Source organism: Cryptomeria japonica, chromosome 1 (assembly GCF_030272615.1).
Source record: "Cryptomeria japonica chromosome 1, Sugi_1.0, whole genome shotgun sequence".
Classification (NCBI taxonomy): domain Eukaryota; kingdom Viridiplantae; phylum Streptophyta; class Pinopsida; order Cupressales; family Cupressaceae; genus Cryptomeria; species Cryptomeria japonica.
In genome coordinates, this window is record NC_081405.1 from 160,652,563 (window position 1) to 160,796,741 (window position 144,179).

At 36.8% G+C, this 144,179-nt stretch overlaps 1 protein-coding gene across 10 annotated transcripts; it reads right to left on the bottom strand.

Moving 5' to 3' along the window:
- Nucleotides 1-5,883: 5,883 nt before the first annotated feature.
- Nucleotides 5,884-69,620, bottom strand: LOC131029012 (uncharacterized). Of its 10 annotated transcripts, XM_057959397.2 has the most exons (14): nt 62,771-63,168; nt 62,484-62,561; nt 59,307-59,660; nt 50,711-50,780; nt 48,187-48,383; nt 47,911-47,986; nt 47,664-47,747; nt 47,478-47,557; nt 47,169-47,295; nt 12,811-12,870; nt 12,621-12,671; nt 12,359-12,517; nt 7,194-7,326; nt 5,884-6,770 (listed from the first exon to the last, which is right to left on the bottom strand). In XM_057959397.2, the coding sequence occupies exons 3-14, from the start codon at nt 59,612-59,614 to the stop codon at nt 6,595-6,597; spliced, it is 1,521 nt and encodes a 506-aa protein (XP_057815380.1). In that variant the 5' UTR covers nt 59,615-59,660; nt 62,484-62,561; nt 62,771-63,168; the 3' UTR covers nt 5,884-6,594. The 10 variants fall into 10 exon arrangements, with proteins under 10 accessions (XP_057815380.1, XP_057815378.1, XP_057815383.1 ...); XM_057959395.1 differs by lacking the exons at nt 62,484-62,561; nt 62,771-63,168 and adding an exon at nt 69,389-69,527; XM_057959400.2 differs by lacking the exon at nt 62,484-62,561 and having other exon boundaries at nt 48,187-48,337; nt 62,771-63,169.
- Between the last annotated feature and the right edge of the window lie 74,559 nt (nt 69,621-144,179).

Below are 144,179 nucleotides of genomic sequence, written 5' to 3' on the forward strand. Positions count from 1 at the left end.
CAGATAAACAAGTTGCAAAACCGGATCATATGCTATGATTAATTAAGATTCCTGGATCACCAAAATCAATACAGAAGAATATAATGATACTAGAGATACTCCATACACCAAACTAAGATCCCAATAAACCAATCTGCAATCACCGGAGTAGGAATATGTTGACATCAATGACAACAACACATCCTAGTAGCATCAATGTCCAACAATCTCCCCCTTTGGCATTGATTGCAACATATGGATATGAAAAACAATCAATGCAAAGAAAGAAAAACATCTCCAGCAAACTCCCCCTAAGATCAAGCAGATAAAATAGTTTATCTTGGTGTTGTATATTGTGTTGTTTATCTACGTATCTTTGTTGTTGCTGCAATTTATCAAATTTGTATTTATGGTTGAGTTTGTAGATCCAGGAGAAAACTGATTCACCCGGTAAGTATGATGGAAAATTGCCTTTGACATGTTTCTCTTGTAATAAGGTAGGACATTTTCCTTCTAGATGCTCGGAGAGAATGGCTAAATATGATAGGTATGATAAATTTGATAAGCATGATAGAAATGATAGATATGAGAAGCATGAGAAGTATGATAAGCCTTACAAATATAACCGGAAGTATAAACATTAGAAGAACTACTACTATGTTACTGATGAAGGAGTTACAGATGAAGAATCAGAAGGAGATGAAGTTGTGTTTATTGCTATCAAAGAAGATGGATCAGTACCTATTGATTCCACAAATTGCACTATTGAGGAGAAAGCCTTAGTTGCTAAAGTTGAGAAAAAAAATGAATGGGTAGTTGACAGTGGTTGTTCACATCATATGACTGGTGATAAAAGAAAATTTGTGAATGTGGAAAGATATGATGGCGGAATAGTAAGATTTGGAGATTGCAAAGCCTGTGTGATCTGTGGTAGAGGTTCTATTTACTTTGATGGTAAGAATAATATTGATAATGTTTTGTATGTTGAAGATTTGAAGCATAATCTTTTGAGTGTTGGGCAGATGGTTGACAAAGGTTATGATTTGCAATTCAAGAATGTTAAATGCAAGATCCTAAATGCCTCCGGTATAGAGATTTCTTCTGGAACTAAGACTAAAGGTAATATCTTTCATTTGAATGCTAGTGAGAAAAGTTGTTTGATTGCTCAGATTGATGAAAGTTGGTTATGGCATAGGAGAATGTGTCATGTTAATTTTGATTCAATGATTAAGATCAGTTCTACTCAAGATGTTAGAGATCTGCCTAAGATTGTTAAGCCTGCTAATCTGGTATGTAAAGAATGTCAATTGGGTAAGAAAACAAGAATTTCTTTCAAGAGCAAGCAGTACATCTAATGGATTGCTAGATCTTGTGCATATTGATCTATGTGGACCTACAAATGTTAGAGGTGTGTAGGGAGAGATATTTTATGTTGCTAATTGATGATTATTCCAAGATGAAATTTTTCTTAGGTTTGCAGATTTCACAGACTGGAAAAGGTATTTTTATATCTCAAACTAAGTATGTGAATGAATTATTGAAGAAGTTTGGGTTAGATGACTTCAAACCAGTTGGAACTCCTATGGTGACTGGCTGCAAATTGTCTACAGATGATGAATCTCCGAAAGCCAATTAGTCTTTATACAGATCTATGGTTGGTGGACTGCTATATCTTACTCAGACTAGGCCTGACATTATGTATGATGTGTGCATGGCAGCTAGATATCAAGTTGATCCAAAAAAGAGTCATTGTCATTGTTGTGAAGAGAATATTCATATATTTGAAGGGGACTATGGATTATGGTTTGTGGTATCTGAGGAATGATGATTTCATGTTATGTGCTTACATTGATGCTGATTGGGTTGGTGATGTTGATGACCCAAAAAACACCACTGGTGGAGCATTCTTTTTAGGTAAGAAATTGGTTTCATGGGCAAGTAAGAAACAAGATTCAATGTCCTTATCTACTATTGAAGCTGAGTACATTTTTGTTGCTGGTAGTTGCACTCAGGTAGTATGGATGAAGAAAATGTTGAAGGATATCAAAGTTATCTATGATAAGCCTACTGTCATATATTGTGATAATTCGAGTGCTATTAATATGTCAAAGAATCTAGGGTAACATTCAAAGACTAAACATGTATCAATCAAATATCATTTCCTGAGAGAAAAAGTCAATGAAGAGGAAGTTGGAATATGTATGTACAAAGGAATAGATTGGTAATATTTTCACTAAGCTTTTGCCTATAGATACATTTGTCTATTTGAGAGACAAGTTAGGGGTATCTACCCCTCCTAATGAGAACTAGATGCATTAATATGCATCAATCTGGTGGATCCCAAAGCCTTATCTTTCTATCTGCATTGATAACTTGATGTTGCTACTCAACCGAAGTAGTCAGTATGTGTTTCAGGTGATCAGTTGTGAGTTTATCCTAAGGGGGAGATTGTCCTTCTTAGAGGATGTGTTTTGGGGGAGAGAAGCATAATTTGTATTTTGTCTTTGACATTGATGTCAAAGGGGGAGAGAAGCATGTGAAAAACTGTTTTATCTACTTGATCTTAGGGGGAGTCTGTTGGAGATGTTTTTCTTTCTTTGCATTGATTGTTTTTCACATTCATATGTTGTCATTAATGCCAAAGAGGGAGATTGTTGGACATTATTGTTGCTAGGATATGTCGTCGACGTTGATGTCAAAAGATAATGACCCAAAAGGCTACAACCCTCAGGGAAGTCTCACTGTCTTACAAAAAATTGTGGACTACAATCTGGAAGGAATGAATTGAAAGAATAGCATCTCCAAATACTTGATGATAGTTTTAGTTAAGCACAATTGTCTGCTCTACAACACCAATCTCTGCTCAATCGCAATGTCGAAGGATGAATCACTTGTTTGCACATACACCTCTCTGATAATACAGACACAACCATGATACCTAAATTACATGACAATATCACCTATTTATACAATTCATCAACCTTGACAACAAGGTCGACTAAACCCTCAACTCACAATTACAAAATTACATCACACGATACAAAAATCGACCACCAGACCAATACAATGATATACATGACATAACATGGTCCTAAGCCAAATTCTCAAATGCTCATCACCACCGGTAATCACGCCAAGATCAACTGTAACACGCTACACCACCAGGAAAACCACATAACACGAAGAACATCATCAGTTCAACAAAATCACCAAGAACACGCACAACGATCAATACGGGTCACCAAAACAAATAGGACATACTTAGGAAACACCAACAAATACGTTAGAATCATCAGCAACAACTGCACTAACACCACTTATCAAATCTTCATCGATCAACATCTGAACCTCAAGAATACACAAACAACAACTATTACAAAGAAAAGATAACTTGTGGAGCACCCAATCACGAATCATATAAAATGAAGATACACAAGACCATCCCAAACAATATCTCAAAAGCTCAGCTCAAGATCTAATCACATCAGAATATACCGAAAGAAATACTGAACTCTACAAAACACCGATCAGATAAACAAGCTGCAAAACCGGATCATATGCTATGATCATTTAAGCTTCCCAGATCACCAAAATCAATACAATACATAAGAATATAATGATACTAGAGATACTCCATACACCAAACCAAGATCCCAAAAAACCAATCTGCAATCACCGAAGCAAGAATATGTTGACATCAATGACAACAATATATCCTAGTAGCAACAATGTCCAAGAACACTCTCAAGAAAAGACACGGAAGCTATCAAAAGACTCATTGTCTTCCAACATAGAAAGGAATAGCGAAATTGAAATGAGCAAGATCTCCTTGTCATGAAATTGTCCTTGAACCACTGTGTCAAGCTACCAATATCATGGAAAACATATTTGACTTCAAACACTATCGCAAAACACTGTCACACTAAAAATATCATTATCAAAGCTCTTCACAACTAATTTTCACACATCTCCAGCACCAAATCTGCTTACAAATCATTTACATCCACTGCTCATCAATTACACACATTCCATGCTTTCACACACACATTTGCACTCCTTTATATGCAAGATTATTCATTAAAACCCTTGACTAGGTCGGTCATGGACAAAAAATACATTATTACATAAATTTGTCTATCTGAACCAAAAAATAACTATTGCAATTCACTCCGGGAAATAAAGAGGACCTGAAAACATCATATCATATCAATCTAACTCTATTCCAACGAAACACACATACTAACACATCCTCTAGAGTCGACATCAAATGAAACATGTAGATAAACATTAAAGCACACTAACTAGTTGATTCAAAACTATCCTCCAATGCAAATTACACAATCCAAATCTCTCTACTAGAGCAACCGAAACACAACATAACTGAGTATTTAGAACACACAACAACATAACTTCACTTGTCGGTCAACTTAACAACCAAAAACTAAACTGGAACACTACACAAACCAAAACCAAATGAACATGTCCTCCAAATCACAACACTTGAATCCACATATCCAGAAGTCACCAAGCATTCTTCGAACCAATTATGACAGACAGTCTCACTATCAAGAACAACAACCAACTCTACCATCTGTGCAACAAATGACTTGTAAACCTGATAGTGCAATATACACAAAACACAATCATTATATCCAAAGCCATAGCATCTAATCTTCGCAATCCGGAAAAATCTACAAAGCATAAAAACTATTTCCTGAATAAATATTATTTCCTACATATTAAAATTTCCATTACACCAACCTTCTGAAAATACCTCAATAGCTTCACCATATTGTAACAATATCAAAACACTCATTTCCGAACCATTTGCAATACATTATGACATCAATGACAACACAAGATAGGTTGACATCAATGACAACTCAAGATTCCAAAATGATGTCTTCAATGTCAGCAAATCAAACTTGATTTGTGATGGGATGCCTTGAATGTCAACAAGTCAAAGAAACATCAAGTAAAAGTTGAACATCAACATCTGATAGCATTGTTGTACCCTCACAACATTCCAAAATGGAAATGACGAGTCATAATCGATATAGATTTTGTACAAAAGCTACACGTCTAGAAATAGGCATGACACAGTTTGGGTTATAATCCACAAACTCACCAAGGTGGCTCATTTCATACTAGGGAATATTGCAAATGGGTCACCCAATTTGTTTAAAATGTCTCTAGATTGCATGGAGTCCCTGAGAAAATAATTTAAGATAGAGATACTCGAACAACTTCGAAGTTTTAGCAAACCTTGTTTTTGGCACTAGGAACCAAATTGAACATAAGCTTGGCTTTTCATTCAAAAACCAATTGTGAAATCAAAAGAGTCAATTACATGCAATGAATCCAATTATGAAATCAAGAGTCAATTACATGCAATGAATCCAATTATGAAATCAAGAGTCAGTTACATGCTAGAAGATTCATTGCAACACTTTTATTCATTTATAGTAATTCCTACAAGTGGGAGTACCTACCACTAGTTGTATTCATTTATAGTAATTCCTACCATTCTATAATTATTAAAATGGCACCATTCAAAGCATTATATGGCAAGATTTGGAGAAAACAATATAAATATTTTAAAAGGTTTTTCATCCTCAAAAAATCAAACATTTGGGAAGAACAATAAAAATATTACAAACTTCACAATACAAGATATATTTATTTGGATTTTCTGTAGCCCCTTTGCACGGTATAGACCACATTACTAGTGAGTGCTGCCATCTTAAATAGAAGTACTGTGTATGAAATGTTTTATACACTTTTTTTACTACGCGGTTTGAATTCAATGGGGACAGTTACTAATTGTTTAAATGTGTAAACAAAAACAATATAGGAGATGATATCAGAACATGCAGTTAGAGGTAACGTGTGTACTTCCAAGTCTTGAACAAGTATGAAGCATAAGTAATATTAAAAAATTGTAATGTTCTTTCAATAATTACAATGTTACAATTAATATATTTTTTTATATTGAAACAATGCAATTAACAGTGAAGCTACCAGGAGGTAGCTGGAGAAAAGATCAGTGTTACAATAATTGTTCTAATCACTGCATCCTAGGCAGGGATTTTCCATTAGTATTCCTGCCTCTTGGATGTCATGTACGATAGGAGAAATTTCTCCATGAGTGAAACTTAAATCTAACCTTAAATATACGAAATTAGCATCAAATCATTATCTTTCCAATTCCCGACTTTCTGACTTTTTTCATTTATTCAAAAAGAAATTGAATAATCACGAACTCTTGAATTCAGGTAATTTTACCGTGCCCATAATAAATCATTGATTTAGGAACTAGTGGGTTACGCTTGGCTTCAATGTCCATGACTCCGTGTCATGGGCAATTAAAAGATAAATTGAATAATCATGTCCTCTTGAATTCAGGTAATTTTACCATACCATAATAAATCATTGGTTTGTAAACTAGTGGGTTACGTTTGGCTTCAATGTCCAATGTCCATGACACCGTGTCGTGGACAAGTAAAAGCAGTCTTTAGGAGGTTAAGTCCATCCAATTAGCTTGTATAACTAGACTCCAATTAATGTCCCCGCCCACTCAGAGTATCTGCATTAGAATAACTGTTCAAGATTCCTTCAAGCAAGTAAGGGTTCATGTAAAGAGGAGGGCAGTTTTACTGCATCTAAATCCATGGTGAGTGTCACTATCATGCCTAAGAGAGCACATCCCCCAGGGACAACAGATAGAGAGATTCTTGTCAATGAAAGGCATGCTCCTGAACCTGACGACTTTAAACAGCTAGTTGCAGAGCCTGCGCAAACAAATGAACGCATCAGTTTTAATCGTAAACTTCTGTTTAATGGTACAAAAGCTAACCCAAACTTATTAATGTTGGCTGCAGAGAAGTTCTCCAATGAGGGATGTTATAATGCCAGACGCAGACCTCCCCAGTGAGCCATGCATTAGTCACACCAACCCTCCTATAAAATTCTAATGGTTTCCCATCTACATACCCAGAAATTGGGCTTTCCCTACTCAATTTGATGCAAGGTCCAAGAATCCAACTTAATCTTGATCATTTTTTTGAGCTAAATTAATGGGTTGAAATAGGAGCATTCTAGCCCCAAAGAATTTGAAGTTATATATTTATTGGGTAGGAAATCTTAATCCAGTTTCCATATAAACCCTGTGATAAATGATCAATTCAGCTTATGTGCCATTAGCAAATACTTACTATGAAAATCTTCGATGACGTAAAGAACAATACCACATGAAAGCTTCTCTAAGAAACTCAGTGAACCATAGACAAATGCACATCTACTGAGATCTTCGCCAACTAAAATGCTTTCCATGCTGATTGCAGTCACCTGCCAAGATTTTGAGAAAAGGAACTTTTAGATATCTCGAATTTAACGTATAAAACATGGCAAGAACAAAGATGGCTACAAAAAATTCAAACATTTAACATTTTCACTTTTATACATGGATGTTCTAATATCTCTGACGAATATGATTAAGTACGACATTATTTCAGACTTCATTTACATAGTGATATTTGGCATATCTTAGTATCTCCACTTAAGCATTAAGATAATCTGATAAGCTTATATGTTGAGAAAGAGAAATTTAATACTAATGCCTTTAAATTTAAAATAGGAAAACCGTATGATATAATTATTCTTAAGTTTGTCACGTATTTTGTGCGCATGCCCTCTGCAAAATCAGGAGTAAGCAACTAGCAAGGAAATAAATCCCTTTTACAATATCTTTCAGTCACCTTTCAAAATATGAATTCCCCAGCGCATCCTTTTTCATTTGTATCCTAAGGCAATGCTTGGAAGATAATCAAGATGGTTGGAAGCATGAACGATGAATCACCAAATTAGGTCAGTGGGAATCAAAATTATATCTAGTTAAAATAGCTAATCACGTATGCTAAAAAGACTCCAACAGCCAATCCTAAAAAACTATCTAGGCCTCAATCTAATGTAACGAAATCACAGGGGAGTAAACTCAAACAAGAAAGCAATAACAAAGCAATACAACGTAATCGACCCTATAGAGATTATGTCAAAGAGTTGTAAAATCTGTTGTACTGGTCCCATAGAGTTTCCTACGAGTCAGAATACTTTGGGATATATGTCTGCATGGTAGGCTCTTGAGTACATTAGTCCCACACATTAATAGGATCAGGTGTATAAATAGAGGGCTTCATCCCACCCACATCCATCCATTGTATCATATGCACTCTTCTAATTTATTACTTCTGTTCCTGGATTCCTTGGGGAAATTTGTAAATATTCTTATAATCTATTTAAGGTACACAAGTTTCTCTTTTTTTGTTGATCATGGTTTATGCTTCTTTGCAACCACATGACGCTAGGGCATTGATGGCAATATAAGAGGCGTTATGATCATTTTGGCATTTTATTCGAGTTGATTTCTGTGGAGGAGATAAAATTCAGCAAAGTTTGTAGTTCAAAGGATTTCCTTTAATGCTATAATTGCAAATCTTGTAAAGATTTGTAGGTGCAGGTGGGGAGAGCTTGTTTGAAGAGAAATGGTTTCATTTTGTCCTCTAATGCAAAAATTTGTCCATATAAGAGTCTAAGAGTTTGCACTACAAACCTTAGTCAAGGTCGATTTTTCTGAATTGGAACATATTTTAAGGTTACTTGTGAATTCTCACTGGGGTTCATTTTGGCTTTGAACTGCAACCCCTACTTAAGGTTAGAATTTTAGATTTTGATCACATTTTAAAATTCCTTGTGAAATCTTGTTGGGATCCTTTTTTAAATCAAACAATACCCTTATTAAGCCTCCAAACCCCCTCTTGATCCTTTCAAGGTATGTTTGACTGGCTTAGCAGGCGTATCATATGTAAGTGCCGATGGAAGATGAACAACTCCCCCAACAAACATTAGAAGGTGCAAGTGCAGGTGTGGGGGCAATCAGATGACATTGGTTGAAGCATTACCTGATTAGATCAAAGAACAAATGTACATGATTTGTGAATAGATTTAGTGGTAGGAGTGGAATTCATACCACTTGCCCCCTGAATGGATATTGACTCTCCTATAAGAAGAGTTGGTGACACACATAGGGGTACAGGGTGAATCCCCAATGGTTAGACCATTTAACCCTAACCACAAAGGTCTTAGGATTGAAGCCAAGCTTAATTCTTGCTGTTTGTGCTATTGGTAATTTAATCTTGTGTTTTAGCAGGGAGGAACCTGTTTTAGCAAGAACGATAGACACTCTACTTCTCTTCAAAAGCTGAAAGATCCTTGCAGAGGCCAGCTCCAAGGTTCCTTTGTGTTGACCTAACTCAACTAATGGATGGTCTGGTTCATTGAGGAGGAGGGAACGGGTTAGGGCTCACTAAATGATTGCTTAGAAGGGTAGAGTTTAATTTAGAGGCTCTCCTCCTAGCACTAGTCCTATCAATGGTGGACACAACCAACTCTTCCTAAATCAACTCTCTTGAACCATTCATGGATCTCACCACTTTCTCCACTCATTCACAATAATGTCCTCCGCTCCTTCTTCATAACGTCCTAAACAAAGTGTCAATCTATAATAGTTCCTAAACAAAGTGTCAATCTATAGTAGTTTTCAAAGGTAGTCTTTTAAATTAATATCCTCTTGCTTTAGATTATGTAACTCATTTTAGCAGATCTAATGGATATTTTGCATAAATGAGCTTGGATTTTAGTTTCTTCATCATTCTATCCCATTTCCTAATACTCAATTCCTTTCTTGTTTCTTTCGGGCTGAAATTCCTTCCACCAAGTGGTAGGATGACCCTTCAATTTAGTTTTAGTAAATTTTACTCTATCTAGGTCCTCTATATCTTCAAGCTCAAAATGTTCTTCTAAATCAGTTATACAATAGATTCTTTTGAATTTAGACTACCAAAATAATTTGGAATAGATTCTTGTTTACTTGTCAAGATATAATCTTTCAACACCCTTTCTTATCTTCTTCTTCAAAATGTTCTTATCTTCTTCTCGAAAATATTCTTCTAAATCAGTTATACGATTAGATTCTTTTGAATTTAGACTACCAATAATTTGGAATAGATTCTTGTTTTCTTGTCAAGATATAAGTTTTCAACACCCTTTCTTGTCTTCTTCTTCAATTTCGCTTTGCTTAGCAGGGCTAACTTCTTGTTCTTTATTGCTTTCATCATCTCTAGGGTTAGGGTTTCTTCTACGGTCTTCTTTAAAAGACTTCATCTAGATTTTCATAGCCTTCATCATCTCAAATATCTCTTCCATCCTTCCAACGACATTAACAGTACCATGTCCTCTCCATGGCAGCATCTTGGATCTAGTGGAAACTACCTCAAGTTGGGGGTTGGTCCATAATCACTCCTACAAACTGCCTCACTCTTGACACTGCTTACAAGTTTCTTGTTGTTATAGACCCCTAATTTTTTTCCAAATTTTTACCAATGAATATCACAACATGAACATGCAAAATAGTGGTTATTTGTTGTCATAAACTTCTGATTAAAATGTTCATATAACTGTTACAAAGTGTCGGGTGAATAATCATTCCCAATGAAACACCGATAAATGTATATGAAACCCCGCATGAAATACCTCCAAAACAGAGACGAAGATGATTGTTGTAGGTCTGAATATGGAGAAATGTCTCACTATTACAAGCAGAACAGAAAAGAATATCACCCAGCAAGCCTCCAAGCTCTCCAAAATTGTAGCAAACAGGTCTGCAATGCTTATCTGAGAAATAGCAGCTATAAAATTGACTGTTGCAGGCCCAAACAATAAGAAGAAACCTTCAATCACATCTTCACACCAAAATCTCTGGAAATTAACACTAAAATCACTTACAAAAATCCACAATAAAAAAACCAAGAAGATCTTCATTTCTGAAACCCCGAATCTGCACTGTGCAAATAACAATGGTGATTCCTGAAATAGAACCACTCCAACCTGCTAGGGATTTTCTTTCAAATCCAAAACTAGTAGTGTAATGAGGATTTTCATCCTCACAAGATATGGAAGAACACATAGGTGCAATCTAGCAGCATTTTGTTATGTCTACTCTTCTACATATCCAAAACCACATTAGGCGAACATAATGTGACTTTATAAAAAATACAACAGTTAAGTGGAAAAAATAACATTAAACATTAGTACTTAGGGTTAGTGTGTTGGTTTAAGTGATGAAGTTGTTGTGACCATCAAGGGTCAAACCCCTGCTGGACCATTGTGATTGCAGCCTTGTGCCTTCACTGATCCAATGTACTCGCAGGTTTGAGCCTCAGCTTTGTTAATTGGGGATGAGGTCCCTCGCTTGTGATCTCACCGGTTCATAGCTCCGTGTCAAAAGCATTTCACGTGGTACCGGAGGGCGTGTTGTGCTAGCCTCACCAGTCACATTAAGAAGTTTACCCGGCACATTTTAATAAAATATATATGTATATTTGAATACTCTCGTCCGAGTTGCAAAAAACACTTCAGAGACATCAGGAACCAAATTTGAGCATGCCAAGATGTAACTGAGGCACTAGGATGAAGACATGTGCAAACTCAAAGACTTAAAAATAAAAATGCTCTCCAAAAAGTTTGGAGAACACCCCAAGAGTCTAAAAATGTTTCAGAAAGCATCACTGCAATCCATAACACCAACTAGGCTTGAATCCATCAATCCAAACCAAGAAATATTGATCTGGTGCACTCCAAGATCTCTAGAGTCCCCTTACCAATACCAATTAGCCTACAGGAACCCAGAGAATAGACTAATGATCACCCTTGCTGGTTAGGCTCGAGAAGGGGACATTACACTTGTGGACTGCCTCAGTTCAGCAATCTGTTTGCAACCAATTCAAGTCACAAGAATCTTGTTTTTAGTATGGGGAATAGAAATGCAGACAAATTTGTGCAGGCATGTGTGCATGCATGTGTGAGCTCATTTATGCATGCATCCATTCGTGAATGTGGTTGAGAGAAAGAGAGAGAGGGATATGCCACCATATTTGATAGCTTGTATTTACAAGACATCACAAACAAACCAACGAATGCACAAATTTGGTACACATATTTCATAACGTGCAGATTTGAATCGAGATGCATCATCAGTCTGTGAATACATTTCTTACCTGATATTAAGGTTACTATTCTGATTAATCAAATTTTATATTGATGGCTTCAGCTTCACATATGAAAAGGATTCCGGTTCGTTCTTGCTGACTCAGACGATCAAGTTCAAACTCTTCTCCACTCTAAACATTTGTCGTATCATATACCCACTATATAATGATCACAGTATTTTCAGACTAGATAATTTGGAAAATGTGTGCAAAAAATGTTAATTATGAATGTGATTTGGATTCAAAGAGAATGCAGCTAGAAATATCCATGAACATACCATCACCAACGCATTTCCAACACCAATGACTACTGATATGAAATAAATGTAGCTCCACATATTGCTTGGAAGAAGATATAATGCAGAACCGGAAAATATCCATAAAAGTGCTCCAACAGTGAAAAAAGCTTTAAGGCGATAGCCAGTCCATTGTAGTTCCTGAAGCAGAAAAGCATTTCAAAATAAATAAGTCTTTGATGAGTTTAAAAAAAAATTCTACTAATAATTTGATATGCACACAGAAGACAGAAGCTTTTAAGACCTGCAAACCAATAGATGCCATAAAGCTGCAGACATAAATAATAGCAGGCACCTGAAAATAACATTTATGACAACCAGAAAATTAGCATAGTCTACAACAAAACAAACTGGAATTTAGTCCATATATCATTATTCTACAAAAGATGCACAATACTTTGTCGAAAACAAATACTTTGTGCTCATTAATTTACCACTGCCTTAGAAGACTGCACCATCTGAAGATCGTCTATAAGATAGAAAGCAAGCAGAGCCTGCATGAAAGATCAAAAATTTAAACATTATTAAGCATGTTTCGATCTACAAAATAAATCCATAACTGAAACACGATCTTACATCTATAGAAATTGTTACCAAACAGAACATATGAGAAAAACCCATTTGTACAACCAAACAAAGTTTTTTTATAGATCTTATGAATTAGGATGTATTAATAATTATCTTTTGAAGCTAATTGAGTCCCACATGTACAATTCTACATTAGCCATCCCAATTCCTTTAATTTTCACATGTTATCCAATCCAAGAATGTAGCCATTCTTTGGTTTTACAAAGTGCAATATAAGTTCTCTCCAAGAAAATTTTATAAAGAAAAAAGAGGTAGCAGCTAATATAATTCCATGAGAACCATAAATTTTAACTTTTACATCCTTAGGAATTTACCGTGCAATAAGTTCCTCTTCTCATGGGAGATGAATAAATGTGGCCTTATTGGTGCTACAGCTAAATTAGGTGACCTAGGAAGTAAACAAGTTAACCTTCTTGGACTATTATTTGGGTGCCTTTCTGGAGGTTTTGTATGCATAGCTGATATGTTTCAAACAGAAATCCTACATGTTAATTTTGTAATTATATCCTCAAAATTTTAGCTATTTAATAGGGCCTCACCAAGAACTGTGTGCATTACATATCTCTCTCCTCGTGGCCAACAAGTGCTTTGAATATATATGTCAATGCAGTAAGTATGTTATTTTACATACCATCTTGTCACATTCCCCGCATCAATATCCCAAATACCGCACCCAAAATTGATTAGTGGCCTAATCCAAGAGCAAATTACACAAACTCCAACTAGTAGAAACTTTAAGTGTTATAAAGTTAAAATACATAGTTATTGATCTTTTTTGAAGCTATCTAATTGAGAGAGAGAGAAAAACATGCTAAAATAGATAAACAAATCACAGAAATAATCTTTAAAATAAATCCATTCTTGAGAATTGAATCCCTAATATAGTTAACCGATAGACTGAAATATTGGAACTCTTTAAGATTATTCAATCAAATTCAATTATGTAATAAAATTCAATTAAACAACATTGAAGGAAGCACGTGAAAGAGTACACAAACCATAGAAACTCATGAGACACAAATTCACTTGGGAAATCATTTTTGAAAAAAACCAACCAACAAAAGGACAGTAATTGTATTAACAAGAAATATTATATCCAATACAATAAGACTCTTTTATAGTCTCAATCTACTAACTACAACATACAACCTCATAACAAGTTTGCACACAATATTCAAGTCACTGAACCTCATTCAATCCATACAAGAAAACAGACATAGCCATCTTCATGGAATACCAACCATCTAACTTGGTGTTCAGAGTTGTAGGTTCCAAATCCCTAAAGCGAAGTCATTTAAGTCATTCTCTAGTGTCAAACTCCAAGCTACAAACTTCTCACTTATGATGAATTACGGCCACATTAAAGCAATTTACTAAGGTGGGTAAGACTTTTGACTTCAAACTCAACTATATGCAAGGGGCCTTCCCTATAGGTACCTGTTGACGTGTATTTTGTACACTATCAAACACAGAATTAAATACCCAAGGGTACCTTATCCTCTCTTGAGTAAAGCCTCTGAATGCTGAAGATATCGCGAAAAGGATCAATCAGGGTGACTTCAAGGTTCTTCGTTGTAGGATCTCTACGTGTGGATAAGCACCAGTGGTCGTTGTAAATGTTGTTTCTTCAAGGGGTCTTATGCACTTTGAAAGCTGGTCCGTGTTGCTCTCACTCGACTGCAGGAACGGGATAATACTAACAAATTCTCTAAAAAAATCAAAATCAAAAGATAGGGTTTTCAAGAGATGAATTCTAATCTAATCCTAAGAATGACTCAATGTAGGCTAGACTTGGTAAGATTCTACCAATTTCAGTATTGCCAAGGAATTACAACTTTACTGAAATTGATGCTATCTTCTAAGGTGATTAGTGATTTTCAAATCATCAAGGATTATAGATACTATCATAAAGATACATATCAATATTTCAATGATAATTGAATATTCAAGCAATCTCAATATCTCCAGTTGACCACACAAGGCGTCCTTACAATCAGTAAGAAGCTAGTGGTTTGGATACGAATCTCACCAAAGATCAAGCACAACACTTAGTCCTTCAAACTTAAATACTACTTCGACTAAGAATGATTCAAGAAGATAAACAACCATGAAGATAGCCACAATTATTGCAATAGAACACCATAACTTCAATATTTTATTGATCTCAAAGCCAAATGGACAACAATTGTTCAAAATTCTTTCTTCACTACTCAATCTTGCTACACAATAACTTTCTCTCTAAGCTCTTCTAATCTCTAATATCTTCTTCTAATTTCTCATTTGATCTCATGACAAAATGAAAATGAGTGAGGGTATATATAGCATCCTCAATTACAATGAACGGCCCAGATCGAAAGAAGATCAATGGCTGAGATTTTGACACCTAAACCCTAATTAGGGTTTATTACAAAAAGTTCCCCTTTTAGATGAACATTATTAAATGCATAGCCAAATATTTAATTGGCACAAAAGTCGAGGAAACATAGACCAATGATAATTAAGATGCCACATCATCCTATAACAACCTTTCTTTTAGAACCTTGTTCCCTTTCCTATGCTCTTTCTTACCATATCCAATGAATCTGGACACAATTTCTTCAATCTCAGCAATAGGAATCTCGGGAAGATTCTTCATTCGTTCCTCCAAGTGAATAACCTGATCGAAGGCAGTGAGAAGAGCTGCTTCCCATCCAAGTTCGAGTTCTTTGATCTTCTCAATCAGGAGCATGGTAGTGAACATCAGGTCTCGTTGCTCATTTGTGATGACATTCTCCTCTTTGCAAAAGATGACCTTGACTCTATCCTCCAACTCTCGTATGTCCACATCTGTCTCAATCTCGATCGGTCGGCCAAGGATGGTACACAATACTTCAAACACTTTATCCTGAATTGAATGGATGACACCTTCAACTTGATTGCATTTGGTGCTGATGTCTTCAAAAAGGACCTCTTTCATCTGGAGCAAGGCTGACCACTGTAGGAGGTTATGAGTTCCTCCATCCATTATCTTTTCTTGTGCCAAGATCCGTCTTGGTGTTTGTCTTATTACTTGCAAGACAGGAATGATAACATCTCTAGTGTGAGCAAAAGCGGCTATAGTTATCATTAGATTATGAATAATCTCAAGGACTTGGATAGCTCGATGAATTGTCTTCATCATTCTTGTTGCAAACTCGACGGCTACCATGTGGGATTTATCAATCCAAGAACTCATAAGCTAAACCAAGCTTTTGACCCTTTCTACTTCGCCAACCGATTCAATAGGAAGTGCTTGCACAAGAGATACTGCTGGATCCTGACGTCTCAAGGGCTGATTGAGATGACTAAAGAAGCCTCTCCAAGCACCGACCTCTCTCTCAAGCTTCCTATTCTTTTCCACCTCTTCCTTGAGTTTGTCCTTAAGTGCTTCAAATGAATCAGTTGCCTCAACCATTGCCTGTTCAGTAGTGAGTGGACCAAGCTCAAATGTTTCTACGTCATACTCATCTACAAGAATTTCACCTTCATACTTGTCCACCACTGGTGTAGCTATTTGCAATTTCCTTGATCCTGCTTCATCTCTTATCACCTTGGACATCCTGGTGGCCTTCTTCTTTTCCGTTATCTCTTGAGAATTTCCTATAAGGCTCTCTAAATCAGTTACATTCTCTTCTTCTTCAATCACAATCACCCTTGTCAATCTCTCTTTCAACCAATCCGAAATGGCGGATCTTGTCTCTCTAACTTGTATTTCCTTCGGCAGTGGTTCATCTTCTCGGAGAGAAGATGTCACTTCATCATCATTTCCCTGATCTTCTTGTAGCTCATTAATTTGGGGAGATTGACTTGATGAATGCTGAGGTGTCTGTCCTTTGTCTGGCTTATCATTTTGCACCATGGATTCCATAGATTCATCCACCTCAGGTACCATCTTCTCTTGACCTTCAGCTTGACTTGCCTTCTTTCCATGTCGAGAAGATGTGCTTGATGGGCGATCTCGATTGGCCTCTTGCTTCTTCTTGGAAGATTCTCTCTTCTCAGGTCTTTCTTTCCTCTTTGCACCTCTAGGATGAGAAGTGTCTTCACTCACGCTTGCTTCTCCTTCTTCTGGTCTTGCTTCCAAAGTAAAAGTCATCAATATGTTCTGCTCTCTCAACTTCTGATGTTGTACATCCACCCATCTACGAGTACATGATAAAACTGGAGCCATCAAAGCTCTCAAGTCAAAAATCTCAGGCTCGCTCCAATCTATCTTCACTCTTTTATCTTCTTTGTCATAGGACGACTGGAGGTATTTGCCATTGTCCTGGGCTTGATCAGCTACTCTGTAAACTTTGCACTTCCTGATGAAATCTAAAGGTAATCTGGAATGCATCTTTCTTTTAACTTCTAAATCACTTGAGAGATTCATCCAAAAGTCTTCTACCTGAAACTCATGTCCGTACTTCCTAGCAACTGTCTCCTCCATATAGCCATACGAATCAAAATTCTCCCACGGGGCAAAGAAGGTGAATGAATACAAGGATAATTCCTTCTCTGCATCCTCCAAAGCTTGAGTATTAGGACATACCTCAACTAAATTCCCCAATATGATAGGTACGGGAACTCCATTTCCAGACACCTCAAGTAACACTATTCTGTCTATCGGATATCTCGGCAACATGTAGGGAGGTGAAGGACACCCATGAACTCTGATGTATGTAAACTTTTGAAACTGGATGAACCATGCACCATACTTCTTCACAAGCTCTTGTGCATCCAGAGATAGTCGATTGTGAATCCCGCCTTGCAAAATCCTAGTGATGTTCATTGTGAAGGTATTATTGACTAACTTGTAGTCACTTCCAGGTGGATGATGCAGATGAACATAAGAGTCACAAACTCTCACTTCTCTGGGTCCTCTTCCAATCACTCCTCTGTGAGGTAACCCTGCATACTCGAAACTCCTAATCAAGGCATATATGACATATGAGCTCATATGGAATGATTTGGTAGGCCTTAGTCTTCTCAATTGCACATCCAAACTATTGCTAATAATTCTGGCCCAATGAAGCGTTCCTTTTCCTTGCACTATCACTTGAATGAAGAAGAACATCCACTTTTCGAAGTAGAAGGCTTGAGGAGCCCCTGTAATTCGATTGAGAAAAGTTATCAAATCTTTGTACTCCTCCTGAAAGTCGATCCTATGCGGTGTGTTGGGAATCTTGTTCAAGCGAGGATGACTTTTGAGCAACCAATTCTTGTTGATGAGGTTCAAACAGGTGTCAGGATCATCTTCATACATTGACTTGGCTCCTTCTAAACTTTTGTAAATCATATCTTTATGCTCTGGAAGGTGAAGAGCCTCACTTATAGCCTCCTCTGAAAGGTAAGCTAAGGTGTTCCCTTCCTTGGATACGATCGATCTTGATTGTGAGTCATAGTGGCGAGCACACTCGATCATTAGCTCATGACACTTGACTGCTGGAAGGAAACCTGCCGCCTTGATGATGCCACTTTCAATTATCTTCTTCGCGACAAGTGATGGCTTGCCAATGTAGGGGACCTCTCGAAACTTCTTCACATTGAAGTTTCCCAAGTTGGTATCTCCGATATTGCTCCATTTGGACACGATCCTGGTCTCCAATTCGTTGTTCTTCTGATCTTATTTGATGAGAGCCAGGCGACTAGTAGATGCTCCTGCCTTTGGAGTCGCCATCTTGATACCTACACAACATTTCACAATTAGTAATATATCTTGAAGTGTAGAAATATAGACTTAAAAGGAAGATTTAAGATTTTAATTAGGAAACTTCATGATAAATCTTGAGTTATCATCTCCTAATTAACTATGCAATACTTAGATTTTTCAAAACAAATGTTCAAAATTCAAATCTTCAACAATGGTGTTAAGATGATTTCGCCATACCTCCTCTTGAGTATTAAACTCTAAGAAATGATGCAAAAATAGATGAATTTCGCTAGGCAAAGTGTAGATCAAAGCCTTCTCTTAAATGAATTGCACCTCCTCTAGTTTGGAAAAGAATAAACTCCACCTCCTTCTAGTCTTCAACACTTGAAAGAAATTCGTTCCAAGCAAACCAAATTTCGCACCTCCAATTAGCTCTCCAATTTCGCACTTAAGGCAATGATTGAATGATTTGAAATGTGAAAAAACTCCTCCAATATATAGAGCGCTCACCCCTTTTGCTCCCTCTAGGCCGACTTGGCAAAATGGAGGTTAAAAATAAATAAAATTCCAAAAAAGGGGGGCCGACTTGGCAAAATAAATCAAAATAGTGCCTTGAGCGCTTTATATTTAATTAAAAAAAAAAAAAAAATTTAAATGCCTTCAAAATAAAAGTTTGATTTTCTAAGGCTTAAAATCAATTTATTAAATGCCAAAATGCCTTTAATTTAATGCTAATTTAATTTTGATTTTCCAAATGCCTCAAAATTAGCAATATTGGCGATCTAATGCAAATTGGAGAATGTTAATTTTTAAAACAAGGCTTGATTAAACTCCATGATGATTTCGCCCTGGACCCTCTCTGAGGGTCAGGAGCGATTTTTCTTTTTCTAGCTAAAATCCACCTCAACTTGATTGTTGACCCTTCAATGTCACTCCCAAAATCCATTTCCTCGCACTATAGAGTTAATTCATCAAAAATTTTGGAGGAAAAAATGTCTTTAAAGGCAATTTCGCCCTGGGCCCTCAACAAGGGTCAGGAGCGATTTTCTATTTTTTGCTCAAGATTAGCATTTTTCAACATCCAAAACCTCTTCAAGACATTTCAACTAGGCCTTCTCACTGACTTGCAAACTTAGCTTTATCAAATTTTGGAGAAAAGGTGTGATTTTGAGGTTTTTCGCCCTGGACCCTCAGCAAGGATCAAGAGCGACTTTTCACTTTTTGACTAAAAGATCTTCATTTCCTCATCAAAACACCTCTCCATCAAGCTAGATCGTGTTAATGCCTTCAAAATAAGCAATAAAATCCTCTTTCAAGTTTTTCGCCCTGGACCCTCTCTGAGGGTCAGGAGCGATTTTTGCAAATTGGGCTTAATTCTCCATCTCTTTTCATTAAAACCTTATTCACCACTAGGCAACGTCCTTGCTTTAACCACTCTACCTAAATTTGCTTCGTTGTTGCAAGGAAAAATGAGGATTTCCAACATTTTCGCTCTGGGCCCTCTCTGAGGGTTAGGAGCGATTTTTCATTTTGTGACCAAAATCATCAAGTTTCAAAAGCAAAACCATATTCATCATGCTTTTGGAGGTCTCTTCACCTTAGCCAAACCTTGCCTTAGCACCCTTTTGTGGAAAACATGCAGTTTTTGTGATTTTCGCCCTGGACCCTCAGCAAGGGTCAGGAGCGACTTTTTGGCTCTAGGCATATTCCTTCATCTTTTGGATTCCAAATCACCTCTAAGGCACAAAACATCACATCTTCTTCCTATCCACACAAGATTTTGTCTCAATTCCTCAAACAAAGGAGAGAATCCTGGAAAATCACTCTGGGCCCTCTCTGAGGGTCAGGAGCGATTTTTGTAATTGCCTTCAAAATACTAACTCTCAACAATCTCTTTTCACTTCAAGGCAACTTAAACATTATTTCAAACCCATGCCTAGGCTTGTCTTTTCTCAAACTTGGATGAAAAAATCATATATTAGGTTTTTCGCCCTAGGCCCTCTCTAAGGGTCAGGAGCGATTTTTTGATTTTGGGTTGATTTCCTCTTTTGTTGATCATCCAAATTATATTCAACGGGTAGAACATGCTTTCCCTCATCCCTTCCAATCATAAAAATCATTTTGATCTTGCAAGAATAGTGCACTTTTGAAAATCTCGCTCTGGACCCTCTCTGAGGGTCAGGAGTGATTTTTGCTACCTGGACCAAAATGCCTCACTTTTCATCTCGAAATTTCTTTGCTAAGGAAGATGTCGCCTTGCTTCATGCTATGAATAAGTTCTCATGTCCAAGAAAGGTCAAAAAATGTGCAAACAAAGAAAATCGCTCTGGACCCTCTCTGAGGGTCAGGAGCGATTTTACCTTTCCTGGGCAAAACTCCTTCAATTCATCATCTTCAATCAAGTCTAGATACTTTATCATGCTCACTTCATCCTTCACCATGCCTTTGACATCTCAAATCGATCAAATAAGGCTAAAAATGACCTCTACAAGATTTTTCGCTCTGGGCCCTCTCTGAGGGTCAGGAGCGATTTTCCTATTTTCAACAAGGTCCTTCATCATTTCAAGTCAAAACTTCTTCAGGTGGGTGGAGAAAGTCATTCATTTCCCCTTCATACTCGAAACTTGGTTTTTTTCCATTGCAAAACGAAGGAAATCAAAATCTCGCCCTGGGCCCTCTCTAAGGGTTAGGAGCGACTTTTCCCTCTTAGGCCAAAAATCATCACTTTTCCTATCTTCAAAACTTCAATCACCTTTAGTGACGTTCAATCATCCTTCCGGGAGACCCTACACAAAACAAATTAGAAAAGTCAGTGACAAATATGACTTAAACAATATTTTTGCCCTGGACCCTCAGCAAGGGTCAGGAGCGATTTTCTCCTTTTAGGCCAAACTGCTTCAAATTTAAGTCTCAAATCACTTCACAAGGCAAAGTCAGGTCATTTTCAAGGCCAGGGACCAGTTAGCAAGTCCATCAAAAACAAGAAATTGCACTCAGGATAAAATTCGCCCTAGGCCCTCAGCAAGGGTCAGGAGCGACTTCTCTATTTCAGGCATCATCTTACTTTCCAAAAATTGATCAAAACTTACCCAAGGAAAAACACACAATTTCCCCTTCAAAAATGCTAATACTTAGTCAAAATTGGATTTCACCCTAAAAAACCTGATTAGACCTAACCTAAGACCTATTTGACTCCCCTGAAATACTTACCTTATTTCAATCATCTCAATTCTTCGAGAGGACACTTAACAATGATCTTCAAAATTTAGCTGGACTCAGCCTGAATGACGCCCAAAAGAAACCCCTAAGGTTTAGCCCTAGCCCAGGCAGACAACTCACTCACTCAAAACCCTAAAACAGAGAGAAGAACAAGCAGAGAGAAAGCAAAAACGAAGCAAAAAGAGCGGGTCCCCATTTTAATGGGGCGATGTGTGAAATGGTCACAACAGTACCCTGAATAGGATTAACCACAACTAAAGATGGATAAATGTACAACTACAAACTATGCAATAGTACCCAATGTACGCTTGACCCCAAATCTATCACTAGGTCAAGGATTAACCTACTAGTACAACCTCTATTAATATGATAGCACACCATCACATAAAAACAAGACATGGGTATGCACAATATCTCTTGCAAAGATAAATACAATTATAGATCGTAAGGATGTTTTTGTTGGTTCGAATAAGGTTTTGTGCTTGGTAAAGTCTTGTACCTAACTAGTTCCCAATAAGTGACTTACTTACATGACTTAAGATTGATTAGTTGTCACATGATCTATCTTATCTTTTGACAACTACTTTTGTTTACCTAGGTCGTTTAATATTTATCACTTTAGTTGTCTCGATATGTAGGATTAAAAAACATGTCAACATCCTATCTAATCCTACCTCTCACCTTGCCTTTATAAATTATAAGCAAGGCCTCTCATGTACATTTTCATATCCATTCTTGCATCAATAATCAAGCAAGCTATTGCCATTTTATTTCTTGTGGAATCCAATCCTAGGAGTGGTAAGGAGTCGCCAACAACTCCTACAAGTTTGCCTAGTTAATATACTAAATCATGAAAAGCATACAAACGACTTCCTAATCCTAATCTACAGGTGAAAGATGGGAGCATCATTGCTTCTAGGACCAATGCCTATTCATTAGGTTACAAGTCCAATAACACCATAAGAAACAAAAAATCGAAATCACAAAGGAATATGAGCAATGGATATACATACACCACAAATAATGATATCAAGCAACTAAACATACTTAGTAATCCATCCCAAATGATAGAAATTCATATGAAATGAAGAAAAGACCAATATAAAGCTTGCAACAACTTAGAATATTGTCCCATAAATCTAAATCTAATCTTCAATCCATACAAATGAACTAGTAAGAGGAAACCCTAAGCTAGAACTTTGAACCATGGAGACATTTGTTGTGACGTTTTCACAGATCGCCCCATTGCAAATGGGGCCTGTTGATGGTGTTTTTATGCAAAATTGGACACAAAATAAAGTATTAAATACTTTATCCTCCCTTAAACAAAGACTTCTCAAATGCTAAAGATTAGCAAAAAAGGATCACTTGAGATGACTCCAAGGTTCTTGATGTCAGGTCTTGACGTGTTGGATAGCTTCAATGGTATGATGTGTTTTCTTTACCTGTGAGGGGACTTACGTAGTTGTTTGCTTGATTCAAGCTCAATGGAATGACATTCTTTGAATGATGTTGCAATATCGCTCTCTCCTACTACTACTGATCTTTTGATTAAAAAAATGAAAAAGGAGCAAGGTTTAGGAAATGCTACACTAATACTAGGAATGCAAGACAATGGACAACTTCAAGTGGGCTCAACTAAGCTTTGCTTTGACATGCTATAAACATCTCAACAATGCTAGTGCAATCTTCTAAGAATAGCTTGGTGATTTTCAAATTGCTATCACAGACATAGATACCTTTGAGGTGAAGCATCAATGATGAAATAGTAATTGAAGTTAAACTTTTGCTAAATTGAATTCAGTCGACTACGTGGGATACTTCACAATTGATGGAGTATTAGTAGATGAACAATGAACTTCATTATCAATCACACACATGCATCTTTCATTCATCTAAAACACTTAAAGCAAATTCTATTCTAATTTTTTTGTCTTTTCAAATATTAACTTCTCTCATAAAAGGATGAAGAAACAAGCAAATGCTCCAAAACTAAATAAGTCACCAACAGGCACATGCATCTTTCATTCATCTAAAACACTTAAAGCAGATTCTATTCTAATTTTTGTCTTTTCAAATATTAACTTCTCTCATAAAAGGATGAAGAAACAAGCAAATGCTCCAAAACTAAATAAGTCACCAACACTTAAATGATTTTATTAATTTCTACAACATTGAGCAACAATTCTTCAAAACTCTTCTAATCAATCCTTTACAAATGAAATGAGTTGACTTATATAGAGCTCTCAATTACAATGAATGGCGAAGATTAAATCAAAATCGAGGGCCTAGATCTTGCTACCTAAACCCTAATTAGAGTTCGTTACAACCAAAATACCTAAAATACCTAAAATTGCAAATTATTAAATATCAGCCAATGAGAATATGACATCCATTTGGCACAAAATACGAAGAAAAATCCTTAAATAGGAAAAATGACGCCACATAGGATCATAACAAACTATATGACATCCATTTGGCACAAAATACGAAGAAAAATCCTTAAATAGGAAAAATGACGCCACATAGGATCATAACAAACTATCTTCTAGAATCTTGTTTCCCTTATCCTTTTCTCTTTTTGCAAATTCAACGAATCTAAACGTCATGAACTCGATCTCAGTTATTGGAACTGCTGGTAAGTTCTTCAATTGTTCTTACAAATAATTGACTTCATCCAAGATTGAGGCAAAACTCGTTTCCCATCCTCGCCCAAAATCCCTTGTCTTGCTAGCAAGCGTTGTGAATGAACGTATATCATCCAGCTACTTCTTGGAATGTGGCCCATCCGTTCCAAAGAATATGATCTTCACTCACTCAGCTAGCTGATCGGCATCAATATCAATTCCTTCATTCATCTCTTTCTTAAGAATGATCTCAACTACTTCCAAGATCTTGTCATGTATCAAGTTTATTGCTTGATCAACTTGGGTGCATCCATCACTGATATCTTCAAAAATGATCTTCCTCATGCGAAGCAAATTACACCATTGCAGGAAATTAGGTGATTACTCATCTCTCAACACTCCTCCATTCACCAAAGTATGCTTCGGCATCTTCTTCATTATTTGCAATATGGGTATGGTGAAGTTTCTGGTGTAAGCAAAAGTATTATATGCTGCTATGAGAGCCCGAGTTCTTTCAAGAATGCTTACAGCTCTATCAAATATCTTCACTAGTTCCTTTATGAAAGCATTCGCCCTTTTGAAAGTCTTATTGATCTAAGAGTCCATTAGTTGTATTGAAGCTTTCATCTTTTCAAAATTGTCAACCGAGTCGAGACGAAGCAATGGTGGTGGCGTATCTAGAGGATCATGTTGTCTCAACGGTTACTTGAATTGTTGGAGGTGACCTCTCAATACACTTATTTCTCTTTCCAACTTATTCTTCTCCACTTCCAACTTCAGCATGTCATGGACTGTCTTCACTATATCATTCATATCTTCCAATGCTTGATCATTGGTGGGAGGACCTGAATCAATAGTTTCCAAGTCATATTCTTCTACTATAATCTTGCCCTCAAGCTTATCTACTCTTGGAGTGGAAATCTGTATTATGCAAGAGCCTGCACCATCCCTAGTCATCTTTGACATCTTCACTGCTTTCTTCTTCTCAATCTCTTGAGTTGTATCCAAGAGACCGTCTAAATCAATAAGATCTTCCTCTTCTACTATCACTTCCTTTGCTAACCTCTCCCTAAGCCATGCAGAGATAGCTGATTTCTCTTCTCCTACCTACACTTCATTCAATTGATGATCTTCTCGGGGTGGAGATGTTACTTCTTGATCTTCATCTTCAATATCCACATGTACATCACAGCCTGCTTTATCATTGACTAACTTAGGTGAGACTAACTTGTCTTGACCCAATGGTTGCTTACTCTTGTCTGTCCTTTCACACCTGCTATTCTGAATTGTAGATTCCATGGACACATTCACTCCACGATCGATGCTTTCTCTTGGTGTATGATCTTCCTTGGCAGCTGCTTGATTCATCTCCATTTCATACACAAAAGAGGTACTGGTATAAGGGCAATGTCCTAAACTAGACTTATGCTTCTTCTTTGGAGGCTCTTCTTTGTTGGTTTCTTTTGTCTTGGATCCTTTAGAACGAGCCAAATGGGTGGCACTTCCGCTTTGGCTTTCACTTTTTATCTCATCATCAAAAGACTCTACCTCTCCCATCAATTCAAATGTTAGTTGGGTGCCTTGACTCTTCAATTTGTGGATTTGAGTATCTACCCATCATCTTGTATATGATAAGACTAGCTTCATTAGATCTTTCAAGTTGGTGATCTCTACCTCAATCCAATTGACTTTCACTTCTTTGTCTTTCTCTTGCTCATATATCGGTAGGTGTCTTCCACTGTCTTGTGCCTAATCGAGAATGTCAAAGACCTTGCATGCTCTGACGATGTCAATAGGTAGCCTTGAACACATTCTTCTTCTAATGTCTAGATCATCTTGAGCATTCATAAAATGATCTTCCAGTTGTAACTTGTGCTTGTGTCTTCTTCCACTTGATCTCTTGAAGCTACCGTAGGGACCAAAGCTGTCTCTACAAAAGTATGGAATAAGGAGGGGACTTCAATTCCTCATCCACCTTCTCTGCAGCAAGGATGGACACACTTCCAATGATTGTCCAACGGAAATGGGAAATGGAATCCTTGACTTATGTTTATTCTTCTGTACTTTGTTGTATGCCATCAATTGTCTCACTAACTCAAGCAATACCAACTTGTCAGTAGGATATCTCGGTAGCATGTAGGGTGGACAAGAGCATCCTTGTATTCTTATGTAGGTGAACTTCTCTATTAGCTCTTTGGCTTGTGGGGATAGTATTTGATGAATGCCACCTTGCAAAGTTCATGTGATGTCTATGGTGAAGGCATCATTCACCCTCCTGTAATGTGTCTTGCTAAGGTAATGTAGCTGTGTGTATGATTCGCAAGCTCTCAATTCTCTAGCTCCAGTACCAACTAGACCTATATAGATTAATCCTACATATTCATGAGCTCTAGCAAGCGAGTATTTAATGTATGAACTTATGTAGAATATTTTGGTTCACAAAAGTCTCTTGAGTTGTATATCAATGTTATTGCTAATAATCCTTGCCCAGTTGATTCTCTCCTTTCTAGTTGATGATATGATCTCCATGAAATAAAACATCCAATTCTCAAACTGAGAGGCTTGAGGGGCTCCAACAATTTGGTTGAGCATAGTGATCAAATCACCAAATTCTACCTTGAAGTCAATCCTGTGGAGCTTGGCAGGTATCTTAGATAAGCCAGGCCTACTTTTCAATAGCCAATATTTGTTGATTATACCAAGGCATAGCCAATATTTGTTGATTATACCAAGGCATTTGTCGGGATCGTCATCATAGAATGCCTACGCTTCTTCCTTGCTCTTGTAGATCATGCTGCTAAATTCAGGTATGTGGAAGGCTTTACTAATAGCTCCCTCAGAAAGGTAGGCAAGTTCTCTACCATCAAGTGTCACTATCATCCTTATACTTGCATAATAGTGCTTGGCACACTCAACGATCAGCTCATTGCATTGCACCGCTGGAGGGAAGTCTACTACTTTCACTACTCCGCTCTCAATCATCATCTTTGAGTATCCAGAAGGCTTGGTGGTGTACAATAGTCCTTGGAATTTCTTCATGTTGATTTGGCCGAGGTCGATATCTCCTACATTGCCCCAAAATGATGCAATCTTGGATTCCATTGCCTCTCCCTTTGACTCCTTGATGAAAGTCCTACATTGCCCCAAAATGATGCAATCTTGGATTCCATTGCCTCTCCCTTTGACTCCTCCTTGATGAAAGTCTGTCGTGCTTCTGCCATATTCTACCTATGAAGGTTGTCCAAGTTAGTTTTATGATATGGTATTAATGCTTACAAGTGAAAATTAATCCCCTAAGTTAACAATTTCTGATCTAAAGCTGGTAATTCATCAAAATCTTCAATGTTGCTAAAACCCTCGGTGCTAATGTTAAAACCCTAGCTTGCAAAATTTGATCTCTCTCGAACATAACCATCAAAGCTAATGAATTATGCATTGAGTATACTTAGATGATCAAAAGCAATGGATCAAAACATCCCATGATTGAAACAACATGAAAAAATCAGACATGAAGCCATACCAGCGCCAAATAATCAAGGTCTGATTTCAATGAAGATGGTCAAATAACAGTCAATTCAGACCTGCAAACAACTTCAATTCTAGCTGGAAACTTCAAATTGATTGATAATTTGGCAAAATTGCCCTCTTTTAAGGCTTTGGTTGGAGTCAAATGATTGGAAATCTTTGAATTGCTGATCTAGAATTGGTGATTTCTCTCCAAATTCGCTTGCTGATCAATGATACGATCGCTGAAGTTTGATGAATACAATGCCACTGGTGTCCAACAGTCCTAATGTTGCTGTCCTTAATGACAAATTCGTTGTGGATGATGATCAAATTCGATGCCTTTAACGATTTTGCCTTAGTCTTGATGAAAATCGTTGTCAACAAGGAATGAATTCACCCTCTTAGCAATGGCAAACTTGACAATATGAAATGTCTGATATGTCTGATTGGAATCGCTGCCTCCATAAAAGCATTTGCAATATCAATCTTGTGTTGATCAAAAGCAATGATCAACACAACTTTATAGTTGTTTGAAAAGGTGCGATACCTCAGCACAAGGCCGACTTGTGAGTGACCATTTAATGATTTGCAATTAGAAACAAAAGGCCAACTTGTGAATACAAATTCAAATTTAAATAAAATGTTTCTTCTTCAATACCGTGGGGCCCTTTAAGGCAGCGCGAATTCTAATGTGTTTCCTTTTCCTTAAATGGAATTGCTCTTTCTTAAGACACATTTTGAAGGGCAAAGAAAGTCATCAATCTCTTAAGTCGCACTTTCAGCATAGCAAGGGAAGTGATCAATTCCTTAAGTCGCACTTTCAGGGGGTCCATGGAAATAACATAAGCCTTAAGTCGCAGTTTTCAAGGGGCAAAGGAAATCACTTGATCTTAATTCGCTCTTTTCACATAGAAAAGGAAATGAAGTCCGAAATGCCTGAGTCACCCATTGGAAGCTTGATTGGAAGTAGAATCCTCTTGGTTCACTGATCCAAATCATCAAAGGAAATGAGACATCTTAGGTCTCTGATTGGAGGCGGCAAAGGAAATGATAAAAAACCTTAAGTCGCTGATCTAGGCAATCAAAGGAGATCATCAAAAACCTTAAGTCGCTGACCTAGGAAATCCAAGGAAATCATCAAAATGTCTTAGCCGTGGACTTGATCTTCCATTGGGAGTGATTTATTTCCTTCACATTTGATATTGCTTGATTCTCTTAGCAACGTTCTTGGCAAAAAACAATGATCTCATTCAAAGCAATGCAATGCCTTAGTTCACTGTTTGTAGGGGTCAAAGGAAGTAAAATCCTTAATTCGCTGATTGGGAGGGGCAAAGGAAGTCATCTCAAAATGGCAATTCTCATTGTCTTAATCCACTTGCTCCAAGCCTCTCACAATAATTTCAACTTCAGCTCCCTTTTAATTTCAACTTCAGCTCCCTTTCTTAGAATGTTTGACCTCCAAAATCAACTTTTCTTAGCCAAAATTGCATCTCATTTCCATTGAAGCAAGAAAAAAGATGTGAATCATCGACTCTCAAAATGTTGGATGTGAGATCAACTCAAACTTATTCACTCCAAAAGATTGCTCCTAGCAATCTAACCTAACAAACCCTAAAACTGAAAACAAAAGAGTGGGTCCCCATTTGTGATGGGGCGATGTGTGAAATGGTCACAACATCTGCCGACTCAACTTGAGAAATGTTCTTAAAAATTTCAAGGATAAGACCCACTTGAAATCTACAATCTCCGGAAAGTTCTAAGCGAATCAAAAGGTTAGAATACATACACAAACAAGAGGAAAGTCACTTAGTCTTTGACTACCCATGTGTGTGCAATTGCATTCATTCCTTCTCGCGTGACGATTGTAAAGCTCACTAGGGTTTGAGAATTACAATGGCGCTGAAGCAAGACTTTGGATTTTTTCACTAATCACAACTTCGCCTGAAAATCACAATAACCCGGAGTACATTAGTGTGCATTAAGATATAGTAATCAAAAGATGATAGCATCAAGATATAACAAGTAATTTTCTCCAAGTTAAGTATAAATCCTAAACAAACAATAACACTAAGGAAGACTCACCTCGGACTCTATAGAACCTTATGAGTAATCATCCAGGATAGGAATTGGATATAACAATATAATGCCAAAGTGTGCTTGGGTATGATCATCTTCTCACACATGGGTATCCCTCAAAACTAAACTAGAGGAAAGCAAACTAAACTAACTAAGCCAACAAAAAACATGAGTCAAATTGACTCAAGGCAAATGGAAACCTTGGCTCAAAAAAACAACTAAAGCAAAGCAACAAAAAGGAAATCTATTCTAAGACTGATGCAACTAATCTAAAGACCAAACTCAAAGGGAAACCTAACCTAGCTATGTACAAGGCAAGCTACTGGAGCTAACCTAAGGTTGGAAGTAATGCTTGAGGAATTGTCCATTGACGGGCAACAGAACATCCCCTCCAGTCAATGTCTTTAGTTTGAAAGCATTTTCTCCCAAGATTTCGGAGATTTGGTATGGATGTTTCAATAATTTGTCAAACTTGTCATGTTCTCCTCGTTTTTCATGAGCTTTATCCCAAAAAAGAACCAATTCAGAAATCCTAGAAAGCCTTGATTCTTGTTTGCTTATCAAACCAAAGTTTCACCACTCCTTGGTGTTTTGCAAAGTTGTTCAATGATTCGTCTCTCTTTTCTTCAAGTTGTAGTAGTTGTGCTAGTCTTGTTTGGACTCAATCTTCACCCTCTAGGTAATCCTACATAAACTGCAAAGTGGGAATTCTCAGCTGGATAGGGAAGACGGGCGGTTCCCAGGGAATTCTTAATTCTTGTTCTATCAGCCCAAAGGGCATACTTGAGTAGTGTGTGCCAATCCTTTGGATTCTTATCTAGCAATTTCTTAATGCAACTTAAGAGATTCTTATTTGTTGACTCTACTAAGCCATTCCCCTGAGGATAATAATTGGATGAAAATGTCAAGGTTATGCTGTATTCGAATGCCCAAGTGGAAAATTTGAGTGATGTAAAGGTGGGACCGTTATCACAAAGAAAGGCATGAGGACATCCAAATCTAGTGACAACATATTCTTCAAGGAAATTGATTACGACATTAGTAGTGCAAGGCTTGAGAATCTTTGCCTCTGACCATCTAGTACAATAACCAGTAGCAATTAGAATGTACCTGTGTTGTGCTGAGGATGGGAAATTGATCATACCAATAAAATCTAGACCCCATTGAGCAAAAGGTCTTACTTCAATGATCAGCTACAGCTGCATGGCGGGGTTCCTCTCTCAGACAGAAGCTATCTGGTAGGTATGCTATGTTTTCACATGTTGATGCACATCTTTAAACAGTGTGGGCGAATAATAACCTACTTGCAGGATATGATGAGCAGTCGCTAGGGCACCTCCATGTGCAGTTCCAAATTTATTATGGAAATGATCCATAATGTCCTCAACTTCATTCTTTCCAACACATTATAAGATAAACTCCTTCATAATTTCTCTTGTAAAGCACTAATCCTTGTAGCATGTACCTCTTTGTAATGCCCTTTTTTGTACTAGGTTCAAATATGAGGGGCACCTTTGATTTAACAAGTAGCATACAATGTCTTTGTACCACTCATCTGGGCTAATATCCTAAAGTTGATATACTTGGTGTACCTATCCCGGTCCATCAATTGCAATTGTTTGTGTGAGCGCTTGTCCTCACACTAGCTTCATGGGTTGTATCTCAATATCGTATTCTTGGATAGTGGCGACCCACTTTCCTCTTCTTTCACCAAGCTCGTTTTGCATTAACAATGTCTTGGCTGTTGTGTCAAGGACAATGGTGTACACTTTACTTCATAGAATGTAGTGGCCAGATTTCTTGATTGCTTTAACTAGCATGTATGCTTGTTTCTCTACATTGGGATATCTTAGTTCAATGTCCTTGAGTGGTGAACTCATGAATACGATTGGACGTTTGTCCTTTTCTTCGGTCTTCTATGTAAGAATGGCCGCGCAAGTGTGTTCTAATGCAAATGAATATAGATAAAAGGGCCTCATATAGTCTAGACTTATGAGGACTGGAGCATTGGCAATTGCTTGTTTAATCTCTTCAAATCCTCTCTTGGCTGGTGGAGTCCATTCCATCTTTGCATCCTTCTTCAACATTTCATTAGTGGCCTTTCTTTGGGTAAGTCAAATTCCATATCTCCTGCACCTTTGAAATATCTTTATGAGATCTAGCACATGGTCTTCTCTCTTCTTTGAAAAAACGGTAAGATCATCCATATAAATAATAATGCATTTTCCAACAAGATCTTGGAATGCAATATCCGTAGCTCTTTGAAATGTGGCTCCTACATTTATCAACCTGAAAGGCATCCTTTGATATGCAAATGTGCCCCATTTGGTTGTAAAGGTTGTCTTTAATCTGTCTTCTGGTTCAAGCATCACCTGATTATAGCTTGAATATCCGTCTAGGAATGACATCATCTGTGATCATCTGTTGTCCTTTTCAGAAGCTCTATTGAGATTGTGGAAGTCTATGCATAATCTGATCTCATCATTCTTCTTTCGTACTAGAACCAAGTTGGCGACCCATGTGGAGGGCCTAACTGGAAAAATGATCTTGGCGGTTAACAACTTCTTAACTTCGTGAAAAAATTAAAGGTTCCAACAATGGATTCACTGGTCTTTGGCACTGTCTAAAAGGTCTGCTATCTGGCTTGAGAGAGATGGTGTGAGTGATGATGGATGTATCGTACGTCTTCAAATCTTCATATCCCCATGCAATCACATCATAGAACTCTCTCATGCTTCTCAATATGTTTTCCTTTTCTTCAGGTGTACAAACCTTGCCTATATATATGTTCTTGACTTCTTCATTAGTCCCCAAATTTATTGTTTCGCATTGATCTCCTTGGGTACTCTGGTATTTGAGTGAGCTCAAATTATCTGCATCGAAGATCCTTTCAAGTTGAATCATCCCCCTAGGGATAGTGTTGGTCTTTAAATTCATGATCCCTTCTAGATCGAACTCAGCTTCCTCAACTTCTTCCTCGTCAATGATTTGGGTAAGGAAAATATATGAATTTGTTAGGAAGTCTAGGATATGCTTGTCATCATCAAATACTTGAAAGTTGATAATGTTATCAAAAGCAAATGGTACTGATGTCAATTTGACCGTGAACTTCTTCAATCCTTCCATGTTAAGAGGTTATAGCGAGCTTGTAGCTTGGGCTAGTGAATTGGCCACTTGATTTTTCAAGCGATAAGCTGATTTGATGTTGAATGCTTCAAAGCTCTTTATTAGGTCCCAAACTCTATTGCGATAGCAGGTCAACCGTTTATCATGGCAAACATATTGCTTCCTCACCTGCCTGACGACTATCTCGGGGTCTCCAAATACATGCAATGTTTTGACTCCCTTATTGATGGCTAGAAGCAACCCATGAATCAAAGATTCATATTCTGCTATGTTGTTGGTATATAGAAATTGCAATTGATGGGCAGCAAGGTATGCCTCTCCCGATGGACTTATTAATTCAAAGTCGGCACCAACTCCCTTTTGGGATTTGGATCCATCAAACCTTAAAGTCCAAGTCTGATTTTCATCTTATGGAGGCTGACATTGATTCTTACAATTAATGGGCTTTCCATGTTCTTCTAGTAATGCAACTTTCTTTACTGTAAGCATCTCTTCTGGACAATTTGCATCATCTTCAAGCAACTCGATCCTTCCTTCCTTCAATGCCTGTGGGATCTTCTTGTATACTTGTTCTAAAGCAACTTTGCACATGACACATGTAAATTCCAAATGAAAGGCATTGTGTATCCTACACCAATTTGGCAGTAACAAGTCTTCAATGCATGCCTTGTTTCTTAATTCAATTCCTTGATTCCCATTCTTGAGGACAAACCTCTTAAATTTCCAAAGGTGCCCACCATCCTTGGAGTCACTATCATTTTCAATAATGGCTTCAGTTGAATTGGTTATTTGTTGAATGTCTTTGTTTACTGAATCTTGAAGCATAAGAACTTCTCCAATTCTGTAGGTCCCCATATCTACTTCTAAAAAAAGGATCTAATTATTTTATCCATCCTCTATTATAATCAATTTTAACCTTTGCGTACTATCAATCTTGATCTGGTTGGGTAGTCCCTTCCAAGGCAACCACATGTGTGAGAAGTCCGTTGCCACATATCCATTCAGTCGTCGAGACCAGTCTCTGCTCAGAAGCATGTCATATCCATTTGGGATGTCTACTACTAAAATATCAATGAAGTTTTGGATTCTAGGATCGGTAGCTAGTTGCATGTGAATATTATTCAGTTCTCCTACGACTGGGACTTTTGTCTTGTCAAGTTGAGTGACTTTCTTGTTTGTAGGCATGGGTGTGAGGGCTAGTCTTCGACATACTGCAAGAGGCATGACATGGCTAGACATGCCCGAGTCCATTAAGCAATTGTGTAACATTTTGCCAAAAATCCTAACAGATAAGAGGAATGGAGTTGGTTCATCTTTGCCTTGATAGAAAACGACCGGTTTGTATTTTTGGGATCCTAGCTTTTCTTCAAGTTTTGCCAACGATGCCGACCCACTTGCAATAGATTCTGAGTTTTCTTTTCTTGTTGCACCTTGATTTGCAACAACTCCATCTCTAATAGGTTTCTCAACTTTCACCAAACCATATTTAGTTGTAGCACTTTTAGCTGTGAAGGGTGACTTCTTATTTTCAACAACATTTTCTTTCTTAGCTGATTCATTGTTTTATACTGTGTTAACACTTTCAAGTGTACTCATATTTTTGGGTTGATTGTCCTCCTTTGGTGAGTAAGACGAACTTTGAACCATATATACTCTGTTCGGTGGCTGCCAATTATCATTGGATTGATCTTGAGAGGCAAATGGTGCTTTTTGAGCCACATTAATGTTCTGAATCATATTAGACTAGGAAGCACTCATTTGATTCCCAAGAAAGCTAGACGTATTATGAGTGGTAGTCTTTGTTGTATTAGCGTCATCTAGACTTTCTATTAATGTCTCTCAGATTTCACGTACTCTCATTAGTTCCATTAGAGAGAGACTCACTTTGACCTTCTTAAACTCTTCAAGCACATATGAGCTCATCTTTTTACTTCACTTTGAGGAATAGCAACTTGACTTCTATTTTGCCCTTGAGGGATAGCATTGCTTGCTTGTCCTTGAGATGGATTAGTGTTTTTTGTTTGAACTTGAGGAGAAGTTGTGCTTTGTCTGTATTCAGGCACATCCCTTGGGTATTCTAGAGTATTACTCGCATTTGGATTTGGTGGTGTCAAGAAATTATTGGGAGGAATTGATGAGGTCAACGGGTCTTGTACTATATTTTTCCTCTGATAAACTCTCGACTGATAATTCCTTGATGAATGTTGGACCATTTGAACTTCCCTTGTTCCTTCTACTAAAACTCTATTGCCAAGTTAAGGAAATACATAGTGTGATTCTTCTATTGGTCCATTGGCAGACAAAGGTGGGAATTGTGAACATGGCCGTATCATAGGAGTGTTTGTCGATGTGGATGGAAATCTACCATTTTGCTCTAGCATTTCTTCGTCAATTATGGGCAGAAATTGGAAATCTTCAATAATTAAAGCTTGATCATATCTTACTGTAGGAACTATCTCATATCCCATGGTTGGAGGCTTCTCTACTATTTCATTGTTGCGCACCTCCTGTTGGAATATGTTGACTACGACCTTGAATTCGGGACATTGCAATTCAGAATGTTGGCTTGTGTTATGCAATCTACACCAATTTGATAGGATTGCCTTGACAAGGAAGACCTTTTTGGCTGGTCATTTTCAGCTATCGGCGGGTAGTCTAAAGGTGAAGGAACATTTCCATTGTTAGGTGCAGTGTTCCACGTTCTCTTTTGGAATCCTTGACTGTTACTACGAAACCTTTGATTGTTCCCTTGGTAGTTATGGTTGTTTCCTTGTAAATTTTGATTATTTCCTTGATAATTCTGGTAGTTCCCTTAGTAGTTATGAGAGTTCCTTTGCATGTTTTGCAATTGATTATTCTGGTTCCACAAATGCATGACATCGGATGATAATTTCTTTACTTGTTCAATCAATTCTTTCGTTTCCTCCTTTTCTTCCGGCATCCTTGTGGATGTTGATGCGTTTTGCAAGTACATATAAGCTTGTGGAGTTGAGTCTCCTATGTTTAGCACCAATTGATTGGATGGTTGTGCAGTTAGGTATGCTAATAATAGAACTGGATTTAACACTAGCATTTGATGGATCAAAGCTTCGTTTATTCCTTGAATTTGGTTCGTTGTGGTCGGAGATCCCATGTCAAGTAAAGGTTCTGCTATGTTTTGGCCTAAGCCTTTGCTTACTTCCATAGCCTTTATGTATACTGCGTTCAAGTCTGCCGAAGCTGGGTGAGATTTCACAGACATTGTCGTGAGGTTCTAAAGTTGAATGGTATGTCTTTTGCATCCACTACAACACAAGGAGTCTTCAATTTAGTGTATGCCTTATGAAACCTGTTGTTAAATGAGTTGATCGGTTCATGTTCCGGCCTTTTGCATTCAATAAACTGTCTATACAACTCTGGTTGTAACTAGGAGGCCGAACTTTCCAAGAAATGTGTCCTTTAGAAGTTCCCATGAGGTGATGGAGCCTGAAGGTAAATGGATGAACCAAGAACGCACCTCATCCCCCAAGGAATAGGGAAAGAGTTTGCAAGCCACATCTCCATATCAAATTGGTCTATTTCTCAAGAGGTCTTCAAATAACTTGATGTGATCTTCTGTTGTTCGGTTTGGATCATTGATATTGAACTTCGAGCATAAATTCTCTGGATTCTTTGGTATATCATTGTAATTAGGAAATTGTAGTGGAGATGGATTAGTGACCATCCAAGTCACACCATTTGGAAGAGGAGGCGGATTGTAAGACATTGTGCTTCCACTTGATTAAGAACTTGATCGATAACCTGATTGACTAGCTACTTGCACAATTGGATGAGTTACGTTAGCCTGAGTCTCCTTGATCTTGATAGAGTCCTTGGTCTTGATCAACTTTATGGTCTTGACCTTGATATTGATGTGGTGGAGTTGCGAATAGGCCAAAGATGTCTTCACAACTAGATGTGTCTTGGCTGAATGAAGTATCCTTCTTCCCTTGCCTAGGCTTAAGAGTGTATCTCAATTCTTGACATTCTCTTTCTCTTGGAGTAGACCTTAGAATTCTTTAAAACCTTTCTAGTGAGAATGAGTTAATGTGCTCCAGTGTGTAGTCTTATGAACTTTCAAATCACTTCAAGGATATGCAAGGAGGAGTGGAAACCTTTGATCGAGGCGTGCTCTTTCAATAGCAATGATGATCTCTAAAACTCTCTTCTTCTTCGTCGTCGAGGACAAAATGCACTCTTATATATTTGTCATCACTTCTCACTTCTCCTTTCTTTCCAAGGAAGATCATTCAACCCTAAAAGAATGTCTTCCTAATTGTTGTCAAATCCCAAATTAGACTATAACACTAGAAATAGGCCTCTATGCGGCAGCACCATTGTGGTTCATGCTAAATCGTCTCTTGGGAGCAATCTTTGAATCTTGATATCTCAATCTTCTTACTAACGTGTGGGAGGAGTTGCTCTCCTAATCACAACCCGAAGTTGGTGTCCTGTTGTGACGTTTTCACACATCGCCCCATTGCAAATGGGGACCCATGTTTTTTTGCTTTTTAGGGTTTGTTCTTTAGGTTTTTTAGGGTTTTCTCGGTTAGCCTTTGCATTTTGAGTGTTGTCGGGGTGATCACATGGATAAGCAAGTCCGGCTTGAGTAAGGTCCTGATCCTGAAATTTGGCTAAGTCTGGAATGTCCTGATCCTGAAATTTGACTAAGTCTGAAACTGAAAAAACCTCCAAAAACTAGATTTTGCAATATAACTCCTGGAGGTCTGAAACCACTCTCAAACATCCTGAAAGTATATATGGAATATAACTTAAAGTATAAGTGACATTTTCTTATACTTAAATGTTATATTCCATAAAAATTATCCTGATAGAGAGTGCGAAAAGTCAAATTTCGCTCGTGTCCTTATCCAAGGGTCCAGAGCGAAAAGCGCTCCTGTCCCTCTCCAAGGGACCAAGGCGAATCGCTCGTGTCCCTCACCAAGGGACCAGAGCGAAAATGCTTAGTTGAGCCATTCCTGACCTTGTTTGGACGAATCGAGACATCAAAGGCATGGTGAAGGACGAAATGAGCATGATAGAGCATCCAGACTTGATCAAAAACAACGAAATGATGAAGTTTTTGCCTAGAGGGTCAAATTCGCTCCTGTCCCTCACTGAAGGACCAAAGCGAAATTCTTCATAAGGTACGATCTGGGCAAAGATCAAGCAAGTTTTATGTTTGAAGGCAAGAAAGGAGGCGAGATGAACGCGTTTAAGACAAATTGAAGATTATGAAACGCCAACAAGGGACCAAAATGCTTAAGTTCGCTCCTGTCCCTCAGGAAGGGACCAGAGCGATTTTTGTTTTAGATGATTTTCTTGCCAAGTTACAATGAATTCCAAGGCATGGATGAATGAAAGGGGACATTACGAGACCGTTGAAGATAATTTGCGAAGATGATAAAGTGAGATGAAGCCCACAAGAGCAAAATCGCTCCTGTCCCTCTCCAAGGGACCAGGGCGATATGATGATTATATTGCCTCTTCTTCAAATTCAAATCACTCCAAGGCGAAGAACAAGGTGCCAAGGACGTTTCGAAGCATCTCCATCAAGCACAAAGTTACAAGGATCGCCACATTGAGGGATTTGCTCTAAAATATCCTAATTCGCTCCTGTCCCTCAGGAAGGGACCAGAGCGAAATTTGCATAAAGGCATAAAATTTGAAAGTTTATCAAGCATCAAGTGATCATGAAGGATCAAGGAACTTTATTTTGCACGATGATAGCGATGACAAGTTGAACGAGGCAATGACAAGCTCAACATCATGAAGTTCGCTCCTGTCCCTCAGGAAGGGACCAGAGCGATGTTGAATATATTTGCTAATTCATGCAAAAATCACGTTGAGTCAATGTTTTGCAAGGTCATACAAGGTATAAGGTGTCATTTGAAGATGATTTACAAAGGTTCCAAACGTCAAAATGCTATCAATTAAGCTAAGGAACTCATATCGCTCCTGTCCTTTGGACAAGGACCAAGGCGATTTTTACTAAAACACTCATGTTCCGACAAAATCAAGACAATGCAAGGATAGCTAAGGTCAAGGACGTCCTTTAAGAGGCAATGAACGAGGAACCAAGGATGAAAGATGACACGTTTTGGCTAGAGCTTCAGGATCGCTCCTGTCCCTCTCCAAGGGACAAGGGCGATATTCCTCCTAACATCAAATACGCCTCGTTGAATTCAAGTGAAACGAAAGTGGAATGAAGGAATAACATTGTTTGTCCCTCACAAGGAAAATTGGAGATCGAAGATGCAAAATCAAGGAGAAAGCATGAAGTTCGCTCCTGTCCCTCTCCAAGGGACAAGGGCGATATCACCACAAAAGGACATTCAATCGCAAGGATAAATCAATCAAGTTCGAAGATCCCAAGGAAAATGGCAAATTCAACGTAGAAATGAAGACCTTGGACGTAAAAAATGCAAGGATCATGACCAAGGTAATGGATCGCTCCTGTCCCTCAGTCAGGGACCAGGGCGATGAGGTACGTATCCTTCATCTTCAAAATTTAGCGCTCAAACAAATTTGTTTGAATTTATTTTTAAATGCTAAAATTCGATATGCTTTGAAACTCAATTTATTAGCATTTAAATATTGCATTTAAATGTTAATTAATTATTTTGCCTTGTAAAAAAAAAAAAATCGAAGTTCATTAATTAAAAAACGATGGCAAATTAATTAATTATTATGGAGCGCTTAGTATTTATTTATTTTGTCAAGGTCAGCTTTGTTATTTGTTTAAAAATCGTTTAAATTGCCTTATTAATTACCAAGTCGGCCTCAATGAATTGATGGTGTAAGCGCTTATATAAGGGGGGTGAAAGATTTCATTTTTACATCACCATTTTATCATTCAAATGCTATCAAAGGGAGAAGTGCGAAGTTGTATTCAAAGGAGCGAATTTTATTTCAAAGCAAGGTGGTGCGAACTTGAAGTTTCCATTTGAGCGAAGTTGCCTAGGACGTCAAAGACATATCAAAGATGGCGAAATTGCTAACTTGAAGATGAGATCACATCCAAGACATCCCCAAGGGTGGCGAATTGATAAAGAGGACGTTCATTATCCTTCAAGATCAAGTCAAAGTCATCAAATTTTGATTTTTGCCTAGGCAATCCTTGTTTTGCATTCTAGAGTTAGCTCTCAAGAGAGGTATGGCAAGATCTCTTGTTTTAATTTCGAATTTTGATCGTCATTGCCTTAAACTTGAATTTTGAATTTTGAATTGTATTAGCTCAATCGTCATTTAGGAAATGATTAATAAAGGACTTATCATTAAGTTTCCTAAAATTTGCCCTCTAATTTATGTTATGTATTGCAAAATCATGTTACTAATTTTGAAATGTTGTGTAGGCATCAAATGGAGATCTCTTCAAGGAAAATCAAGCCGGATCCAGGACGGTCTTCGCCAGGACGGTCTTCGCCAGGACGATCAAGTAAAGACATGGGCAACCTCTTTCAATCCAACGTTTCAAGGCGAGGTACATCATCTTCCTGCACATCAAGGACACATGGAGTTAGGACAAGGGCTCGTTGAAGAAGCAAATAATTTTAGAAGAGTTAATTAAAGATAGCCTCTCAACGACATCAAATTGAATATCTAGTAAGCTACAAGTGTCAGATGAGGTGGCATCCCAGTCATCACTCCTCTAGTCAGTGTGGTCCACCTCAGCATGTCCAGATTCAATGTACTTAACTCATGGAAGGTGGCACAAACTCCGATGTACCTACCCCGGCTATCCATTGGTCGATTTTTTCTAGAAGGGACATGTGTCCAAGCAATACAATTTTATCATTGGTCGAGCATTAAATGTTATGTAATGGTTGTAACAAACCCTAATTAGGGTTTTCATTGTAAAATCTTGGCCATTGATCTTGAATTGATCTAAGCCATCAAATTGTATTGTGGGCACTATATAAGCCCAGGCATTTCATTTGTAAAGGCTAATTAGCAATAGCTAGAGAGTTAGAAGATAGAGAGTAGTTAGAAATTGATAGAATAGTAGTTAGAGTAGAATAGGAGGACAAGGCAAGAAATTGTTGCCATTGATTGTAAACAAACTCCATTTTCATTGAAGTAATGGTGAAGTGTGTCGTTTCTTGCAATTTGCATGGTTTCTTGTTGAGTTTTCAATCTTAGATGGTAGATGATTAGATGAATGGAGGAAATGCGATTGATTAATGGTGGAATTCGTACATCCATACTACTAGCAGTTTGTTGATTGCAGACTTGCCTTGCGTAGTCAACTGGAATCATTCAGCCTAAGCTCAATTTCAATTTGTTGCCTCTTCATTGATATGCATCAACTTGGATGGTATCTATGCCTGCGGTGATGATTTGAACATCATAAAGCTTCCCTTAGAAGATCGCACTAGTCTTGTGTAGATGTTCCATTGATGTCAAAACAAGATCTAGTTAGAGTTTCATCAAAAATCAAGTCATTGCTCCTACATTCTTAGTATTAGGATTAGATCCTCTCTTCGCCCTTATCCTTTTTCTATTTTTTCAAATCTAAGTTAGTAAGAGCCTGTGTCCAGCAAAGCAGATCGGAAGTTCAATCATCACATGTAAGTCCCCTTGTGATCCCAGCAAATCACATCATACCACTGGAGCTTGTCCACACGTAGAGACCCTACATCAAAGAACCTTGGAGTCTACCTAACTGATCCTTTACGCGAATCTTCAGCAGTTAGAGACTATTTTCTCAAGAGAGGATAAGATGCCTTTAGGTATTTTATTCTGTGTATGATTGTGTATAAAATACACGTCAACATGTCCCAATACCTCTTCTTTGTCAATGACAATCCTCACTTGTCTAAATTCAGCCACACTGCTCTTGTTTCTCCAAGCGAGAGTGTTTAACTGTGAGATGATACCTTGTTGTACGCCCAAGAGTAATTCTTCTTCTGTCAAAACCATATGACTTGAATGATCTTTCTAATCAGTGACCCTCCTTCTAGCGCCAATTCTATTGATGGTGTGTTTATGCACAATCGAACACAAAATAGAGTATTGAATACTCTATCCTCTCTTGAATAAAGAATTCTCAAATGTTGAAGATTAGCAAAAAAGGATCACTTGAGATGACTCCAAGGTTCTCGATGTCAGGTCTTGACATGTTGCATAGCTTCAATGGAATGATGTGTTTGTTGTACCTGCGAGGGGACTTACGTAGTTGTTCTTTGCTCGATTCAAGCTCAATAGAATGACATTCTTCGAATGATGTTACCATGTCTCTCTTTCCTACTACTACTAATATTTTGATTTTAAAAAAATGAAAAAGGAGCTAAGGTTTAGAAAATGCTACACTAATACTAGGAATCCAAGACAATGGACAACTTCAAGTGGCCTCAACTAAGCTTTGCTTTGACATGCTATAAACATCTCCACAATGCTAGTGCAATCTTCAAAGAAATAGTGTGGTGATTTTCAAATCGCTATCACAAACATAGATCCCTTTGAGGTGAAGCATATCGATGATGAATAGTAATTGAAGTTAAACTTTTGCTAAATTGAATTCAGTCGACTACTCAATTTATTCTATCGATAACCTGGATTATCGCATGAATGAATTATATTAAATTAAAGCATCATTCTTTCTTTATGCTACTCAATATTCTTGATAAAGATAATTGATGTACATATCAAATAGCAAGGATTATAACATCGAAATTTTCATTCAACTAGTATTGAATAAATACAAGATTCAAGTTGACGAGCATTTTGAAAAAACATTTAAGAGATTCCATTTGTTGAAGAACGTCTTTTTATCAAAAGTATTTAAAGAATACTTTAAGGTATTCGTTAAAATCAGATTCAGTATTGGACGATTTAGAATCTGAAACTGTACTAGATGAGTATGCTTTTTCAAAATCGTTCCAAAAGTATGCAGGATACTTCAGCATTGATGGAGTCCTAGTAGTATGAATGGAAAGTGACTACATTGATGGTTGGGAGTGCAAATTTACCAATTTTTGAGAGATACATGCCAAGAACTGAGTTAAATTTTTGAGAGAAACATGCCAAGAACTGAGTTATCATATTTTAAGGATTTTTGAGAGAAACATGCCAAGAACTGAGTTATCATATTTTAAGGAATGACACCCTTTTTTCTAGCCATAGTTAATTTTTAGCATCGATGTGTCACTTCTTTGGACTTGAGTGCTTTTGGTGATAATATTTTGACTGGTCCACAAATATAAATATATTAGTATGTAGTTATGCACAACATCTATCTTTTTATTTCAAGGCTCAATTGATATGTACCTAAGTTATCCAGATTATTTGCTCCATTTGACACATGATGGTGATAAGATGTATCCATTCAGAGATTCATCCTTTTTTCTTCTTACTAGACTTTGGATTAAAGATTATTGGCATGATTGGCATGTTTGCATTTCTCATAGCTAATCCTAAGTTTACTTTGACTTTGGATTGCATGGGGTTTCTTAGATATGCTCTCATATATTACTTTGTTGTATAAATCCTAAGTTTACTAAGTTTACTTTGACTTTGGATTGCATGGGGTTTCTTAAAAATGCTCTCATATATTACTTTGTTGTATATTCTTACACTGCATTTTTATGTCTTTTGATTATGCACTAACCACATCCTTATTAAATAAGGATGGTTGGGTAGTTGTCTTGGTGGTTGAAAGATGTTTAAACCACCTCATATGTTAAATATGTACCTATTGTACATTGATTGATGAATGATGAGATTATTGTTGTAATTTTTATTCTCCCTTCTTCATTTTGCTTTTTCTTCCATTGATCGCATCTTGAAAATCCTAATTGGCTATCTCCTCATCCATTTATATGGCATAGTCTATGAGCTGGTGTCATTCTTAGAAAAGGCTTTCTTATTCCTTAAATCTCTACAAACAAAGTCAAAACCTTAACTTTTATTCAATTCCTATTCAATGAAAAAGACAACTGCTCCATTTTTTCTCAAAAGACGACAAACTAGCTGCTTGTGAGGATAAACCATTGGCAAATTCCTATTAGGTCCCCCATTAATATCTATCATATATATCTTTTGATTATGTAAAATTTACATGCATATGAAAAAATGTGCAAAATAGCTCACATAATAAATGCCTTTTTATAGCATCGTAGATTTCTTCCTCGCAACAAAAAAATTTCCCTTCACTATTTATCTAGGTTCAATATGATACTATTTTGAATTCAAGGCATACATGACTTCGTCTATTTTGAATTCAAGGCATACATGACTTCGTCAAGCCTTCTTGACCAAATTTTCTACTTGGCGCAATGTCTTGTTGGGGGGTGGACCTAGGCTCGTCTATTTTGAATTCAAGGCATACATGACTTCGTCAAGCCTTCTTGACCAAATTTTCTACTTGGCGCAATGTCTTGTTGGGGGGTGGACCTAGGCTTCCAACTAAATTTGCCCAAATCTAGACATATTGTTTAATGTTGGGAATTAATGTTGGGAAAGATAGAGATGTTACTTTATTAACTTAATTTCTTACTTCAGGTCTTTGGTTATATCCAATGTCTTTCTACAAATTCAAGTGCAAGTCAACAAGGCGGCTTTGGCAATAACCTACCTTCAAACCTAGTTGGATCGCAAATGGAAATGCTCTCTACATATGGCCTAGACTCCTAAATCTTTGCCATATCATTTATGGTTGGCTTTTGCATCATGAGTACACTCACCCTCACAAACTAGCTAGCACCCCTCTACCACTTATTAATGACATGGATGGGATCATTTTGCCAAATGGGATGAGTTCCTCCATTTGGATTTGGCTATTTCTAATCAGTGAATCACTCTAGAGAGTTAGTTACTTCAGCGACAAAATGCTCTCATTGGTTAGGATCATATTGAGGATAGCTAAGACTTTCTAAATGGAGGTGAGGTTCCAGCCTAGGTGACATGAATTTGCCTTCAGTTATCAGATTTATCGCTCTTGCCTTTTATAACTCCAAACCACAAAAATGGCATATTCACAATCATGTTTTGCTTTGTTAAATGTTCTTACACTATGCTATTGGGTTCCCCAGCTAGTTTCCCTTTAGGATCACACAAGGTCCAACCTGAGCATCCCAGGTTTCTAGGAGGGACCCTGCCCTCCCAGAGGACCCTGATTGGACTCGACTGAACCCAAGGGCTGCCCAAAAAAAACAAAAAAAAAAAAGTTACTTAAAAATAAATTATAAACAAAAAGTGTTTGCATACCTGATTTCATCCTTGAGTGATAATAATGTGAAAATTCCATGTGTCATGAAGGTTTGTGTGGTTTCAAAGGCCTTAATTTGGGCTTGGTGGTAGGGGCTCTACCCCTCTACCTTGCCCTATATCACAACAAGGAATGCACTAAGCGCACTACCCAAGGATCCCATGAGAGGTGCTACCCCTTGACCCCACTAGGGGCATTGGCTCCAAACCCCCACAAGGGTCGCCACCCCTTGACCCCACTAAGGTCGTTGCCCAAACCCCCATAAGGGTTGAGGGGCGTTGTTGCCCCCTCAACCCCATTGGGGTCTCCACTCCTAGACCCCTCCTAGTTATTAGGATCTCTTGTCACAGATTAGAATGAGGGGGTGATAAGGAATTGGGATCTAACTCTTAAGTGTGTTGATGTAGACGTTATTGTTGCACAAAACCCCCATGAGGGATATCGCCCCTCAACCCCATTGGGGTGGCCACTCCTAGGACCCTTCTAGTTATTAAGATCTATTGTCACGTAAGAAGCTTGATTGCAATGACTTGATTGCAATGAGGGGTTGATGAGGAATTGAGGAATTGGGATATAATTCTTGAGTGTGTTGACGTGGGCATTATTGTTGCACAAAATTGAAAGAAATCTCTTTAGATGAGGCAGCTTGTACAACACATGGCTAGTGGAAGTGCATTGTAACTCATTGTGGTTCAAGTGAAATTGAACTTGAATGTTGATTTTGATGCTTTTGATGAAGAGTTATATGAAGATTATTAAATATTGATTGTAATTCTGATTGTATATTGACATTTGACAAATCACTCAAATATGAATTTAGGAGTATATGCAGTTTTGCAAGTTATGAGGTATTTAAATAAATAAATTTATTGATAAACCGTTGCCCAAGGAAAAAAATTTCCAAACCTGCTACCTACACCCATACCAAAACAGGTAACTTAGTTCTTAGATATTTCAATCTTTCACCCCTTTGATTGAGTTTGGTTTAAGGCTAGGATTGAGATGATGTTTGTGTTTGTCCAATGTGGATCTCCCCAACCACAAGCCGCAGAAAAACTTGAATATTTGAAAAGCGTAAAGAGGAAAACCTACAAAACCTTTCATGCTTTGCTCCACATTGTGTGAGGTCACTCTTGGTTGCCTCGTATGTTTTTCCATGTTTTCTTCTCCATGCTTTCTCTACTCAATTTTCTACTAACAATTTGCCACGTTTGGTGTTCCTTTCCTTGATGCTTTAACAAAATGATTGCATTCCACTTTTTTGTTTTTTGGAGTTGATCAAGACTTTTTAGGGTTGCTAAGGGTTTGGTCAGGCATCTTATCACTTTTTTTCAAGCTAAATTCCGTGTTTCCCTCTTTTTCTCAACAATAATCTCGCACTTATACAAAACAAGGGATAGCATTTCCATAGAACCCCTAATCACAACACCAGACGGAAGATGTCTCCTACATATCTGTTTGTTGTCATTTCTACTAGGAATAGCAAAATGTGTCCTATATCTCTAGGGATGCATCCGATGAACCATGGTTACCAAATCCGGTTGGATTTGATTCAAATCCTAGTAGTTTTGAATTTTTCAATTGCTTTGACCTCCTCAAATGTTCAACAAAATACAATTATTACCCTTTATCAATATTCCAAATTTTTATATTATCTGTCATAAACTGCAAATCAACTTAACCCACCTCTAGCTCCCAGGGCACTTTCACGCAATCCTAATGTTCAAGATATAAAATCCATGAGATGATAGACAAATGGTCAGAGCTCCTCACCTGTGAGACATTCGTTATAAGTCGAGCAAGCATATAAACCAAAGCAACCTGGTAATATAGAATCTTCTTAAACCAGTAAAACCATGAAATTCCATTTTGACCTTTTTGTAGTTTGTGATGTTGCAATCTGTAGGAAAAGCAATTTGATGAGAATTCTGCCAATACATAATCAACTCCATGAAAATAGTTACCTTCAATACATTGGGCACCATCCAGTGAAAATGAGATGTTAAATCTATAACTGAACAAACCAATTTCTATAACATTAATGAAAAAATGAAATGAAGAAAACTTTAAGTCACTACCCACCTGGGCTCTTTGACACCCAGATGAAAAATGATTACAAAGCAGCTTCCAATGATGATTGACATAACTGCAATCCAGCGGTACTGTCAAATAATAAACAAAAATTAATTCTAAAAACTATTACAGTGAAAAACCATAAGCATTTTTGGTACAGTACTGCTAGACATAATATTGTAAACAATGTCATACCTGTTTCTCAATGCCAATAGGATCATTGCCTGAGATAATTTTGAACACACTGAATGCAATTGCATATAGTGAAAGGTTTGCAACCTATATTCACCAACAACAAGATTTTGAAAAAGAAAACATGCCCAATGCAAGAGTCTTAAGAACGAAATAAATCATAAGGGAATTAGAAAAGCCTAGTTGGGAAGGCTGAGTCCTAATCTTTAAAATTTAATGTCAAAAACCAAGTGAAAGAAATTAGACATACCATAGTAAAAGCATTACGACAACTTGTCAATGCAACTCTACTTGTAGGATTTGCTGTGATGCAGTTCACCATTGCCCTGAGAAACAATAAAATACATATATTAGTTAGCAAAACAATGTAATAAGAATTAAAAAGTCCAATAAAATTCCATACAAGAACATTGCAAAGATAAAGAAGATTCTCATCTTGTTGCAAAACAAGCTGCCAGATGTTGAAGTTAAAATGTGAATGCACGGCAACATTTCCAATCCTATTAAGAGTAAAAAAGTGTATTACATATGGGAGACTTGAGTAGCTGCCCATCCAACATTGAAGATTGCAGCAAAGATACTATATCCGATTGTGCTTACTGTAAGAGAATCACTCCCAAGGATCGTGCATACCAAGCAACCCCCAAAGACAGAAGAAAAAGAAACAGCAACCAGAACTGATCCACCACCATGCCACAGTTTAAAATGACCAAACCTATCGATCTAAAACATGTAGTCATTTGTAAGCATAAGAAGACTATAACAGATTTTCATTTAATCCTTTGGCAACTTCTGAAAGAGTCAAATAACTTACATTCAAATAAAATTAAAACAAATAGCATTACCAATGAATAACAGCATGGTGACAAATAAGGTTATTTCCTTAATGAATCTTTGAGAAGAAAATATTTAAAGCAACATGAAAGGACATACTGTATATTTTTTTGGTGAAAGAGAAACCAAAAAGACAGCCATCAGAATATAAGTTATCAAGTAATTAGCTCTGGAGAAGAATTTTGTGTGCTTATAAAAGAATATTGATCTAATTTTCATTGAAGATTCAACAAGGTTATGGAAACTCTAATGTTAAAGAAATAAGGAATCATTAGATCTAAAAAAATATTAGATTCATGCATGTGAAGACAATACACTACAAAACTCGTAATCCTCAAATACAAAAGGGATTGGTGCGGCTTGGAAGACTGTGATGCGTGGTGATGTCAGTTTTGTCCATTTATTCCAGACACTGGTCTGCAAGTAACACTAGCAAGGAAATCACCCCATTTACAATAACAACGAAGTGATGATAAGAAAAAGATAAGAAAACAATAGCTTATGATACTAACAGATTTTGAATTACTTCTATTTTTAAACAAAAGCAGATATGTCACTGATTCATAACAGTACCACTTATATATTCTATTGTATTACTGTTTATTTTCAATGCTATTTCTCTTAGTTTTACTTTTAGACTACGACTAAATAGGAGATGTCTTACACACTCACATCCTTATCATCTTCTTTATGTAGCCTTCAGTCCAAGCAACTAATTTTCTTTCAGATTAACGCACTTTCTTTTATAGTTACAACTGATAGTACTAGTAGACATAATATATTTCGCCGCACTTTCTTTTATAGTTACAACTGATAGTACTAGTAGACATAATATATTTCGCTTAGCACATTACTATTATGCCTCGTCATTGCCATTTTACTAACTAATCAGCTTGCTTCTTATCCATGTTGAATTGGATTTTTCAAGTTTACAATTTCCCATCTTATACATTTATTTGTAATTCTATTTGAATAAAAAAATTATCCAGGTCATCTTTTGTTCAGGAAAATTCTAATTCTAATTTAAACATCTTATTAACTTTTTTTTTTACTCTTGTATGTTTTCTTGTCATCAATAATACTAAAATTGATCGTACTACTGAACTTTCACAAACTAATGAAAGACTCTTCATTGTTTAAATTTTTCGGTTATTCCAAATGAAATTTATTACACATCCCTCTTTTTATTTACATAGATATTATATAGATATTCTTCATTTCCTTGGTCTAAACTACAACTTTTGATTATGGTTTTATAATCCAATTAGAGCCTTTAATAAATTTTGGAATAGGAAAACAATAAAGGTGAAAGTTATTTAATGATCAACCTCACCTCACGAGCTTGGAAAAAAGCTTTCCACTTATATTTTAATTGATGAAACACTTGCAGTGGAGTATTAAACTCACGACCCGGGACGGACTTACTAGTTCATGCTGGGACTGGCTGATTAATAAGGAACGGCTAGTTTCCCACCCGAGCTCAAAGCAATGGGTTCGCTAGAAGTACTCAACTCATGATACTTGATGAACTAGTGGCGTATTCGAGACCGGATCAATGTCTTCTGGACCGATGGAGAGAAAGGCAATTTGATAAATGTAAAACAACAACAATTTTGCAAGAGAAAGTACATGATGTAGAAGGAAATGGAACTACTAAAACAGAAAAGAAAGGGCGTATTTAAAAAATGGAACTTGTTGAGACATGGACCAGCTAGGACTCGAACCTAGGACCTTCCATACGCTGCTGGAGTGCTCTACCACTGAGCTACTGGGCCCCCTCTTGGACCAGTCCATCGTCGGTCCAGGTGTGGCTTATTTCCAACACCAACACCCCCCCTTAAGCCACACCTCTCGTGTGCTTGGAGCTCCTAGCCTGGACCTGGCTCTGATACCATGTTGAGACATGGACCAGCTAGGACTCGAACCTAGGACCTTCCATACGCTGCTGGAGTGCTCTACCACTGAGCTACTGGCCCCTCTTGGACCAGTCCATCGTCGGTCCGGATGTGGCTTATTTCCAACACCAACAGAACTGACATGTTTAATATGCAGAAAATATTTCATGAAACCTGTGTTTAATTCCATAACCATAAGAGTAGATTTATATTGTTGAAACTTGATATGATAGAGATTACTAAAGAGAGATGAAAGAACATGTTATATTTGCAACTAGTAACAAATATAACATCATATGTAAAGAAAACTACTGAGCATACCAGTTCCCCGACAAAAATGGTTGTAACTGCATCTGCCACCTGTCCTGAGAGCATAACAATAGCAGCATCTCTGTAAACAAACAGATTTAATTTAGTGATAGATGTAATGAAATTTGTGGTATACAAAGAATCCTACCAGGTTTGAAAACTAAGTAATGTTAAACACTTACAAAAAACCTATATCCTAACTGAAAGGTCCTCCAAATGTGGACCATTCACTAGAAGGAACCTTGTGATTGAATGAAGAAACATATTTTCCAGTTTATTCCCATTAAATTATCACAAACATCCCTAAAAGATTTTATCTAATATAGTAATCCAAATCTAAGGTATACAAAGAATTGTTCTAGAAAGAATATAAATCTACAGCAAAATTCAGCATAAAGGGGAAACTGCATTGTAGAAAGAAAAAAATAGTGAAGTTCAATGTTCTGATAACATCCATAGATGAACAAGCATGCTCAATGGGACTGGTTGAAACAGACAAATTGTATATGATGTCAAATGCAAGGTCCAATAACACCTTCCGATATAATATCTAATGGGCAAATGCTTGTGTTCTACCAAGACAATCAAGTTCCATCCCATGCAAATACAAGGGTGTGAAACTCATCCAAGGTGACAACAACCTTTAGTACTTCAATTGCTATAATTTTAAGTATTGTCCCACCCAAACCAAAATCAATTCCCTAGCACTAGAGGATCTTTACAAAAATCCTCACATTATCCAATGTACAAATTCTTGTGTTCTGGTGACAAAGAAATCAAGCTCCATCACATGCAAACACAAGGGTGTGAAAATTATCCAAGTTGACAACAACCCTTGGTACTTCAGTTGTTAAAAATTTGAAGTATCATCCCACCCAAAAAAAATCAATTCCATAGCATTAGAGGATCTTTGCAAAAACCCTCCCATTATCCAATGCAATTTTAAGCATATATTAAGCTTCCATGGAGGGATTGACCACTCCACCTACAAAGGCCTATCATAGTTTTCTGCTATTCTTTCTTCAGGCCCATTCACAATGCTTTCTACAGCTTTTAGGCTCCTGATTTCTTTCCTCTGGAATTAAAACTATTATTTTCAAGCTAGAATTTTTAACTAGGCGCTATAGCAGATTTACCCATAATTCTCACTGATTTCCTCCTCAAAAAAAAGCTTCTCTTTTTATGTATTGCTGGGATAATAGACTCCAAGCATCAAGGAGGGAAGGTCTTCTAGAACATTCCCCAACTCTTGAACTTGAAGCAAAGGTTGTTCTTTGTGAGAGTCATCCTGCTTACTGTGCATCAAAATTTTTTGTTCAAGTCTCAATTGAATAGTTTCACCTTTTAGCCTGTCATTATCATCATACTTATCCACAACAAGAATTTTATTTGGCTCTCCAAAATTACTGTGTCTCCATAGCTTCTTAGACCTTTGGTAGTGTGAGTAAATTTGTTTGAGCTTCATGATTCTTCTTTTCATGTATACCTACAAAGAAATTCTCGTAGTTTCTCTATAATTTCTTTGCTTTTCAAGTCTTCTCTTGGTCTCTAAATACATGTACATTGAATTTGAAACTCATCTTGGAGTAATGGAGTTGCTTTATTCTAATCTTCTCACACCTGAAGCATCTAAATGACAGCCCCTCTAATCAATATCTTGATCCCAAACTCCTTATAGGTTGAGCTTAATTGAACTACATAGATGAAGGGTTTTTGAGTCTTTGATAGGTTGATGTTGGACTTGGAACACAATCATGCATAAAGTGTCAATATTTTGCTATTATCTGTACCATCCACTCTGATAAATTCCCTTGAGAATCTCGCAATCTATTCAAAAACACTATCATCCCTAATTCTGGAGGTAACCTATTAAGGCATACCCATAACAGCATATCTAAAATTTTCTCTTACTCTAGGTTGAAAAGTGGAGAGCATGGCCACATGAATGGAGTTGTGTTTTCGAAAAACCAAGGTCCATATTTATTGAATTCTATACTAAGCGGATTAAACAACATATGGAAGAAGTCTTAAGAAAGGAGCAATGGGGCCAATTTTAACTCATCCAACACTTAAGATCCTCTAAAGTCAGCCAAAACTCACAAATTTACAAAATATAGCTTGGTCAGACAATTCCCTAGTTGCTTTTCTTAAAATGGAGTCTAGAATAAGGAGTGTCCTAATATTCAGATCTCTAAACATAGGATTCATATTTGATAGGTTTCTAGAATCACTCAACCCTATATCTGAAAATAAAAAAGATCAGCCTCCCCTTCATGATAATCAATGGTAGTTGATATTTTTTTTGGAGATTCCTTAGTAGAGGCAAAGGAAGATCATTCCTGGAAGAGGCAAAAATGGGGGAACATGCCATTCTGCAGTTTTTATCACCATTTCTTGTCATCCTCTCAACCTTTCTTCATTGCTGCTTGTTTTTGCTTCCTCCAAAATGCCCTTCTTATCTGGATCATAGCCATTATTATCTATCTTAGCTCTTGGAATTGCATCCTTTGTTGAAGCTTCTCTTATTTATTCAACCACAATTGATGGAAGGAAACATTTTCATGTCTCTACTCTCTTGGCCGCACTTGTTGGTCACAAGCTTCATATCTAATGGAGAATATAATCCCTTGCATAGAAATCTTAGGGTAAATAAATGAATCCAATCAATAGAAATAAAATGACCCTACATATAAGAGTTGAGATTGATAATTGAATTAAAATAAATGCAACAATTATAAAAGAATGATAGGAAAGGGTGATGCACAACAAGACAAGAGGAATAGCAGTAGCATGTGGAATGGCAGGCCAAACTATAGCGCGTGAAATGACAGGAAGATTGCAGACTGTGAGACCAACCAGTGGTAGCATGACATTCAAATTTTGGCCTTGGTGCTATCTTGGGTCCTAGCATCCCAAGACCAAAAGAATGAGAGGAAAGGGTGATGCACAACAAGACGAGAGGAATAGCAGTAGCGTGTGGAATGGCAGGCCAAACTATAGCGCATGAAATGACAGGAATATTGCAAGGCTGTGAGACCGATCAGTGGTAGCATGACATTCAAATTTTGGCCTTGGTGCTATCTTGGGTCATTGGGGCCAGGTTTGCATACCACAAAATCACAGGTGAATCGAACAAGAGGACATCTCAATGGTAGAAGACACTGTGCTCCAAGATCAACACAACATCATCCCTAACGAAGAGTTGATATTGTATGTTGAAGATGGTGTCAATAATTGCAAACGATGTCCCAGAAGAATCCCCCCAATTTTTAGTTATAGAAATAAATTGCACCATGTAATGATGAATTGCAATGAATGGGAATGATTGGACCATGTGATAATGATATGTAATATATTAATTATGCCATTGTGAAAAGTGACTCAACTAAGATTGACCCCAATGAAGAGGATTTGCAAGTTTATCGGGAAAATGCTAACAATATTGGAGACATGAAGGTTATAACCTATAGACTAGGGCATATGTATTAATTTATTCGAGATCAAGGACACTCACATGCAATGGTGTGGGATTCAAGAGACTGTCTTTGATGGAGCTACTTACACCTTTGGTTATATATATTACATCCCCTACATAGGAATAGAACAACAATTAAGCTTGACTAGGAGCAAGTGTGAAGTATGTGATGATTTATTTGTTGGGATTGACATATTGACACATCCTCTTGATTAGATCTGTCAGGTTTATAAGATCCATAATAAGGATCTACAACATGATAGAGTTGCCTGAAATTGGCCACACAATCTCCAGCCCTTTTTCCTCCTCAACAAAGGCTGAAAACATAACATGTGAATATGCATCGACTACATAAAAGTTGACCAAGAAACATTCAAATTCCTTTACTCCAAGTTTGATGACCTCGTCGATGGGCTAGTTTGTTCAAACGTGACAGATCTAGAGGAGGGCAACATGGACAATAGAGAACAATGGACGTGTTCACCAAGCTGTCATTTCACTACAATTGAAGGCCAAATGGGAATATCACACCAAGAAGTTTGATACCAGATGAAGGAAAGAAAAATGGTTGTCATTTCAATTCAGTGACTAAGTCTAGTACGGTGTTTGGGGTATCAAGCTATAAAAAAAGTGGAGGGTTTAGGAAGAGAATGAGACACCCCGAATTCTGTGTATGACAGAAGTAGAGTTATTAGTCACCATTTTGGGTGAAAACATGATAAGCAAAGACTTCTATTTGGAATTTTAAATGGTAACAATTGCAACCTTATTCACAAGTTAATTGTCTATCAAAGGTTGTAATTGGTCTACCTTGGACCAACATTGCATGAAAATCGATTTGTCAAGGCTACCACTAAGCATGGAATATCATTGCAAGTTGAGGAGACATGGTGTTTTCATTGAAAGATACCAGGAAGTAATTTTATTGTATGATAAGGAAGCACAATATGAGTAGGATGGGATGACTGATCTCCAACAAAGCACGAGGCTGTTGAATTATGATAAGATGGTATCCTTATATAACAGCAAAGGCATTCTGAAGACAATGATAGAACCAATTTCTAGTCCTAATCTTGTTGCCATCATTGTTAACAGCCAATCCAATACTTCATTGGCATTAACGCAAGTGGTTTTGTAGGGATTCCTAGCTACGGTGAAGAGCAATTTACGTTTGGCAGCTTCTTATGCAAAGTTCTCAGTCTATGAAGGGTTGTTAACTACCCCTACAGTAATTACATGTCTGACATTGGCACAGGCTTGTTATATGTGTAATTGTTACATTAATTTAATAATTCTGATCTTGATGTTTCAAGTTATAGACAGTACTAGAGTGACATTTTGAGAGGAATTCCTCATATGGTAATGCTAGTAGGAAGGTTATGATATGAGGGAGCAATCGCTCCAACATCCTAGCGCTGATGAGGATAAGGTATCGAATGAAATGGAAGGATTTATTTTCAGCTCAAGGGTATAGGCGTATAGCCATAAAGTACAGCTAGTTGTTTGGGATCCTTCATCACAAAAGAAGAACAAGTGGGCACAACAACATGCCAACATTGTAGATGGGTACATGGAATGCAACAACTTGTATGTCATAGGAGAATTCAGCATAATATGGAACATACCAGGGATACATCCTGTGGGAGAGTCCACTATGGAGTTGAATCCCAAGGGAGAAGGGATAGAAGTCTCAGGCACTAGAAAGAGATCCTCGAGTTGCCATGGCTCTATGGATGAAAGATCATTTGGTGGTAGTCACAATCTCTTCCAAAGGTAAGGTGCTTGACCCTAATGGTATTTGGTCTATTTTCAATGTTTCATCATGCTCGACATTACACTTCTAAGTTAGCCACCGAAGAGAATAAATGTTAAATGGAATTTTTGGTTGACGACCATCAAATGAACATTGACTGCAATAGATATAAGTCAAGGACCATTCTGAGCATGGTTCTAGAATTTAAATCTGCTACCCTCAACATATCTAGCGAGTCCCATACTTTCTATGTAGCCAAAGAAGAACTCCCACTCACATGGTCAAATCCCCAAACCACTATCACTGTTGCAATGGTTGCAGTTAGAACAGGGTGATTTCTAACCATTACATTTCGGATTTTGAGTGGAGAAATGGAATATTACATGGATGATTTTGGGACAATCATTTTGCCTCATTCTGTGTGTAAAATGTCTCATCCCTTGTGAATATTCAGTGCCAATAGTCCAGCTGCTACATCACTGTTTGAAGGGAGATTTCAAGCGAATATGATTGTGACAGCCATCCTCCAACCTATATACAGTCTGATCTGAATTATCTTTCAAGTGGCAAAGATTGGGGCACCATGTCAAGAGTCTTTGGAGTCCAAGGTAAACCTTATAACACCAGATTAGGAGGGGTGAACATCATTGATGGACATTGGTCATATCTCCTTGAAAGGTACATTATAGAGATAAAGTTCAAAGAGAAGAGTCCATACGGGGGTATTCAGTCATAGGATTGAGAAATCTTCAGTTTGATACTACAGTTGAGATATTTTCATGCATTTCATGGTTGTTTCTAGTTTCTATGTTGTGATTCTTGCAAGAGATTTTTAGTACTGTATCTATTGTACCATATTTGTACTGTTGATTTTCAAGGTTTTTGATTTTGGACTGTTGTTATCAATCATATTCAGCTATCAGTTTACAATATTTTGGCAAATTGTCATAAACCACACTAATGGTGAAAGACTGAACAGCTGTTGGATCAACAGAAAACAATTGTTTCAGTGACTGCACTAATCATTTGGATGAGGTTTGGAATAAGATTCGTTGATTGCAACTTATTTTTGGCATGTATGCAAGCCAATTGGTCCAAACACATGAGAGTCACAACCTACAGCATAGTGGAAAGCCCCCCCAAAACTTGAGGGAGTCATCATCATCATTATGAGATCATAGTGGCACAGCAAAAATGTGGAAGCAAATTCATAGGCGAGCCCTTGATCTTGTGGGAGTTTGTGAATATTTCCATCTGTCATCATGTCAAAGAGGAGTCTTCTAATAGTTGGATCCTTTCACTACTTGAACCAAGTCAAAGATGGAAAGCTTCAGGATACAGATCACATGTGCATTATAGTTGGATTTATGTCATTGGCGTGGAGACACTTGAACATTCATGTTTGCATAATTCCCTTTGGTTGAAGCTTCATCATTTACAAATACAGGACCAGAGATACTTGAGTATCCCAATCTGCATTTCTTGAGGACAAGCAATCTTGAGGAGGGAGGACTTGTAATGTCCCTTTTTGGATATCAAGAGTCAGAGGCTTCCACCTGTCCCATGCCACAAATTCAACAAGGGTCGAGGATGGGATCTGCTACCCAATGCATGCCAAGAAATCACAGGTGAAGATCGAGGGGTGCACATCGACATGTCCCCTTTGCTAATCAAACATCATGGGTCAAGGTTGCACGCCGACACATTCCAAGACCAAAATAACAACTGGAAAGGGCCAACACATCGCAAGACAAGAACAGCGATAGTGTGTAGAATGGCAGGCCAAACTGTAGTGTGTGAAAAAGCAAGAAGATTACAAGGCTGTGAAGTCAACCAATGGCAGCATGAGATTCAAATTTTGGCTTTAGCCCTATCTTGGATCATGGCTATCTGATTTAATCCTTGATTGGATAGCATATAAAACTAGGAAGCTTTGCAATTGTAAAAATCATGGATGCTATGTAATTTTGGGCACCATGTGTTCAATCTTCTATGGATGAAAAGTGAAAACCCATAGGAGACCATGATCAATTAACGAAACCCCATTGGCCATTGGAATTAGAGGACAGAACCTTTGGTTCTTTGAGGGCATTCTCATTCAAAGAGTGCATTGGAGCTTCAAGGCATTGTAGGAAAGTTCTGTGAGTCATTGTGATTATTATTACTGTGGTGTGTTGTCATTGTAATGACTGTAAAACAGTCCCAATGGTGGCAGTGATATCAGTATTAAGTGTTGCGATTCAATTGTGTTATGTATGTTGTTGGTGCTCAATTAATTATTGTTGTTGGGTGCAATCGTGTTTATGTTAAGTAAATCTATTATTTTACTAAAATTTTGAAAAGGGGCATTACAAGCCAGTGTATGGAAATAAGTGCTAATAGTGATGAAGTAGGCATGAATAGATATTGAATTTATGGGAATAAGTGAAATCGGGGTGAAATAGACCAAGGTAAGGCAGGTTGGGCGCTGGGCTAGGTCGCAGGGATACCTCTAGAGTTAAAAATAAAAATGAAAAAAAAAAGATGGGTAGGGATAGGGCCATCAACCAAACTTAGCACAAGAAAATGCCACTTGTCAAAATGTTAATGAATTAAGATGTTCTCATCAAGGTGGAAACAAAACTAAATAGGAAATGGCATGGGTATGTGGCCAAAAGAAGGGTTTTTGGATTGAAGTTTGAACATATGAAAAAGCCAATTTCACCATTATATTACACAGATTACCATTACATATCTAGAATAGAAAGTTATTATATGTCTAATGTTTGTAATATATAAATATAATGCGTGTAATAAATAAACGTTGTGGACATGCACATTAAGAGATTTATAAATGGCGTTTTTATAATCTCGATCCAAAAACCCTTCTTATGAAATACATCTTGAAAATATGGAATAGAATTATCATATTTCCAAAAAAAAATTCCACCCCTTAAAATATTTGGATCTGAACTATAATGACAATTTATAAACGATAGATGGAAATCCAATACCTATCTCCAAAAAATTATTGGTTTCAATAGAAGCAACATATACTGCTGACCGTTTTTCAAATCAGTTGGCTAGTTAAGAATGTCCTATGCCCTCAAAATTGCCTATTAAAGGATATAACATTTTTTCTTCCTAGAGACCTTACTACACTAGATTTTATTTCATAAGTTGAGGGTCAATGCCCTTGTTCTAAAATTACATACCATTGTCTTATGACTGCAAGTCCTGATAATTTTGGATCTAGCTAACAATAGAGGGAATATTTTACTTACCATATCACTTGCAAGTTCCGTTTACATGTGAATATCCACCTTAAAATGAAAAGAGAATGCCTTCCAATTTCATGAACAAGCCACATTATCAGTTCGATCAAACACGAAGAAACTCACCTTGGAGGCAAGCCGATTTCTGTTAAAAACATCAAAAGGTAAGTGAACCAACATGCTGAAGTGAGATCATTCAGCATATGCCCGATTCCATAGCAAAAAATGGAGCGCCTCCACAATGGTTCATCAGAAGGTCCACCAAAAACAATTGCATTACTTTCCTTATCGGAGCTACTGCCATTGCAAGTCATTCCAACACAACATGATTCAGCCTCACATGTTGAAAGGTTTGGCATATTGCTCTCGGCCCCAGGTGTCAATTGATCCACAATTGATTTAAGTGTGCATAGGTGGTCAGTAATTTGTCCCATTTCTGTCAAGTAGAGCAATAGATGTGTGCATCCTGGATTTCAACCACTGCCAAGAACAACCCCAAATCTAATCATGCAAACTGGCAATACTTTCTATAGACAGTTGTGCCCTTCTGAATATTACAACGTTGAGAAAATAAATGAATGACAATCTATAACAAATTTCTTAGGATGATGCCTACCTAATTTAAGCTTTCGGCAAACTGTAATTAAAAGAAGGAACCAAAATTTACTTCTCAGATAATTTCAGCATCAAAAGGAATGCACCAGGAGCTAACTTCATTACTTTCAATAATAAGAGGAACATATAGGTTACAAACAAATAAATTTGTACTACTACCAACAATGCATAAAAGATTGCACTTATCGTTTAAGACAAATGACATTCATCAGCAACGTTTCTTTTAGGTACAAACAAGGAATATGTATGTAAGCATTTAGATATTTTTGGTTCTAGTTCATGAGCATTTATTTTTGTCCTATTGATATATGCTCATAAAGACAATGTTAGATTGCATAGAAACTTGCGTGTCCATCTGGAAGCTTCTTGTCTGATCCTATCTGATAGGAGTCCCAGACAAAGAAAAATTTTGTTGTTGCAAATGCCTAGAACCTAGCAAATAATATACAGGGTCTTTTTATTCCTATTCTGTTTTGATAATTCTAAAACAGAATATTAGGGGGAAAAAGACCAATCAAATAATTTTCAAATAGACGTGTTTGCCTAGAATTGAGAAGAAAATGTTTTCATTAGCGTATATATCCACAACACCATTGGAATAAGAAAATTCTCTATTCTAGCGACGGAAAGGAAGAATCTGGCTTTTAAGTAAATTTCATATTTTCACTCAGCCAATGCATTTGGCAAAAGCACAAGTTGTTCGTAACTATATATCCTTCAATGCTCAAAACACAGTTGTGACGCTTGACAATGGTCAATAAGGTAATTATATTATACCTATATAAAAGTTTTCCTAGAAATTTAAACAGAATGTTTCTGCTAATGACATTGATCCACAGTATTGGACAATAAAATTCCTAACTCTGCCAGAGAGCACAGCCTGAATTTTTAAGAAAATTCCATGTTTCCACCCAGACAACACTTTTGAATACAGAACAAACTGTTAATAGCTAAACGTCTTTCGACACGCAAAACAAGATGTGTGATGCTTTACAATGCTAAATAATAAGCTAAAACTTTAAAAAACTCTGACGACTTATTGACACCAATTACAATCCTCCCTCCACATCCCAAAACAACCACCGTACCACATGTTAGAGCATCCCCTCGTTTTACATCTGGAAAATCCTTTCTCTAAAACAAAGTATTATGATGAAGATAAAATTTGATAATATAAAGGCACGGTAAGTACAAAGAGAGAATATTTAAACAAAAAATGAAGTGATGAATCCATCAATAGAATGAATTTGAAGATGAGTGAATTTGCGATTACCCCTATGTAAAAGATTATCATATCCTCATTTAATATAAAATTCACAAAATCCAAAGTAAAATTCTTATAGCATGAAGGATTACAACATACAATCATTAATTCCTAGTACCTAGAAGTGTAGCTGGAAATTGTCCTCCATTCATTATTTTTTATTTTTTCTCATGCTAATGATGGATTATGGAAATAAAGACGGTCAAATCCAGAAGCACTGGTTATCATTATTTACCTGTTAGAAGTATCATATGTTCAAATATTCCAAATTAATATCTAAAATTGACAGTCACTAAACCATTAAGATGGCCCTTACTCCATCCTTCGAATTTCGATAATAACCACTAGAAGCCACAGTATTCATAAGCATCTAAATGCCTTGAACTATCAACTAGCCCTCAAAGAGAATTATTTTTTGATTGTGGACTTCATCTGTTAAAAACTGCTCCCTATTATAAGAAACATTTTCAAAGAAAAAAAATCTTAATGGCTGAATGTTGAAAAATTGGAATGCTTTATCTCTAAAATTTTCCCTGCTTCATAGAATTTAGCTGATGAGCATCAGCTTCCCTTTCTTTCTACCTTATGGGCTGGGTTTCTTCTACAAGAACCTCTAGTCCTCAATTTGCATAAAATTTCATTACTGATAGAAAATTAAGACGAGCGATTTACCATAAAGAATGAGCACTCTCAAGAATTCAGAATTCACTAAGAAATAGTTAGAACCTTCAGAAGAATATCATCTAACCACTTGCAGGATTGGCCAGAGACTCTGAACCAGACAAAAAGACGTCAATGCAAAAGAACCTTGATTACTTCCTTGAGCTGAAACAACTGCAAAAATAAATATCTCGTAATATGGTTTCCAAACTGTGCTTGGATTGTCGGCTTAAAAGCACGCCAGGTATAAACCTTGTTGGGCTTGAACCCCAAATGTGTGTGAAATAAAGAGTTTGACTCCTGTAGCTTCAGACCTCCTCCTTCAACAGAATCCATCAAACAAAGAAAATCCCCACTAAAGAATGGAGTAAATAAATACAAATGGAGTAAATAAATACAACATTTTTCTAGCAGTCAACGTTATCATTCTGCATACAATTTTTTGAGAAAATTCTGTTATAATGTTTCGGGAATACCTGTTCTAAAGAAGCATTTGCTCAACACCTAAAAAACATTTTTTGCATTGTAAAGTCTCAGGGCCACATCAGTCATCCAGCATACATATACCAGAATACCGCAGTTGCATAAAAATTCAGAAAGAAAAAAAAAGTTTTCAAAATATAAACTTACGCTTTTTAAATAATATACCATGAAAATTTGAAAAAAAAAAATTTAATTAAAAAACAAGAAATAAACAAAGTCCAAAGCAAAAATTTAAATTTGACACCTTTATAAAAATAGGTAGAATATTTATTCTTAAATACCAAGTTACTCGATTTAAAAAACTGCAGCTGAACGCATCAAATGGCCCCATTATCTACACATCTTGGTTAAATGCTTTGCTGTCAGTCAAATACACAGAGATTTCAAATCACCGCCTATTCTTGGAAAAAGAAAAATCACAAAGGATTAGATAATTAACTGGTTTGCCGTTGCAGTTGATTGATATACTTTATTTTTCGAAATTTTGTTGCAACACTTGCGCGAACCAATACATACCAGACTTATTCAAGATACGATTAATCATTATATGATAAGGAACGAAGTGAACCTTTTAATCACAGGAACAAGGCTTGGAGATGCACATGCATATGGAATCAACCCTCAAATTGCAGTATTTTGCAAACCGTAAATTACGAAGAAGATGGTTTCAAACTAACAAACCGAAAGGTCTGTTGCAAGCTTCCGTGCAATCTACGTTAACAGGACTCCGCAGTCATTGGACTTTGCTTTTCTAACCCAACTAAAAAAAAACTGTTGGCCACACTGCAGGACTTTCCCAACCCCATAAAACGAGATTCCAGTTTTCTGGCACACGGTGCTTTTCATACCATCTTTCCCCGCTCCATACCAAATCAGATATCAAATACACTTATATAGATTACAACACATAGATGGGTGTGTTTTTTGTTTTCTTGTGTAACTCTATACGTCAAAGCAATTTTTTCCTAGGCTGCCCGAAATTTTTTATAAAAAAAAAAGTCAAATTTGGCATTGAGCTAAGCGAAGGCATCACATTCAAGGTTGCTTCCTTTTTGCTTTGCATTCTACCGTTAGATGGTTTTTAGGCAGAGGGTAGGTGTCTACAAGATTAGGTGGCAAGTGTCAACCATGCAGCTCTCCTTTTTCTTGTGATAAGACAAGTAGCAAAATTGGCCTGTAACTCGCTATACGACTGTAGAGCGGTGAATTTAACAACCTGCAAACAGCAATACCAAGTTCCAAAATGGTGAAAGAGGTACATATGGAAAATTCCTATAGAGAGTGAGGTCACTCTATGGAGGTACATATGGAAAATTCCTATAGATAGTGACAAATTAAAGTTTTATGTTTTTGACTCTTGCTAAAAAATAATATTAATTTAAATATTTAGATTAATTAATTGTTTTAGTATATTTATAGAAAGAGAGTTTAAATAAACTATTTTATTTTAATATATATTTGCTTTTTAATAAAAAATAGGTAAAGTTGAAATATAATTTTTTTTTTATTATTATTATATAGTTTGTTAATTTTTCATGAATTAATATAAATATTTTTATTTAAATATTAATTTTAAAGTCAATGATTTATTAGTAATTATATTTAAAGCTTCAATTTGTATGTTGATGTGTTAGAGTATCAAATAGAAATTAAAAAATATAAGGTAAAGATTATAGACATTTTTATTAGAGAAATAAAGTAGAAAAAAATAGTGAAAAATTTAAATTTGTGGTGTGGCCTTCATATTATTCAAATTGATCCACAAAATTAGGAGAAAAGGGTCACTCAAACTTTCTATGGAATAATTCAATTATGTGTGAGAGAAGGTTTCTTTTAATAAATTTTACAAATTTTTAATCAAATATAAGAAATATAATTCTTAAAAAATGATCTTTTCTTAAATAAGATTTTTATTTTAGATAGGAAAAAAATTGTATTTGCTCAAATAAAATTATATCATAAGAACTTAACTAAACAACTAGCCTTGGACCCTAATTTAATCCTAATTAATATGTATAAAAACCTTAGCAAACACCTATGTGCTATGTGCTCTCCTAATCACATTGTATAAAATTGAAATATATTTTAGACACCCCTATGCTTTCATAATTCCCAATGTCTGAAATTAAGGAATCATTCAATTGTCACTTCAAATTTGAATTTTTTAAATATATATTTTCTAATATTTTTAAAAAGAAATTCTATCTCCTAATAAAATGCATAAAACTAGACAAATAGTTCCCATCGGAGAGAGACATTTAAGGTTGAACCAATGTGGTTCCGTGATCAGAAGGGACTGGGATATACAGGCTGGTCAAAAAATTGCAGCTGCTCAAAATCAAGATCAAAGACTGGAACATCAATATCTTCAAGAATATCTTCCATGAGAAGACTAGGCTTCAATCAGAATTATCTATGATTAATGATTTTATCATCCAAAATGGCATGGATGCTAACCTGGCTTGCAGCTGGGGACCGAACACCAAGTTCTTTCATGCCTCCACTAAACTTAGACGCCTTAAGAACAAAATAGTTCAAATTGACTCTGCGAATGGAAGGCTTAAGGATGAGAGTGAGATAGCCGCGGAAGGTGTCTCTTTCTTCTCACATCTGTTAACTAAGCAACAAGTCCAACATTCTCATATACTTCTGCAATCCATCCCTAATTGTGTAACTGAGCCAGATAATAATATGCTTATGGCTCCTTTCACTTTGAAGGAGCTCAAGGAGGCCATTTTTCTATGGCCCCAGATAAAACCTCGGGGCCAGATGGGTTCACCATGCTCTTCTTTCAAAAATGTTGGGACTTCATGGGAAATGATATATTATTAGCTCTAGAGGAAGCCAGAATACACAAAACCATGCTAAAAGAGCTTAATCATACCTGGATTGCCCTTATCTCGAAGAAAGATAATCCTGAAACTTTTGTGGATTTCCACCCTATCTTGCTTTGTAATTCTCTCTACAAAATCTTTACCAAAGCAATATCTCCGACTAGCTAAGATTCTCCCTAAAATTATTTCAGAAGAGCAAGGGGGCTTTGTCCCTGGTAGAGAAACCCCGGAAGGTGCCATTTTGGCCCATGAAATCTTGCACTCTATCAGGTTACATAACAAATCTGCTATGGTTCTCAAATTAGATATGATGAAAGCGTATGACCGGGTTGACTGGGATTTTCTCTTCATGGTCCTCATCAAATTTGGCTTTCATAAAAATTGGGTAAAATGGATTCAACCTTGCATTTCTTCTCCCTCATTTTTTATTATCATTAATGGATCTCCTACAGGCTTCTTTTCATCCTCTAGAGGCATTAGACAAAAGGATCCTCTCTCCCCCTTTCTACTTATCTTAATGGCAGAGGGTCTCAGCAGATCAATAATTCATGCTAGACAGGTGGGAACTTGGAAAGGCATCTCCTTTAATGATGGAAATGATCCTTACACGCATAATCTTTTTGCAAATGACACTCTTCTTTTTGGGGAAGCCTCTATCATCGAAGCTCGGGTTATTAAGCAAATCATTGATGACTATTCCATGGCTTCTGGACAATTAATTAATCTACCAAAATCTAAAATCTTCTTTTTAAATGTTTCTCCATTAGTCCAACATCATCTTCTTAGTTTTTGGGGCTTTTCGGTGGGGGAGTTCCCTTGTCGATATCTCGGAGTTCCCTTCTTCTCAGGGTCTGAGAAGCACCATTTTTGGGACAAGATTATTTCCGCAATCTCCCAACGGATCCTATCATGGAAACATAAATGGTTATCCCTGTCTGGAAAGCTACTCATGATAAAATCAATCTTGAGTGCCATCCCTATTTACCTGATGTTTGTGCTTAGTATGCCTAACCGATCAATAGAGGAACTTCAATCTATTTTGAGGGATTTTCTCTAGGCAGACAATGTCACTGAAAAGGAAAAATTGCCCCTTCTTGCTTGGAGTAAGGTTTGCACTCCTAAACCCATCCAGGGTGCAGGAATTAGAGATCTACCCTTGCAAAATAAAGCACTGGGCACGAAACTTCTTTGGAAGTTATACCAAAATCCGAATTCAAAATGGGCTAGACTATTGAGGTTGAAATATCTTGATTCTGAGGACAAGGAGAGGATCTTCACAACCTTAGTTTTGCCTAAAGGATCTGCCATGTGGAATTTCATGGTCTCTTGTCGGGATCTCATTTTACCCTCCCTCTTGTGGTTAATCCACAATGGATCTAAAGCTCAATTTTGGGAGGATTCATGGAATGGGCATACACCGTTATCTCATATTCGGGATTGGTATCCCCTTGATAATTATCTTAAGCAAGCTTGAGGTGATCGAGTCTGCCATTACTTAGACATCCAAGATGACCTTGCAACATGGAAGGATTTCTCTGGCATATGTGTTACCTCAGATTTGGTAACTAGATTACAAATAGAACTTTCCTCCAGAACTATCATATTCTCTCCTTTTGAAGATGAGCTCATTTGGCTAGGCTCTCCTTCTGGCCAATATACAGTTAAGGCTGGCTATGAATCAAAAATTCTTCATCTATGTTCTGACTCATGGCCTACAAAACTATTATGGGGATCTACATGCCTTCCTAAGGCAGGTGCCTTTGCTTGGCTGGCTATCCAGGATAGGGTCCTCATGGGCGCCACATTAGATAGGTTAGGGATCATTGTTGTATTTCCTTGTACTTTATGTGGTTACTTCATGGAAACCTCTGATCATTTATTTCTACAGTGTCCCTTTGCCTTGGATTGTTGGTATTGGTTACTTCAGAGACTAGGCTGGTCAACAGTTGTTGGCCCTAATCTTTGTGATCATTTCAAAGCTTGGCCTTTATTGCACAAATCTTCCACGTTTGCACCCCTTTGGGAAATCGGTCCTTCTTTAATCATTTGGAATATCTGGCTTGAAAGAAATGAGGCAATTTTTAGGAACAAACCTACTCCATGGGCACAAGTTACAGATAAAATAGAGAAATCAATATCTGAAGTTATGCTCTCATATCATTTTAAATTACTGCATACCAGAAAGAATTTTACCAAATAGGATTTTTTTATTTATGATAATTGGCCTCTTCTTCAGTCTCTCCCGGTTCATGGTTGTCAATCTTCTAGCCCATCTTCCTCGTCCCGACTATCTGCCACCTGGCTATCTCCTCCACCTGGTTTTGCAAAATTTTATTATGATGGTGCCTCTAGGGGGAATCCGAGCATCTCTGGAGCTGGAGTTGGGGTGGTTATTAGGAATTCTGATGTCAATATAATTAGAGCAGCCTGTAAGAAGTTACCGCCTGATTCCAATAATGTTGCGGAGATTGAAGCCCTCCTTCATGGTCTCACCCTTGCCACTTTCATGAATATTCCTAACATTATTGTTGAAGGGGACTCAATGGTGGTTTTTAACATTGTCTCCTCAAGACAGACTTCATCTTGGAAGCTAAGGTATAGATTAGATATGGTTTTGGATAAGCTCACATCTTTTCAATCCTTCGAAATCAAACACTGTTTTCGAGAAGCAAACATGTTAGCAGATTTTTTGGCAAATAAAGCTATATGACCCTGTTTTGCAGTAGGAAATAGATGTGAGTCATCTCTTACATCTAATTTAATTTTGATTTGTTGGGGAAGGACGATTTTATTTATCAAAGTATATAGGTATGGATTTTTTTCTCACTCTTTCCCCTCATAAGTTTTCAATGGAGGTCCCTCCTTTTCTGGGATATGGACTTCAGTATTGCCATTTACCTTTGTCAAGTTCACATTAGACACTGGGACTTCAACAGTACAAATCGTCCTGTTTAATTTGTGTTTGGTGACATTCTTGGTTCCTCCTATCCTCTTATTTGGATGCTATGGATGTTTTATTTTTTGAGGCTTCATATCACATTCATTTCTATATTGTTTGATTTTTGTGACTCTTGGGTGTGCACATCTGCTAACAATGATCTTAGTCAGAAGTAATGTAAGGATTGCTAGATCGGAATTGGATAGTAGTGCGGATTCTACATTGCTTTCCATGGATGATGTTGTGGTTATGTTTTCTATTTCTACAATTGCGGTTGGTATCAGAGACCTAGACCATCCTTCCTCCTCAGTTGCAACTTATTCTGGTCCCTCTTCTTTATCCCCTTTCTCCCCTGGGTTTTCTTCGAATGTATAAAGGCTTTATTGGGTGGAATATAACTTGTTTCAATGTATTTTGTCAAAAGGATTGTGGATTATCATGGGTGAGGGTGGGATAGTTCTTTACGATAATTCACTCTTGTTACTCGGACTACAACTGAAAGTCTTCCTCGTTCTTTTCAGTATGCTCCCCTGAACCAGAGTTTGTAAATCTTCTTTCTTAATTAATAAATTGTGTGGCTCTGCCACTTTTATCAAAAAAAAAAGAAGAAATAAAGAAATATAGCGTGCATAAAAGATTCTTTGCTGAAACAGGTTCACACCTAAGATATTTTCATAAATACACTAGAATGGTAAATTTTTAAATTAAGAAACCATATATACTTTTAACTCTACTGAAACGATATAGACATTTACTTTCCACAATTTCTGAAGTCAAGAGGTTTTAAAATTAAAAAATACACCGTACAGAAAAGTCCAAGATTCTTTACTAAAACAGGTTTACACCCAAGAATTTTCAGAAATACACCAGAATCGTAAATTTCCAAATTAAGATATCATATATACTTTTAACTCACTTAATACAATGTAGACATTTTCTGTCCACAGTTTCTCAAGATAAAAAAACTATTACAGCTGATTTTCAAACACAGTAAATTAATATAATGCTTTTTTCCCTTTTATATAGAGAAACAGAATGAGGACTGGAAAAGGGGAAAACTTCCAATTCGAGAGTTGAAAGATTAGGTAATTTTATTTTATCAGAATTCATGTCCTAATTACAGGAAAAAGGGGAAACTTCGAATTCAAGAGTTGAAAGATTAGGTAATTTTGTAATTAATCAGAATTCATATCCTAATTACTGCAGAAAGGAAAAACGCCAAATGCAAGTGTTTAAAAATCCGGTAATTAAGTTATTTAACCAGAGCTTCCGTTGCCGTTGCAGTTGAAGTGACTCAAAAAATTTGTCGCTATAGATACCGAAATCAAATCACAATAAAGAAAATTCACATGATTTACACTAAGCACAACAAATGTTAATACAAGGAAGAAATAGGGTGAAGCACTTTACTCACTTGAACCCACGCTTGCAGCGGCAGTTGCAGATGCGGTCAAATTTCAATCTGTCAAAATGCAACGAAGAAGATGGCCTCAGGTTGCGTGTAAGCAATTTATGTTCTGTCAATTCTCTTTCAATAATTTTTCCCCCAATTTCGTATGGTGATGTTAAGAGAAGATATTTGTTCATGAACAACCATTCAAAGATATATTGGTGGTCACGCCAAACCGACCTCAAGAAAAGAGACCGATCGCTCTTTGTCTGGCAATGAAAATATGGGCCACATTGGACTTGTACGCAAAACAGCGAAAATATTTTAACGTTAATGGCGGGGCTAATGGCTGGGGCCCCCTGAATATTCCAACCGATAGTAATGGGAACGGTTGTGGGGCTTCTGCAAAAGTTTGGCCACTTTCTGCGGTGCAATTATTGTTGTATAACTGAATTGGAAGACGGCGTGTATTTATAGCAAATTGACTTGTGTGTTTACATGTTGGGATTGAATGTGGTTTCAAATGATATTTGAAATTTAAAATCTATTTTGTTTAATGTTTTGTTTTATTCATAGGGGGAAGGTATTACACTTTTAAATTTTTAAATAGTAAATTGGATTTTGATAAAAATAAATTATTTTTTGTATGTCATTTAATTTCTTATAACTATTGTTTTTGCTTCAGGGTAGTTATGACGAACATTGTAGAATTCGTTATGCACACAGAGATCAAAAAATGGTCATTTTAAGTGGGCGTCTCATACATATTCCCTAATGTCCCATTAACCATTCACTTTGAGCACCACAAAAGTTGCACAATTGATTCAATACTTATGGACTAATAGAGTTGAATCATTGGTCTAATTACTAATGTTTTTAAGCTATTGGGTATCACCAATGGGTGGCTATTACATGGCTATTGGCCCACTAGAAGTTTTTTTAGTAGGATTTTAATTAGTCAAATCCAATGAACAGTAACTAAAACATGGGCAATAAGTAGACCAATTCACCTATTTCTCAAATTCTAGTCATCAAAGATATGAGTCTTTGTGCTAGTCTTCATTTAAACATATTTATGAGTATATATAGACACAATTGTGCATTATTATTATCTATCATTTAAAAAAATATCACACAAATAATTATCATTCTTTTAAAATCTACCACTACGACATCTAGCCAATTTGTGCCCAAACATGTCCATTTAATGAAAATTTCCCAAAATGAAAAGTATTCATCCATCATTTATAAGTCATTCATCATTCATCTCTTCCTCAATCCCCTTACACTTTACTCTCTTAGCAATAAGGATCCTAAACACATGCCTTAGATAGAACATTTTCCTTCTCCATATCTGACATAACCTACAACATAATAAACAAATTTTGCAACAACAAGGACAAAGTATGACAAGTGTGGACAATTTCAAATAGTAGGTACAATACATACGGCTACATGTGCTCCAAACAACAACACACACTAGTGGATACCATTGCATGAAAGGGATAAGGGTTAATTCCAAACTTGGTGTTTGACCTATGCAAACCCCTACTGCAGTACCATTTCCCTCTTTCGCATGTGCAAGTGGAAGGGTTTGAAGATATAGTCGCAGTAGAAAAAGAAGATAGACACAATCAAATCTAGCTTATCCAGAGGCAAAAAGTGGAGGATGAGGTCGCCCCACAAAATTCCAACAAAACTTAAGGGAAACATTCAAGATTGCATTTTGATCTTGGAAAGATATGTGTTGCCCACATCCAACATTCTAAAGGCAAGGTCACCCAAAGCTCCATTGTCTCGCACTTTCAAACCCAAATTTCAAACACGGGTTCTTCTTAGCTTCCTAGTTCAAGATCTATATTTATGTCTGCATATCAAATTTAAAATTGCTTATATATGTTGATTTATGTTAATTTTATACCAATAGACCTAGATCTAGCATTCAATTTACATATTTCCATAGCTCATTTTTAACTCAAATAAGGGGATAAACAAAAATCAATCAGCACCGCCTTTTGGGTTTGAATCTATTAATTTCAACCCCCTTTAATGTAATTAGTTTTGGAAATAGGCTCAATCCTTGTTTACATAGAAAAATTAGCGAATATCCAATTCCACATATTACATTTTGGTGAACCCAACACTTTTAGCATCTTGCATATTTTTTATTGGGTGTTTTTAGATATGATTTTTCATAATTGAATTCACAAAATATGATTGCTTTTCTATTTCACATGTGATTGCATTGCTCATTAGCTATTTTTATTGAAATCATCTGTTGCATAATAGCTTCTTTCTCTTCATATTGCTTACATTCATTCATACAACTTTAATGTATTACATTATGAGAGTTTCAAATATTTTTCCTACATTTAAATCATTTCTCAAAGATTTCATACATATTTCATGTTGTTATATGATGATATTTTCAAAGAAGTTAATTGAATACTTGGATGTGATAAAAGCTTTGGTAGATGTTTCAAATGAAACCCTTTCTAATCTTAGAGATGATATTGAAATGAATCATACATTTACCTCTCCTAGAGTATCTTTTATTCATGAGGAAAGAATTAATACTCCTATCAATGATCTATCCAATAGAGATGCAACATTGAAGAGTAATTTCAAATCATCATCTTCTCACAAAGGTACTTTGGTGCAAGAGGGACAAGGTAAACATGTTAATCTTAGTACATCTATCACTCTAGACCCTCCTTATTCTCCAAGAGCTTATCTTAATCACCAACATATTTTGAGCCAAGATGATGTTATGTATTTTATCCGTGACCTATCTCCTAACATAACATTGAGTAGAGACGAAGCTTTAGATGATCAGAAAAATTCTTCCCCACCTAACAAAGTGGATATGAATAGTGGTGCTAAAATTGTGAGTCTTCCTACAAAGGATATTCCTTCTTCATCTATTCATCCCTTTGGTCCTTCAACATGTCCCTACACAATTTTTTTTAATAAATATCATAAAGAAAATGTTACCCCTCCTTTATCAATTCTTTTACCAAAACCTTGTCCTTCTATTCCTTAAGGGACAAGACCTAGCCATATTGACAATCGATAAAAGCTAGTAAAAAGATTTTTTTGGAGACTCAAATATGCAAAAAATCACCTTTCCTTTTGTAAGATATATCAATAATTATAAGAACAAATATGGTAGTATGTATTGTCTCTTTCATCGCAACCATTCTCATTTTATTGTTGATTGTAAATCTTTTAAAGCATTTATCCAAGATTTATGTGATAGAGCTTGTATACATATCACACCAAAGCTCAATTTGAAAGTAGCGCATTATCACTCCCTTCGTTTATTATGTTTCTCCTCATTATGTGATGTTAGTAGTTTACCTTTTGGGGGTTCTTTGTCATTCATGGTGATACAATTTCATGTGCAATCATACTTGGTTAGAAACTTAATAGTCTTTATTATTCTTATCTCCATGCTTGGGGACAAGCATAATGTTACATTCTTATCTCTTTTCAAGGATTTTCTTTTCCTTTGTTGAGTTGCATGTTTCAAAACTTGTTTTCCTTTCTTGCATAGAATTACTCCATTTGAGTACATGTGTGTCCTTGGTTAGGACCTATTCCTTACTTGAAACAATGTGTCGCTTATGAATAATCTCTCCTTAGTGAAAGTGTGAAATCCTTCACCAAGAATCCACATTTTCTAGCAATAGGGAAAGCATGTATTCTTGGTTTCCTTCCATATTCAAAGATGGAATATTTATTAAAGATATCCTCTATTTGTTAAAGGTGTAAATCTATAGGCAAATATCTCTGTCTTTGTTCACTATGCGTCCCTCAAAAGGATCCCTTTACACTTGTTTCAAGATATTTTTTTTACAACTATCTCGTCCTTTCTTCAAAAGAGTTATGCATCTTTATCTTAGAGTGATGTACATTGTTTCTTAAAGAACATCTCCTTAGTGATCAAGGTGTTTATCCTTGTTTCTTTTTCTACCTTAAGATGTCAACATAGGGATATGTTGATATCTTAAGGTACAAGCATATATGCGGCCTCCTTGTTGCTTATTTCAATCCAATGTTGCAAGATTTCCTCACAAATAATGTGCTTGTTTGGTTATCCTTGTTGTGGTGTCATAGAAACACCTTCTTATCAATGATTTGCCTTGTGATAAGAAAGCTTCGCTTGGAAAAATCTTTCCTTTCAATTATTTTTCCAGGATTTCCTTACATACTATGCTTTGTTTGGTTATCCTAGTTGCAATGTCCTAGTAACACCTTTGTAATTATTTTCCTTGTGATAAGAAATCTTGTTTTGGAAAACTCTTTCCTTTCAATTTGCATCAATCAATCGCCTTGTAATAAGAAAACTTTGCTTGTCACCCCTTTGCAAGATGAGTGGAACTGGCATAAAACAATTTGCTAGACTGTTTTGACTCTTTGTTTCTCTTTCCACATGTATCACACAACATAACACACATTTTTGTCTCATGAGAATTCATGCTACCATGGAGCACCTACCATAACATAGCTTGCTAACCCATATAATCCATCTTCCTTTCATCTCTCTCCCATGGATCACCTAGCATAACGCAACTTTCTTGCCCATATAAACCATGTTCCTTCCCTCTCTCTCCCATGGATCACCTAGCATAACACAACTTGCTAGCCCATGGAATCCATATTTCATTTCCCCTTCCCCATGAACCCATACCATAACATACTTTGCTAGTTGTTAAATCGTAGTTCATCACTTGATGTATGCTCTTACTCTTTCGATGAGACCACTTGTGCTCTTGCAATAACATTTTGAGAATGATATTAGTAGTTGAAATATTTTGATTATCGAGCTCTCTTCAACTAGTTGACTTGGATCCTTTGTTTTTAATACTAACGAGCCCTTTTGTGTGTCTTTTGTCTTTTTTACTTTTGTTTGTTTGTATCTTGGTTTTTGTGTTCTTCAACATGATTGTGTGAAATAACATCCTAATCTTGGGTTCTTGCTCCCTCAAATTTAGTGATGTCTTATCTCTTTGTAGTCTTGCTCCTAGTTACGCATATATCTCTCCCTTTCGTCTCCTTTACCATGAGTATGTGCATAGGTTCATACTCCTGCTAAAGTGGGGGCTAAATGTAGCATCATAAATTGCAACCTGCATAATTTACACCACTTTTGTGTCCCTACCTTAGTGTGTTCCCTCTTAGCTCTTATCCAAGCCCATTTCTAACCTTTTTACTTCAAAATTGATGTCATATGTCTGCATAGTGGTCTGAACACTATCTTGAGCTAAGTGCACCATGTCCTTGGCCTATTCACCTTATTTTTGGTGGACAAGAGAATTTTGGGTGCCCTTTTCCTAGACAAGGGCATTTGGGGTGCCCTTGTCCCCAAAACTGGGCCCAAAATTGAATATAACAATGTTTGCTTCCTACCCGTCAGTTCCCAATCATTATGCATCAATTAGACTGTTGAAGGTCGACCTAACTGGTAAAATACCTTGAGAACCCTATATAAGAGCATTCTGTCATTCAATTTGATGCATTTACATTCATCAAATTATCCACCTACATCCACAAACATTCATCAAGCATAAAGGCAACATTTCATCCCACCATATCCTTTAATAATTCTCCAATATCTAGACATTATGGAGCAACAAATTACAATAATCTTAGTCTAAGAATTTCTCTATGATTGATTCATTTATGTTTTCTCATGTCATGTTATTGCATCAATACTTGTGATTACTTTCAAAGAGCATTGCATCATAACCTTCATTAACTTTAGCAAGCTTGAGGTATAACATTCAACATTTTACTTTAGTACTTTCAATTCAATTCAAGGTTTAATTCTAAACTTGAGGTTTGACCTAGGTAAACCCCTATCCACAACATTATTTTCCTCTTTTGAATGTGCAGGTGGTAGGATCAAGAGACACAATTGCAGATTTGGGAAGAGAAGACAAAGACAATTAGATCCAACTTTTGCAAAGGAAAAATGTGGAGGATGAGGTCACCCCACTCATCTATGTCCAACAATTTTCTAGTGAAACTTTAGGGAAACATTCAAGACTGCATTTTAATCTCAAAAGACACATATTGCCCACATCCAATATTTTGAGGACCAAGTCACCCCAAGCACCATTATCCTGCACTTTTAGGCCTAGATTTCAGATGTAGGTTCTTCTCAGCTTACTAGTTCCATATTTGTACTTATGTTTGCATATCAATTATGAAACTAATTATGTATGCTGATTTATCTTAATTTTACACCTTTATCCATAGATCTAGCATTCAATTTACATCTTTCTATAGCTCATTTTCAACTCAAACAAAGGGAGAAATATAAAATAATCAATATTCATATTTTGGGTATGAACCTATTGATTTCATCCCCTTTAATCTAATTAGTTTTGGAAATAGGCACATTCCTTGTTTACATAGCTAAATTAGCAAATACCCATTTCCATGTATTATAAAATCAATAATGAATTCAGGTTATTATTCATTTAATGTTTTCCAATTATCTTTATATTGTAATAGTTGTCTTGTTTTTAATTTGTATTTATGATAATTGTGTGGAGTGAATATTGAAATGATCGTTAGTTGTATTGTGACTAGTGGAAAAAACACAAGAGAACAAAGATAAAAGGACACTCAAATTTTTTCTTACACCCCTCAAAATGTATTAAATTTATATTTATATCCCCCCACTAAATTACAATGATCAATTTTGTAATTTGTACAACTAACAAGTTTCAATCAAATGTTATAGCATATGGTCATCTTACAATTTAAAATAAACTTTCCAAAAGGTAAAATAAAAGTTATAATTAAAGTCCTTATAACTTATTAAGCAATTTTAGAAAAAATAAATAAAAATTGTTTTGTATGCAAAAATAATGTGAGACACAAGAAAGAGAAAGAAAACAAGTTGTACCTTTAGGCTGAAAATGATATAAAAAAAAAAAATTAGAAAATAACCTACACAATAGTGAAGTACATGGAACCATATTTCCAACAATTCATGTTTGTAAAAAAATGACAATTTGGTACAAAATTATGCTTCATAACAAGATAGCTCCTTATAGGTTGAAAAATGGCACTAGGCCTATGTAGTGGTGCCTTGTGAGAAGTTCCACCAAGCTAAGTAGTGTTGTTGATGGTCTAGGTAGCAAAGTCATTTCCAACAGAGAATAGATGAAACTGGAGGGCAAAGGTATCACCCATGTCAAGCATTTAATAGAAGCACCAATCACTAAAGGCCTTGGCACTAGGTTCTACCCCTTAATATTGGCTTGTGGGCCACATGGGTTGACAACCCCCTATACAAATGTTGTGTATGGTGAATTTATGGGTATGGGGTTTGTAGACCTTTTACCCTTGTTTGTGTGTGTGTGTGTGTGTGTGTGTGTGTGTGTGTGTGTGTGTGTGTGTGTGTGTGTGTGTGTGTGTGTGATATGTATATATACATATACATTGTATATGTATATGTATATGTATATGTATGCAGATGTAAATGTAGATGTAGATGTATATGTATATATGCATATGTATATGTATATGCACGTGCATGTATATGTATATGTATATGTATTTGTGTGTGTGTATGTATGTATATGTATATGTATATGTATATGTTCATGTATGTATGTATGTATGTATGTATATATATACATACACACAAACATATACATATGCATATACATAAACACACATGTGTGTGTGTATATATATATATGTGTGTGTGTGTGTGTATATGTGTGTGTGTGTATACATATATATATATATACATATATATATGTATATATGTATATATATGTATATATGTATATATGTATATATATGTATATATGTATATATATATATATATATACATATATATGTATATATATGTATATATGTATATATATGTATATATATCTATGTATATATATGTATGTATGTATGTATGTATGTATGTATGTATGTATATGTATATGTATATGTGTATGTGTATGTGTATGTGTATGTGTATGTGTATGTGTATGTATGGTTATTGAATAGGGTGGGAGGCATAAATTTTTCCAAAAATGATAGTCACAAAAGTATAGCGTGTTAATTGTCAATCCATATAGACTTCACCCTTTTCGACCCAACCATATGTTCAAATCTAGTCTAAGATACTCCTAAAACAATTTGATAGCAGAAAATCTCTAGATCAAGAAGGGGGTTGGAAGATTCAAATATTTGATACCATGTTGAAGTAAAAAACCAAGATCAAAAGATTTGCAACACCAAAGAACATTATATAAATAAGAGACAAGCAATAAAAATTGTTATCCTACCAAACAAGCATGCAAGATCTGATATATAAGTACACATACAATATTAACAAGATACTCAAGATTCATAATGTATAAGACAAGCCTTTCTTATAAAGGCAAGGTGAGACCTAGGAAAGAATATGATTTTGAAAAGTGTCACAATCATTTGATATTACACAAAGAGATAAGTATCATATGTGTACCCTAAAAGTGACCTAACTAAACTTAAGAAATCGTTGTGAATAGGCCCCAGAAGGAAATCAGTTGAGAAATAACCCTTTTCACATTTACAATATTTTTTGAGAAATTGATCACATGAGAGGATTGCTCATTTTGTATATATTAATAAGAGGAAAGTCTTCAAATGTTGCAATATGAATCTATTTAAATAGTTTTACATGGTGGTATAACATGTTGGTTTATGGTTCTTTGTAGCGAAGCATTGGGTGGGTGTTCTTCGGTCTATTTGGGGTTTCATTGTAAAGGTCTTGGTGTTTGGTCCTCTCGTATTGAAGGAAAGAGAAAGTCTTTAATCTCATATTGAAAAGATTTTTTACCACCCAATTTTTTAGGTTCTTAATCTTGTAATGGTAGTGTTGTTGACGACTATTTTGACACACTCACCAACAGTCAGGTAGTCAATGTGAACACTCACCACCTCTCCTGAAAAGCAATAAGTTCTGGGGAATTGATCACTCCAAGGTCTCTATAGTCGAGTCTCAACGGTGATGGGTAGCTCAATGGTTGATGCGGTTGTACCTGTTAAGGGGTTTGCTAGTTGAAACTAAATCCCAATAATTTTTAATAACTTAACTTATTTTTTTGTATTTTATGATTTAAGATTCTTCTGGAAATAAATTGCAAAAGATAGGGAAACAAGAAAATAACAATGAAACCAATTCAATAACAACTTAATGAACCAATCAATTAGTACCCTGCAATCCAAAAATCATCAAATATTATCCAAATCAGCATTCAATAACGGACCTCCAATGAACATGCAAAGTCATGCAACCTCACAATTTCATGGAAAGAATATCACTACAATATTGTTCTATCGCATTAATTTTCATACACCACTTAGGTGCACAATATGATTCATAAGGCAATAAACAGAAGATCAGAACAAGTTGCTAATTTCAAACAATAAACATTATTAGACTGCAAAGAACAAACCCATAGAACATATACATAGATCAGGCAATCTATAAGCTACTTCTTGTATTAATTTCAAAGAATGTGTCACAAAAATAACTCAAATTTATAACAATCTACAAAAAAATCTAAAATATCTAAGTGGGCCTCAAATCATCAATTTGTGGACCCTTACAAATGAATCAAACTCCTCAATTTATAGAGTTTTCTGCCCTACTTTCTAGGAAATAAACCTAATCTAAATTAAGAACTAAAAAGCAAGGGGTCACAGTTGACTTGCAAGTCTCCACCTCTATACTTCAGTTAACTATTATGAAATGGATTGTGGGTGAGCACTATGAAGACCATGCTGGATGAGCCAGGCTTTCGTAGTCATGTAAAAAATTTCTCAAAAGTGAAGTGTGAGTTGGAATCGCAGTTAGAGTCTCAGTGGGGTGGTCATGCAAAAACTCCTTTTAAAAGTCATGCTATCATTAGCAACTACACATTTATCTCTTACTTCTTTTTATAGGTTTTATAATTGTTGATGATACATGCAATCACCTCCGCAGGAGGATCAACAACATGCTTGATTCAGAATTTGTACTTTTTCAAAATTTCTTTTGCATTCTTTCTTTTACTTTCCAACTCCTCTATTGTCTCTGCAGCCTGTTGACACTGGGTTATCAAATATGTATATTTGTCCATTAATGCCACACTAAACTGAGCTAGAGCTGCAAAATGTTGTGCCTCATATGCATCCCACTGGCGGAGTACCTGATCTTCCTCTATACTTCCAACATTGGTTATTCCAAGCCCAAAAACTCCTAATAACTGTCCTACAAAATTCTTGTAATTTTCTACTATTTCGAGGAGAGGAGACCGAATACCTGTTATATCCCCCACATATTATTGAAGAATTTCTATCTTCAACTCCAAAATGTATGTGTAAGATTGCAAATTCTTATAGTTGTTTCCACCCAAGAGGTCCTCCCTTATTATCTCTTCTTCGCCAAGACTCAAAACTTTATTCAAGATCTGAAACTGCTTGCCAAAAGTGTTGATCTTCTGCTCCCACAGCTAAGAACAAGAAGCTAACAATCGTCCAACTTGCATGGCCTTCCTATATTCCTTCATGGTATTCTACAAAAATAGTCTAATTTTAGAGGCATTTATTTGTGTCCATGACTTTGTAGTGGCAACCACCTGTCTTACCTCAACCAATGCTTTTATCTCTCCCTCTAGCAGTGACGAGGTTGAAGGTACACAAGTATTCAAAGGCTTGCTCATCTCTACCAACAACTGCTTGTATTGTTCCAGCTGTGCCTTGACCTATGAATGGGAGCTATATTTTTTTTCTATCCGGCTCCTGATGACACTAGTAGCCAATTCCAACATGTCTAATTATCCCCACTTAGTTTTCTTACCCAGTTTCACCTATGATACTTGGTACTTTGGAGAGCTCTAACCTTTTGCTTGTGTAGGAACTACTATATCTGCAATCACCTCACTAGAACCTATTCTTGATAAATGATGTACGGTCTTGGCCTTCTTTGTTTTCCTTGGTTCTTCAGTGGTTTCCTGTTGTAATGTAACTTTTGGTAGCTCTACTTTCCTTTTTTTTTTTTTTTCTTGAAGGTGAAGTCTAACCATTGCGGCACATCCTTATCTTTTCCACCTTCATTTGGTATGATGTCAGCGATCACTATGTGCATGTCTGACTGTTCTTTTGCTTCATCTTTCTCCTCTTCTTCTGTATGCTTAGGATCCTGGGGTGAAGCAATTTGACGGGCTAGGCTAGCTTGGAGAGCAGTATCAACATTCAACTATTGCTTCTTATGTAACTCTCCTAACTTATCATTGATTTCCTCTTCAAACGTCTTACCATCTTTATCACTTTCATCCATACCTTGCTTATCAACTATTTCTTTATGTAAATCTTCTTGGTCTTGAGGAGTTAAGTCCAACCTTTCATCCTGTGAATCTTTAGTCTCATTTCGTTCCTTCTCTCCTCCAAGTGGTTGTTGTTCCATAGGTTTCTCATCCTCTTGGTCAGAATCTAATTCAATGTTATGGACTCGTACTGTTTCTGTGGCAAGTCTTAACACCTGTATCATGGGAGGCATTGTTGTTGTATCAAAAATATTAGTTGGTGGTGGCATAGGGGCAGTAGCAATTGAGGTCAAAAGTGGAGCTTGTGTTGCGGTGGTAGACGGAGGTTGAGTGGATGCACGTGTCGTATCAGGAGGAGGAGGTTGTGCACTTTCATCTGCTTTCCCTTGTTTATCTTCCTCCTGAGTACCCTCTCTTGGTGTTTGTCCAATTGTCGTCCTCACAGGATGTACCTCTGTCAGTGGCATAGCTCCCATCCCTTCTCTTACTCCAAAATCTGCAACATTTTTCAAAAGTTCAGACCTCCTCATTTGTTCTTTGACTTTATTCAATAATTCCTCGGTACTCTCTTTGGGTTTAGCAGTTTCATATGGGTCAGTTGATGTGTTCTTTTGAGAGCTAAACCTTTTCTTATGGGCGTACTCCTTATAACCCCTTGACCGAGGAACACCTGAAGTCAATTCCTTTTGCTTCCCTTTTGAAGCGCTTGGCCTAACCCTCAAACTGAGCCACTACCTAGTTCTATCTATGATAGTTTGAGTTATTTTGTCTATATTTATATCCTCCTATGTCGACCACCTTATTGGAGAGAGAGACTTCTTGTCAATTTCTTTCTCCTTATATACATAATCTAATAATTCACCGTCATCCCTTAGTTCTTTAGGGAGATTGGTCTCTATTTTAAAATTTCTAATTTGAGGTACTGACAGCCTATAATAATTCTTTTATCTAACTTCAAAACTATCTTGGAGGTTTGCCTAAAAATCCTCCAATCTAGACTTATGCCCCTCATATGCTTTTGGCATGATCTGCTTTATCTTGCCGTAGGGATCATAATACTCCCTTGAATAATTAAATTCTTTAAGATTCAAATCCTGAAGTTCCTACTCTGCTGTCTTCGCTACTTGAATCTTGGAACAAGAGAAGTAACCAATGGAGACTGAAAAATCTATACCCGCCTTGTGTTTTGAAGATAAAAGAGATTGAAGGTCGAGCATCTGCCTGACATATTTTAACAAAATAATGCGATCATTGCAGTTCATGGCAACATCATAGGATTCCCTGTGGATCCACTAACCCTGATATATGTAGAGTGTTGGTTCTGAATGAATCAACACGCCCATTCTTTGATGATTGCCATTGCTTCTGTGCTGATTATATAACCTATATCACCTGTGAGTTTGATGATGACAGGGAAAAGGAATGCATCGTTTATTCTCTTAAAATGTGCCTTTGCATTGTTTAGAGGGAGTTGTGAGTAATACTCCCACACCTTCTTATGCCCTTCCTCATCGCTTAGCTGGCCCTCTATTTGCAATCCTAGGAATTTACCTGCTTGGGTAGCCACCCAGATAACATAGGAGGCAAAGAAGAATTGAACTTTGTTTGATGCACCTCCTTTATCTGCTTATGTATGTTGTCAGAAAGAATTTGGGCCCAATCAAAGTATTGTTTCCCTATTAGTATAGTTGTCATAAAATGGAACATCCATGGATGGAAGTGCCGACAATCTGGCTTGCCGAAGGCCTTGCTCAACATGATGATTAAGTCTCATTGTGGCTCCTTGAAATTTTCCCTCAAAATGTCTATGGCTTTTAGTCTCATCTTCCTCTCCTCTTCCAACCAATGCTCATTCATATGCCTCTTGTTTGAAACAATATTGTTATTCCATACTCTGGGTGCTTCTTCCTCTGTAGTCAGGAGTACTTCATCCCATGTAGGGGTGCCAAACACAAATCCCAATATATCCATTGATAAGTCAATCACACTTATACCCTGATCATCTGTGCACTTTCTAGTATCTGCATTATAGAATTGTGCAATGCTCATAATGAATTCGGGTGCTTGGACTAATTGCGGGAAAATGGTTGCCTCCACTAGACCTGATCTCTTAATTCTCCTCACTGGGGCCTCTGGCCTTGGTCTGTCCAATTGAGTTTTGATATCCTCTAACTCTATATGCCCCACTTCTGTATTTGTCACCCATTTGATTTGGTCATCCAACTTTGAAACATAGACCTGCCCTTGATATTGATATTTCATGGTTACAGGAAGCTTGGCCAACTCCCTACCTCTCTTGCTGGAGGTTGGGTCCATCTAAATGCTATGTTCTGCATACTTAAAAATAGTCCATTGCATACTTAAAAATATTAATAACATCATCCACCTCAAAACTCTGGGGTTTCGGGGTGGATAACTTCTTTTAAAATAACTAACTTTGGAACTCCGAGGTTAGCATAAGCTTAAAAACTAAGTCTGGAACTCCAAGGTTTTGGGTGGATAAAACAAATGGGGTCCGAAACTTTGGGGTTCCAGGATGGACGGGAAAAGATGACTTCGGGGTAGTTCAATTGAGTGCCAAAAAGATGTTTCAAAACTCCGGGACTTCGGGGTTCCAAGGTTCTGGGTAATTCACTCATAGGTTTTTGAGATGATCCAAAATTTTGGGGATCTGGGGATCCGAGATTCCAGGGTAAAAGCACAACCAAGCTCGGAACTCCGGGGGTCTGGGGTTCCGAGGTTTATAAGAACTACCAAGCCCAGAACTTCGGGGTTCATAAGAACTACCAAGCCTGGAACTCCGGGGGTCCAGGGTTTTGAGGTTGGGAAAATCTAGGGCACGCAAAAATAATAAGGCACGCAAAATGAGGAAATAAAAAGGAAAATCTAAGCTAAAAAACTAAAATATCTAAACACAAAAACACAAGGAAGGAGAAAAATCTACGAACCTGGCGGGAGAAAACATGTGAAAACCTAGCAACATGGAGGCCCGAAGTCGGGAGGTCGCAACTAAAAGGTTTGAAAAACTTGAGTGCACAAATGAACTTAGAAAAGTTCATTCCTCCTATTTATACCCCCTAAAACTTCATCCGTACAGTTGCTTTAAACAAAACCTCGGGAGTCCAGGATTCCGGACTTCCGAGGTGACAAACAAAAAAAACAGACAAGACACCTCGGGACTCTGAGGTTCCGAGGTCAAAAGACAAAAAGAAACACCAATAGACCTCGGGACTCTGGGGTTTCAGGTTTCTGGGGTTGTCAAGACAAGTTAACTTCGGGACTCCGGTGTTCCGAAGTGACTGACAACAAAACATGAAGAACTTGAGATTTTGGGGTTCCAAAGTCCCGAGGCTTCAATGACACAAAAAAGACAAGGCATGACTTCGGGACTCCGGGGATCCGAGGTTCCAAGGTCGTGAAAAACATAACAAGTGCCTACTTCGGGACTCTGGGGTTCTGGGGTAGGACTTCAAAAACAAACAAAGGACTCCTTGGGACTCTGGGATTCTGGGGTGTCCAGGCATAAACTAAAAAAAACAAAGCTACAGAAAGCAAAAAGAGGGACCCATATTTTCAAGATAAGGAAACTAGTGGGGTTAGGTATGCAGGGCATAACAAGTGCTAGGTCCAAATGGGGTGGTAGGCATTGTAGCACTTGCCAACAAACCCCAGGGAAACTCACTACAACTAGATCCAAAAAGAGTGGAATAACTTTTTTTTTGTTTACTAACATGGTTACATCTAACTCAATCTAGACATTAAGTTTATGATTTAGTTCAATAGTTAAAATCTAACGTTATGTGTTTATTTGTTGCTTCATATATTACGTTACTAACACAAGTGAAGTCATGTTACAAGGTTTGATAACTTACAAGGTTCCATCATTTCCCTAGGGTATTGGTGTCACTACTAAGTCCTATGCCATTTATGGTTTATGGTCAATCCATTTAGTTTACCATTATCATATTGGTTTACTCCTATGATTGTAATGATTTATTCTTACCATGGAACACAACTACAAATGCATGTGTGCATATTAATCTATAACATACACTTCACATGATATGCTACTATTGTTGTCCACTATTCAATGCATCTACCAAGGCATGCTCATTAACCTACTTATGCAACCTACATGTTCGTGATGTTATTTATGCAACATTAGTTTCATGGCAGCCATATAACAGTTATATGAATTCTCATTTAGCTCTTCATGATGTCTATGTACTAAGGTTCATAATAGTTTCTAGCCTTAGTGATATTCTAGTTTTAAGGCATCTAACTATATCATTAATAGTTTTGTGTTTCACATGCTTTACCATTGATAGTTTAAGTTTTTCGTTTAATGCCATTGTTCATATCATTGATCTCATAAATGTATGCTAACATCTACTTAGTTTACATCCATATTCATATGAAAATATTGAAGGTACAAGCATTAATTCATTTCCATTGCTAAAGATATAACTTGAAGAAAGTGAAAACATCCATTTTTCCATCACATACACATATCTACTATCTAACGTTTAATTACCACATATTAATTGTATTGCTGATTTAACTAATTCACAAATACATTTCAACTACAAATAACTAATCCATCTCACATATTAAGCATGACAATTTCATTCATGTCCTATGAGTCCAATTTGAGGAAATATACATGATTTACTAATGATAAGACATTACTAGTAAGGGTATATCATATTCTTCTTTCTTTCTACTTACATTTGATTAATTCATATTATTACTTCCATTTGAATGTACCATCTAAAGTAACTCATGAATACATCATTGGTTGTTTTTACATAGTATTACAATCATGAGTATCACACACTTCTTATACAACATTCTTAAATTAATACATGATTTAAGTTTATCTATCATAAGGTGTACAATACATGAATCAGCTCCAAGGGTTCAAAGTCAACATGAAGAAATCTCCAAGTCCACATACGAAGAAAACACCAAGGACGAGGGAAAAACCCCAATGGCAAAAAGCTCCAACCACTTGACCCACGTGGAACCTACAAGGAACCACCCCCCAAATTAGGAGATGTCGCTAGGTCCCAACTCGCACACTAAACCAAGGTTGATGCTTTACCAAAGAGACTAACACGAAACAACCTCCATACACATAACCATGCACCAAGCAAACAAGAGAGAACAAGAGTTTTCCAGAGGCCAATAGAACATCATAACAAGAGTGCAAAAGTAAGTAAAGGACTCACATGTATGAGGGAGTGTCATCACACACCAACCAAGAGCAAGGCCCTAGCCTATGGCATGCGGAGCCATATCGACCCTGAGAGAGAAACCAAGGGAGATTAGCTTATCGTCTCCACAGTCTTCCCATTCTCAGCCTAAAACATCCTCTCTAGGACTGAGTCATGAGGCACTGATAAGTTATTATCTTTTTAAATTATCTAACTACCCATCCCCGTTTATTAATTAGTTATCACTTGATTAAAATATGGTAAACTCCCTTATGCCCAAAATGTCTGGACTTCCCGCATCATTACAAGGAACCTCATGAAAGTCCATCTCTCATGACCCCCGGGTGTCATAAAGGATCCCACTTCCTCTACATGGATCCGAAAACAATAAAACAAGAGGCTCTTACACAAGCAAAGAATCAGACACAATGCCAACAATGCCAAACCATAACATACATGTACCCAAAAGATCGAACAACAACACATGTGAAAACACGAGCCTCTTAACCAAGGAAATACAACTAACTCATGATACCACTGCTCTAAAACATATCAACATCTTGAGGTCTTAACACTCACTACCACAAAATCAATAGTATGGTTATTTCCTCCTCATGGAAAATCAACACGAGGGCATGTCAAAATGGGCAAGTAAGTCTCATGATATGCAAGTAAAGAGAAAAACTCACATTAACCATTGGCTTTAAATCAAAGGACACAAACAACCTCCAGATGCAAACATAACTAAAAGGCTCTTAATTGGGAAAGGTTGACTCGAAGGCAATCCACGAACACCAGGATTCGAGGGTATACTCACATGTATATATAAGTTTGTATGTAGATCCAATATCATTTAATATTGCCAGATTACATAACAACAATATTTTTTTTGATGAATAAGCCTCTAATCTATATTAATAAAAAGATTAAATACATATTCACAAAAAAAGGGTTGGGTGGTAAGAAAGCACACCCCAAAAGTCACATGGGCAGAGCCCAGAAAATCAGAAAGTCATGGGCCAAGCCCAGAAATCTAAGATAACAAACATTAAAAAAGGCCATCAAGCGGCCAAGGCAGTGCCAGTAGAGCCAGGAGGGTCTCTGTCATCCCTCTTTCCCCACACATCAGCGGGGTCAAGATTGACATCAGGAGGAGCCCAACCATCATTATCTTCTTTTTCTTTGATTTCTTCCTCACGCCGGGGCGAGATTGCAAGGGCCAGCCGCGGAAAGACTTTATCCAAATCTGGCCAACCCGAACCAGAAGCAGTACTAGGAGCAAGAGCATCATCAGAGGGCCAACCACCCCCACTCCCCGACTGCCCACCAGAAAACCACCCTTGGCTTGCCCGCGGAGGAGGAGAGCGAGCGCGCTGAGGGGGGCGGGAGTCACGCCGAGGCGAAGGCTGAGAGCGGGGGTGCGTGGAGCCACTCCACCGCCAGCCCCGAGAGGGTGACCGGTGGCGGGAGGAGGAGGGCGAGTCGGGGACCTAGGCCACAGTGCACGGGGCATTGCCCCAATGGTCCAGGAGGACCTGAAGGTGAGCCACTTCAAGCTCCACTTGATTGGCTTGCACCTGTATCTGAAATAATACATTAGAGAAAATAGTAGCTTTAGAATACATAGAAATCTGACAATCTATTTGAGAATGAGCAAATATGTAGGCATTTCTATCTTTCCAAGTAGTAAAGAGGATTTCCACCCTGAAAGTGTGCCAAAGCTGGGTATATTTAGCTAGGAATCTAGGCGAATCCCCCAACAAAATCATGTGCCAAGAGAACGGCTCCGGCCGAAGTGGCCGAAAAAAATCATGTATCCAGTTCCAATACTGCTAGGCCCTAGGGGAAAACCAAAAGAGATGCTTAAAAGTCTCAGACTACCCACAAAACGGGCACCAAGGGTCCAGAACCCCCAAATGAACAAGCCGAGAGCCCACAGGTAAGCCTTGGAAAAGAATACACCAGGCAAAATGGGCGAGCTTTGGCTCAACACTTGCAGACCAAGTGTTGGCAAATCTTTTACACCAAACAGGCTCAGGAGATTGAAGTAACCACCTCTGATTTAGACTCTGGATCATGGGAAAGTGAGGCGACAACCACCTGTAACCAAGCCGAGGCTTGTAGTTTCTCAAAGGAGTATCTGGGTACCATTTCCAATCTTTCCACCAAGGCTTGGGCCCATGAATACCAATTTTATGAAGCATCTCATCTGGGATAGCACTCACCAGACCTTCAAAAGTAGCCCGGTCCTAGTTTTGAAAACTATACAAAGCATGAAACTCGTCCCACTTCATGATGCGCATGGCAGGTCTGAGAAAAAGCTGATGAAGAGTATGAATACCCTTCTTATGAAATCTGAGAGCTTTGAGCCAGGACATTTTGGCCAAGGGCTGGCTGTTTCTGGCAAACAGGGACGACCACCACACATTGTGCTGGTTCAATGAGAGCCCATCCCGAAAGTTGGAGCTAGACCATCGGAGCCAGGGTTTGACAGACTCCCAGGCATGCCAAATGCTTTTGGCAACAAACGTACCAACTATTTGAACCGGCTCTTTGATAACCAGAAGGGTCTGGAGGCCAATTCCTTTCCAGGTCGGTCTGTTGACAGGGAAAGCAGACTGAATGTAGTGGTGAAGGAGAATTTTCCAAGCCTCGTCACCCGTAAGGGCGTGAATAACCCATTTGACACATAAAGCAATTCCCTGCCTCTGGGTGGATAGCAGACCCAAGCCTCCAGAGTCCCTGGGGAGACATCAAAAATCCCAGGCGACACGATGGAAGCCATGATGAGTATCAGAGGAGGCCCAAAGAAAATCTCAAAGTAATTTTTCAAGCTTGTTATAAGTAGCTTTAGAAGGCGCCCAACAAGAAGAATAATAAACATGAGTAGCGGCCAGAACTTTAGAATGAATCTGGAACTTACTCGCCAAAGACAGAGGCTTGGTGATCCAATAAGCCAACTTTTTCTCCACCTGAGCAAGCACAACCTGCCAAAGCTCCGCTGGGGAGGCTTGAAAAGCAAAAGGAATGCCCAAAAAGTGAAAAGTTTCACCTGGCCCAATCCACTTCCAGCCAAAGGGTTGCAGCGAAGCAGGACAAGGCAGAACAGACTGCCGGTAACAAAGCGTCTTGTGCCACTGAATGGCGGAGCCCAAGCAAGATAGAATATATTGAGGCACTGGAGCGCCTCGCGAATAGTCTCCTCTTCCTCCAAGAGAGTGAGAAAAGAGTCATCCGCAAAGTGCCCATTGAGTAACTGCAACTAAGAATTAGGCAATGAAATGCCTTTAACACGCTGCAAAGATGCATCATTAGCCAACAGATAACCAAACCCTTCAGCGACAAGCACATACAATGAGGGAGCTAAAGGGCAACCCTACCGAATAGAGTGGAAGAGGCCAAAGGCTGAAGACTGTCAACCATTGATGGTGATACAGGCCGAGGCATTCGTAAAGAGCATTCGAACAGACTGGATAAAATTGGGCCCAAAACCCAAAGCTTGCAGCATGGCAAGAATGAAAGGCCATTCAATACAATCATAGGCTTTAGCAAAATCAATTTTGATGAAAACAACCTTCTGGTTGGAGCGCTGGGCCCACTCCATGCCTTCCCAGACGACGATGATGTTATCCAGAATATACCTGGATTTGGTAAATCCAGTCTGTTCCGGGTGCACAATGAGAGGCAAAAGATGGCGGATTCAACAATATTAACAATAAGACCATCTATATATGTCGTATTATCTTAATATTATTATTAATGTCACTCGAATATCATCCGACTTATTGGCATTATATCATTATTTTAATACTCAAATGCCTTAATCGACTTAACACCCATTAACTTAAGAATTATATATCATCTTAAATACTTATCAACTAACTTATATATATCATTATTATTATTTTTTCTAATTTAAAAAAAATATTTTAAATAAAATAAAACACATTTAAGTAAAATAAAATAAAATATATTTAAAAATTAATAAATTACATTTTAAATTATATATATATATATATTAATTAAAATAAAATAAAACATTTTTTTTTGTTTGTGTGGTGCTGGAAGCACCCATGATGGGAGGTGCTCACGACATTCCCCATATCGTGGGTGGTGTTGCACAACACCACTCCACGATATGGAGTGTGTCGTAGCACCCCCTATATCGTGGGGTGTTGTGAGCACCTCACACCCCAAAATAATGGGGTTTTTAACAACACATCGCCCACCCATAAAAATCTTTTTTAAATTTTGATTTAATTTTTTTTGGATTAATTTTTTGTTTTGTTTATAGTAACCAAAATGTAGAAATGGAGTCCCAGTTTCAAAATTTCTTTAACTGGAACGAGCAACAAGGGTTTGATCAAATCTGGTATTGAAATCAAGGGTTTTTTTTCTTTCTTTCAACAATAGTTGTAAATACAATGTCTTCCTTTCAAAATCAAATCCCTATCAAATGCATTCAAAAATTGAACATATAGGAAGGTAAAACAAAGGTTTTCTTCTCTAATCTTTTTTTTTTTGGTTTTTAGCTCATGGAAGGAAAAAGAGAAACAAAGAGAACAAATCCTTCCTCTTCCTCAAGCAAATGGTAAGAAGGAAATTTGGGCAACAACAAATCCTCCAACAACAAACCTTCAACAACCCTTCAATCTCCCCAAATTCTCTAGCAATCTTCCTCTCTCCAAAACCACCAAAGTTCCCCCAAAAACATGTTTAAAGAAAGAATCCCCCAAAAATGAAAACCCTAGCTCTTTTTTCTTTTGTAAAGAGAAAATGGAGTAAAAATAAAATATTGAAAATTGCCATATCCCATTTTATGGGATTTTTCCATCCTCTCATTGAGTTTTTAAAATAACTCTCAAAAATAAAAGACTGAATATTAAAATGTAGTAAAATGTAATAGGTAAAATATTATAATCTATTTTTTTTTTATAGTGATATGTTGAATATTTTTCATTTGATTAAGTTTTGAAGTCTAACTAATTATAATTTAGATATAGGTGTACGTTTGAACACATAACTTGTTCTATATATATCAAAATTCAATTTTATTTTTTTTGTTAGAAATAAGACATCAATACCTAGTGCATAAATATTTTTCAGATTTTTTTTGAATTAGTTTACTATTTTTCTCAATGCATTGAATAAAGAAGTTCATGTTCGGTGAAAAACCTTCATTCATAAGAAATAAAATAAAAATATATTAATGAAATTAAATATATTAAAAATTATAATATTTAGAAATCTTATAACAAGGACTAAATACTTTAAAAAAAACTTCTAAATGAATTCATTTGACCCCCCAAAAGCTAATGTAAAATTGGTTTTTTATCAGCATTTGATAGATGCAAAGGAGACTCTATTGCAATAATGATTAGAAAGTAGAGATGTTCTATCCAAGAAATTTTGATCTAAGAGCCTTTCATCTAACTCTCTTCAATTAATTACTTCAAATGGGACCTCTTAAATCTTAAATCATTATATTTTCTAAAAAATGTATGATTTCAACAAAAATCAGGATGTACCAAAAAGTGGGAATCAACATTGTGAGTTCACCCATATATACACACACACACACTGATTTAAAAATCAAACAAACTAATTCATTGAATAAATGATATAGTTAAAATAATCAAGATAAGTAAATAATTAAAGATTAAAATTGCTAAATGACAATAAAGTCAATAACGTGAAAACCAACAAATATTCGATAAATTAAACTGGCTTAAACATAAATGGCCAAATAAAATCTCGGAATCTCAACATGAGCATTAACCAAATTTTAAATGCGAAAAATAGTAAATAATTGAAAATCATTAAATCTTAATAACTTTTAAAATAACAAAATTACTAATGAGGTTATAACTAGCATCAAGTAAACACTCAAACATAGTCAATCAAATACCAAAATTAAATACGCTAAATAATAAATCAGTTAATACTCAAGGAACTTAAATAAAATAACCAAATGATCAACTAACCATGCCACATACTCACAAGTCATGACGATGATGATGACATGGTGAACTTACCAAGACTGATAACAAGGAGTCGACGCCAAACCTATACCTAGAGTGCGGGAAGGGAACCAACAACATCTCCAAACCACATATTTCCATTGGGAAGAGGCATGCTCACACCTGTCAAGCTAAGGGAGCTCACACCCGGTTGCCCGGAAGGAATGAATGTCTTAGTACCTGCAACCCTGCAACCACAAAATGATACATGTGCATATATATATATATAACAGACAAGTGGAGGAATGTCGCAATGACACATCCTGCTCGCAATGAGTTATGTGACATTGATTCCCCCATGCATACAATCAAACAATAATCATACAATAAGCAATACATCTTACACAAATTAAAACTAGGGTTAGTATGTCCATCTCATCATAAGCAATAATCAATGAAATCTATCCATTTGAACATCAACATGACATAAATACATGTAACAATGAGAGCATCATCATGATATCTAAATCACATAAGGTTGCAACGAAGCATGAACAAAATCAATATTATTAGAAATCATGAAGCATACAATATCTATCAATGATCATCAATGAGCACATATAAAAGCCAAAATACATCTATGCAGCACATGAATCCAAACAAGTCTATCATATCCATCGTACAAAATAAATGTCTAATTGAGTCTATCAAAATGGAATAAGAGTATGCTCAAGTGTGGGCATTACATCCCCCCTTTTCCTAAGATTACTCCTAGAAGCCTGAGAACAAGTAGGGGTACAACTCTTTCATTTGACCTGCATCCTCCAAGTGGTTGATGTCTCATCATTCGGGTCCCACTAGACCCTTACCTTCTCTATCCCACGTCCTTTGAGGGACATCTCTCTCTGCTGAAGAATGCACACAGGCTCTAAAGAAAGTTTCTCATCCTCAACATGTAAGGCATTCCAATCAAGAACATGAGATATGTCAGGATAACATAATCTAAAAAACTGATACATGAAATACATCATGGATGTGGGACAAGCTAGGTGGCAATGCAAGACGATAAGCTACAAGATCAATCCCCTCCAATATCTCAAATGGTTTGACAAATCGAGGCGCCAACTTAGAGCCTTTTCCATAACGGATTAGGCTCTTCCGTGGGAGAACTTGCAAGAAAACCCTGTCACCGACTGAGAACTTCCTATCTACCCTATGAGCACCTACATATTTCTTCTATCTGTCATGTGCAATTGTCATATGCTCTTGAATACGAGCAACCTGCTCCTCCATATCTTGCAACATCTCTGAACCAATATGCACCCTATCCTCTAATCTATCCCAACTGAGTGGAGTATGACATGGTATTCCATAAAGATCCTGGTAGGGGGACATGCCGATGGAGCTATGGTAACCATTATTATAAGCAAACTCCACTAAGTATAGGTAATCCTCCCATCTAGACTATTGATCCATAACATACATCCTCAACATATCCTCTAAAACCTGGTTTACCCACTCTGTTTGACCATCCATCTTTGGGTCATATGTTGTACTGTAGTTCAACTGAGTCCCCATATCATGCTGCAACATTGTCCAGAATGATGAAGTGAAAACAAGATCCCTATCAGATATGATCTTATGTATAATACCACGTAGCTTGACTACGTCTCTAACAAAAAATTGTGCTATTGTGGATGTTGTGTATGAGGATCTAATCGGTGAAAAATATGCAACCTTGGTCAATAGATCAATGGTGACCATAATGGCATCATGTCTACAAGAGGAAAAGGGTAATCCTACTATAAAATCCATGGAAATGATGTCCCATTTCCACTCCAGGACTGTATGAGACTGTAGAAATCCTGTCGGATGTTGATGCTCTGTCTTAACCCACTGACACTCAAGGCAATATGCAAGAAAATATGCTATATCTCTCCTCATACTTCCCCAAAAATAGAGTTGTCTCAAGTTTGCATGCATCTTCTTGATAGTAGGATGTGTCGAGTAAGGTGCACAATGGGCCTCTATCATGATCAATTTTCGAATTCCATCGGATGGTAGAACATAAATACGTCCCATATACCTCAAAATTCCATTTGTATCCACTGAATAACCTATGTACCTGCTCTCCAAGGCTCTACCCAATGCTATCTCTGAACTAACCTCCTGGTACCATGCATCCATGGGTAATGCTCTAAGTATGCGACTCCTCAAATCCACCTCCAAAGTCACCATTGATATCTCATATCTCTTGTGGCTCAGTGCATCTTCCACTACATTCTCCTTACCCTGTATGAACTTCACTTCAAAGTCATACTTACACAAGAACTCCATCTAACATTGCTTCCTAGCATTCAGATTTGACTACATGAATATGTACTATAAACTACGGTGATCCGTGTGCAGCTCAAATTGATGCCCTAAAAGAAAATATCTCCAATGAACCAATGCATGCACTACTGCCGCTAACTCAAGATCATGAGAGGGGTAGTTCAACTCATGATCCTTGAGTTTACGTGACTTGTAAGCTATCACTTTGCCATTCTGCATTAATATTGCTCATGATCCCTCTAGTGAAGCATCAATACAAACCACAAAGTCACCCAATGGATCTGGAACTACAAGTATTGATGTGCTAGTCAACTTCTCCTTAAGAGTCCTGAAGATTGTCTCGCAATGATCTGACCAAATAAACTTCTTCCCTTTCGTCTGAAGGGAAGTAATGGGGTGAGCAATCTATGAAAAGTCTTGCACAATTCTGTAGTAATAACTGGCTAATCCCATAAAACTGTGCACCTCACTCACATTAGTGGGTGCTGGCCAATCTACTATCACCTAAATCTTTGAGGGATCGACTGCGATACCCTCTACTAAAATAACATGGCCTAAGTATCCGACCTCTGTCTGGAAAAACTCACACTTCACCAAACTGGCATATAGTTGATTCTCCCTAAGACATTGCAAAACCTGTCTAACATGATCCTCATGCTCCTCCACTAATTTGGAATAAATCAAAATATCATCCAAGAAGACCAATACAAATCTATCCAAATAGGTCCTGAACACACCATTCATCAAGCTCATGAAGACTAATGGTGCATTCTTAAGATCAAATGACACAACTGTAAACTCATAGTGTCCATATCTAGTACAAAATATCATTCGGTGTATATCTTCCTCATGGTTCTTCAACTGGTGATATCCAAACTTAAGGTCAATTTTGGAAATGACCTTTGCATCCTTAATCTGATCAAATAAATTATCTATCTGAGGCAAAGGATATTGATTCTTCACCGTCACCTTATTCAACTGTCTATAGTCAATGCACAATCTGAGAGAACCATCCTTCTTCTTCACAAACAACACTGATGCACCCCATGGGGATACACTAGGATGGACAAACCCCTTCTCCAACAATTCCTCAAGTTGTAGTCTCAGCTCACTCAACTCCTAGGTGGTCATCCATTATGGAGCCCTAGAGACAGGCTCAACTCCTGGTACTAGGTCAATCTTGAAATCTATGTCTCAATGTGGGGGCATACTTGGAATCTCACTAGGAAAGACATCTGTAAACTCTTGAAGGATAGGATGTTGTTGTAACAACTCCTCTATGCTAACCTCCTCATCTACATCCCTCAACTTGATTGAAAATAACTGACAACCCTTATGTGCACACCTCTTCATCTGCATGGTAGAAATCATGCGAAGAGAAATAGGTCTCTGAATGCCTACAATGTCCACACTCCTTCCGCTATCATCTACACACTGCACCCTCTTACTCCTGCAATCTCATTGTGGCTGATGTGATCCCAACCAATCCATACCAAGAACTACATCATAAGATCCCAAGAGCATGATACACAAATCCACTAAGGTATGGAGGTCTCCCAAAACTAGAGGACAACTAAACATAAGGGAATCCACCACTGCCTTGGATCTCGTAGCTAGCTCTACCTACCACCTATCATCCTGCTTTGTCATAGCAAGCCCACATTATCTCTACTAAATAAGGAGTGATAAAAGAGTCTGAAGCTCCTAAATCAAATAAAATAGAGCAAGGGATACCACCTATCACACTTTATGTCTCAACCACGGTGGGTTGGTGCTTGGCCTGACGGTTATCAACCACCACGAACACCTTATGAGTCCTCCCCAAATCTCCAAAAGTGGGCTCTACTGGAGCTATCCTTTGGTGAACTGATGTCTATGATGTGCACTGAGGATAATAAATGGCTATATGGCCCTTCTTATCACAAGAAAAACATCCTCTCTTGTCTTGAACTGTACTCCTAGAAGTAGCACTCGACTGTTGGACACTGCCTCTACTAGAGGCAGGCTATGAACTCTAGGTTGGCTGTGTAGGAGTAGGTCTCCTATAACGCTGCTAGCGGTTGCGGCTCCTGTCAGCCAGAAATCTAGTCCCTATTGCAAAACTCTAACCCTGAGACTGCTTCCTCTTAAACTGCTGGCTACTGTGGAAAGAGGAGGGGTGGCTTCTGGCCACATCTGAAGACTATTGTTGAGAAGCTCTAGCAACTGTACCTGTGATTGGGGCATTGACTACCTGTCCTCCTATAGTACCCCCTATACTTGAGGAGAGATTCTCCTCGATGATCCTCACCTTTTCTATGGTGGCCTGTAAAGTCTTAGCTTCGTGCATGCGAGCCTCTCTACAAATATAATCCTTGAGACCCCACATAAAGTGTTGTACAATCATAGTCTTGTCTACCACTATCTCTGCATACTATTTGAGCTCAAAGAATTTCCACTCATACTCATCAACTGTCATCTTGCCCTGTCTCAAATTATGAAACTCACTTGCCTTACACTTCCTCTAGTGCTCTGACATAAATCTAGCTTGAAATTGCTCTAGGAACAACTCCCAAGTGACTGTGGTAATGTCTATCCCTAGCTTCCTCTCCTTGGTAAGCCACCAAGTGGAAGCAAAGTCACACAAGTGCATGATGGTGCACCTGGCCTTGGTGTTGTTGCTATATGGGTACATAGCAAAGCATTGACTCAGATCCAATAACCATGTCTCAGCCTCCATCCCTATACCTAAACCATCAAAAGTGGGAGGACGAGCTCTCAGTAAATCCCTCATGTGGCTAGCTGCGACGTCCTCTTGATCAACCTCAACTCTCCTCCTAGGAGGGGAGCATGAGTGCTCTCTCTCCTGGTGCTCTAACTAGTGAGATTCCTCATGCCTCACCTCACCTTGTCTATCCTCATCCTGCCTTGGCCCTAAGCGGCCAAGAAGCTCCTGGAACACTACAACCAACTGAGGTATCGCATTGCCACCAGGCTGCTCGTGGCGCAACTCACTGTGATGTGACCTCTCTAAAATCTTGGGGTGAGGACTCTCACAAGCCCCCATGCGACCACCAAGACCACATCTATGACCCAATCCAGCCCTCTACACCTAGTAGGCATACTAACTAGACAAAAGCAAGGGAAGACTATAAGACATTGAACTAGGAGTTACAACAAACAAATATAGGTTTAAAGCCGCTGGTTAAACTGAGGCTAACATCTAACTAGCATAATGGTCTCACGCATAGCCATAGTACCCAGTGTAGAACCCATAACTCATAAGCTATGCTCTGATACCCATATGTAGTGCCCACCAACAAACCCCAGGGAAACTCACCACAACTAGATCCAAAAAGAGGAATAATTTTTTTTTTGTTTACTAACAAGATTACATCTAACTGAATCTAGACATTAAGTTTATGATTTAGTTCAATAATTAAAATTTAACGTTATGTATTTATCTGTTGCTTCATACATTAGGTTACTAACACAAGTGAAGTCATGTTACAAGGTTTGATAACTTACAAGGTTTCATCCTTTCCCTAGGGTATTGACGTCACTAATAAGTCCTACGCTATTTATGGTTTATGGTCAATCCATTTAGTTTACCATTATCATATTAGTTCACTCCTATGATTCTAATGATTTATCCTTACCATGGAACACAACTAAAAATGCATGTGTGCATATTAATCTATAACATACACTTCACATGATATGCTACTATTGTTGTCCACTATTCAATGCATCTACCAAGGCATGCTCATTAACCTACTTATTCAACCTACATGTTCGTGATGCTATTTATGCAACATTAGTTTCATGGCAGCCATAACATAGTTATATGAATTCTCATTTAGCTCTTACTGATGTCTATGTACTAAGATTCATAATAGTTTCTAGCCTTAGTGATATTCTAGTTTTCAAGCATCTAACTATATCATCAATAGTTTTGTGTTTCACATGCTTTACCATTGATAGTTTAAGTTTTTCATTTAATGCCATTGTTCATATCATTGATCTCATAATGTATGCTAACATCTACTTAGTTTACATCCATATTCATATTAAAATATTTAAGGTAAAAGCATTAATTCATTTCCATTGCTAAAGATATAACTTGAAGAAAGTAACAACATCCATTTTTCCATCACATCCACATGTCTACTATCTAACATTTAATTACCACATAAAAATTGTATTGCTGATTTAACTAACTGACAAATACATTTCAACTACAAATAACTAATCCATCTCACATATTAAGAATGACAATTTCCTCCATGTCCTATGAGTCCAATTTAAGGAAATATACATGATTTACTAATGATAAGACATTCCTAGTAAGGGTATATCATATTCTTCTTTCTTTCTACTTACATTTGATTAATTCCTATTATTACTTCCATTTGAATTTACCATCTAAACTAACTCATCAATACATTATTGGTTGCTTTTACATAGTATTACAATCGTATCACTCACTTGTTATACAAAATTCTTAAATTAATACATGATTTAAGTTTATCTATCATAAGGTGTACAATACATGAATCTGCTCCAAAGGTTCAAAGTCAACATGAAGAAAGCTCCAAGTCCATGTACGAAGAAAATACCAAGGAAGAGGGAAAAAAACCCAATGGCAAAAAGCTCCAACCACTTGACCAACGTGGAACCTACAAGGAACCACCCCCCAAGCTAGCAGATGTTGCTAGGTCCCAACTTGCACACTTAACCAAGGTTGACGCTTTACCAAAGAGACTAACACAAAACAACCTCCATACACATAACCATGCACCAAGAAAACAAGAGAGAATAAGAGTTTTCCAGAAGCCGATATAACATCATAACAAGAGTGCAAAAGTAATAAAAGGACTCACATGTACGAGGGAGTGTCATCACATGCCAACCAAGAACAAGGCCCTAGCCTATGGCATGCATAGCCATCTTGACCTTGAGAGAGAAACCAAGGGAGATTAGCCTACCATCTCCATGGTCTTCCCATTCTCAGCCTAAAATATCCTCTCTAGGACTGAGTCATGAGGCACTGATAAGTTATTATCTTTTTAAATTCTCTTTCTACCCATTCCCATTCATTAATTAGTTATTACTTGATTAAAATATGATAAACTTCCTTATGACCAAAAGGTTTGGACTTTAGGCATCCTTACAAGGAGCCTCGTGAAAGTCCATCTCTAATGACCCCCAAGTGTCAAAAAGGAGCCCACTCCCTCTACATGGATCCAAAAACAATAAAAGAAGAGGTTCATACACAAGCAAAGAATCAGACACAACACCAACAATGCCAAACCATAACATACATGTACCCAAAAGACTGAACAACAACACATGTGAAAACACGAGCCTGTTAACCAAGGAAATATGACTAACTCATGATACCACTGCTCTAAAACATATCAACATCGCAAGGTCTTCACACTCGCTACCACAAAATCAGCATTATGGTTATTTCCTCCTCATGGCAAATAAACACGAGGGGATGCCAAAATGGGCAAGTAAGTCTCATGATACGCAAGTAAAGACAAAATCTCACATTAACCATTGCTTTTAAATCAAAAGACACAAATGACCTCCAAATGCAAACATAACTAAAAGGCTCTTAATTGGGAAAGGTTGACTTAAAGGCAATCCACGAATACCATGATTCGAGGGTATACTCATGTGTATATATATAAGATTGTCTGGAGATCCAATATCATTTAATATTGTCAGATTACATAACAACAATATTAACAATAAGACCATCTATATACGTCGTATTATCATAATACTATTATTAATGTCAGTCGAATATTATCCGACTTATTGGCGTTATATTTCATCTTAAATACTTATCAACTAACTTATATATATATCATTATTTTTATTTTTTTCTGATTTTAAAAAAATATTTTAAATAAAATAAAACACATTTAAATAAAATAAAATAAAATATATTTAAAAATTAATAAACTACATTTTAACTAAAACAAAATAAAATATATTTTAATTAAAATAAAATAAATTTTTTTTGTTTGTTTGTGTGGTACTGGAAGCACCCACGATGGGAGGTGCTTACAACACCCCCCATATCGTGGGTGGTGCTGCACAACACCACTCCATGATATGGAGGGTGTCGTAGCACCCCCCATATTGTGGGGTGCTATGAGCACCTCACACCCCACGATAATGGGGTTTTTAATAGCATGCCGCCCCCCATAAAAATCTTTTTTAATTTTTGATTTTTTTTTTTAAAATCCCAAATCTAAAATAACAGTCATAGTGCTAACATAACAACACACTTTTGGAGGAAGAATGATGTTTTAACAGTAACAAAAATGTAGAAATGGAGTACCATTTTAAAATTTCTTTAACTGGAAGGAGTAGCAAGGGCTTGATCAAATCAACTTTTGAAATCAAGGATTTTGTTTTTGTTTTCTTTCAATAGCAGTTGTAAACATAATATCTTCCTTTACAAATCAAATCCCTATCAAATGCTTTCAAAAATTGAACATATAGAAAGGTAAAACAAATATTTTCTTCTCTAATCTTTTTTTTTTGTTTTCAGCTCATTGAAGGAAAAAGAGAAACAAGGAGAACAAACCCTATCTCTGCCTCAAGCAAATGGTAAGAAGGAAATTTGGGCAGCAACAGATCCTCCAACAATAAGCCTTCAACAGCTCTTCAATCTTCCCAAATTCTCCAGAAATCTTCTTCTCTCCAAAACCACCAAAAATCCCCCGAAAACACGTGTAAAGAAAGAATCCCCCATAAATGAAAACCCTAGCTCTTTTTTTTTTGTCGAGAGAAAATGGAGTAAAAATAAAATATTGAAAATTGTCATATCCCATTTTATGGGATTTAAATTAAAATAAAAAAATCTATCCTCTCATTGAGTTTTTAAAACAACTCTCAAAATAAAGGACTAAATATTAAAATGTAATAGGTAAAATATTATAATCTATTTATTTATTATTCAAATTACATTTATACACACACACACACACACACACACACACACACACAATGATTTAAAAATGAAACAAACTAATTCCATTGAATAAATGATATAGTTAAAATATCAAGATAAGTAAATAATTAAAGATTAAAATTGCTAAATGACAATAAAGTCAATGACGCGAAAACCAACAAATATTCAATACATTAAACTGGCTTAAACGTAAATGGCCAAATAAAATCTCAAAATCTCAACATGAGCATTAACCAAATTTTAAATGCGAAAATAGTAAATAATTGAAAATCGTTAAATCTTAATAACTTTTAAAATAACAAAATTACTAATGAGGCTATAACTAGCATCAAGTAAACATTCAAACACAGTCAATCAAATGTCGAAATTAAATACGCTAAATAATAAATCGGTCACTATTCAAGGAACTTAAATAAAATAACTTAATGCTCAACTAACCATGCCACATACTCACAAGTCATGACGACGATGATGACATGGTGAACTTGCCAAGACTGATAACAAGGACTCGATGCCAAACCTAGACATAGAGTGTGGGAAGGTGGTGCAGGGGCACTAGTACATGTGTCTACTTCTTTTGGCATGTGTCTACATCATTTTGATTCATGGTTATGTTAGGAATAGCATGTCTAATGTGTGTGTTTGAAGGCCTATTGATTAGGTCTAGGCAGTGTAATAAGCCTTAAGGCCCCAAGGTGTGTCAACTTGGTCAAAGGCCTTGCATGGGCATTTTATATGTATTTTTAGTGTTTAGGGGTTTGCAATGTGTGGTAGGTTCATTCTTGACCTTTGGTGTGAAGGCAAGACCGAATTGTAGAAAGTTGACAAAAGTTGCATTATTGCCTTAAGCAACTTTTCTTGCAAGATTTTGAAATGTGGTTATCCCAACGGTTAGTTGGTTGATTGTATGCATTGGAGGAAGTTGGATGAGTTCCTTGGCATGATATAAGCCTAAAGGAATGATGCCTACTAGTTAGAGATGACATTGAATGAATTTCTTGTCTTCAAAGCAAACGGTTATTGTGATTTCCTGCATTTTTCTTGAGTTTTCTATTCTTGCATAATTCCCTGTGAATGGTGAGAATGAATTAAAAATTTGGCAAGTTTTAGAAGAGTTTCACCATCCATTTAGAGTTTATTTGAGGTCTTGAAGCCTTCGGGTTTGGAAGAAACTAAATTTTCTACCCCACTGGCCTGACAAAACCCTCAAAACCAGGGTTTGGATGCAAACAACGACACAAATCAACATCTCTCTATGGGATCAACCTAAAACCTAGGAGGATGTTGATTTGACATGTATACTTGATGTTCTTGGTGGTTTTGGAGGTAGGAAGTGTCATTTTCCTTTCCTAAGATGAAGCCCTAGGCTTGACATCGTTCATGTGGCAAGCCTATGTAGTAGGAAAAGAGGGTGGAAACCTTGAACAAAAGATTGAAGGATGGTCAAACTTAGCATTAGAAGTACCCTTGGACAAGTGCAGAACCTTGGCAAGTGTTATCCTTTCATCCCTTTGTGACTGGTGAAGCTTTTGAGAGCTTAAACTCCAATACCAGCTAGAAGAGGCTAGATAGGGTTAGTAGGGTTTGATAATGCGTAATCAAAACCCAGATGCAGAAGTTTGGAATCTTGTAGAATGCCCAAAAGATTATTCAAATATCTAATTTATTTAGGGGGTTTTTTAGGTAGGTTGTGAGGCAAATCAAGAAAAGTCCAAATGGAAGGCTAATTGCTTGTATCCCTATTTCTTAGGTCCAAAAGGGGAAAAGATACAAAGGTCTAGTAAACACCCATCTAAGGTGTCAAGATTAGTGAAAATTCCATGTAACACATGTGTAAACACTCACATAGGTTAGTTTCCACTTTTTGTGTAAATATCCTATTTCTTGGGGTTTGGGGTTGTTAGGTGTCCTTTGTTGAAGGGTTGGAACCTTAGGGGTAGGAGACTCCTTGTCAGTTGTGAGTTGTCCTGAGTGAAGAGATCCTTGGGAAGGATCTAGGGAAAGCTCTAGAAACCTTGAGAAGGTTAAAGACATTGATCGGTTGGGTGATACCAAGTGGAGACCCTTTTTGAGTAAAAAACCAAGAAAATGATATAACATCCCAAACCCTTTGCATCAGAAGGGAACCAACGACATCTCCGAACCACATATTGCTATTGTGAAGAGGCACGCTCACACCTATCAATCCAGGGGAGCTTGCACCTGGTTGCCCAAGAGGAATGAATGCCTTAGTACCTGCAACCCTGCAACCATAAAATGATACATGTGCATATATATATATATACACACGTACATAACATACAAGTGGAGGAAATTCACAATGGCACATCCTTCTCGCAATGAGTGATGTGTTGTTGATTCCTCCACGCATACAGTTAAATAATAATCATACAATGAGCAATACATCTTACACAAATTAAAACTAGGGTTAGTATGTCCATCTCATCATAAGAAATAATCAATGAAATTTATCCATCTGAGCATCAACATGACATAAATACATGTAGCAATGAGAGAATCATCATGATATCTAAATCACATAAGGTCGCAACGAAGCATGGACAAAATCAATATTATCAGAAGTCATGAAGCATACAATATCTATCAATGATCATCAATGAGCACATATAAAATCCAAAATACATCTATGCATCACATGAATCCAGACAAGTATCATATCCATCACACAAAATGAATGTCTAATCGAGTCTATCAAAATGGAATAAGAGTCTGCTCAAGTGGGCATTACAGGCATGGGTATTCTACAATCAAGGACAATAATTATAGTGAAATTTTATAACAAGAAAAGAAGATAGTTAATAATGGTGTATTATGGAGCTTCTATCCTTTGATGTGGTTGAGGGAAAGGATTAATTGGAGTCAACCATGGTGTCTCTACAACAAATTAACTAATTCCAAATGAAGTAAGAGTAAGGTGGTGATGGTATATTTTAATACCCTAAGCAAGGAGTTGTGGTACATACATTTTTTTTCAAGATATTCAATAGTTTAATAAATATTTGGTGATTTACCACTATAAAAACTATTGAAAATCACTAGCATTTTTTCCCTTCCAAACTTTTCTAGTGATAACTTTTCAAGATCAACTCATAAGGCTAAATTAATTGATGGAATTAGAATACCCATTCTAGTGTTTTCATCCTTATATCTTGTCACAATAGAGGCAGCGTTTGTATTTGGAAAAGACATTGTAAATAATGATAATCTTAAGAAACCCCCTCACAAAAAATTGTATAAAATCTTGGCGAATATTTAATTTTTTAAAAAAATAATAATTATTTTAATTGGCGAATTTTTCCTTTTAAAAAAAAATAATTAATTTTATTGGTGAACTTCTTTATATCAATTTTTCTTGGTAAAAAATATTGGCAAATCTTGGAAAATAATAAGAGTATGCATTAATTACTATTTCAAATCCTTTCATTTAAAAAAATAGTTTTTTATAGAAAAGTAAAGGTCTGAAAGTGGAAATCATTAATGAGTTTAAGGGGTAGAATCTACTTTATTTAGTTTCTACCATTAACTTAAAGTAATCTAATAGCCCTTTTTGTATTTTGTGAGATAAAATGTACCAACAATTTGTAATACTCATGGGACCAAAAATTGCTTTTAGATGATTTGATTTTCATTGAGGCCATTACAACTTGTAGGTATAATTTACCTCATAGAATACAATGAAGGTCATTAGATTATATTTAAAATCAATGGTGGCAACTAAAAATTAATGATATAACCCTAAAGTAACTAATAATTACGATATATTATTGGCAAATTAATTTAGATTTCTACAATAAAAAATAAAATGTTGGCGAATACAATCCAATCATGTATCGAATATTGTGGCAAATCTTTGAGTTAAAAAAACTAAAATGATATATTATCTAGTGATTTAAATAACACTAAAATAAAAATTTGTAAAAATGTGGTGATTCAGGTCACCTCAAAAGCTCAACTTATTAGCCAAATCTCGATTCCCAAATTTCAAAAAATAGCCAATTGGCAAATATCAGCCACTAAAATTTTCACTGGTTGTAAATACTGTTGGCATTTTTGTGGTTTATGTTATGATTGTCATTGATGGACACACACTTGTATTGAGATCCCCTTTATATGTATGAGTTTATGCTCAACCGGTATTTGTTCCAACCGGTATGTTGTATACTAGTCTCTAGACTAGTGGCGATTTTGCAGAATGTGTTCCCCGGTCTGAAGTGGCATGTCGACTCCAAGTGGTTCGCAGATCACAAGTGATACGAGGGAGAAAAGTGGCACAACACATTCTTACCAGTCTCCATTTTTGTCAAACCGGCAACCGATATTTTGTATGAACCGGTAATACTCTGTGATGAGTTACCAACCGACATTTTGTGATGAGTTACCAATCCACCGATTGTTTGACGGTGTCGACACATTAACGGTGATTCTTGTTTCGTGTTACTAAGTATGTCTAGGTTCATTGAACCTAGGAAATTGTAAAGAAATCCTATTGGACCGACATGAAATCAGATTCCTTTAAAAGGACACCATGTCTAGGGTTTTAGGTTGTTGCGAAAAGGGTTAATGTTGAGCTAGGGTTTAAGGTGGATGTTGAGTTGTTGGAAGAGCGATCTTATCTGAGAAGATCGAGTTGTAACTGAGAAGAGAGATAGAGAAGACTGAAGTAATGCTGGAATGCATTAGCCGTGAGCAATACTGGATCTAACCAAGCAGTTTGTGCTATTAGATAGATCAAAAACTTGTTGATTACTCACATCTTTAACAAGTCTGTAGCCCCTAACCGGGTAGGCCTCAAAGCCTTTCTAAAATCCTCTAACAAGGTGGTTCACACATGTGAATCTAAAATCCTCTAACAAGGTAGTCTTTAATCGGACTTATCTCCTAACAGAGATTGAGATTCCTAATAGGATCTGTTCTGGTGAAGAACATTGTAAGACCTTAATCGGTCTAACCTTAACCTGTCTGGTTTCTATTCTGCAGATAGTGACTTGTGAGTTCCATCTCACCGTGGTTTTTCCCAGTTAGGTTTCCACGTCAAAAATCTTGTGTTATGGTTGTATTGCTTTTGTGGGTGAATGTTTTATTCGCATTTTGGTTTGCATGTGTGGTAACCGGTTTGACTGTCAGACTGCTTTACCGGTTTATCTTTAGACTGTGTAAGTGTTTTAGTGCAAAGATTTTTGGCATACTAATTCACCCCCCCCTCTTAGTATTCATCAATTGGTATCAGAGCCAACCTTTCTATAAGTTTAACCACTTGGAAAGAGATATGGGGGAATACGCCTTGAGGGAACTTACTCAATGACTCACTAAGTTTGAGCAAGCCTATGATGATCTTATGGTCAAATACAAGGCATCTCAAGCAAAAAGAAGAGAACATGTAGAGAGGCTGATGGAACTATCTGAAAGTAGTTATGAAGATGAAGCTAACATGGAAGCTATGATTACTGAAGTGAATAAGTTGAATGATTCAAACTCCAATATGAGAAAGGAGTTGGAAGGACTGACTATTCGGTTCAGTCAAGAGCTTGAGAACCAGAGAAAAGCTGAAGATCTGGTAAAAGAAAGAGATCATGAGATCTCCAAGTTGAAACATGAGATTAGTGCACTAACTACTCGCCTTCATGAGAGAAGAATGGAAAAGGAAGACATGCAAGGAGAATTGAACATAGCCATCACTGAAAATGCAAGTCTAATGGAGACAAATACTGCTATTTCCAAAGAACTCTTTGAGTCAAAGGAAATACTTGCTAAGTTTGGCAAAAGTACTGTCAAGCTAGAGCAAAAGCTTGAGTCATCTAGATCGGCAAAGAATACCAATGGTCTTGGTTTTTTTGGACATGAGGAAGGAGAATCCTCAGGAACAAATGCTGAAGCATCAAAGAAGCAACCGACACTCAAAGGAAAAGGTAGGCAAAAATTCAAACCTATTTGCTTTAACTGTCTTAAAGAAGGACACACTGCCAATGTATGTAGGAGCAAAGCCTACAATAATTTTCCTTATTTTATCAACAATGTACCTAGATTCAATAAGTTCAATGGTCATTGTTATGCATGCAACAAGTTTGGGCATAGAGCATTTGAATGCAGGTCTGTAGTGGATAACACTGGAAGATATCCTCAGAGAACCCAAGGAACTGGTCCTGAATCTTTTATGAACCGGAACCACAACCGGTTTAATGACTTCAATCATCAGTCAAGAAGCGGTGGTCATCAAGCGGCAACCGGATGGAGAGAAAGTTGTATGATCTGTCATGGTCATGGTCACACTACTGCAACATGCAGAAGGAAGATTGGAAACATGTACAATGGACCTAGGAGAGCACTTGGACTTGTTTTCTATCACTGCAACACATTGGGTCACATTGCAAGATTCTGCAGAAGCAAAAAAAGTATATCTGATGATATACCGGTTACTCAGGAAGGAGAAATAGATGTTGAAAAAGTTCAAGGAGACATGAAGAAAACATGGAAGAAGAAACCAATATTGTCAGAGGAGGAACCAGTTTCTGCACCTAGTGTGGAAATATCGGAACCGGCAAACTAAGCCTCAAAGGCTTAGGGGGAGCAAACAACGAAATACTTTCGAACCCCCGGTTGACACCGGTAAAAGATCTTAACTAGTATGATACATCTGTCACTTGGTAGAAGACTGGAAATGGTAAAAAGGCAAATTAGGGTTTACACCCTGATAGAGGAGCATTAATGACGATAGGTGAGAGACATGTATAAATGCAATTTTTCAAATCATTTCTCACTATCTATTTTTGAGCGAAGAAAAGTTTTCAAGTGTAGAGAGAAGAAAAGGCGATTTGAGCTTTGACTTCAAGAAATTGGATAACCTTAAAAGAGATTCAAATCTAGTTTGCAAGCGGTAGTGGAGAACACAAAGCGGTGATTTGGCATCTGACAAAGAGAGAAGTAAAGCAGAATCAGGAAGCCCTAAATTCACGTTGGAAAGGTATTTTTTGTGTTCTTGAAATACTCTTCAATGGCTTCCGCATTTCATACCAATTCAAGCACATCCATTGAGTCAGAAAGTTTCATTCAGAGGAAGTCCAAGTATAATGCTTTGTCACAAGTTCCAGCTGAAGTCATAGTCGAAGAAGGAATTTTAGATTATATTGATTGCAAGATAGAAAACTAGGGTCCTTAGCCATTCATACTCAATTAGGTCTATTTTGCAGAAAGGACAAAAGGATCAAACCAGAGTTCAGTATCTTAGAGAAGAAGAAACTCCATAATGCGGTATATTTTCTGGAAGACTTCACAGAGGATCACATCAGGATCATCTTGAGCAGAGTCCATGGTGACAAGATGTACCTAGAGAGAATGCATGATATCACGCCTGAGGCAATTCTTGCAGTCACCAGTTTCTGCAACATAGGGGAAGTGCCAGCCCTGAGAACGGTAAGCAAAATGGAAATGACCAAGCTCACTGGTTCGACAAGTGATTCACGAGGTATGACAGATAATCCTATCAAGGATGAACTAGTAAAATACGCCTGCATGGTGATAGGCTACAAAACATTCTCAGCCAACAGGATTAATTCTGTATCTGCTACAGTAAATGCCACTTATCGGATGATTAAAGAGGATAAATCATTTGACATATGCACTGGTATGCAGAGGCAACTCCTGTTAAATCTTAAGGCAATCAAAAAGGACAATTCACTGAGATTTAAGTTTGGACAACTACTAGTAGGGTTGTTTTTCTATTTCCAAGGCTACTTTCCGGGTGTAGGAGATGTCCAGTGGTCCCCTGATCAACCGGTAACCAAGCAGATAAAGGAAAGTGTGCAAGCCATTGGAACCGGCTACCTTGAGGTACTGAACAAATACTTTGATGAGTTCAAAAGAAAGATGAGTTAGAGGGTACGAATCTTAGGTGACATAGTGAAGAAATATGAAGATGACATCTGTTTCACTATTCAGGTGGACAAATGTCTAATGGAGGCTATTGAGCCTAGAATGGAGGAAGTGGAGCCTATGGGCTATGAGGTCATGTTTGACATGCTAGAAGGGTATACTTCAACCCTTATTGCCTCGCCTCTTGATCCAAAGGCTAAGAGAACTAGAACCTACTTGGAGAGGATCGCATCGGTTGAAGAACCATTGGTGAAGAAAGGAAAAGAACCAACAGCTAAGAAAGCTAAGGCAGTGCCTGCAACATCAGCACCAGCTACCACTGCGACTCCAAGAGTGACCAATTGGTCACCGACAAAGAAGAAACCAGAGGTAACACTGACAAAAGTCTTCGAAAGGAAGAGGAAGACTAAGGCAAATGAACCGGACTCCAAAGAAACCGAGTCTGATGAACAACCAAAGAAGGCTAGACAAACCAAGAAGATGAAGAAGAATGAACCAGCAACATCCACACCGGTAAATATAGATATCTCCTCTTACAAACCTTTGACACATTGTCAAAGAACAGTAAAGAATATTAGGAGAAAGTTACTTCATGATTTAATAGATTATTATGATGAATTCAATAATGAAGAAAAAGATGAAGTACTGCAGGAAATCATTCTTTATTTATGTAAAAATGACCGGTCAGCATCAGAGATTAAATCCCAGACACCGGATTCATTATTTAAAGCATTGGATAACAAATGGTGCATTGCCATTGAAAAGGAACAAGAGATTAGGGAGAAAGTTTTTGCACAGTACTTCCCTAAACTCTCAAATTCAGAATTATTTGATGTATTGGATCAAAATAAAGGTCTCTTCTTCACAAGGAGAAGAACACTCTGGTTGTTGGAGGGGAGAGTTGATGATGTAGAAAAGGATACACATCAACCATGGCCCATGCTATCAGCGCTCACAAAGCTCGAATGGCTAACCTCCAAGCAGAAAAGGAACCGGTTATTTCCAAACTGGATGAGGTTTTTGATGAGGAAGGAAACCTGGTGGAGGAACCAATCGACACCATAGATGTCGATGCCTTGGATATAGAAGATGTCACTCAGGACATACCTTCTGAGGGAACTGAATAGGGGCAACAGGCCGATCAGGGTGGTGAACAAGCTGTGGACACACAACAAGTGGCAAAAGAACAGGAAGAGAAAAAGAAGAAGGATGAAGATGAGAAATAGAAAAAAGAGGAAGAGAAGAGAAAAGAGGAAGAGGAGAAAAGAAAAGATGAAGAGAAGAAGAAGAAAGAAGAAGAAAGGAAGATGAAAGAAGAAGAGGACAAGGAAGAAAAGAAGAAGAAGGAAGAAGAAGAAAAGAGGAAGAAGGAAGAGGAAGAAAAGAAGAAGAATGAAGAGGAGAAGAAGAAGAAGGAAGAGGAAGAGAAGAAGAAAAAGGAAGAGGAAGAGAAGAAGAAGAGGGAAGAAGAAGAAAAGGAAGAGCAGAAGAGGAGAGCAGAGGAGAAGAAAAAGGTAGAGGAAGACAAGGAAGAAGAGAAGAGAAGAGAAGCGGAAAAGAAGAAAGCTGAAGAAGCCAAGGAACGAGAAGCGGCAAAAAGCTCTCAGGTGGAGACTCTGAAGGCAACCAAAAGTCAACCCTCACTGGTTGATCTCTCTAGTCCTATCGATCTCCAATCTGCAAGTGAGTAAGAGCTTATGAAGAGCATCAAGGTTGCTCAAGAGCACCTTGAGATCATTCGCAGGAAAAAGGAGTAGGACATCATTCAGGCAGCTATAGACACACTTACCGGTTTAATCCCCGGTACTAATCTTCCTAACACTGATTCATCACTAGCACAACTCAAACTTCTGTGTACTATAGTGGATGATCAGGTGCAGGGTCTAGAAGAAGAAGCAGAGGCCAATGTAAAGAAAGAGCACCGAAAGGCTCTTAATGTTGCTCTCGTGAAGAAATTAAATGAGCTTAGGACTGAACTGCTAAAGGATCAAAAGGACATAAGGAGTGCCTTGGATGAGGGAAACTTGCTACTCAGCAAAATCTGTCAACCTCATCTATTCTGTGATGATGTGCTAGCCAAGAAGCAACAACTTCAAATGGACTTACAGTCCTACTTGAGCACATTCAAGACTCCTTACGACTCCTTTTCAGCATATGGGCAAACCGTTCACTGGTTCTAGATCCAGTCAGCCAAGATGGAGCAAGAGATCAGCGCAAGGTCTAGGGATTTGCAGGAGCTTCAACTGGTATTACTTCCACGACTGCAAATTCTCCAGAAATGCTATTTGAACTTGGATGCCCTGATAGTCACACAAGAACTGAGCACAATAGATGCCATGGAGGAACAGGTATCACAAATGCAGACAGAGAAGGAAGTGGCGACCTCCCTACTTGAGTCCTGGTCTCTTTCCATGAAACAATTTTTGCAGGACTATAAAGTGGTTTTTGACAAGTATTATTCATTATTGTCATAAACTCTTTTATATATATATGGAAACAGGTTTTTCAGCGGTACTTTGTCATTGTTGGCAAAGGGGGAGAAGTATATGGTTTTAAATTTTGAAATTTTGATATATCAGGGGAGAAGTATATCAGAGGGAGAAGTATCTGTTTTGAAATTTTGATATATACTATATGCTCTGATGATTATGCTCTGAATGCAAAATTGCTATACACTCTGTTGATTAAGGGATAGTGTATATGCTTAGGGGGAGCAATTTTGTTAATGGCAAGTTTTTCTATTGTAAAACACTTAGATGTCAAAATTTTATTTTCCTAAGTGTTGCCATCAATGCCAAAGGGGGAGATTGTTGACATTTTTGTGGTTTATGCTGTGATTGTCATTTATGGACACACACTTGTATTGAGATCCCCTTTTTATGTATGAGTTTATGCTCAACCAGTATTTGTTCCAACCGATATGTTGTATACTAGTCTCTAGACTAGTGGCGATTTTGCAGAATGTGTTCCTCGGTCTAAAGCGGCATGTCGACCCCAAGCGGTTCGCAGATCACAAGCGGTACGAGGGAGCAAAGCAGCACAACACATTCTTACCAGTCTTCATTTTTGTCAAACTGGCAACCGGTATTTTGTATGAACTGGTAATACTCTATGATGAGTTACCAACCGACATTTTGTGATGAGTTACCAATCCACTGATTGTTTGACGGTGCCAACACATTAACGGTGATTCCTGTGTCATGTTACTAAGTATGTCTAGGTTCATTGAACCTAGGAAATTGTAAAGAAATCCTATTGGACTGACATGAAATCATATTCCTTTAAAAGGACATCATGTCTAGGGTTTTAGGTTGTTGCGAAAAGGGTTAATGTTGAGCTAGGGTTTAAGGTGGATGTTGAGTTGTTGGAAGAGAGATCTTATCCAAGAAGATCGAGTTGTAACTGAGAAGAGAGATAGAGAAGACTAAAGTAATGCTGGAATGCATTAGCTGTGAGCAATACTGGATCTAACCAAGCAGTTTGTGCTATTAGATAGATCAAACACTTGTTGATTACTCACATCTTTAACAAGTCTGTAGCCCCTAACCGGGTAGGCCTCAAAGCCTTTGTAAAATCCTCTAATAAGGTGGTTCACACATGTGAATCTAAAATCCTCTAACAAGGTAGTCTTTAATTAGACTTATCTCCTAACAGAGATTGAGATTCCTAACAAGATCTGTTCTAGTGAAGAACATTGTAAGACCTTAACCAGTCTGACCTTAACCCGTCTGGTTTCTATTCTGCAGATAGTGACTTGTGAGTTCCATCTCACCGTGGTTTTTCCCAGTTGGGTTTCCACGTCAAATATCTTGTGTTATGGTTGTATTTCTTTTGTGGGTGAATGTTTTATTTGCATTTTGGTTTGCATGTGTGGTAATCGGTTTGACTATCAGACTGCTTTACTGGTTTATCTTTAGACTGTGTAAGTGTTTTAGTGCAAAGATTTTTGGCATACTAATTCACCCCCCCTCTTAGTATTCATCAAATATGATTGGTAAGGACAATCTTAGGAGGTGTTGTATCCCTTATTGGTTTTTTTTCAATTATTAATTGGGTTTTTACTATAAAATAACTATTTGAATGATATATTATTATGTTTTGATGCCTTCTATGGAAGATTATTTTTGTCTCAACTAATAATATTTTTTATATAGTTGTATAGTTATATGTTTTTCTTTGTCAAGGGTATTCCTTATCAAAGTTGTATACTAGCTTCTTAGTTTTATATTGGTTTCATGGTTTCCCTTTGATGTGTCTATCACCCTTGACAAGGTTTATATATGATTTTGAGTTAACAATTGTTGTGTATTTATATTTTAGTATATTGAGTGAGACCCCTTAATATCATTTCGATATTAAAATAAAAACTAATGTCTACACCCTTCTTAAGCCAAGCCAATGAATAAGGCTAAAGCTAACGATACATTTTCAAACCAAGAATCTTAACTATACTATCAAAAATAAATTGCATTGAGAACTAGCATCCACTAGCTCTCTTAACCTTATTTTCTTCACTAGGAATTTAATAAAGAATATTTAATTTATTGCTTCTTGTTTTGGATCATTCATGATGATCCTTGTGGCTATGCATCCAATTTTTTTTATCAATATCCAAGTTGTTCTTGTAGATCTAGAAAATTGAGTTAGATGATTAGAAAACCAAAACCAAAGCATGAATGTGAACAATGTCTAAGCTAATCACAAACTTAACAAACATCCTAACTGTTCCTATTCTAACCAACAAGACCATTGAAATGAAAACATAGTTAACATAAATGCAAACCTTGAATATGGACAATGAAGCATCATTGTTCTTCCTTTCATCTCTAATGATGGTATGTTGCTCTCTTGTATGCCAAGTGCACGAAATAGACAAAAGCAAGGAACTAATGCTCGACATTTACTAGGAGTGTGTGATTATGCAAGATTAATCTCTAAAGTTGATGATTATTTCGATGGAATGGCAACACTTAAGCTAGATGATTACTAGACAAAATGATAGAATGTAATTAATCAAAAAGTGGATTTCTAAACAAATTGAAAGAATGAAATTACTACAAAATTAGATGAATTGATTGAAAGAGAGGTCTCAATTTATACAAAACTGGAGACTCGATGGATGGATGAGATTGAAATATTTTTGATTGAGTGGACGAACTAAATTAAATGCATGGCAGCACTGCCATTTGAGGAAGGATGAAGGAGATGAGGAAAAAGCAAAGAAAAAGAAAAAAAGCAGATTTTTCGAGGATGCATTCCTTATTTTCGAATTTAAAATTAAGATATAATGAGATATTTCCAAAAAATAGGATTTTTGAAAATCCAAGATAAATCTCATATATATCCAAGATAATATTGTCATTTTTAAAAATTAGGAGAATATTAGGCAATTAACAAATTAAAAAAAAGATATTATCTTGAGAAGATAATGAAAAAATTAAAGATATTTGTTTAATTTTGATGACATAATTAGCTAATTGAATAATTTAAATAGATTATTTAACTATAGGTTATTAAAAATGAACCTTTAATTAAATTTAATTAAAATCATTTAATTAAAGGGGATAAATAAAAATTAATTAAATAATTTAATATTATTTAATTAATATTAAAAAGGGGAGGTTTGATTAAAATGATGACAGATTAAAAGCATAATAATTAGTAAGATGAGGCTTAATTAATTAAACCTAAAAGGGAAAATTAGTCAAACTAACATTTGAAGACCTTAACTAGGTCAAATTGAAAAGAATTAGGAACATTCAAACAAAAAAATAGAAAGATTCAAGCAAAAATGCATAGGAAAATTAAGTCAAATTGAGCAATAGCGGGTAAACCAGACCAAAGCGGGTCGACGAATAGAAAATGGATGAATGCGACACCATGGGATAAGAGAAGAGGCCAAAATGAAACCTCATAATAGGAATAGGAAAAAAATGAAGCCAGCAAGACTGAAAATGGAAAGTAGGAAGTGGTAGGACCAAGAAGGCAAAAAACCCTAAAATCGAGATAGCGGTTTAGGTAAAAAATTGACATCATCAGAATGAGATGGGAATGAACCAATGCAAAGGGGATGAAGTTGAGGATAAAATTAAACCTCCAACTTGAAATGGGAATAAAATTGAATGATCTGGGCAAGAAATGAAAAAGGTGAAACAAGAGGACCGAATCAGGAGCAAAAAACCCTAATCGAGACAAAATTAGGCAAAATGACATCACAAAAGTGACAAGGGAAAGATCTGATGCAAGGAGGATAAAGTTAAGGGTAAAATGAAATCTCCAACTTGAAATGGGAGGAAAGTGACAGAAAATAGAAAAGGGGAAATAGGGTAGCATCATTCAAATAATGAAGATTATACTCATGATTAGGTTAAAAATGGAGAATGCAAGTGATATGGATTTGTTCCTATCTACATCATGCCCCTCTTTAAGACAATGTGATTTAAAACATTATTTCAAAGAATATACAAATGAAAAAAAATCACATTAAACATACCCCAGGTATGACAGGATATAAGGGTGCTTGCTTGAGAAATTGATCGAAAAAATTTAGAAATAAGGTTAGTTTTTCAACAATGATGCCATGATTCCAAAGAATTGAACAAAAGAAAAATCGGAGCTAGGATGAAAAATATACAAGCCCAGGAAGGTGAAAAAAACCACAACCAGTGCAAATGGGGATGCATGCATGTCCATTTAGGCAGGTGAAAGGAGTATAAAATGGATCGGGTGGTTGAAAAGAGCTCATTTTAACTCTCTCATTTGGAAGATTTGGAGCTCTGAAGCTAGGAGGAAGGTGTAGATTATGATAAAGAATCATCGTTGTGAGCACATGTGGAGCTATCGCTGATCAAAGGGCGTAGGACTAGAGGTATGTACTCGAATGCCAACTTTTCTTGATTTGGATTTTGTGCTCACTTTTCTAGATTAATTTTCTTATGCTCTGATGCATGCGAGAGGGGTAGGGTAAGATGTTGTGGAGGTGGTGATGAATAATGATGAACAACAAATGCCCTAATCGGTACTGAGAGGGGGGGGGGGGTTAATCAATACATACAAAAACTTCTCAATGACTTATCAAGTTAAAACAATGCTAACCGGTTGTCTTCATCACTGAACTTAACCATGGCAATACCGGTTAAACACAATAAGACTTAAGACAACTAAACTAGTAAAATTGGATACTTCAAATAACATTCAACACTTGATAACTAATTCATCAATATACTCATGCATGTGTTGTATTAGTAATACCATAACCATTAGCTTTGAATGCATATTCACCTAAACAAAGACTGCTTAATCATCACATGAAAAATGCACAACTCATGACACACATATTTTTCACGTGGAAACCCAAATGGGAAAAACCACGGTGGGGATGAATACCCACAAGCTTTTTTTTGAACTCTTTTTAAGCTCGCTCTGTTAGGAGCCTAGTTCGGTTAAAGACTTTACAATAAGATTATGTTAGGAACCAATCCTATTAAAGATCACCCGGTTAAGGGATGGCTATATACCCTGTTAAAGGTTACCTTGCTAGAGGATTTGAAGAACTCAATGATCTTGAGTCACCTGGTCAGAGGATTTGCAATAAGCCTGTTAAAGGTACCCAGTAAAGGGATTTTCCTATTATTGAATGGTTAGAAGATAATAGGTAAAGCTCTAATCCGATAACAACACTACATGCTAAGGCAGATCCTTTTCAACTCCTCTACTCTGCAATCACACTCTGCAATTTTCCACTCATTGGTTTGGCAAGTATCTCATCACTCAAATACAAACACAACATTTTCCAACACAAACAATAACAAACATCATCGACCTTATAGACAACAATTAGGTCGGTAGCATAAACCCTAAACCCTAAACATTTTAGGTTTACAATTACAAGCGGTCCAATCCTGACCGTTCAAACACTTTGCATAGAATAAAACAATCTCAAATAGATCACAAGTCATTTTGCATCATCCATTCTTCACCGCATATGGAAATCAGTAACTCATCATGCTCTCTTCACATATCGCTAAGAAAAATGTTCATTCCCGAGGTAGACATTTAATGCAATCGATCTTCACATGCAAGATCCTCAAGGAAATCCTCCACGTGCACAAAACTAATGTAGCATCTCGATCTCATCCTTATCTCTTAGCTAACTCATCACATATTGTCACCAGTTGCATCGCACAAGCTAGATTGCCAAACTGGAAACCCTAGAGATGATACTACCAACTGATAGTCACACTTAGCAAAACCCTGACACTAGTCCACTTCATCCATTCATACTAATTCTCCTACTTGAACATCAATAACAACCTCTTCCAATCTTCATACTGGTTCAGCTGCACTTATTGACATCAATGACAACATACATTATCACCACTTCATCATATGCCAACAATCTGCCCCTTTGGCATTGATGGTAATACTCAGTGTATCATTGCTCAGTATCTGCATCATCAAAAATCTTCTTCCCCATACACCATCAGATATCTTCTCCTCCTTTGACAACAATGCCAAAGTGGAGGCACAAGCTTCCAAGCTCCACTATGTTGCTCCCCCTATGGAGTAGCATCCTTCAAAACATCAATCCTGGAAGATTTGACACTGTAGTACCTGACTGATGTGGAGCACACAACTTTAGTTTACTTCATGAAGGGGTAGAACCCCTAATTCACCTCTCAAATAGATAAATGTATTCTTCGGTAAGGGCTTAGTGAATATGTCTGCTAGCTGCTCCTTACTGGAAACATGTTCTAATACAACCTCTTTGTTTTGAACCTTCTCTCTCAAGAAGTGATACTTGAGCTCAATGTGCTTAGTTCTAGCATGCAATACCAGATTCTTGGAAATATTTATTGCACTTGTGTTGTCACAAAATATACTCACCGGTTCAGATATAGGTACTTTGAAACCATCCAATCATGTTTCATCCAGATTGCTTGAGTGCAGTTCATAAATACTGCCACATACTCCTCTTGAGCTGTAGACTGGGAAATACAACTTTGCTTCTTACTCGTCCATGAGACTAGTCTTCCACCAAGAAAGAACACTCCACCAGTTGTGATCTTCCGGTTGTCCACATTACATGCCCAATCTGCATCGGTAAATACTTTGAGATTAAAATAACCATTGCATGGATACCACAATCCATAATTAACTGTCCCTTTCAGGTATCTAAGAATCCTCTTGACTGCTACCAAGTGGGATTCTCTTGGATTTTTCTAAAAAAATGGGCCACAATGCCCACTGCATGAGCAATATCCAGCCTATTGTGTACCACATAGTGCATCTTACCGATCATTGACCGGTATGCCTTCTCATTCGCCAACACCGAATCATCTTCCTTAGTCAATTTGTAGTCGGTCACCATTGGTGTACTAATCGATTTGCTCTCCTCCATGCCAAAGGTTTTCAATACCTCTTTGACATACTTGGACCGGGTAATAAAGATAACCTCTTTCATCTGCTAAATCTGTAGACCAATGAAGAACTTTATCTCTCTAATTAGAGACATCTCAAACTCTTTCTTCATTTCATCATCTCCTCCAAAGATTATGCCATCTACAAACACTTCATAGATTAGAATCTGACCACCTTTAGATTTCAAGAAGATATTGATGTCCTCACTTGTTCTCTGAAATACTATCTTCAAAAGATGAGAGTGTAACCATTCATACCATGCCCTTGGTTCTTGTTTCAATCCATACAGGGCCTTGTGTAATCTACAAACCATGTTACTATTTTCTGATAAGGCAAACCCATCCTGTTGCTCAATATACACTTCCTCTTCTAGGATTCCATTCAAGAATGCAGACTTCACATCCATCTGGTATACCTTGAATCCCTTAAATTCTGCAAATGCAAGTATCATTCGAACACCTTCCAGTGTAGCCACTAGGGCAAAGGTTTCTCCATAGTCTTCTCCCTCTTCCTGAGCATATCCCTTTCATACAAGTCTTGCCTTGTTCCTTACAACTATGCCTTCTTCATTCAGCTTATTCCTGAAGACCCATTTGGTACCTATGACATTCTTGTGTTCCAGTCTGGGTACCAAAGACCATGTTGCATTCTTTTCTATCTGGTCCAGCTCCTCTTCCATTACCTTAATCCAGTCTTCATCTGTAAGTTCCTCTCTAGCGGTCTTAGGCTCAAATTCAGAAATCATGCAAGAGTTTTCTTTCACCTTTCTTCTTGTGAGTATCCCTACATCTTTATCTCCTATGATCTGCTTTGGATCATGATGTAGTTTCACATATCTAGGAATGACTTTAGCTGGTTCTGCTTGCTTTTCCTCTTCTTCTTCTTCTTCTTCTTCTTCTTCTCCATCTTCTTCTTTACCTACTGCAGCTTCTACCAGTACAGGAACACTGAGGTCTTTGCTTGTTTCTTTCTTAATTGGTTCCCAGAAGGCTACACCTGATTCATCTTCCACTTGCTTGCTATAGGTTTCCTTAGGCTCCTTAGGAGATTCATCAACCCTGACATTGATACTCTCAACAATTTTTTGAGTCCTATTGTTGTAGCACTTGAGAGCTTTTCTCTTAGTGGAATGTCCTAGAAATATTCTTTCATCACATTTAGCATCAAGCTTGCTCAGATGCTCACCTCTCTTGATATAACACTTACTACCAAATACTTTAAAATAACTCATAGTGGGAGTCTTCCCGGTCTAGTACTCATAAGGGATTTTATCTTTACCTTTCTTGATGAGTACCCGATTCATAGTATAGACTGTAGTGCTCACCGCTTCTCTCCAAAAAGTGTGAGCAACCTTTCCTTGGATCATCATTGTTCTGGCCGCTTCAACTACAGTCCTGTTATTCCTTTCTTCTATGCAATTCTGTTGTGGTGTTCTTGGGGTAGACAGTTGCCTCTTGATACCATTCTCTTCACAATACTTGTTGAATTCATCAGAAGTGAATTCACCTCCTTGATCAGTTCTTAAGCATTTTATCCTTTGACGACTTTCCTTCTCTACCAATGCTCTAAAGGCTTTGAACTTTTGAAATGCCTCAGACTTGTCTTTCAAGAATGTGACCCACATCATTCTTGAGCAGTCGTCAGTAAGAATCATGAAATACCTATCTCCCTGAATAATTCTAGTTTTCATTGGACCACATAGATTTGTGTGCACTAGATCAAGTAAGTTCTCTGCTGAAAAAGACTTACCTTTGAAAGTTGAGGAAAACATCTTCCCAAGTTGGCATTCTGTGCACAAAGAATTCTCCGGTTTGTTCAGCAAAGGCAATCCTCTTACTGCCTTGATCTTACTGGATTTTACAATATTGTCAAATTTTATATGACAAAGTCTCCTATGCCATATCCAACTGTCATCAAACTTTGCCATTAGACATTGACTAATCTTGGCATTCAACTGAAACAAGTTACCTTTGGTTTGCTTATCGATGGCAATAAGTTCACCACTCTTTCCAATTATACTATAGACTCCACCTTTGAACTCCAAAATGAGTTCTTTGTCATTTAGCTGAGCAACACTCAAAAGGTTATGCTTAAGACCTTCTACCCAGTAGACATCATCTGCACTGCTCTTTCCATTCAGTGAGATGGATCCTTTACCTTTCACCAAGCATGGTGCATCGTTGCCAAACTGGACAACACCTCCATCATATTCTTCCAGTGACAAAAACTTTTTCCGGTCACCAGTCATGTGGTGAGAACACCCACTATCAATAATCCACTCATTAGAGTTGTCAATACGAGAGACAAGGGATTTCTTGTTAGGCACTTCTTCCTTTACAGCTACAAACACTATGTCCTCATTCTCTTCATCCTTAGATTCTTCATCAGTAACACCTTCATCCACTGCAACAAGATAATTTCTCCTACCTTCTCCTTTATACTTTCTAAACCTCTCTGGTTTATCCTTATTGTCATTGTTAGGACAGTTATCAACTATATGTCCTATCTTATTGCAGGAAAAATATTTTAAAGGAAGCTTACCTCTATATTTTCTGGTGCCTTTTGGAAGTCTCTTGGCAAGAAGAGCTTCAAACTCCATTAGAATCTCTTCATCATCCATATCTTTGCATTGCCTGGATTCATAACTGGTACTTACTTCTTTTCCTTTTCTAGTTGGTGCAGTAGATGCTCTAAAGGCTGACTCAGTCTTCTGAACACTTCCATCATAGCTATTCAACTCATATGCAGTCAACTTTGTAATGATAGTCTAAGGATACCTTGGTTTTGTCGATAGACCTTAGCTCTTGAATAGTAGAACTTTGATTGCATAGACCGGTAACAATGATCTCAAAACTTGACTGACAACAGTGGCATCATCAATTGTTCCACCAGTGCTCTTGATATCTCCAACCACAGTCTTGATCCTTATGCCATATTTTTGAATGGTCTCTCCTTCAACCATCCTCATGTCTTCAAATTTTCCTCTAAGGCTCTCTTCCTTAGCTTTCTTGACATGCTCATCACTACCATAAATGGTTTCTAGAGTGTCCCATACATCCTTAGGATTTTTCCTTACCTTGTACATCAATGAACTCAATATTAGACAAGCTGCTAATAAGGGCTTCCATGACTTGACCATTTTCTTGAATCTCTCTAATCTGATCATTAGTTAGAGTGCGAGTGGGGATAACATAGACATTCTCAACATAGCTCCAGTGTTGAGCACCCAAAATCTTGATATAAATATTCATTTTATCCTTCCATATTTTGAAATTATCACTATTGAACTTAGGACCTTCCCTCTTCATCATTAAAGCATGATCTTTTATCTCAAGCGGTTAAGCTTATATCACCGAGGACCTAGAGTTTCTTTGATACCAATTGATGAATAATGATGAACAACAAATACCCTAATTCGTACTGAGAGGGGGGGGGTGAATCAGTTTATACAAAAACTTCTCAACAACTTATCAAGTTAAAACAATGCTAATCAGTTGTCTTCATCATTGAACATAACCATGGAAATACTGGTTAAACACAGTAAGACTTTAGATAGCTAAACCAGTAAAACTGAATACTTCAAATAAAATTCAACACTTGATAACTACTTCACCAATCTACTCATGCATGTGTTGTATCAGTAATACCATAACCATTAGCTTTGCATGCATATTCACCTAAACAAAGACTACTTAATCATCACATGAAAAATGCACAACTCATGACACAAATTTTTCACGTGGAAACCCAAATGGGAAAAATCATGGTGGGGATGAATACCCGCAAGCTTGTTTTTGAACTCTTTTGAAGCTTGCTTTGTTAGGAGCCTAGTCTAGTTAAAGACTTTACAATAAGATTCTATTAGGAACTGATCTTGTTAAAGATCACTCGGTTAAGGGATGGCTATATACCCTGTTAAAGGTTACCTCGCTAGAGGATTTGAAGAACTCAATGATCTTGAGTCATCTGGTTAGAGGATTTGCAATAAGCCTATTAAAGCTACTCGGTAAAGGGATTTTCCTACTGTTGCAATGGTTAGAAGACAATAGGTAAAGCTCTGATCTGATAACAACACTACATGCTAAGGCAGATCCTTTTCAACTCCTCTACTCTACAATCACACTCTGCAGTTTTCCACTCACTGGTCTGGCAAGTATCTCATCACTCAGATACAAACACAACATTTGCCAACACAAACAATAACAAACATCATCGACCTTATAAACAACAATTAGGTCGGTAGCATAAACCCTAAACCCTAAACATTTTAGGTTTACAATTACAAGTGGTCCAATCCTGACCATTCAAACACTTTGCATAGAATAAAACAATCTCAAACAGATCACAAGTCATTCTGCATCATCCATTCATCACCGCATATGGAAATCAGTAACTCATCATGCTCTCTTCATATACTGCTAAGAAGAATGTTCATTCCCGAGGTAGACATTTAATTTAATCGATCTTCACATGCAATATCCTCAAGGAAATCCTTCACGTGCACAAAACTGATGTGGCTTATCGATCTCATCCTTATCTCTTAGTTAACTCATCACAAAATGTTACCGATTGCATCGCATAAGCTAGATTGCCAAACTAGAAACCCTAGAGCTGAGACTACCAACTGGTAGTCACACTTAGTGAAACCTTGACACCGGTCCACTTCATCCCTTCATACCGGTTCTCCTACTTGAACATCAATAACAACCTCTTCCAATATTCATATTGGTTCACCTGCACTTATTGACATCAATGTCAACATACATTGTCACCGCTTCATCATATGCCAACAAGTGGTTTCGCCATCTGTGCAAGTGGTTAGACTTTCTGCATAGTTGGTTATAAAAAACTGCTTAGGACATTAAGGAAAATGACCTCGAGATGATTAGGGTTTGACTAAGGGGGGACCCAACTGAATTAGGGTTTAGGACAAACTAATTAGATGCTTAATTGAGTTATCCAATGTAGAATAATCAAATAGGGTGAGGTTTGGACAAAGTATGGTTGACTCAAATTTTCCCCTATCATGTTGTAAGTTGAGCTACCACCATTACAGACTTGTGAGAGTCATCCTTCATGTTTGGCATTACATCATCCATTGAGGGGGCATGGGAGGGATTGTCTATTACATATAGGGTTACATCATATCACCTACATGCTTGAGATAAGGACAAATAGGGGACTGATCATTTCATTTGTAGAGTGGTGTCACTCGATGACAAACTCATTTCATCTACCAACAAGGGAGACTACAATTACATTAGAGGATGTGTGGCACATATTGAGGATTCTTATTCATGGAGAGTTAGTAGTTTATGAGCCAAATATAGGTAGAGATTCTTTGAGTTGATTGTTCGAGGTTGAGAAGGATGGGCTATATGTTGTGGACTATGAGTTCAGAAGGGAGAGTATGGTAGCTCAATCTTAGGTTGGTGGTCCTATTATTAGTGTGGGACTCATTGCAAGTTTGGTAGCACCGGACAAGAGAGGTTATGGATTTCCTATTGGATGGGGATGAGTACTAGAACACATGGTGTCAGAGGGGATGGCATTTTCTTGGGAAGCATGCATGTTAAGCATGTTGTACTTATTGGCAAAATGTTGGATTTGGTTAAATGTTGTCATTGATGTCAATGTTGTATCCCGATTGGAGACTATCCTAGTTAGTCTTGGTGACCATCTTGGTTTTGGCTATGATTTTGATCCAGTATGATCAGATCTTTGGAATCGGTTTTGGATGCTTATTTTGGATGGTTATATGCTTGCTATATTCTGATGGTTCATGATTTAGTTATCTCTTTTGGTATCTACTGGTACCCAGCTAGCTTTTGGCTTTATCGACTTGCCTAGCGTTCCCGGTTAGCTTTACCAGTATGCAGTATTTGGTGACTTGGTCAGTGGATTTTGGGTCTGTCTTATGGAATTGGTTTCTATCATGTTGTTGGTGCTTCTTGATCATATCCTAAGATTTTGGTGACTTTGCATTGGATGGTGTGCTGTTATGATGGTCCTCTTTGGATCCGGTTAAACTTTATGTTATTTAACTGAGGATTTCCACCGGTTGGTGAAGCATGTTGGATTTTGTTCTTAGCTGAATTTTCATCGAATATAATTGTTTAGATATTTTATTTAGGTCCATGCTATGTAATTTAAATCATAATATTGGTCCAGTGGTATTGTGTGATCTGTAATTTTTGTAATTATGGTTTTATGGGTTTAGCCGACCTTGTCAATAAGGTTGATGATCAGTATTTATAGGTGACTTATTCATGTAATTGTACCGATGGTTATGTCTGCATTATCTAAGAGTGGTTTATGAGAAAACAAGGTTATATCATTCAGTGAAGGTTTGAGGAAGGTTTTGTTGCAGAGCAGACATTAGTGCTTAACTGGAACTGTATCAGACATTAGTAGATGTTGTCGTGCCTATGAAGTGTGATACTTGTAGATGAAACACAAACACTCAATAGATCATTCCAAGCATTCTTAGAAAATTAAAAACAAATGAAAGATGAACCATGACAAAGCAACCTACTGCCTCCTAAGAGATGCGAGTATGGATTTGCTCTCAGATCTAAATAAGCAATCCCAGTGACTTGACTACACCTAGACGGAGGATTTGAAATGATGAAGATGTGCAAACTAGATGAAATTGATTATGCTAGATTGATCCAAGAGTCTAATTAAGCTAATGATATGCATGATTAAGCTATGATGATGATGCAATTAAGCTAGAAAAGAGATTGATTAAGCTACATGATTCAACAATTATGCTAGAAAATGATCAAATTAAGCTAATGCAATTGGCTATAATAACAATGCTCAAATGATATGCTTATAATAACAATTCCTAAATTGATAATGAGATGGGATCCTTTGTGCTCCAAAATGGGGGATATTTATAGGATTTCCAAGGCCAGGGGTGAGGTGGCAGGAATCAATGATCAAGATTGAGTCTGGAGATATCAAGGGTGAAATTGGAGGAGGTTGGAGAAGAGGTTGGAGGAAGGGACACTTGTCATCTCTATGGTGACAAGTGTCAAGGGGCCTTTCTCATGAGAGGGAAAGTGTCCAAGGGAGGAGACATGTGGCCAAAGTGCCATGTGTCTCAAGGGGAGAATATCCACACCATAGGAGGTTAGGATAAGGAGGTTAGAATGTGCAAGATAGGATAGGGTTAGGAAAACCCATGGTTAGGTGGAATGGGTTAGGTTTTGTGGTTAGAAGTTAGGAGGCATGTGGGTAATTTGAATTTAAAAATTCAAATAATAGGAAAAGACTAATTAATTTTCAACAATTCATAAATTGATTTGTTTGAATTAATTAGGGGATTAGAATAATTGATTGAAATGGGGGGAGGATTAATTAATTTGAATTAATTAATCAAAGGGACTATTGAAATGAACCTATTAGATAATCCTTAGATTTATTAATAAGTAGATGAAAGGGAGAATTTAATCAAATTGCTAATGAATTCAATTAAATTAGGGAGGATGATTAATTAAATAATTGCTTATTTAATTAATTATCTTCAGACCATTTTTAGGTGTATATAGATGCTACTTTGATAGTTCACTTATTTCCGGATTGTAGTTTGATGTTTATGTAAATCTATGAGACTTTCCTTTGTGATGAGCAGTGCACTCTAGGCTGTTGGCCTTTCTGCAAGTGCAAACTCGATTGTAATTATTCATAATACTACTGCAACGTATTCATTTGATTGTGGGTAAGGTTTCTCATCATGGTTTTTTCCTTTTTGGTATTTCCATGTCAAAATATTGGTGTTATGTGTGTTTTTCTTTAATGTTATACATTTCATTGTGTTGTGCTCCGGTATAAGGTTTATAGTTGAACTAATTATTGTACTTGTTAGTAAACTAATTCACCCCCCTCTCAGTTTACTATCGGTATCAGTGCATTCCAACAATTGGTATCAGAGTAAGGTCCTCTTTGCAGAAGCTTAACCATTTGAGGAGATCTGATGTCATTAGCATCTAGTTCTACATTCAATCCCTATCGAAAGGAGAGTCCCAGATTTCATGGTACTAACTACAAAATATGGAAGGAATGAATATTCATATCAAATGTCTCAGAACTAAAGTTTGAGAGATAGTGGAGAAAGGGTATATACCTCATGATCCTAATTCTAGAACACTGACACCTGCTGATGAACAGAAGAGAGATGAAAATGATGCGAGAGAAAAAGAAGCATTGTTAAGCACCCAGTCTGATGAAAAGCTATTGAATGTCATAGAATTGGAGAATGCTAAGTAGATCTGGTTAAATCTTGAAACTCATTATGAAGGTGAACATGCAGTAAAGATTTTTAAACTTGAGGGTTTCTGGGTAAGGTATGAAACTTTGAAGATGGAAGAAGATGAGAAGATAAGTTCTTTCATGTATAGAGTTAATGAGATTGTCATGGGTATCAAATGCACGGTGGATCAGTTAGTGAAGATGAGATAGTGTCAAAAGTTCTGAGAGTTCTACCTTTGTCTTACAAGATGAAGGCTATTGCTATCAATGAACTCCAAACAATGTCAAGTACCCTTGTGACCAGAGATACATTACTTGGAAAATTGACTGCTTTTGAACTTGAAGAACTTGGAGATTAGAGTGCTGCTAAAACTAAGACTGCATTTAAAGCATCTGCCTCCGGTAAGCAGAAGATAGATTGGAAAGAGATGTATGCTAAGGATATGGAGGAAATTGAGAGAGAAGAAAGAGAATTTGAAGAGCTGGAAGCCCTGATTTCTAGAAGAATTCCTAAAGGACTAGTTGAAAGTAACTATGAAGGAAAAGTCCCTTTTAAATGTTTTTCATGCAATAAGATTGGTCATTTTGCATCTAGATGTCCTGAAAGAGTTGCTAGGAATCATGAAAGATTTATGAAGAATTACAAGCCTAATCCTGAATATCAGAGTAGGCCTAGATTTAGAAAAAATAAGGATAAATCATGTTATTATGCTGGTGATGATGATTTTGGTATTACTGATGATGATGATGATGATGATGATGATGAACTTGTGAGTGGATCCGGTAATGGAGCCTCATCCGAGAAAGATTGGGTCTTTATTTCTATCAAGGATGATTCTCCGGAATCTGTCATTGAAACACCACATACTAAAGAAAAGACTTTAGCTGCAAAGATTGAAGAGAAGTATGAATGGATTATAGACAATGGATGATAGCATCACATGACTGGTGACAAGAGAAAGTTCTTAACATTACAAGAATTTGATGGCAGATTGGTCAGATTAAAAGACAACAAGGCTTGTAGGATCAAAGGCAAAGGAACAATATCATTGGATGGTAAGACTAATACTGATAATGTTTATTATGTTGAAGGATTAAAGCATAATATTTAAAGTGTAGGTCAGATGGTGGATAGAGGATTTCATTTGCAATTCAAAGATGGAAAATGTAAGATCATCAATAGATCTGGATTTGAGATTGCTTCTGGAACTCAGACCAAAGGTAATATCTTTCATTTGAACTCTAGTGAGAAGGCTTGCTTGATTTCTCAGATTGACGAAAGTTGGTTATGGGATAAGAGGACGTGTCATGTAAATTTTGATTTCATAGTGAAGATCAGTTCAGTACAGGCTATCAAAGATTTTCCCAAGATTATTAAACCTCATAATCCGGTATCTAGGTAATGTCAAATGGGTAAGCAAGTTAGAACTTCTTCAGAAGTATACATGATAAATCTATTGAAATTCTTGATCTTATTCATACTAAATTGTGTGGACTGGCAATGACTAAAAGTTTTCAAGGTGATAGATATTTTATGTTACTTATTGATGACTATTCTAGAATGATGTGGGTAGCATTTTTGAAGGAAAAATATGAAGCTCTTGAGAAATTCAAAATCTTTAAACCTATGGTTGAGAATGAGACATGAATGAAGATAAAGTGCTTGAGATCAAATAATGGCAGTGAGTTTACATCTGGTGACTTCAAAAAATTATGTGAAAGGAATGGTATTAGGAGACAATTTTCTGCACCTAGGACTCCACAACAGAAGAGATTGGTGGAAAGGAAGAACATAACAATATTGGATGCAACAAGGACTATGATGAAAGAAGCTAGATTACCTGATATCTATTGGAGGGAAGCTATCAATACAACTGTTTACACTTTGAATAGAGTACACATCAAAGGCGATAATGATAAGACTCCTTATGAATTATGGTTTGGTCATATTCCTACTGTCAGATATTTTAGAATTTTTGGAAGCAAATGTTACATTAGAAGAGATAATGCATTAGGAAAGTTTGATCCTAGAAGTGATGAAGGAATATTTTTGGGTTATTCTACTAAGAGAAAATCATATAGATGTTATAACAAAAGATTGAATAGGATAATGGAAAGCATAAATGTCAAGGTGGATGATCATGGTAGTAATCAGATCAGATCATTTGATTATGGACCAGAAGATGAATTTATCAGACCCAAACCGATAATGAAAGAATAAGTTCAGAACAATGAACCAGTGACATCGGTAGCATCGAAGAATTCAACAATGATAGAAGAATAGCAGAATGAGTCAGCAAATCAAAAAAATTCAAAGACTCCTAGGTATGTTAAACTGAATCATTCTGAAGATCAATTCATTGGAGATAAAAGGAAAGGTGCGATGAATAGGAGAAGGTTAGTTGCTGAAGAGGTATATTTAATTTCTCAAATTGAACCAGAATCATTTATTGAAGCGAGTAAGGATGAAAATTGGATAAAAGCAATGCAAGAGGAACTAGATCAGATTGAAAAGAATAAGACATGGGAACTAGTACCTAGACCTAAAGACAATAACATTATTGAAACTAAATGGGTTTTTAGGAATAAATTGAATGAGGAAGGTCAAGTTGTAAGGGAAAAATGATAGGTTGGTTTGTAAAGGTTATTCATAGGAAGAAGGAATCTATTATGGAGAGACTTATGCCCTGATTGCTAGAATTGAAGCGGTAAGACTTTTTCTTGCTTATGCTGCTCACAAGAACTACAAAGTATATCAGATGGATGTTAAATGTGCATTTCTGAATGGAGATCTTGAAGAGGAATTGTAAATTGAGAAAACCTAATATTAGATAGCTTAGATAACCAGAGGAAAATTGAGAGGGGGGGGGGAATCAGTTGTCAACAGATTACAAAAATTTTAAGCATTCAAATTCTTATTACTGAAACACATAAACCTAATACCAGAATGCATAAACCAAATACTAGAATGACTGATATAGAAATTAAGCATAAACATAAATCACATAATAGTTACCATCCATCCAGAACACATGACGCCAATATTTGTATGTGGAAAATCCAGTAAAGGGAAAAACCATGGTGGGAAGCCTTCCCATAGTCAGATAATACTTCTGCAGTAAGTATGTGATTACAAAATGAGGGGCCTACACATGTAGGAAGGCCAATATCATAGAGCGCACTACTCATCACAAAAGGAGCCTCACTGACTACAAAATAAATCCAAACTACAATCCGGAAAGAAGAGTGAATTGCAAAGATAACATCTCCTATGCCTGAGTATAGTTCTGGTTAAGCTCAGTACCGGAGGTCTTAAAACTCTCTTACCATCCCAATTCGATCAATTATGATCGACCAAAACCTCTACATATAATTACAACATTATTCGCACACAGATAATACTATATCCCATTCCATACATATAATCCCATATGGCCATGATCTACAAAGAGATCTTACATCATATTTATACAAACTCGAGACCTAAACAATCAAGTCGATCACCTACAAGATAATACAATAAATTTATAACATAAACCCATAATCCAATGATCAAGCAAGTCATCTTAGATCGTAAACAATGTAAACCAATGTCGGTAACGCATCGGGATCATCCACCAATGCATTACATAAACCGGTCCATAACCTAGATAACACTAGACCCAAAATAGGTCACCATAAACCAAATCCAACACCATCGATCAACAAGAACATGGACAAGATAACAAACAACATCACGGAATCCATCTAGAAGCCACACCAACACCACTTATCACTTGCATCAAAATATATTCAACAAAGCTTTGTGGGTAAAACCCTTACCCATAACCAAAAGGCTTACTAGAACATATGATAGCATCCAAGTCGTCAAATCTCAAACCAACTGATCATGATAAGCATCTAAATAAAATTAATGATATATCCAAATTAATTCCACAAACAAAAGCATACCAGAGCATACCGAATTAATATCGTAATTGAACCACTCTACCAGAACCAACTGGAAACCAGTAAACAACCAAAATAGCTAGTGTTGCCATCAATGAAAAAACATCAATGCAACACATAATCAATTCCTCCAAATTGCCAAAAATACCCCCCTTTAGCATTGATGGAAACATTAGATGTGAAAAACATCCAAGTGCCATGAAATGCCAAACAAGTCTCCCCCTATGGAAGATAGGCAACAATCTCCCACAAAATGATATAGAAATGAAGCTTTGAACCAAACTCCCTCAATGAATATATCTCTCCCTTATATTTTTCACAAGAATAAATCTCCCCCTTTGACATCAATGCCAAAAATATGACATAAATATCAAAGAAAATCATAAATCCTTTGAACCACACAGCTGACTACTCCTCCTGAGTAGTAACACAAACACATCAATCCAAAATGAGTAATAGCTCTGATAATGCATACCAGATTGATGCCAATCAACATCACTCAAGTCTCTACTAGAGGGACATAAACCCTCAATCTATCTCTGAAGTACTCAAATGATTCTTTAGGCAAAGTTTTAGTGAAGATGTCTGCAATATGCTCTTTAGTGTTCACATAATCCAGTCTGACTTCATTTGCTTGCACCTTCTCCTTCAAAAAGTTATACTTGATAGGTATGTGCTTTGTCTTAGAATGAAATACCAGATTCTTTGATATATCAATAGCAACAGAGTTATCAAGTGAATAACCACCGTTTCATTACAATTCACCTTTATATCCTTCAACATTTTCTTCATCCATAGAACTTGTGTACAGGTAGTAGTAGCAACAACATAATCAACTTCAGTAGTAGATAAAGAGGTACATGATTGCTTTTTGCTGATCCATGAAATAGGTTTCTTTCTAAGAAAGAAAGCTCCACATGATGCGCTCTTCTGGTCATCAAAATCTCTAACCTAGTCTGCATCTGTATATGCACATAATATAAAGTCATCATTTTTAGGATACCACAAACCTTATTCAGTTGTTCCCTTCAAATACCTAAAGATCCTTTTCACCACACTCTCATGATTTTCTCTAGGATCACTTTGATATCTTGATACAATAAAAACTGCATTCATTATATCCAGTCTAGTCCGAGTCAGATACAACAAACCTCCAATCATAGACTTGTACCTTATAGGATTTACCGGTGCATATGTATCTTTCTTTGCCAATTTCTCACTTGTAACCATTGGAGTACCAATTGGTTTAGAATTCTCCAACCCAAATTTCTTTAACAACTCTCTCACATACTTGGTTTGACAGATGAAACTACCTTTATCAGTTTGAGTAATCTTCAAACCTAAGAAAAATCTCATCTCCCCAATCATAGACATCTCAAATTCATTCTTCATATTGTTAGAGAATTCCATACACAACTTATCTTCACCTCCAAAAATGATATCATCAACAAAGACTTCAATAATCAATATATCATCATCAATGATCTTATAATATAAATTACTGTTAGCATTACGTTTAGTGAAACCAGGCTTCAAAAGATATTTATCCAGTCTTGCGTACCAAGCTCTAGGGGCTTGTTTCAATCCATATAAAGCTTTTTTTAACCTTCAAACCATGTTTTTGTCATCTGAAAGTAAAAATCCATTAGGTTGCTCAATATAAACTTCCTCTTAAAGATCTCCATTCAGAAATGCACACTTAACATCCATCTGATAAACCTTGTAGTTCTTATGTGCAACATAAGCAAGAAATAATCTCACAGCTTCAATCCTAGCTACCGGTGCAAAGGTTTTATCATATTCAATTCCTTCCTTTTGAGAATATCCTTTACAAACCAATCTAGCTTTATTCCTCATAACTTGTCCATCTTCATTCAATTTATTACCCATTTAGTTCCAATAACATTTTTATTTTTAGGCCGGGGAACTAAAGTCCATTTGTTATTCTTTTCTATCTGATCTAATTCTTCTTCCATAGCTTTCATCCAAAATTCATCTTTACAAGCTTCAATTAGCAATGCTGGTTCAACTTGAGAAATTAAACATACCTCATCAGCTGCCAACCTTCTTCTTGTCATCGCTCCTTTGTCTTTGTCTCCAATGATCCGATCTTCTGAATGATTCAACCTTACATACCTAGGAGTATTTTTATTTTCTATTCGTTTGCCCTGATCTTTAGTTACTGTTGAATTTTTTGATACCGCTGGAGTAACTGGTTCAACATTTTGTTCTGATATAGGTGCTACTAGTTCAGTTACGATCATTTCCACTACCAATTCTTTCCCATAAGTTCTGATTTGACTTATGTTCTTCTCATCCACCTTGAGATTTGTGCTCTCCATAATTCTCTGCAATCTTTTGTTATAACATCTATATGCTTTGCTTTCATTAGAATAACTAAGAAATATTCCTTCATCATATCTAGGATCAAACTTTCCAATGGAATTATCTCTTTTCATATAGCATTTACTGCCAAAGATTCTGAAATACTTAACTGTTGGTGCATGATCAAACCATAACTCATAAGGTGTCTTACTGGTGTCTCCTTTTATATGAACTCTCCTGAATGTGTATACCGCCATGCTTACAACTTCTCTCTAGTAGGCATGAGGTAGATTAGCTTCCATCATCATAGCTCTAGCTGCATCCTGTTGGCTTGATGATGATTGTATTGCATTCATCACTTGTTGTCATTGATGAAACACTCTCACACACACATATGATTACATTGACTACCAATGTAACTTCAATTGGTATACATTGTCAACTAATATGTTTAAGGTTTATCTCTAATCGGTACTTTGTGTCAACTGGTATGTTCTTAAGAGATAACTTGTGGCTACACTAAGTCGACATCAAATGAAGATGAAGATGAAGATGGAGATCAAGCGGAAGATTCCAGGACAATGGATCACATGTTTTGTTCCAACCGGTATTGACTATTCTAACCGGTATCTGATTTTGTGATGAGTTACCAACATCGACTTCTTGGTAGACATTTTTGTGATGAGTTATGATTACTTGTCTAGATACACTGCACCTAGGAAATTGTGTTTTGATTTCCTTAGGCCAACATAAGATTTGAATGTCTATATTAAGACATCTTAGTGAATCATTTGAAACTGATACTGATAGAGAGGAGATTATGAGAATATTGATATGCATAAAGAGTGAAATATTTTTTTGAAGAGTGATAAGTGTTAAGATGAAGAGCAGTGTTGAATGTACTTAGAATGATTTGATCAAGCAAATATTGTGCTACTCAGAATAGATCAAACCATTCTTGTTGTTTTCTAATCATTATAATAGAATTAAATCTGCTAACCAGGTAAGCTCTAACAAGCTTCATTGGACAAATCATCTAACAAGGTGATCCATTAGTTTGGATTCTCAAATCCTCCAGTGAGGTTACTCCTAACAGGGTAGTACTCTTAACAGGGTATAAGCTTCTAATCAAGATTGGGATCTCTAACAAGATTCACTCCTACCATAGCACTTTGTAAGACCTTAATCGGTCAGTTATCTATTACTGCAAATAGTTAACTTGTGAGTTCCATCTCACCATGGTTTTTACCTATTTGGGTTTTCCACATATAAAACACTTGTGTTATGGTGGATACTTTACTTTTTGTGGATGTTGTTGTATCATTTTGGATAGCATGTATTTTGTTTAAATGCTTGGTTAAGTTCATCTACCAGTTAGTGTTTGAAGTAGTGTTTTATTTGTTGTCACTGATTGACCCCCCCCTCTTAGTGCTTTTCAAGTCCATCAATTGGTACCAGAGCCTAACTTCTTTGAAGCCTAACTACTTAGAAGGGAGTCTTGAAACTACCATGGGGGACAAGAGTTGCTTCGAGATGGCTAGAGAGCTAGAAGCTAGCAGAAATGAAGTTGAATCCCTTTTGGGAAAACTGAAAGCTTCTCAAGTCAAAAGGAGAGAACTATCTAAAAAATTGTTAGAAATATCTGATAATAGTTCTTCAGATGAAGCTAATATTGAAGCTTTAGCAGGAGAAGTTGAAAAGTTGAACGGTGAGAAACTGAATCTAAGAAGAGAGCTAGAAGGTCTCACTATCCGCATGAGTCAGGAATTGGAAGCCAGAAGAGCTTTTGAAGAACTTATCAAGGTAAGAGATCAAGAGATTATAAAGATCAAATGGGAAAAAGACACTATGCATGAGAACTTGATTGTTGAAACTGAAGAAAAGGAGAACCTAAAGCTAGATCTTGAGTTGGCATCATCTCTGAAAGAGAACCTATCTAAGCATAATGAAGATCTTGTCAAAAAGATTACTGAAGCTAATGAGAAATTGGAGAAGTTCATCAAAAGTTCTACCATGCTGGAAGAACAAAGTCAATCACAGAGAATGAAGGGTGATATCTCTGGACTTGGTTTTCATACAATTGAAAAGGTGAGTCCTTCGGTACAAAGAACAAAACTGCTCCTAAAGTCAATAAGACTACCGGTAAGAAGGTTTTTAAACCTATCTTATTTGTTTGCTATAAGCTTGGTCATACTGCAAATGTTTGTAGAGACAAACCTAACAGAAATGCAAATTACAATACTAATGCTAGGTATGTGTCTAGAAAGTTTGAAGGTCATTGCTTCACATTTGGAATGTATGGGCATAGACATATTGAGTGCAGATATGGAGAAAACAATCCCGTACCATACATGCATCCAAGACCAAATGGTGACCGGATAAGGAACTTTGATAACTGGGTAAACCTAACTGGCAAAGATCCTATGACAACTAGTTTAGTCCATTCGAGATGGAAAAGGTAACAAATGTTGTTTGCACTTTTTGTAATAAATTTGGTCATGTGGCTGTGAACTACAGAAGAAGAACACGAAGAGGAAATGCAGGACCCTAGAGATCATCTAGTATGGTCTGCTCTCACTGCAACAAACTGGGGAATTTAGCAAAATTTTGTGGATCAAGAAATAGCAAACCGGTCAACTCCTTCAAGGATCAGAAAGGCAAGCAGAAAGTTGATGTTGAGGAAACCAGAGAAATATGAATCAGATTTGGAAAAAGAAAGGTGATGACTCGCCTGGAGAAGAAACTGTTCCTTCACCTAGTGAAGAGAACCCAACTCTAGTGACTTAAGCCTATTTAACATAGCTAAGGGGAGCTTAACGGTAAAACATCTCCAGACCCCTTGTAAAATGAGCGGGAAATAATTTTTGAATTATGAATTTTGGTGAATTTTTGTTGACGTGTTATCAACCGACATTTCACTTAAGCGATGAAATTAGGGTTTGTAACTTAAAGTGTGAGCATTTATTACAGTTGATAAAAAGGGATAAAAGAAAGTTTTACTTTATCATTTTTACCCTAACTCTTTTCGAGAAAGAAATTTGAAGCGATTGCAGAGCCTAACAAGATTGTCTTGTTGTCAATTGGTGAATTATTTTGTGATTAGAGAAATTAAGTTGAATCGAAAGTTGCACAGAGGCGAATGGGTGTGCATTTGGGCATTTCAACTAGGAAACGGAGCGACGCGCAAGCAACAAGGTATTTCTTTGAGTATACCACTTCGAAACTTGTTTATCTAGAATGACATCTACTTCTAAGTCTATAGAGAGGTTGATGATCACTGCTGAGCTTGAGGAAGCTCTAAAGGCAGATCAAATTATGTCTTATAATGCATTGTCTCAAGTCCTGAGTGGTGTTGTGGTTAAAGGTGACTTGTCCAGCTATATATATTGCAAACTTGAAGATTTAGGAACTCTACACATCTATACACAGTTGAAATCACTCTGTGATAAGAATGGAAAGATTGAAACAAAATATGCTAGGGTTTTTGAAAAAGGTCTACATAATGCCACCTACTTTCTTGAATATTTTGTGGAAGAACACATAAGAATCATTTTGAGTCGAGTCCACGAAGAGAACATGTATTTAGAAAGGACTCACACAATAACCAAGGAATCTATTAGGGCTATAATGGGTTATTTCTCAACTGGTGAAATTCTTGTGCTAAGAAGAATTTCAAAGGATACTGTCTTCAAATTAACCGATTCTACATCTGATAAGCGTGCTTTTTCTATCAACAATATTAGAGACCCTACAATGAAACTAGCAGCAATGGTGATAGGCTACAGGATATTTTACTGTAGTAGACTTAATAGTGTTCCATCTACATCAATTCATATAACACATAGAATGATTGTTGATAATGTAGATTATGATATCTGTGAAGCCATCAGAGTGCAATTATTTCAAAATTTACAATCCATTAAGAAGGACAACACACAAAAGTTTAAATATGGTCAGCTATTAGCCGGGTTATTTTTCTATTATCAAAACTTCCTACCGGGTATTGAAGACATTGAATGGTCCAAAGACCTACTGGTCAATGCACAAATAAAGAACATCATTAAGGCCGTGAAGAATACTTTTTCAGCTGCCGTGAATAAGTATTTAATGAATTTCAGAAAAAGATGAGCATGAGAATAAGATTACCTGAAGATGTGGTAAAACACTTTGAAAAAGACATAGTCTTCACTATTACCACTGACTTTTGCTTGATGCAAGGAATTGAGCCTAGAGAGGAAGAGATGGAAGATATGAGCTATGAGGTTAATCATGATTTACTGGTTGGCTATGCTAATATCCTATTAGCATCGCCTAAAGATAAACAATAGGCAAAATTGGACATTGTGGAAGTCCAAGTTGCACCAACAGAAACCGGTACTATACCTATAGCTAATCTGAAAGGAAAGACAAAGAAATCTGATGAAAAGTCTCATGTGAAAAAGACCACAAGGGTGACTCAGAGTGTCCTAACCAAAAAGGAACTGGCACCTAAAGTATATGTAAAGAAGGAGAGTGCACCAAAGAAGAGAAATCAGAAATTGATTTTGCAACTAGAGTCTGAGGGTACAGATTCTGAAGAAGAACCAAAGAAAGAAAAAGCAACCGGAAAAACACCCAAGAAGGTAAAGGTAGTGCCGAAGGAAACTACACCTATAGATATTGCTACCTACAAACTTAACATAGTTTTTGAGAGAACAATGAAGACATTAGGAAGAAATAGGTTTGACAATGTCAAAGAATATTTTGATTCTTTCACTAAAGATGAGCATAAGCAAGTCATTCAACAGGTAATAACTTATTTGGGTCATTACAATAGATTTCCGCATGACTTGGAAAAAGATATTTCAATCTCTTTGTATAATACTCTTTTAGATAAATGGGAGGAAGCAATTCAATTGGAAAAGAAGATTATTGATGAAATATTTGTACAATATTTTCCCAATTTATCCTTGGATGGAATTAGTGCTTTAGTTGAGCAATACAAAGTATATTTTGATTTTAAAATGAGAAGATTGAAGCTTCTTAATGCAAAAAGGGTAGTTGTTGAGACTAAGACACATCAACTAGCCTTTGTAATCAAAAAGAGGGAAGAAGTCTTTCACTCTAGCAATAAAGACGATACTATAGATGATGTTCCTCGACCGGAAATGGATGAAGATGAGATTGTACAATCTGACATAGTCTATCCAATCAAGAAGAAGGATGATTTCATTATTCTTGTTGATGAAGATGTTCAGAATACAGTAGACCTATCTAGAGACATCACTACACTAGATATGGAGCCTCCTACAATCACTGAAGTACAAGTTACATTAGTTGATAAACTGGCTATTCAACTAAAAGTGGACAATGAACCGGCAACAAAACAACTGGAGAAACCCCAATCTCCACTGGTCATTGAAAATACTCAAAAGGAGTCTACTGAGAAAGTTGTCACTCAGTTACCTGGAGATACAATAGAACAAAACACAGAGAGAGCATCATTAAGAGTGTACCCCTTGAACCGGTGAAGCAGAAACTACTTGAAGATGATGATGATGATGATGATGATGATTCTTTAAGTATTTCAGGACCCATTGATATGAACACTTTGACTGCATCAGAAATGATGAAGATTGCTAATGTTATGCAATCTAGAGTGCACAAGAAGAGACTGAAAGAGCAAAGGATTGAAGCAGAGACAATCCAGAATGTAGTAGAAATTTTGTTTGGTTTACTACTAGAAACAACTATTGCACATCTTCCTATTCCCAATAGCAAACTTGGTCAGTTAGTTGTAGATGCATCTGATCAAATCAAGTCGCTTGAAGATGCTGCTAAAATGTTTGCCGAGAAGAGCCACAAGAAGAAAAATGGAAATAAACTAGCAAAGAACATTGAAAGTGGCAAAATGGCTCTATCTAATAATGGAATTTTGTTGAAGAAAGCTATTGAATCTGGAGGAAAGTATCTTGCCTCTACCTCCTGTAGATAGGAATGTGGAAATCATCAAAGCAAATCAAAATTAAACTAGCTCAATCATCAAAACCAGATTGCAATGATAACAAAACCTACAAACATTCAATAGAGATATGGAAATGAAACATTCAATTCAAACGCAAACCATCACAAATGCGGATGTCTCCTCCATGATTCTCCATTTTCCTTCTTTCTCCTTCAAATTGCTTTGTTTTGTGGATCTCACCTTCAAGTGCATAAGCATAATGCAAAAGCAAGATTGACAAGATGGTAGGGCAAGAATACTAGAAGCGTGATTGATTCGGGGATTGGGGATCCTTTGATTGAAGAAATTCATCCAATTTATAGACAAATTGGAGAGATGACAAGATTAGCATGAAGAGATTTGAAAGGAAATTTCAAATCAAGAATGAGAAATATGACAAATTATGACAAATTGACACTTTCTATGCAAAATTGATTGATTGACAAAATATGACAAAATTGACAAAGTTGCTATGCAAAATTGATTGATTGACAAATTATGACAAATTATGACAAATTTTCTATGTCATTCCCATGAAATTAGGAGAAATATTAGAGAAAAATAGGAGAAAATAGAAAATTAGATGAATTAGAAATTAGGAAATTAGAAAATTGATGAAAATTAGAAAATTAGGAATTAGGAGAAATTAGTAAATTGGAAAATTAGGTAAATTAATTAATAATTTTTTATTAATTAATTAATTCACAAAGAGAGGAGGAATTAGTTAGCCAATTAAATAAATATTTAATTGTGACAAGAAGACTTAGGATAAATAAATAAATTATTTAACCTAGTGGGAAAATGACAAACAAGATTAAATGAATAAATCATGAAACCTTAGAAGATGAATTAGAAATGCAAGGACGACAATTAGGTCTTGACAAAAGATAATTGATATCGATTCGATTTGATCATGATTCTGACTGACAAAAGACCAGTGCTGATAAATGATTTGATTGATAAATGCGCCAATTGATGAGGAACAATAACTAATTGATCCAAATTGACATGATTGAGAAGGACGATGATCGATGATAAATCGATCGCAAAATGACAAGATTGAAAAGAGGACAAAACCCTAATTCTATCATCGATTAGGATTGATGATGTCCAAAATGAAATCGAATTGACGATGTCAAAATATGCCAAATTGACACGCACATTGATGCGACGGGATAAGATCGATCGAAATCATGACTGAAGATTATTATCGACAAGACCAAATTTGAAAGCGAGACAAATGAAGAATGCAGAAGGACTCAATGCTCGCAAATGATAAAGACCAAGTGCGCAACATAGAAGAGATGTTAATACGATGCAAGAACCCTAAAATAAGGCAATGCGCCAATGGTAAAGTATGATTCCGCAAGCGTTGACCATTTTTAGATGTCTACACCTCCAATGTTTCTTTCTTTTATTCTGACATTTCTAAGAGTCAAATTGAAACCGAGCAAGAAATGGAAAGGATATGCAAGGCATATGTCCCACTCTAGGACTCCATTCATGCCTTTAACTAGTCTGTAGATGATTTGCATGACAAATTGAACAAGAATGATAATGAGAAGGCTAAGAGACTCCGATCTCTAAAAGAGCTCAAGAGTCAGCTCACCTCATAGGTCGACATTCTTCAGAGAGCCTACTCCAATGCAGAAGCTATTCTTGCTACTCCAAAAACCTGCATGGTAGACTCAATGGAAGAATTCAATTCCCAGTTGATGTCTACATCTGAGTTTATTGCTAACATATTGGAATCATGGGAAAATGTTTTATCACAGATGAAGCAGAACTTCAATGATATTTTTACAAGATTAGCCAATTCATAAATTTTTTTTAAAGATGTAATATATGCTAAACACTTTCATACAGATTTTCTATATATATGTATATATTTTACTTTATCATTTTGACATTGTTGTCAAAGGGGGAGTATTGCATTGAAGGGGAGTATGAGAACATGTGTAAATTTGTTGTGTATGCACACTTAGCGGTATTGTATTACTCTAAATTTTCTAAGTGTTGTCATCAATGCCAAAGGGAGAGATTTTTGGCTTGATGATGATTGTATTGTATTCATCACTTCTTGTCATTGATGAAACACTCTCTCACACACATATGATTACATTGACTATCAGTGTAACTTCAATTGGTTTACATTGTCAACTGGTATGTTTAAGGTTTATCTCTAACCGGTACTCTATGTCAACCAATATGTGCTTAAGAGATAACCTGTGGCTACACTAAGTCGGCATCAAATGAAGATTAAGATGAAGATGGAGATCAAGCAGAAGATTCTAGGACAACGGATCAATGTTTTGTTCCAACCGGTATTGACTGTTCTAACCGGTATCTGATTTTGTGATGAGTTACCAACTCACTTCTTGGCGGTCATTTTTTTGATGAGTTATGATTACTTGTCTAGATACACTGCACCTAGGAAATTGTGTTTTGATTTCCTTAGGCCGACATAAGATTTGAATGTCTATATTAAGACATCTTAATGAATCATTTGAAACTGATACTGTAGAGAGGAGATTATGCGAATATTGATATGCATAAAGAGTGAAAGATTTTGTTGAAGAGCGATAAGTGTTAAGATGAAGAGTAGTGTTGAATGTAATTAGAATGATCTGATCATGCAAAAATTGTGCTACTCAGAATAGATCAAACCATTCTTGTTGTTGTCTAATCATTACAATAGAATCAAATCCCCTAACCGGGTAAGCTCTAATAAGCTTCATTGTACAAATCCTCTAACAAGGTGAGCTATTAGTTTGGATTCTCAAATCCTCCAGCGAGGTTACTCCTAATAGGGTAGTACTCTTAACAGGGTATAAGCTTCTAATCACGATTGGGATCTCTAACAAGATTCACTCCTAGCAGAGAACTTTGTAAGACCTTAACTGGTCAGTTATCTATTACTGTAGATAGTTAACTTGTGAGTTCCATCTCACCATGGTTTTTACTTTTATCTCTAGTCATATGATGTGAACATCCACTGTCAATCACCCATTTATCCTTGTCTTCAATTTTAGTAGCAAGGGCCTTCTCTTTAGGTACCAGATCATATTCCTTGATAGCCAAAAATAGCCATTCCTTTACATTGCTGGATCCAATAGCTGAATCTTGTGCCGGTTCATCATTAGAATTAGTCACACCTTCCTCATCAACAAGATAGCATGATTTGTTTTTGTTCCTCCTGTACTTATGCCTATTCTGATAATAATGTTAGGCCTAAAAGATCTTCTAGCTCTTTCTCCAAATCTTGAATTCCTTTAAGGACATCTAGATACAAAATGACCTATCTAATTACATGCAAAGCATTTAAAAGGTGCTTTTCCTTCATACTTACTTCTTGCCGGTCCTTTAGGTACTCTTCTACAAAATAAGGCTTCAAGTTTCTCAAACTCTTCATATTCTTTCTTCATATCCTCTAGTTCCTTCACATATAAAGCTTTCCAATCACTCTTGCTGGTAGATGATGTAGATGCATGAAAAGCAGGTTTAGATTTTACAGCTCCAAAAAGTCCAAATTCCTCAAGTTCAAAAGTAGATAATTTCCCAACCAAGGTATCCCTATTAACAGAGGTGTTTGCCATAGTTCTTAGCTCATTAATTATAGTAGCCTTCATCTTATAAGCTGGTGGTAAAGCTCTCAGTACTTTAGAAACTATTTCATCTTCACTCAGAGATCCACCACAACATTGAATTCCTAGAACAATCTCATTAACTCTCTCCATAAAAACAGTAATCCTTTCATCTTCTTCCATCTTCAGATTCTCATACCTCACTTGGTAACTATCAAGTTTAGCAATTTTAAAAGTAGGGTCACCTTCATTCAGAGTCTCCTAGCCACTCTCATCACTTAGTGATATCCTCGACTAGCATAAGAACATAACCAAAGATAAATCGAGAAAAGAGAAGACTCACTAGACCAAGCGAGTCAACAACCATTGTGAACTTGTTGTCAACGTTGATAATTTGTGTTTGTGTTTGATAGGACGATCATGATGTATAGTTGTAGGAATGAAATACCTCATATAAGATGGACATAGTCTGGTTTTGAGTATACTACACCCTGTATAAGATAGATGATAGTTGGACAAAGGTCAAGTTGATAGGTTGATTGATTGATTGGTACGACAAGTTGATGTGTTGATTTGATTGATAGTTTGTTTGTTGATATGTGATTTTGATAAGGGTTGTGTTACAAATTTTTCATCCATGTCTACTCAACTATCTGTCCATTGCAAAGGAGAAGTTTTTGGATTTTTCTTTGTTTTCTTATTTTTAAGGTTTTGTGGTTATTTGATGTTTTTGGAGAGTTTCTTCAAGATATTTTCTAAATGTTTTTGATCTTTTGTTTTTCAATACATTATGTGGATGTTTTTGGTATTTTGTTAAAGAAATTATTTGGATGTTTTGGGATTTTTTAGGACATTTTGTTATGTTTTTGGATTTCTTCAGAATATTTAGACAATTTTTTAGGATTTTTCAGGACATTCTACAATTTTTAAGATTTTTTAAGATATTTTAGCTATGTACATGTGTCATTCTCTATTCATGCAGCGAGAAGGACTCCATCTATTGATCACGATCAAATAATTGCTCCCAATATGCATGAAACTATTTACAACAACCAAAAATATCATATATATAGGACTGGTTCGTGCATCAAGAAAGAATGAATAGCGAGCAGTTCCACGCCATGATAGTGGGATAAAGGGGTTTATGAAATTGCAGCTAGGAAATTGAGGATCATCAAAGCAATGTAGATTATTAGCCTAGTTCAGTCACGAAAACTCAATTGCAATGACCAATTGTAATTACACTCAATGAAAACATGAAAACAAGACATGCAAGATTGAAAACTAAGCAAACCAAATGCAGACTTGAATGTCTCCTTCATGTGGCTCCATTGTCCTTCTTTCTTCTTCAAATAGCTTTGTTTGTGGATCTCACCTACTAGTGCATAAGCATGATATGAAAGCAAAATTGACAAGACAAGACGACAACATAAGGGTACTAGAAGCATGATTGATTCGACCAGGGATCAGGGACCTTCATTGAAGAAATTTTTCCAATTTATAGACAAATAGGAGAAAAGACAAAATTAGCATGAATTTGATTCGAACGGAAATTTCAAATCAAGAATGATAAATATGACAAATTATGACTAATTTGCACTTTCTATGCAAGATTGA

Excerpts from the sequence above, each read along its gene's own strand:
- LOC131029012 (XM_057959395.1), bottom strand. The coding sequence starts at position 59,614 with ATGGGACAAATTACTGACCACCTATGCACACTTAAATCAATTGTGGAT. Across the intron at positions 7,327-12,358 it reads TTGGAAATGCGTTGGTGATG|GTGACTGCAATCAGCATGGA; the intron begins GTATGTTCATGG and ends AAATCTTGGCAG. Across the intron at positions 6,771-7,193 it reads CGTCATCGAAGATTTTCATA|GCTCTGCAACTAGCTGTTTA; the intron begins GTAAGTATTTGC and ends TTGTTTGCGCAG.